Below are 130,031 nucleotides of genomic sequence, written 5' to 3' on the forward strand. Positions count from 1 at the left end.
TCGGACGAAAACTAATGCACATGTCTAGTATTCTGCGGCTGGTGGTACATTAGGCGTTGTAACAGCACTGGTGAACGGAGTGAACCACAACTGCTGTTAGCAAGGAATTCAATGCGATTCTCTATGCGACAACTCAGTATTAGGCCCCAGGCGTCACTCCTCGCAACAGGAGTTTGGGGGATCTATACATCATCTCTGTGTCACATAAAGAAAGACGTTGAGCTACTAAGCATGGACGCATTACAACATGCGACCAAGGCTTAGCGTTCACCTGACAGCAAACAACCTTGTATTCTGTGGCTGGTGGTACATTAGGCATTCACCGGATACAGAAAAATTTGTCGGCCAGTACAGGCCCAAAAAATTTGCCCACAAGCGTTCACCTGAATTTGAATGAAACATGGTCTACTGATCACATGTGTTGAATTCCTCCGAGATCCATGCTTCATTCATTTTTAGAAATGTGAGGTAGTCAACACTGTTGTGAGCTAGGCAAGTGCGCTTATCGGTCACGACCCCCCCCTGCTGCGCTGAACGTCCTTTTGGACAGGACACTGGATGAGGGGCAATCCAACAGTTCCATTGCAAATTGTGCAAGCTCTGGTCAGAGGTCAAGCCTGCCCACCCAGTAGTTCAGGGGTTCATCACTTCTCAGCGCGTCCACATCGGCGGTTAACCCGATGTAGGCAATGACACAACGCAATGCACGCTCCAGAAAGAAGGCGTAAGTTACGATGTTGGTAAAGTGATAATGCGCAACCCACAAACTTATAATTAAAAAATCTATATATAAGAAAAAGGTAAAAATAACATCTAGTAAATTAAACCAGAAAAAAATCTATACTGCAAATTCCTGTGTGAAAAGTTAATTCAAAAGCACATAGGAGCTGGTAGTCCAAAGCACATGAGCTAGTAATGAATGCAAAGAATCAATCATAGTCCATAAACCGACATTCCTAGCTTCTGACACCAACGATCCATTTGCTTGAATATAGAAATATTGATACATCCATATAGTGCAGATAACACAGTGAATAATGTAGGTAGATGAGCCTCTTACCAGAGAGACGTTTTCATGGGCATATCATCCCGGACCTGGGAGCTGTAGTTCCTGCAAGTAGAAAGGATCTGGCGTGTCTGAGCTTCTCAGGTGCAACAGCGCTTGTAATCCACTCCTCAGCAATAGAACAGTCAGCATACACAGCTCTCCCCCGGATGTTTTAAAATTAAGTAGCAACAAAGTAGAAAAAAGAAGAGGGCTTCATAGTGTAATACTTTCCAGCAAAAAAACACTTCTTTAATAAAAGAGTTTCTGAATACAAACAATATTGATACTTATGAAGTAGCAATTGGAACAGAAACAGATAAAAAAAAGAAAGCGGTGTAATGAGTCCAAAAAGCCTCGGTAGCAACCAGCAGGCTAATAGATATATATTGGCAACGTCTTTGAAAAATATGTACTCCAACCTACGCGGCGTTTCGCCTTTCTAACAGGCTTCAACTGGGAAACTGATGGATAATCAATAAATCTGTCGTTTTTGGGGGCCACTGGTTTATCGCACCAGTAATGAAACTTTTTTTTCAGGATTATTTTTTAATGTGTATAGGAGAGGTAACGAAGCGAAGAGGCAAAAATTCAGCAGTAACCAAATACACCGCCAGTCACAATGCTGCACAATAAAAATCCACTATAATATGCTTTCTATATTCAAAAGTATATTATAAGTGTATATTACACCTATATACTGCAGAGCAAGTAGCACACCTATACCAGTGCTTGAAAGGACTTTTGTAGACCTGTTAGGTAGCGATTTGTGTCGCTACAGTCTGTCCCTGCTGGAAACGCCAACCTGTCCCTACACTGACAAAAAGTATATGAATGTATTACACACCTATGTACTGCACAGCAAGTAGCACACCTATACCAGTCCTTAAAAGGACTTTTGTGGACCTTTTAGATAGCTATTTGGTTGAATACAGCCTGTCCCTGCTGGAAACACCAACCTCTCCCTACACTGACAAAAAGCAGAATGTAAGATGGCCGCCAGATCAGGTCTATTTATAAGGTAGGGGGTATATCCATATGCTGAAATGTCTCAATTGGCTGTCCTGCACCACCTGATGGATGTGTCATAGGTCAAAGTTCTTACTCATGTAACATTGCGGACTGCCGCGAACATCGGCAGATGTCCGCTGGTTTGGCAGACCGCGAACGAGCAAAGTTTGCAGCGAAACAACCGCCGGGCAAACCGGCAGGCCATCTCTAGTCAGAAGCGTCTTACCTGGGCTAAAGAAAAACACACCCGTCTGTTGCTCGATGGTCCAAAGTTCTCTTTTCTGATGAGAGCAAATTTTGCATCTCATTTGGAAACCAAGGACCCAGCAGCCAATTAGAGGAGTGTTTCCCTCGCGGGGCATGCTGGGGAGGGGTATTTCTGTGGCAGACGCCATTCTCCGGGGTTCTTCGCGGGTTCCCGGTTCCGGGTGCGGCACCCACCTTTAGGGTGTGCGCACATTACGGTTCCCGGCGTTATGGCCTACCAGGCCGGGGCGCACGTGCTACGCGGAGTTCCCGACTCTGGGCTCTTATGGCCCGGAGCACCTGATGCTACAAAGGGGCCCCAGTGACTTACTGGGTCCCCCAGCTCTATTGAGAAGATCCCAAGCGAGTTGTGCTGTTCGATGGGGAGTCGGTCTGAGGTGAGCCCGGAGGCAGGCAATCCAACAGGGCTGGAACGAACCATCGGGATCTGGGTGACTGGACACTGGCAGGTTGTATGTGGCAAACTGTCGGTCAGTGACCCCAAAAGTATATACTGGGAGGATTCTCTCTACTATCTGAACTTTCAAGCACTAGGCCTGTGGCAGAGGTGTCATCTTTAAACCTTAATCCTATTAGAGCCAAGTCTGTGGCAGAAACTTGTTCCTTCCCAGAAGTTTAAGTGGTGCTCTGGCTGCCAGGCCTGTGAGAGAGGTCTGTCCAGGGGCACTTTACCCACTCCGGCTGGAGTGGCGACGTGAGAAGTATAACTATTGGAGGCAGGACTTCTTTCTTTATCTAAGGCCTGAATCTGTGAAGTTTGTTCTTCTTTCACCAACCTGTACTATCTACCTCAAGTTGGCTGTTGGTCGTGTTGACCAGAAGTAATAAATGCATTGAAAACGTCAACCAACTGTCTGGACATTCCGTCACTGCTCTCATTTTCATCGTCACCCCTAGACACACCACAGAGGTAACTTAAATACGCCGATCCCAAATCTAATCAGCGGCTCTTCCGGGGGTAGCGCTACATTGTTCTATGTTCAATCCTTGTTTTATTAATTGCATGTAATATTCACATTTTCTGAGATTGTGGATTTGGGGTTTTCATGAGCTGTAAGCCATAATCATCACAATTATGACAAATCACGGCTTGAACTATCTTGCTTTGCATGTAATGAGTCTATCTCGTATATTAGTTTCACCTTTTAAGTTGCATTAGTGAAATAAATGAACTTTTGCATGGTATTCAAATTTTTCGAGTATCACTTGTATGGTCAAAGGGTACAGCAAGGTGTATTCCTTTGGAAGGTACTTTTGATGTCTGGAGGTACGAGACTCCAGAAAATAAATACTTTAGAGGTAAATCGGCTGTTGCTTCAGAAATAATGTAATGTAATGATGAGTGGGTTGGATGTGTAGTACATGCTTGTCTGAATAAAATTCTCCCACCTGTTTCTTAAAGCGGGAGTTCAACCATTTTTTTTTTTTTTTTTCCCGCTTAGCTTCCTGCTCGTTCGGTCTAGGGGAATCGGCTATTTGTATTAAAATATGATCCGTACTTACGTGTTTTCGAGCTGCATCTTCTTCCGTCGCTTCCGGGTATGGGTCTTCGGGAGCGGGCGTTCCTTCTTGATTGACAGTCTTCCGAGAGGCTTCCGACGGTCGCATCCATCGCGTCACTCGTAGCCGAAAGAAGCCGAACGTCGGTGCGGCTCTATACTGCGCCTGCGCACCGACGTTCGGCTTCTTTCGGAAAATCGTGACGCGATGGATGCGACCGTCGGAAGCCTCTCGGAAGACTGTCAATCAAGAAGGAACGCCCATTCCTGCAGCCCATACCCGGAAGCGACGGAGAGGATGCATCTCGTAAACAGGTAAGTAATGCTCATATTTTAAAACAAATAGCCGATTCCCCTAGTAAAAACGAGCATGAATCTAAGGCTAAAAAATGCCCTCTAAGGGTGAACCACCGCTTTAACTTTGTGTGACTGGCCGATGCAAGGGTTGGAGCTGCTCTTGTGTTTTTCTTATTGTATTTTTTCTATTGTTTAAAAGAGTGAAGGCAGCATTCCGTCTGGCGCGTTTACAAATTACTTGTTTGGTAAAACATATTTTATTGTGCATTACTGCAATTGATAGGTGTGATTTTTGCCTTTAAAACAAATCCTCTATAGCCTATATGCAATATACAATGCTTTGCAGAAATCCTCTACTGAGCTGTCAGTGTGTTTGTTAGAAAAGAAAGGTCATGCTTAGGGGTGTGGTGACAGGTGTCTTGTTGCAGGAAAAAATAGTTTCTTGGGATCCAAGAATAGTTTTTCTGCATAACATCAATGTACTGATATTGAATATTGTTTCCTGAGAACATAAAAGCATTTACTTCATTCCCTCCCTGCACACAAAGGAGCTTGCAGACTTTTATGCCGCGTACACACGGTCGTTTTTTGTGATGAAAAAAAAACGACATGTTTAAAAACGTCATTTAAAATGACCGTGTGTGGGCAAAACGTCGTTTTATGTCTTCTGAAAAACGTAAAAAAAAAAAATTCGAACATGCTTAAATTTTTTATGTTGTTTTTTGTGTCATTTAAAATGATAGTGTGTGGGTAAAACAACGTTTAAAACGACGCATGCTCAGAAGCAAGTTATGACGCGAGCTTGAATGGAACAGAGTGCCATCGTACGTGCTGAACGTAACCGCGCTTTGCTAGAGCATTTTGAAAAAAAAAAATGGTGTGTAGGCAACGTCGTTTTTTAAAATGAAGTTTGAAAAACATTGTTTTGTTTCATCACAAAAAACGACCGTGTGTACGCAGCATTAGGCTCGATTCACACCTATGCAGGTTGCAGTTTGCATATTCCAGGTGCATTTTGCATTTTTTAATACACGTTTTTGATACATTGAAGTCTATGGAACCACAAACTAGAAAAAAGTCCCATGTTAAATGGACTGTAGCGTGTTTCTGCAAAACTCAAAACGCACAATAAAATGCATACTGTAGGTGTGAACCAGGCCTTAGCACAGTCATGCAATCACACTAATGAATACCGATATGGTGAAAAGCTAATAAAATGAAAGCACCACACTAAACTGATATTCCAGTTGCAAGATCTAGAACCCATATACATTACAATTTTCCTACATGAAAGTACATTTTAAAGTGGACCTTTACCCTCTCCTATAACATGCAATTCTTTTTCTCTCCTCTCTCCCAGTAACACAAATTGATACTAAAAACTGTTTTTGTGGGGGGCTAAGTGCCTTTTCTGTGGGTCTTGGTCCCTGATCCTGCACACATGTCATTAGGGGGCTGGCTCAAAGAACCTGCAACAACCAGCCAGCTTCCTGATGACATCACAGGAGAAGATGGCGGTGCATTACCTGGAGTGCTAAGACAGAGCAGCAGCTTACACCACACAACACTGGAGTCACTGGGTGGGTATGTGTTTTGTGGACAACCCAATGTTCAGGGTAAAAAAAATGTAAAGGCGTAAAGTTTCTCTTCAAATAGGATTCCCGTTTTCCCTTATTTGGCTGGTTTACATGTTTGCGCTGCAGTTTCTCGTGTTTTTAGGGCCTTGCATATGCACATTAATGGGTAGTTTGCAGTGTGTTATGGTACATTCATTTTAAAGGGTTTTCAACGCAATACAATGCACACAAAGCCAGACCTGACCCAATTTTGTAGAATGTCTTGCAACACATTGCACAAAAGATTCCCCATCTGTGTGCTGCGGTAAGCGTTCCCCATGTGAGTGTTCAAAAAGGTGCGTTGGGGTGCCAATCAAAATGAATGGCACTGCATTATTGATTGTGTGTTAATGTGTGTTGTCTTTTATTGTGCATTAATGCAACACATAGGTATTAAAGTGATTGTAAAATCTCGCTTTTTTTAAATTAAAAATAACAAACATGTTACACTTACCTGCTCTGTGCAGTGGATTTGCATAGAGCAGCCCAGATCCTCGTCTTCTCGGGTGCCTCTTCGGTGCTCCTGGCCCTTCCATCCTGTTTTGTACCCCTACAGCAAGAAGCTTGCTATGGGGGCACCTGAGTGTGTGTCCATTCAGGCACATAGCCCCAACTAGGCCCCGCTCCCTCTATCCTCATTGACTCACTCACTGTGACAGCAGCGGGAGCCAATGGTGCTTCGCTGCTGTCTCAGTCAATGATGGGGAAAGTCCCGGGTATCAGAGTCTCTCGTGCAACATCGCTGGATAGAAAGGGGGCTAGGGTAAGTATTATGCTGCTTTCACACTGAGCAGTGCTTTTGCTGCAATACTTTTCTAAACATGGGAAAAACTTGCTGCTTTACAGGCATACTAAGGATACCCCCTAGGCACGGTATGTAAAGGAATATTTAATTTTTATTGTTTCACTTTAAGAATTCTTAAAATCACTGTTCCCGAACAAACGGACGTTTTAAAAACTTTTTTTTGCATTGATACATGTCCCCTGGGGCAGGACCCAGGGTCCCCAAACACTTTTTATGGCAATAACTTGCATATAAGCCTTTAAATTGAGCACATTTGATTTTTCACGTTCGTGTCTCATAGACTTTAACAGTGTTCGAATGTTCGCACAAACTTTTTATCTGCTCGCAAATTCTGGTGCAAACCGAACCGGTTTGTGTTCAGCTCATCCCTAGTTGTTAACTGTGACGGTATTGGTATGATATCCCCGTCAAAGATTCCCTTCTTCCATAAGAACATCACCCAATATTCCACTAGGAGGAATATTCCTGAGATCGCCCATTAAGCCACACATGAGTTCAGGCTTACTGCTAGAATAAGACAGACTTTAATGGTATAACACAGAGCTTATATGTAATTTCCAAAACTGTTACAATGACAAATCTCCGCCCCCCCCCCCTCACACTGGGGCTTCCATACAGATGATTATAGGAGACACGTCGGAGCCGACTATGCAGACATATTTCATCAGTGGAGGTAATTACTACACTGAAGCAATCAGAATAATTAACATACCACTTATCTAATCATTGTAAACAGTAAGGCCGGTCTCCTTCACACACACAATAAATCAATTACCATTTGAACTAGGGAGCTGGCTGAAGAAGGGTCATTAACATCTCAATCAGCCTGTAACACATGAACCCTTTTTACCTCTAACACACACAATATAACTAAAACAAGCAGGGAGAATTACACTGAAGCATATGCTTCACAATGGCCCCCCTTTTTCTCCCTGCTCCGGCAAACCCGGTTGGACCTTCCCTGGTCCAGTAGGGTTGACGGGTTCAGAGCTTTTAGTCCGATGTTAACTCCATTTGGCGTGACTGACCTCCCTTGGCAACTGTTTCAGACTCAGGTATGCCACCGGGTCGTCAGATCACACGCCGGTCAGTCCCCAAGTCTTTGTGCAATCTGCAGAGTCACCAGAAGTCAGTGTGAAGACGGCGAATGGGTCTGTGCGCCGCCGTCTAGGTGTCCTGCTATGGGAGGGGCAGGTTATGGCTCTGAAGTGACAATCACAGGAGATTCATAAAAAGAAAAAGTTATATTTGTGCTCAGAGTCCGGGGGGGGGATCAGTGCCCCATAGGGTCAGCCTCCCTCCGCAGCCGCCGGTTCTCCTCTTTGAGCTTCTCCAGCTCCATCTCCAGTTCATGGAGCCTGGGGGGGTCACCCCACTGTGACCTCAGGTGGTTGTTCTCCCCCTCCATGCGGCTTATGCACTCCTCCAGCTCTATGTACTCACGGATCAGCTCCTGCTTGCTCATGTCCTGCAGGCTCTCCACGTGGTCCTTCATCATCAGGAACTGGGTGGTGGTGTAAGGGGCCACCGGTGGGCCCTTGGCGAACATCTCGGCCCGCATCTGGGACGCCCGCTGCGACTCCCTCTCCTCCAGTCGCTTCTTCTCCTCCCAGGTCAGCTTGTTATATGGCTTCCAGGACCTCTTCTTCTTGAAGGGTGGCCGGCGGTGCCTCTTTCTGCCCAGCTCCCTCCAGGGCCCCTCCGGCTCATGGCTGTTGCCCATGACCAGCTGACAATGGTGTTCCCTGTTGTCCGTAATAACAGATTGTACCATGAGGGCTTCGTAAGGGGTGCCCAATGGTTCTTCCTGACCCAGCTCCTGGAGATCCCAAGCCGAGTCTACACAATGGGCTGCTGCTGGTGGGTGGTACCCAGGTTGAGACCAATTTGACCTGGTGTTGTCATTCATGGGGCAATTCTGCTTGAAGTGACCCAGCTGTTTGCACCGGAAGCAGCATTGTTCGTTGTCCTCCTGGCGTGGATAGCGAGGGGTAGATGTCACCGGTCTGTTAGGAGGTTGGTATCTAGCGGCTGGTGGGTGTGAGGGCACCGTTGGTCGTGGAGGTTGTACCTGTGGTGTGACCTGGTTTGTCTTGCGAGTATCCGCATATTCATCCGCCAACTTAGTGGCCTCTGGTAGAGTCATGGGCCTGCGATCTCTCACCCAGTCTTTGACGTCCGTCTGGATGTGATTGTAAAATTGCTCCAGGAGCATTAGTTGCAAAATGTCCTCTGCGGTGGTGGCCTGGCTGCTGTTAACCCAGTTAGAGGCCGACAGGGATAACTGGTATGCCCATTCCGCGTAAGAGTCTTTCGTGGTTTTGCGTGAGTCCCTGAACTTCTGTCGGTGGGACTCTGGGGTTACTGCATAACGAGCCAGGAGTACTTCTTTAACCCGGGCGTAGCTATGGATATCCTGATCTGGCACGGTCCGGAAAGCATCAGAAGCTTTGCCTGACAGTTTGCCTGACAATATTGCAACCCACTCTCCTCTAGCTATTCGGTGCAGGTTACATTGTCGCTCAAAGTCTGCCAGGTAGTTATCAATCTCACAGTCCTTTTCATCAAAAGCTTTAAAAGCGCTAAACGGAATCTTCCTTGCGTCTGCTGTGCTGTACTCACTGTTTGGAGAATGTGCGGCTGCTTGTTGGACTGCTGCCAGTTTTAACTGTAGTTCTGCGTTTACTAACATGTCCATCACTTTCAGCACCACATCCGCCGTTGGGTTCGGACCGAACCATGCTAGCTTCTCTCTCATTAGCTTGTTGGCTGGCGATTCCTCCTCCTGAATCACTGGTGTCTCCATCTCTTGTACTGCTGGCATAGCTGCAATCCCGTCCTCCTGGTCTAGCTCCATTGATTCTGCTATGATGACCCGCTTGGTTTTGTTGCTAACAATCCTTCCACGAACTTCCAGTAGTTCTTCCAGTGTCTGCTTGGAATCCGGGTGTAAAGGAGAGTAGAAGGGAAAAATCCCGCTGCTGCCAACCAATTGTGATGGTATTGGTATGATATCCCCGTCAAAGATTCCCTTCTTCCATAAGAACATCACTCAATATTCCACTAGGAGGAATATTCCTGAGATCGCCCATTAAGCCACACATGAGTCCAGGCTTACTGCTAGAATAAGACAGACTTTAATGGTATAACACAGAGCTTATATGTAATTTCCAAAACTGTTACAATGACAAATCTTCACCCCCCCCCTCACACTGGGGCTTCCATACAGATGATTATAGGAGACACGTCGGAGCCGACTATGCAGACATATTTCATCAGTGGAGGTAATTACTACACTGAAGCAATCAGAATAATTAACATACCACTTATCTAATCATTGTAAACAGTAAGGTCGGTCTCCTTCACACACACAATAAATCAATTACCATTTGAACTAGGGAGCTGGCTGAAGAAGGGTCATTAACATCTCAATCAGCCTGTAACACATGAACCCTTTTTACCTCTAACACACACAATATAACTAAAACAAGCAGGGAGAATTACACTGAAGCATATTCTTCACATTAACCTCAATGTATTAAGGTGAAAATCCTTCTGTGCTGCAGCTGCCCCCCTGTAAACGACGTCTTTGTCGCCGTACTGCGTTCCACACTGGAACGCATACCGCGACCGCGCACTGACATCAGAAGTGCCGAGGGTAATCAACGCTCTAGCAGAGATACATGCTTTGCTGCTATAAACACACAGCACGGAGGGGGCGTGGCCGGATGTGATCGAGGCAGCAAGTGTTTCTCTGGAGCTCCGTATTGATCGTGGATTTTATCCGCTTTTTCGGCCTGTTTTCCGCTCTATCTCCTGCGCTACACGGCCGAACAGTGCTTGTGCCGTCCTGGTCATGAGAAAGACCGGGCGCAAGCAAGGGCAGACATCGCAGAACTCGCAGCGCCAGACCCGCTCTGCACTTGGCCTCAATCAAGGACCCGCCGCCGCCATTTTGCCTCCCAGTCTGTCCTTCAGGAACGCGAGAAAGAAGGCCAGGCAGATGGAGAAAGCTGATGTGGCTGGCGGACACGGTCCGGAGGAACCCTCGCCTGAACCCCAGGAGCCAGGGGCAGCCTTGGATGCTATTACTAGACCCATCCTGGAGGCCATAGACGCCAGCAAGGCTGCGGTGATGGTGAGGATGGACCATCTTGCCACAGAGTGCACGCTCATAAGGCATGACCTGAATGAATGAATGAAAACTTATATTGCGCAGCACATGCGAACTTAATCGCCTCTGGACTCTGGCCTCTGGGCAGGCTCACGGCGGCAGAGGAGCGGATATCCGAAGTGGAGGATGTGTTCCACTCTCACGGTGCCCAGCTAACGGAGCTGTAGGATCTGGTGAGATCCCTTCAGCGTAGGGCTGATGACGCAGAAGACCGTCAGAGAAGGAACAATGTCCAGGTGGTGGGACTGCCTGAAGGCGCTGAGGGGACCGCAACCGTCACGTTTTCTGAAGAATTTTTTAAGAAGATCCTGCAATTGGGGGACCTTCCTCCTACATATGTGGTGGAACGCGCTCACAGGGTGCCCACCGGAGTTTGCCCCCCTGGTGCATTCCCACGTCCTTTTTTGGTCATATTCCTTAATTACCGTGACCGAGATATGATTCTGCAGGAATCTAGGAAGCATCAGGAACTGCGCTTTGAGAACACCAAGGTAATGCTATTCCCTGACTTCTCGGCTGAAACTCAGCGCAAGCGGCGTTCCTTCAATGATGTCCATAAAAGTCTGAGAGAAAAGGAGATTCAGTACAGAATGCTCTACCCCAACAGGCTCCGGGTGCAACATAAAGGGTTGGTTAAATACTTTGAGTCCCCGGCGGAGGCTTGTGAGTGGCTGGACAGTAATCCATGATCCCGACGGCTTTGGAAGTATGTTGTTCTTCACTGCGGTGTACTTTTGATGTTCCATATTTTTTGTTTTTCATTTTTGACTTTACCTTATCGCTGATCAGGGTGGGCTGTTTTTCCCTGTTATCCTGCAATGCACTTCTTCTATTTCTCATGCATGTTTTGTTTTATTGTTTTTTTCCCCTTGCTGCTATCTCCTGAGAGGCCACTAGATGGCTCTATTGGATCACTGGTCAGTATTCTGCAATTTGGCCAGTGTAGTCTACACACCTTTTTTCCTCATCCTGTCGTATGGAGCTCCGTGAGAGCACACAGGACCGTCATCTTAGTTTGCTGAACAATTCGTCACAAGGTTGGAGACTCCCTATCCTATTTTTGTTTTCTCACTTTTTTTTGGGAGTTTGGGACTAAGCTGCGTACCAAGGTTGTTTTAAGTTCTGGTATGATGCCGGGGGGGGGGGGGGGGTGTTTTAACTCAGTTCACCACCTACAAGAGGGGTACAGTTTTAATTATGTGTGGCACTGGTTTGGGATCTCTGACAGCACATGCTGTCTATACCAGGTGCTGCTTTCAGGTTCCTGGCAGTCAGAATTTTTTTTTTTCCAGCGGATAGATGGCTGAAAATGTTCAAATAGTGTCATGGAATGTACGGAGAATGAATAACAAATTTAAAAGGGCATCAGTGTTTCAATTTCTTAAGCAGTCCAAGCCACATATCGCCTTTCTCCAGGAGACACACCTGGATGGTAGTAGGGTCCTGGCTATGCACAGGCCCTGGGTTCAAAAAGCCTTCCATGCTACCTTCTCCACCTTTGCGAGGGGAGTATCCATCTTGATTAGCAGGGCTCTGCCATGCACTATACACCAGGTGCTCTCGGATCAGGGGGGGGGGGGGGGGTCTGCGGATCTACTCTCCTGGGTCTCAGTGACAGGGCTGACTGAGTGGTGATCTAGGAACCCCTCTTGTAGGGCCTACTCCCACGTCTCTGCGGTTCATCACTCCTCAGCCAGGATAGATTTAGCGTTTGGCAATCAGGCTTTGTTGCCTCTGGTGCGGAATGCTACCTACCTGGCTGGGGGCATATCTGATCATTGCCCCCTATCTCTCACTCTCTGCCTTTCTGCTGGGAGAGGGCGGGGGGCTGGAGGTTGTCGTCAGGCTGGCTGCAGAATGAACAGGTGGTTGCCTGCCTGAGAGAGGCAATCACCTCTTACTGGCTAACGAATGAGGATACTGCAGATCCGCCTGTGGTGTGGGATTCCTTTAAGGCAGTGGTGAGGGGTGAATGTATCTCGGCTATTAAGGCCGAAAGAGTGGCGCACAATGCTGAAATTCATAGGCTGCATGAAGCCGAACAGGACTGTGCGGAGAGAGACATGCCAGCTGTCCTTCTGATGCTTCTTATGTATCTCTGATGGAGACTAGGCGTCTTCTCTCCCTGCACTTCTCGGATCTAGCTCACACAGAAGTGAGACATAAAGCGGATTCTATTTTTTCAGAGGGTGAGAAGAATGGGAAGTTGTTGGCAAGATTGGTGGCGGTGGATAATCAGGTAACAAACATCCCGGTTATTAGGGGTAAGGATGGGAATCTAGTTAGTGACCCCTCTGAGGTGTTGGCTGTCTTTCAGGATTACTTTACTGACCTCTACGCCCCTGTGCCGAGTTATGATGTGGATGCATTAGATGCCCTCCTGGGGGGCCTGGCCCTCCCGGGGGTTGTCTGATGGTGACCGGATGGCCTTGGATGCCAAAATTACTAACAAAGAGATAGTGGCGGCTATTTTTGCTTTTCCCCCTCATAAAGCTCCGGGACCAGATGGTTTCCCAGCAGATTTTTACAAATGTTATGCTGAGGAGATAGCCCCTAGACTAAACGCCCTTCTGACTCAATGTTTGGAATTGAATAGACTCCCTGCCTCTATGCTGGATGCATACATGGTACTGTTGCTCAAACCAGGTAAGGACCCGCTGGATTGCTCTGCTTATAGGCCTATTGCTCTCTTGAATATGGACCTTAAAATTTTAACAAAGGTTTTGGCTAATAGGCTTGTCGGGGTGATCTCCTCTCTGGTCGATATTGATCAGACGGGGTTCATGCCCGGGAAGTCTACGGACACAAATTTGAGGAGACTGTTCACACATCTCCAGCTCCCTGGGAAGGATGGTGGTACCAGGATCATTGTGTTCATAGACATTGAGAAGGCCTTTGATTCGATTGAATGGGGGTATATGCTCCGGGTGCTGGAGAGGATGGGGTTCGGTCAGGTTTTTAGGCAGTGGATTACCTTGCTATATAGTGCTCCTAGGGTGGCGATTAGGCTGGGCCAGTCTGTCTCTCCCTTCTTTCCGGTGGGTCGGGGTACTAGACAGGGGTGCCCCTTGTCCCCCTTTCTTTTCGCGCTTATGATGGAACCCCTGGCTGTGGAGCTTAGAAAGTCTAGTGAGGTCAGGGCTATTCGGGTGGGCACTATACAGGAATGTCTGGCACTGTATGCTGATGACATGCTATTGTTTCTTGAGGACCCTGGACCCTCACTCCGAGAGGCCCTGAGGATCCTAAATGATTTTACCATCTTTTCTGGCCTGAAGGTGAATTGGGGCAAGTCCTCCGTTTTGCCCTTGGATGCAGGAGCCGGGGGGGGGGGCAGATTCAACCATGCCTTTACAGTGGGTCTCCTCCATTACCTACTTGGGAGTCAAGGTCACAGCCGATAGCACTGATTATATGGCGCTTAATTTGGTACCCCTGTTGTCCTTCTTTAAGCAGAAAGCACAGGCTTGGCAGAAGCTTCCGCTGTCACTGATAGGAAGAATAAACTTACTGAAGATGAAAATTCTTCCGGTTATTTTATACTTCTTGCGGCACGCTCCAGTGAGGGTTCCTAAATATTTTTTTAAACTACTGGATGGCATAACTAGTTCATTTCTTTGGGCCCCCAAATTGCCACGTATAGGACTTAAGGTGCTTCAGGAGCTCTGGGGACAAGGGGGGGGTTAGCCCTGCCTGACTGGAGGAAGTACTATATTACCGGCCAGCTAGTATTTGCCCATAGATGGCTGACCTCCGATGATGGGGACTCTGCCACGGTGGTGGAGGCGGCCCACTTGGGGTCATATGAGACCCTTTGTTTGGCTGTTCACAGAGGAGCGGGGTCCTACCCTACCGCTGACGTTGTCTATGCGGGCGACTGTTAGGGCGTGGGAGGAGGCGGTGGGGCTGGCTTGCCCCAGTTACTTGGGTTTCTCGCCACAGACTCCGCTGTGGGGGAACCCCAAGCTGCCTCATTTCTACTCCTTCCCGGACCCGATGGTGTGGGGGGCTAGGAGCATTAAACTTCTTAAGGACATAACTAGAGATGGGGAACTACTCACTTTTGACCAGCTCAAGGCCAGATTTGATCTTCCTAACTCTTATTTTTTAGGTTCATACAGCTTCGTCATGCCTTCCGGGCTCAGTTCCGGGAGAGGGCGGTTGAGTCCAAACTAGAGGATTTGCTCATGGTGGAAGACCTTCCTAAAACCCTGTCTGTCACATATAAGGAATTATTTAAGAAGAGCCCGGCGGCATTAACTAAATGTAGGGAGCGGTGGGAGAGGGAAGTCCCTGATATAGATAGTGAGGATTGGGATGATATGTGGGATCACCCTTTTCAGCATTTGGTATCCGCTAGAGATAGGCTGATACACTTTAAATTTTTACATAGAATCTATTTTACCCCTGCGAGGCTCTCCGTTCTGTATCCGTCGGTTACCTCGGAATGTTGGAGGTGCTCCTTTTTCGCCGGCTGATGCGAAACATATCTTTTGGGAGTGCCCGCAGATAAAGGTATTTTGGGGAGAGGTGGCTTCTTGTATAGGAAACATCTTGCAGGTGCCGTTCCCTTGTCAGTCCAGGTGTGTCTTTTGGGCCTGGTGGGGGGAGGGGGGTGTTCCCCTCCAGGGCCCTCAGAACACTGTTGTATATTTTGCTTTTTTATGGAAGGAAGGCCATTCTACTCAAATAGAAATCACCTGCTTCCCCAAGCATAGCGTTCTGGAAGGGGCTTGTGAATTCCATACTACAAGGCGACGTACCTTTCCAGGTGGTGTGAGAAAAAGTTTGACAGAGTCTGGCGGGCATGGTACGATTCTGATGTCACTGCGGGTTAGGGTGGTCGGCTGACTGGCAGGAGTTGATTTGCGGATTACTAGTCCTGATTTGAGGGACCGGTGGGCATAGCTCTAATGTAGTGGGGGCGGGGGCTTTCATTCTTACTAGTCATTCCCCTGGTTGGTATGCGCTGTCCGCTGGGGTTGCATGTACATTACTATACTATTGTTTCTGTAACTATAAATGCTTATTATGGTCAACTGACTCGTGTACCTGTTTTCTTTTTTTTTTTTTTTCTTGGAGCTGTTACCCGGGGGTGGTGGTGAACTGAGTTTTAGGGTTGTTGGGGGGTGGGTTGGGGACTGGGTGGTGGTTTTCTGTGTGAGCAGTCAGATACCCATGTTAGGTAGATTGCCTATGTTGTGGCCATGTTGGTCGTGGAGAGGCCTGGTGTTCTGCCACGGCACTCTTCTTTTTCAATGTTTGTATGTCTTGACTACAATACTTCAATAAAAAAAAATAAAAAAAAAAAATAAACACACAGCGCTGTCACTACACGCTGTTCTGTTATTGTCAGCCGTAGCCGGTCCACGCTACCATCAAACTACTGGCGAAACTATCCACGGTGCAGTAAACTACCACAGCCCGGATCCACACTACCATCAAGCTACTGCTCACTGCTGCTAAGTATTCTCTACCTGGATCCACGCTGCCATTGTTACTTCAGTTGCTGTGGGGACACCCAAAGATATCCACCACCAGGAGACCCTCAAGTACCTAATCCCATTGCTGCCAACAATACTATGGGCTAGATTCAGATACGAGCGCCTATCTTTAGGCGGGCGTAGCGTATCTCATATACGCTACGCCGCCGTAACTTTGAGAGGCAAGTCCTGTATTCAGAAAGAACTTGCGCCCAAAGTTACGGCGGCGTAGCGTATATGGGCCGGCGTAAGCCCGCCTTATTCAAAATAGGCTGGTAGGGGGTGTGTTGTATGCTAAATAGTCGTGACCCCACGTAATTGACGTTACTAACGAACGACGCATGCGCCGTCCGTGAAAGTATCCCAGTGCGCATGCTCCAAATTACGCCGCAAATAGTCATTGCTTTAGACGTGAACGTAACTTACGCACAGCCCTATTCGCGTACGACTTACGCAAACGACGTAAACTACGCAAATCTCGACGCTGGCCCGACGTACATCCTTAACATTGCCTGTGCCTCATATAGCAGGGGTAACTTTACGCCGGTCCGACGCCTTACGCAAACGACGTATATAGATACGCCGGGCGCAACTACGTTTGTGAATCGGCGTATCTAGCTCATTACCATATTCGACGTGTAAATCTACGAAAGCGCCACCTAGCAGCCAGCATAAATATGCAACTAAGATACGACGGCGTAAGAGACTTACGTCGGCCGTATCTTAGCCAAATTTCAGCGTATCTTGCTTTCTGAATACAGAAAAAAGATACATCGACGTAAATTCTTTCTGAATCTAGCCCTATGCAATTACTGTGAAGCCTGATGCTCTGCAAACAGATATGTACCCTTACTACGTTACATTTATTGCTCTGGAATTACCCTGTTCTCATATTGTATTAAACTACCACCTTGCTTGGGATTAGCTATTGAGGATTCATATTACTATTGTGGCATATCTTAAAGGGGTATACATTCTTAAACCATTTAACCAACAGTTGCCTCTCTCAAGCATATGATATCCGGATACAGTATTTTCTTATGCTACGTCCTTGACGTTCGTTAATTATAGAATACGTGCTTCTGGCCTGAAAACGGAACATGTTCGCTTATACCTTTTAAAGCCAAGGGTTGTAGGTATGTAGTAATACCTCCTCCCTTAGTAGCTCAATGCATTCCTGTATGTGTGAGAAATGATGTAGTGAACCCCAAACTCTTTTTCTCTGATTAGAGTGACGCCTGGGGTCCAGTACTGAAAATCACATTACATAGAGAAGTGCATTGAAACCTTTTCCTAACCGCAGTTGTGGTTCACTCTTGCTCACCGTAGTTTGTGACACCCTCAGAGCCCCCCTTTTTCTTACCTTAACCCAATCGTTCCAGTGACGGGGAGGAGCACAGCAGCTCCAGCCGCTGTCTCGGTTTCTTAATGGATAGACTGATAACAGCAGCCATTGACACGGGAGCCGGGGGGTGGAGCCGAGTTCTGCTGTCTGTGTCAATGGATACAGGGAGCGTGTTCGCACGAGTGCCCCCATGGAAAGCAACTCTGAATAGGAGGAGCCAGAAGCGCCACCGATGGACCCCAGAAGAGGAGGATCGGGACCGCTCTTTGCAAAAACCCTTTCACAGAGCAGGTGAGTATAACGTTTGTTATTTACAAAAAGGCGAACTTTTACAATCACTTTAAGTTTATATATCAAAGAGTATTACAAATAAAACAAAGGTATAGATAGCTGTACTGGCTTGTGAATTTGATGCCATTTTTAAATGAAAAAATTCTGAAACAAAATGTTTAATCCAATGCATAGATACATCAACGAAATTATAGATGGAACCAATTCACAATAATATTTTTATTATCACATTTTACAAAAAGAAAAGCAGCACCAAAAAATATATTTTTGACAAAAGTAATCCTTTGCTTTCACATACGCCCCATGTAATTTTAAAATATACTATACATAATATATCATACAATTATACATTTGCTTTAGCTTTTAACATTTTTGGGGTTTTATAGTTGAACACAATTGAATATCTGAACACAAGTATAAATAAAGAAAACAAATGCAGAAACCATATTTGAGGATTGGTAAATTACAATACATTATAACCCGGATTCACATACAACGGCGCATAGTTATGCCGGCGTAGCGTATCGAATATACGCTATGCCGACGTAGCGCAGAGCGGCGAGCACAGTATTCACAAAGCAAATGCGCCCTACGTTGCCCCGGCGTAACGTAAATTCGTAGGCGTAAGCCAGCCTAATTTAAAGTAGATGGAAGTGGGCGTGAGCCATTTAAATGAAGCGTGACCCCATGCAAATGATGGGCCGAACGAACGGCGCATGCACCGTCCCGTGGACGCAACCCAGTGCACATGCTCAGAATCACGTCGAAAATACTCCCTAAGATACGTCGAATCACTGCCTACGATGTGAACGTAACCTACGCCCATCCCTATTCACGTACTACTACGTAAACTACGTAAAATACGACGGCTGTTCCCTGGTCCATACCTTTGCATGAGTTGCGCCTCATAGATGGGGAATAACTATACGCCGGACGCAAGCCTTACGTAAACCGTGTATCTTAATGCGCCGGGCGCAAGTACGTTCGTGAATCGGCGTATCTCACTCATTTGCATATTCGAATCGTAAATCAATGGGAGCGCCCCTTGCGGCCAGCGTAAATATGCGCCTACGATACGATGGCGTAGGAAAGTTACGTTGGTCATAGGAAGCCTATTTTCAGGCGTATCTAGTTCTGTGGGCACGGCGCACAGATACGACGGCGCACATTTACACTTACGCGGCGTATCTCGAGATACGTCGGCGTAAGTGCTACGTGAATCCGGGCCTAAATGTTTATTTTTGGGTTTAATCTTTAAAAAAGAATTCCAAAATTCCTAAATTCATGATATGAAGTCAAATGGATTGTACCTTACATCCATAGCTATACTTTATATCAATATTTCTTTGATTAAAAAGGTTTAAAATGGAACTAAACCCACTGATTTAAAGCATTATTTAATTGAAGGGCAAACATTTATTTTATTGCAGTTTACCAATCCTTAGATGTAATAACTGTATTTGTTTTTTTCCTTTTATTTCACCTCCCAGTTGAGTTTGTTATTTTTCAACAAAACAAGCTATTCTGCGAATGTAGTCATTAGCCACAGACAAGGGTGATTACAATGATTACATTTTATTTATTTATGTAAAACCTCTATCCCAAAAGGAACAAAAAAAAACTGTTGCTGTGACTGATCAGAAAGTGTTAGCTGGAATTTGACATCTGCTAGTACATCTAAAGGCCCGTACACACGATTCGATTTTCCGACGGTAATTGTGTGATGGCATGCTGTTGTTGCCTGAAAATCCATCCGTTTGTACGCTCCATCGGACAATTGTTGTCGGATTTTCCGCCAACAAATGTTGCATAGCATGCTTTAAAATTTTCTGACAACAGATGTGTGTTGTCTGATTATCCGATCGTGTGTACAGAAGTCCTTTAGAAAAAAATCCAAAGTGCAAACACGCATGCTCAGAAGCAATGCTGACCATAACACAACATTAGCAGAAGTTGCCCAAAGGGTGGCGCTAAAGAGCTAACGTGTTTGTTGGCCTACAATTCTTTGCCGTTTGTATGCAAGACAAGTTCATGGCCAACGCCATTCGGACAAAAGTCCTACGCTTTGTCAGTAGAAAATCTAATCGTGTGTACTAGGCTTTACACTCTTCTACCCCCAGGCTAACCATGTTGGCATCCAAAAGTGCCCCATTTTCTCCTTCATCCAGAGTGGGGGCACTCGAATACAGAAGATATGTTACTGGCTAGATCGCCAGGTGAAAACAGAGGGAAAAGCCTTAAAGGGGAGGTTCACCCTAAAAACGACTTTCCCTTATTACACTGGCCCCCCACATTACAATACGATTTTGCCTATTAGTTTTTTTTTATGCTGTACATACCTTCGTACAGCTAATTCACCCGTGGCTTCCGGGTTGCGAGTCCCGCGGGAGTGGGCGTTCCTAACATGCTGGTGATTGACGTTTGGACAAAAACGAGCTCCCCCCGTCGCGTAAGCTGCGTCACGATTGGCGAAAGGAGCCGAACGGCGAGTCGGCGCTATACTGCGCCTGCGCATCGCCGTTCGGTTCCTTTCGCCAATCCTGACGCGGCTTACGCGACGGGGGGAGCTCGTTTTTTGGCAAAACGTCATTTACCAGCATGTTAGGAACGCCCACTCCCGCGGGACTCGCAACCCGGAAGCCACGGGTGAATTAGCTGTACGAAGGTATGTACAGCATCAAAAAAAAACTAATAGGCATAATCGTATTGTAATGTGGGGGGCCAGTGTAATAAGAGAAAGTCGTTTTTAGGGTGAACCTCCCCTTTAAAAAATTTAAACTACAGCCACAACATCTAATGGTTGGTTGGTTTTTGGTTTTGGGTCTGGTTTCCACTTTAAATAACCTGAATAACTTGCCAATGAAAAGCTGGAAATATTTACCTTTACATATATTGAAAACACTATATACAATTCATGTAAAGACCAGTAAGTAGAAGTAACAGCTCTTTTCCAATGATCACCTTTAGCACTTTGGAAATAATCTAAATATTCATGAATACTCACATTTATTTTATGTGCCTATTATCAGTAAAAATATTTTTTACAATACTGTTTGTCCAGAGCTTTTTCTTGTACGATTCCCTTTCACAATTATTTGGGTCTTTTGCCTCGGAGCAGCATCCAGTCCTGCTCTTTGATTTACATGTTCCTGACCAGCTGCCAAGTGCTGTTTGTTTACTATCCCCTTTGTTCTTCATTTGGCTGGATATTTATTATGTGTACAATCTTGATTGATTTTTAAAACATGTAAACAAAAAATAAAAAAATGTAGAAAATGGACGGCTGTTGTGGTGGTGGGAGGATGGTGAGCAGGCGGGAAGATGGTGGGGGAGGACAGTGGGCAGGCAGGAGGATGGTGGGAGAGGACGGTGGGCAGGCGGGAGGATGGTGGGAGAGGACGGTGGGCTGGCGGGGGAGGACGGTGGGCAGGCAGGAGGATGGTGGGAGAGGACGGTGGGCAGGCAGGAGGATGGTGGGAGAGGACGGTGGGCAGGCGGGAGGATGGTGGGGGAGGACGGTGGGCAGGCAGGAGGTGGTGGGAGAGGACGGTCGGCAGGCAGGAGGATGGTGGGGGAGGACGGTGGGCAGGCAGGAGGATGGTGGGAGAGGACGGTGGGCAGGCGGGAGGATGGTGGGGGAGGACTGTTGGGGCAAAATGCACCTTGGCCTAAGTAGAAAAGAATGCTTGCACTGGGCCTGTGTTTTAAAACACATACCTTCAATAGAGCACACTGCTCAGACAGGCCAGTGGTAAACTTTGTATAGAAGACCTGGATCAGGCGTAATTTGCTATGCATTCTCTATGCCACAGGTGTCAAACACAAGGCCCGTGGGCTGTATCCGGCCCTCCGGGCCATTTCATGTGGCCCTCGCACCTCTCCTGCAGCTGCAGGAGAGCTCCAGCCCACCTCTGATGCTCCTCCAGCCCCTACTTTCTGCTTTCAAGCAATGCATCCAGCTTCTTCCCAGCAGCAGCAAAGGCAAAGGGGGTGCATTGTGATGTAAGGGAGAGTAGGGGATCTAACTTCTGATGGTGGGGTGGCTCTTGACATCTAATGTAAGGGGAGGGGATGCACGGGACATCTAATCTTACGGAGGTTGCTATAAATAGATTAGCAGGCAGCTGGCCCTATTAAAAAGCACCTCTGAGAGTCTCTGCCTATGATGAGAGAGGGGGTGTGTGTCTTTCCTCCAATCAGCAATTTTAGCTATCTTGGCTGTATGCCCAGATATCACACCCTGTGTTAAACAGGAAGAGAAAATCACCTAACACAATCTGAACTTTCTAAACAGTATATAAATATGAAGACAGCAGATATACATGTAAAACTTATGTAGGGAGATTTGGTTCATCTCAGTGTATAATCTAAGGCTGTTTACTTCACTGGGTGTATGGAGGGTTTACTTCCACTTTAACCTAATGTAGGTGTCCGCTGTTCTACGCCTCTGTTGAGAATGGCAATTTCCTTATGGCAGCACCCAACACTTGCACACCATGCAGAGAACACTAAAGCTAAGGCCATAAACAAGTGACTTTTGTCTGCATCAAATGCATAATTTTTATTGCTAGCTGTGATGAGGAGGGCCATTCCATCAACAAAGAATGTAAAAATTGCTAAAATATATAAAGTTTATATTATTATGTAATATATATGTATTGAACACTTTCTTAGCAAGAAATCTCATCAGTGCAAATCTGTTTCATTCCCCTTGTGTATTTCCTACTTTATATTCCAGAAATGAAGTGATTGATGTAATCTGTACACTTAGCAAAGCATAGCGGTCACTTTTGCTCTCTAAAGCATCATCCAAAAACTCAGATACAAGCGCATCCTCTGATTCCACTTCATAAAGTCTTGTTACAGATTTGTGTGACCTCTTGATGAGATAACAGCAGTGATATTTCCTTTTCATCTGCCTTTGTGCCAGATGTTTAGTAGCCAGTTCTCTTGTTTTTTACGCACGGTCATTTTAATATAACATCATTTTTAATGGCATACAACTGAGCGTTTCTCCAATGATTTTCTCATACGGACTCATAATATTCCTTCATCAACCGTTTCCTACAGATAAGAAACACGACCACAAGACCAAGTAATGTGATGGTCAGGATAACCACAGCAATTGTCAATCTAGAAACCTTACCTGGAAAAAAAAACACATTTTTAAAATAAACACCATACAAAAATGACCATCAACATACAATATACTTATTATATAAACAATATATACATTTGCAGAAACGCTTTGCAGATAGTTCAGATCTCTACACATAATTTCCTCTATTCTGAGCAGGCTATTAGCTGTCATCTCAGATATTTTGCTCACAGCACCACCTGTTGGTTAATTTTGAGATCACGCAATAATTTTTTGTCGTTTAGATTGACTTTACTCTATAAAAGCAGTTTAAAGCATTTGTTAACACCAAAAAAAAAAAACAAGGATCCTGCTCCCTTAAAACATGTTATACAGCACAGTGCTTGTGCTGTGTAATTTGGCCCCCTGTATCACCTGAAATATCTAGCTGATCCTGACAGTTTATAACCTCCCCTCTGTACACTGAGCATGATATATTAGGGCTGCTGAGCCCTGACACTGTGGTCAGTGTACGTGCCTCCGTCATATGCTGCTATCTGCAGCTCTCCCTGTGTCTCCCTCTGTCCTCCCCCCCTCCCCTACCTGCCTGCCAGCTCTCACTTGCGCTGCTCTGCTCCCTGCTGCTTCAAAATGATATCATCTTTATATCATCCCCTCTGTCACAAAAAGGGCTGAGTCCTAGTGCCTGTGCTTTTTTTTTTTTATGTTGATTTCTACCTGTTTTAACAGTGTCTTCCAGTGATCACGTGACTCCAGGCTCTCCCCTCCTCGCCTCCCTGGCTGACGTCAGCAGGGGAATCTTGGCCCCGCCCGCTGTAGATATCACATGGGGAGAGCTGAGAGCCTGGAGTCATGTGATTGCTGAAAAACACTGTTAAAACAGGTAGAACCTGCTTCCTTTTTTTTTTATAAAGCACAGGCACTAGGATACAGCTTTTTATGTGACAGAGGGGAATGGTATAATGATCAGTTAGTGGCTTAAAAAACATTTTAAGTAAAAAGCAGGAAGAGGAATCATGGGAGAAGTTTAATTTATAGATTGCTTTCGACCAACTGTACATTCATCAATGCTTATAATATTTGAAATAGCAGACTGATGCTGAGTACACACTCGTCATTCCTATTCGGTGCAATTATTAGCTGATTATTTTAAAAAAATATACTGCTGTTCATCTCTGCTGTCAGGTCAACCAATTGCAATCTATACTAAAAACAATTTTGCTCTGTTGAATATCCAGCCAAAAAAACTTGTCTACTAGAAAGACCGCTGATTTGGAACTGTCTGATGGCTTGACTCCAGTACAATATATAACCATGTTTGTGGTCATGATCAATGTCAGGGTAGATCATATAGGCTGTTATTATAGAGTGACTATAAGTGCTTTAACCATTTAATCCCCAGACCATATTGCTGGTCAAAGACCAGAGCACTTTTTGCGATTCGGCACTGTGTCGCTTTAACTGACAATTGCGTGGTCGTGCGACATGGCTCCCAAACAAAATTGGGGTCCTTTTTTTCCCCACAAATAGAGCTTTCTTTTGGTGGTATTTGATCACCTCTGCGGTTTTTAGTTTTTGCGCTATAAACAAAAATAAAGCGACAATTTTGAAAAAAAATCATATTTTTTACTTTTTGCTATAATAAATGTCCCCCAAAAATATATAAAAAAACACATTTTTTTCCCTCAGTTTAGGCTGATACGTATTCTTCTACATATTTTTTGTAAAAAAATCGCAATAAGTGTTTATTGATTGGTTTGCGCAAAAGTTATAGCATTTACAAAATAGTAATGGCGGCGATCAGCGATTATTTTTCGGTACTGTGACATTAAGGCGGACACTTCGGACACTTTTGACATATTTTTGGAATCATTGGCATTTTTATAGCGATCAGTGCTATAAAAATGCATTGGATTACTATAAAAATGCCACTGGCAGTGAAGGGGTTAACACTAGGGGGCGGGGAAGGGGTTAAGTATGTTCCCTGGGTGTGTTCTAACTGTAGGGGGGGTGGCCTCACTAGGGGAAATGACTGATCTTCTGTTCATACATTGTATGAACAGAAGATCAGCATTTCTCTCCCTGACAGGACCGGGAGCTGGAGAGCCGACGTTATATTACGTGCTCTCGCGCAGGGGAGCCGACCTGCCACCGTAAAACAACGGCGACTGGTCGGCAACCAGTTAACCTGCATATACCTGAAATATTTTTTTTTTCCCCCGTTTGCAAACCTTCACTCTCTCAAACAGACTATTTGTAATCCTTGATGCATTAGTAAATCGATAGGAAAGGATCTCATATTTTTTTATTTTTTTTTATTATTATTACATTTCTTCAGTTGCTTTCTGGTTTCCAGGCCTAGGCAAATTATGTCATACACCCCAGGAGTCTTCAGGAGCCCAGATAGCAAGCAATCGTGCTGCCAAAAATAACTTGCTAAACTATTGTTAGACTTGTCAGGCTTCACAAGTGTGTTGCACAATTGCAGCAAGTCCGCATTGCATGACTCCAGATCAACTTTCTTTGCAAACATTCTGCAATCCTGCTGCAAGTTCTGGTTCAGTTATATTGTGCAATAGTCATCCCACCACAGGGGTCACTGTGGCTGAATTTTCATGCTGTAAACTTGCAGAACTCTTGTTGTAGACTACCATTGCACTTGCTCATGCTAGAGACTTGACACGCAAATGTGCTACAAATTTGAAAAGTGTCAACTAGAACTTGTGATTCAAGTGCTCTGCAAGTGTACAGCTTGCCAGTGAAAATGTGCAGCAAGTTAACAAAACTTACAATTCAACACTGCCACAAATGTGTGGTGGGTTATTCATGCCATCAGGGAGGAGGGGCTTTCTCAGCTAAGCACACATTCCTGCCTGCATGCATGCCTGAGCTAATGGCAGATGGATTCCAGGAAGTAAGTGAATCATCTGCCCTTACTCAAGATGGGCACAGCCAATAATGCTAGGGGGTTGTTTTTCAAAGTAATTTCTCAACAAAATAAGGACCTAGATAGGTGGGCAAATTTGTTTTGAATACTAAAAATGTATTAAATTGGGTTTTTGGTTTGTGGTGCTCAGATATTCCACTTCATCCACTTAACCCCCGGACCATATTGCTGGTCAAAGACCAGAGCACTTTTTGCGATTCGGCACTGCGTCGCTTTAACTGACAATTGCGCGGTCGCGCGACGTTGCTCCCAAACAAAATTGGCGTCCTTTTTTTCCCACAAATAGAGCTTTCTTTTGGTGGTATTTGATCACCTCTGCGGTTTTTAGTTTTTTGCGCTATAAACAAAAATAGAGCGACAATTTTGAAAAAAATGAATATTTTTTACTTTTTGCTATAATAAATATCCCTCAAAAATATATAAAAAAAACTTTTTTTTCCTCAGTTTAGGCCGATACGTATTCTTCTACATATTTTTCGTTAAAAAAAATCCCAATAAACGTTTATTGATTGGTTTGCGCAAAAGTTATAGCATTTACAAAATAGGGGGTAGTTTTATGGCATTTTTATTAATATTATTTTTTTTACTAGTAATGGGGGCGATCAGCGAATATTTTTCGGTACTGCGACATTATGGCGGACACTTCGGACACATTTTTGGGACCATTGGCATTTTTATAGCGATCAGTGCTATAAAAATGCATTGGATTACTATAAAAATGCCACTGGCAGGGAAGGGGTTAACACTAGGGGGTGGGGAAGGGGTTAAGTATGTTCCCTGGGTGTGTTCTAACTGTAGGGGGGGTGGCCTCACTAGGGGAAATGACTGATCGCTGTTCATACATTGCATGAACAAGACCCTGACAGGACCGGGAGCTGTGTGTTTACACACACACAGCTCCCGGTCCTCGCTCTGTAACGAGCAATCGCGGGTACCCGGCGGCGATCGCGCCCGCGGGGCATGCACGCGGGAGTCAGGGACGAGCGGGGGGCGCGTGCGCGCCGCTGGGCACCCGCTTAGGGAGCCGACGTTATTGTACGGGCTCTCGCGCAGGGGAGCCGACCTGCCGCCGTAGAACTGCGGCGGCTGGTTGGCAAGTAGTTAATGAAGCGAAAGAAATATCATTTAGGTTAGGTAAACAATACCAGCAGTTAGCAGATTTACCTCTCTTTACTTGTCAAAGGTCAGTTGCAATCTAGCAGCAAAGATATCGCTGATCATGACCTGACCTGGCACAATCCTAGGAAAATCTAAGCATGTGATGAAAAAAGGTTACCTTCACATACTGTATATCATATTTCAAAATAATCAGCAGACCCACTCATCCAAGCTGCTGAAGTGGAAATCTTGACCTTAAAAGTTTGTTTTAGCCTAACTTCTACCTTCCGAGCCCAAGTATTGCTTCTTTTAGGCGAAGAGTTGCTTGTCATTAGCTATCCAGAAATATTTTGACATGGGGTTTTCTCAAGGTAACCTCTGCATACATATTTTTCAGGGGAACCTCTGCTTAAAAAAAAAAATCACCATATGCGCAGTTTGGCTTTTACGTAAAAGGGCATTGCTTTTCTGCATTTGACTTTCATTCTTAGCATGCCTTAAACCAAAGTTGCAGATTTAAAATTCATTATAAATGCTTAGGGCCAGATTCATATACTTTTACGGCGGCGTAACGTATCCCGTTTACGTTACACCGCCGCAAGTTTTCATCGTAAGTGCTTGATTCACAAAGCACTTGCCTGTAAACTTGCGGCGGCGTATCTTAAAGCTGTCCGCGCAAGCCCGCCTAATTAAATTGGGGCGTGTACCATTTAAATTAGGCGCGTTCCCACGCCGAACGTACTGTGCATGCTCCGTTTTGAAATTTCCCGCTGTGCTTTGCGCGAAATGAGGTCGCCCCGACGTAATGTTTTGAACGGCGACGTGCGTTACGTCCTTTCGTATTCCCGGACGGCTTACGCAAAAAAAATTGAAATTCAACGCAGGAATGACGGCCATACTTTAACATGGGCTGTCTATCTTTACACCACCTAAATAGCAGCCGTAACTTTGCGACGGGAAAAGCCGACTAGCGACGACATAAGAGAATGCGACGAATGCGCGTACCTTCGTGGATCGCCGTAAACAGCTCATTTGCATACCCGATGCGGAAAACAATGCGAACTCCACCCAGCGGGCGCCGAAGTATTGCATCCTAAGATCCGAAGGCGTACGAAGCCGTACGCCTGTCGGATCTTAGCCAAATGCCGTTGTATCTTTGTTTGTGAATTCAAAATAAAGATACGACGCGGCAAATTTGAAAGTACGCCGGAGTATCAGCAGATGGCGTACTTTTTCTGTGAATCTGGCCCAAAGTGTGGATGCCCAGTCTGTGGCTGTGTTTCTTCAAGTGTTTCTTAGGGCATAACAATTTCAATGTATTCATTCTGCTTCAAACGTTACTTAACCAAAGACAGATAAAACATTTGACATCTCACAAAAGTCAGTACACCCCTCACATTTATTGTAAATATTTTATTATATCTGTTCATGTGAAAACACTGAAGAAATTACACGTTGCTACAATGTAAAGTAGTGAGTGTACAGCTTGTATAACAGTGTAAATTTGCTGTCCCCTCAAAATAACTCATGCACAGCCATTAATGTCTATTCCACTGGCAACAAAAATGAGTAAAACTGCTAAGTGAAAATGTCCAAATTAGGCCCAAATAGCCATTTTTTCTCCCTGGTGTCATGTGACTCGCTAGTGTTACAAGGTCTCAGGTGTGAATGGGGAGCAGGTATGTTATTTGGTGTTATCGCTCTCAATCTCTCATACTGGTCACTGGAAGTTCAACATAGCACCCTATGGCAAAGAACTCTCTGTCAGGATCTGAAAAAAGTATTGTTGCTCTACATAAAGATGGTCTAGGCTATAAGAAGTTTGCCAAGACCATACAGTGGTTTAACAGGACAGGTTTCACTCAGAACAGGCATCGCCATGATCAAACAAAGATGATGTATGAGTTCTGCCAGCATTACTGCAGAGGTTGAAGGGGTGGGGGGTCAGCCTGTCAGTGCTCAAACCAGACGCTGCACACTGCATCAAATTGGTCTGCATGGCTGTCATGCCAGAAGGAAGCCTTTTGTAAAGATGATGCACAAGAAAGCCTGCAAACAGTTTGCTGAAGACAAGAAGACTAAGGACATGGATTACTGGAACCATGTCATGTGGTCTAAGAGACCAAGATAAACGTATTTGGTTCAGATGGTGTCAAGCGTGTGTGGCAGCAACCAGGTGAGAAGTACAAAGATAAGTGTGTCTTGTCTGCAGTCAGACATGGTGGTGGGAGTGCCATGGTCTGGGGCTGCATGAGTGCTGTCCGCACTGGGGAGCTACAGTTCATTGAGGGAACCATGAATGCCAACATATACTGTGACATACTGAAGCAGAGCATGATCCCCTCCCTTCGGAGACTGGGCCACAGGGCAGTATTCCAACAAGATAATGACCCCAAACACACCTCCAAGATGACCACTGCCTTGCTAAAGAAGCTGAGGGTAAAGATGATGAACTGGCCAAGCTGGTCTCCAGACCTAAACCCTATTGAGCATCTGTGGGGGATCCGCAAACGGGAGGTGGAGGAGCACAAGGTCTCTAAAATCTACCAGCTCCGTTATGTCATCATGGAGGAGTGAAAGAGGACTCCAATGGCAACCTGTGAAGCTCTGGTAAACTCCATGCCCAAGAGGGTTAATGCAGTGCTGGAAATAATGGCGGTCACACAAAATATTGACACTTTGGGCCCAATTTGGACATTTTCACTTAGGGGTATACTCACTTTTTTTGCAGCGGTTTAGACATTAATGGCTGTGTGTGGAGTTATTTTGAGGGGACAAAAATTTACACTGTTATACAAGCTGTACACTCACTACTTTACATTACAGCAAAGTGTAATTTCTTCAGTGTTGTCACATAAAAAGATATAATAAAATATTTACACGTGAGGGGTGTACTCACTTATATGAGATACTATATAGCTCATGCTCCTGCATCTTGAATTAGCAGACTAAAGGCTACAGAAATGTATATGCTAAGTTTGGATCAAAGGCATACATATATGAGTAGTGGTATGTTCAAGGTAAAACCAATCTATAAAAGATCTTAGAAACAGGTTTAAAGTATAACTGAAGGCAAAACATTTTTTTTTTTTAACTTTGGATAGACTGGGGAGGGATTAGAACACCTGTCAGTTTTTATTCCTAGTTACCAGAAAAGGAAGAGAGGGGAAATTTTCCAATGGGGACGCTAGTTCTGGTAATCCTGGTGACTACTATGGGTGTTGAATATAATCGCAGCATTGATGCATCGCGATTCAAACATTCACAATGCTGCACCGATGATGCAATTCGGTCTAATTGATCTCTGATGACGTCATCCGTCGCTCCGTGCGGTGCTCTGTGTCTCCGGGAGAAACACAGAGGCAGAGCCTGCATGGTGGATAAAGCCACGTCCCTTTCACTGAAGCTGAAAATCAGCGGATGAGCTGACAGCCAGTACAGTGCAAGGGGGAGGAGCTTGAGGAGACCTGACATCAGGAGAGGCTTCACTGGAGGCACTGGAAGGAGAAAACACACTGAGCAGCATGGAGGAGCAGGAATCGACTGACACAGAGCAGGTGAGTGCCAGTGTCACTGATCCCATCCCTCCAATAGCATCACCCCTCTGCCTGATCCCATCTATCCCTCTGCCTCTGATCCCACCATCCCTCTGCCTCTAATTTTACCATCCCTCTGCCTCTGATCCCACCATCCCTCTGCCCCTGATCCCACCATCCCTCTGCTGAGCATGCGTGTTTTTTTCCTCCTCGTTAAAGCGTACACACGTCCGTTTTTCACGACGAGAAAAAATAGAGCAGGTTCTAAATTGTTAACGCCCATTTTTCTCGTCAAGAAAAATGCTCTGGAGCCTACACACGACTGTTTTTCACAACCATTTTAAAAAAATGCATTTTTCTCGTCATGAAAAACAGTCGTGTGTACGTGGCATAACGCTATCCAAAATGGAAAAAGAGTTTTGCTTTCAGTTGGATGTAACCAAAATACAGAAAAGAAAAAAAAAATCACATTTTAACTATATATACCCTACGTACAGTAGTTGTAAATACAGCTAGTGTTTTTTTTTTGTGCCCAGAGTTGGGCTTTAGGCCTGTTCACATCTATTCAGGGTGCAGTTTGCATATTCCAGGTGCATTTTGTGTTTTTCAATACACATTTTTGATCCATTGAAGTCTTTGAAATAAAAAAAACCAGAAAAAAGTCCCTGGCCCTTTCCAAAAAATGCACAGATGTGAACATGACCCATAGGAAACCATGTTAAATGGACTGTAGTGTGTTACTGCCAAACTGAAACCACACTAAAAAAATACATAGGTGTGAACCAGGCCTCAAGGAGTTTGCCTTTGGTTTATACTGTACTGCAGTTTTATGTTTTTATATTGTGTTAAAATATGTGTGACGAGTGTTGAGTGTGGAAGGCATTGAGTTTGGACCCTTTTTTTGCCTAATAAATTATGTCAAAGTCAAATTCTGATTTATTTTTAGCCAATTTTCTTTCTTTTCTCACTTTCTCCCTTTCTTCTTGCATGTCTACTTAGTTATCTACCCAAGTCCTAATCTGATTAAAGTGGTTGTAACCCCCCCCCCCCAAAAAAAACCTGCAAGACAAAGGCATAATGAGCTAGCATGCAATAGCTCATTATGAAATATGGTGGAACCTTGTTTAACCTCTTGACAACTGGGCACTTAAACCCCCTTCCTAACCAGACCAATTTTTAGCTTTCGGTACTCTACAACATTGTACCCATATGAAATTTTTGTCCTTTTTTTTACACAAATAGAGCTTTCTTTTGGTGGTATTTAATCACCGTTGGGTTTTTATTTTTTTGCGCTATAAAAGAAAAAAGGCTGAAAATTCTGTAAAAAAAAATTGAATTTTTCTCGTTTCTGTTATAACATTTTTAAAATTAGTAATTTTTGTTCATAAATTTTGGCCAAAATGTATACTGCTACACATCTTTGGTAAAAATAACCCAAATTTGTGTATATTATTTGGTCTTTGTGAAAGTTAGAGAGTCCATAAGCTATGGTGCCAATATCTGAAAATTGATCACACCTGAAGTACTGACGGACATTTCTTGAGACCCTAACATGCCAGAAAAGTACAAATATCCCCTAAATGACCCCTTTTTGGAAAGAAGACATTCCAAGGTATTTAGAAAGAGGCATTGTGAGTTTTTTAAAGTTGTGATTTTTTCCCCACAATTCTTTGCAAAATCAAGATTTTCTTTTTCTTTCACAAAATTGTCATTTTAGCAGGTTATTTCTCACACACAGCATATGCATACCACAAATTACACCCCAAAACACATTCTGCTATTCCTCCCGAGTATGGTGATACCACATGTGTGAGACTTTTACACAGTGTGGCCACATAGACAGGCCCAACATGCAGGGAGCACCATCAGGCGTTCTGGAGCACCCAATTCTGACATTCCTCTCCTACATGTAAAAATCATAATTTATTTGGTAGAAAATTACATAGAACCCCAAAACATTATATATGATTTTTTAGCAAAGACCCTAGCCTAGAGAATACAATGGCTGTCATTACAACTTTTTATCTCACACGGTATTTGCACAGCAATTTTTCAAACACGTTTTAAAAAAAACGGAAAATTGTATCATACTTACCAGTAATTTTCCTTTCCTGGTGCCTATCCATGGCAGCATACCTGTGACAAACTCCGCCTTGGCTCCTCCCTCAGGATTAGTGAATATTTTAAAAGAGTCGGTGAACACCGCCCCCACATTCTCCGTAATATAGAAAACCGAGGGTGGGAGTGTATGCTGCCATGGATAGGCACCAGGAAAGGAAAATTACTGGTAAGTATGATACAATTTTCCGTTTTCCTGGTGCCTCCATGGCAGCATACCTGTGACAAATAACTAGCTGAAACGGGTGGGATGCTACTTGTTTTATTACAAGGACATCATTAACAAAGGTTAACAAATAGAGGAGGCGACGGCTGACTTGATCGCCTGTCTGCCAAACTCTACCGAAGAGAGAGCTCCTGGGTCCACCCGATAATGTTTCATAAACGTGTGTTGGGACGACCAGGTCGCTGCCCTACAGATAGTCTCGATCGACACGTTTGCCCTTGCTGCCCAAGAGGCAGAGACTGCCCTCGTGGAGTGCGCCTTAACCGTCAACGGAGGATCCAGACCTCTTGCCCTGTACGCTTTATGAATTAGCTTCACAATCCATGAGGAGATTGTTCTTGCTGACGCCTCCTCACCTTTTCTTTTCCCCCAGGGGAGCAACTTGGAAGAGTTTCTGAAAGACGCTGTGGCCTGGAGATAATGCTTCAGCGTGGAAGCAATGTCTAGCTCGTGAAAAGAGCCTGAGTCCTGCTCTAGGAATGTTGGGAGTGCCCAGGGTTCCGACATGGATAAGGATGATGCAACTTTGGGGATAAACCCACGAACTGTCCTGAGTTCCACCCTGTCGGGGTAGAACACAATGTGATTGTCGTCTGCTCCTAGAGCTTGGAGCTCTGAAACCCGTCTGCCCGATGTTATGGCTATCAAAAATGTAAGCTTCAAGGTTAGATTCCACAGTGATGCTGAGCCCGAAGGGGCAAAAGGCGGATTGACTAGGGATTCTAGGATGATAGCGAGGTCCCAGGTGGGAAAAGACTGCTTAGTTAGCGGCCGGATCCTTCTGACAGCCTTGAAGAATTGGACTATTAGTGGGTCCTCGGCCCACCTCTTCCTGGTTGCCGATGAAATTGCTGCTACTTGTACCTTTAATGTACTTAGGGCAAGACCCTTGCTTAGGCCTGCCTGCAAAAAATCAAGAATTTGAGAAGATGATGGAAACTCCGGATCGCAGTTTTTGTCAGACATGAAGGACCTGAACTTGTTCCACACTTTCCCGTATATACTGTTTGTGGATGGCTTTCTAGCCCTTAGGAGGGTAGCAATAACTTTGCTGGAGCAACGTAGAGATTCGAACTTTTGCCTTTCAGCCGCCAGATGTGAAGGTTCAGCCTGCCTGGATCTGGATGGGTGTGACAACCCTGTGACAGGAGGAAGAGTATCAGCGGAATCTTGACTGGGGGTTGCATACTCAGGAACATTGCCGTAGGAAACCAGGGACGTCTCGGCCAGTATGGTAGAACTGCTATTACTATTGTGGATTCGATCATAACCCTCGCCAGGAGTTTTGGGATCAGAGGCCGTGGCGGGAATGCATAGGCCAGATCGCATGTCCATGGGGCTGTGAGAGCGTCCACTGCTTCCGCTTGGGGATGCGGTAGCCTTGAGATGAACCTCGGAAGCTTGGAATTGCTGGCAGTTGCGAATAGGTCCAGCTCGGGGAGCCCCCAGTGGTCCGTTATCCAATTTAAGATGTTGGGGTGAAGAGACCACTCGTTGGCGTCTACGAACCTGCGAGATAGGAGGTCGGCTTGTACGTTGAGACGTCCTGGCAGGTAAACTGCCCTTAAGTCCTCTAGATTTTTCTCTGCCCACAGGATTATGGGTTCCACTTCCCTCAGCAGGGGTCTGCTGTGCGTCCCTCCTTGTCGATGTATGTAAGATACGGCGGCCCTGTTGTCCATCCGTAAGAGCACTGGTTTCCCTGAGATCTCGAACTCTAGGGCTAGAAATGCCCGGTAGACTGCCCGGATTTACAGGATAATGGATACCAGGCCTGTCGCCTGAAAAGACCATCTGCCTTGTACTGAAATTTGATTGCAGTGTGCGCCCCAGCCTGCTAAGCTGGCGTCGGTGGTAATTATGGTCCAGTTGACATGCCCTAACGCACGTGGCTTCATCAGAGTTTGTTTCTTCATCCACCAATGGAGGCTTCTGAGCATCAGGGTCGTCAGGCATATGTGTTGAGCTAGAAATCGTTTGTTCCACTGCCTCAAGAACTCCAGTTGAAAATATCTCAAATGCCAATGGGCCCAAGGGACCATCGGGATGCATGATGACATCCTGCCTATCAGGCTCAGGCAGTTCGAGGCAGTCAGATATGGTCTGGAACTCACATTCTTCATCTGTCGGATGATTGACTTCACCTTCTGGGGTGGAAGGGACACTGTACCCTTCTCTGTGTTGAAAAGTGCTCCCAGATAAATCATTTCCTGGGTTGGAGAAAGATGACTCTTCTCCTGGTTTACCTTCCATCCGAATCTCGCCAGTGCTGTCAGGAGAACTTCTCTGTGTTCCAGTAGCTGGGCTGGATCTTTCGCTAGGAGAAGAAGATCGTCTAAATAGTGGTATACTAGGAGCCCCTGTTCCCTTAAAGGGGCTATGAAGGCGATCAGGGTCTTCGTGAAGACTCTTGGAGATGTGCAGAGGCCGAAGGGAAGACTGCGAAATTGAAGATGCACTTGGCCTACTGCGAACCTCAGATACTTCTGGAAGGATGGGAGTATAGGTAAATGCAGGTAGGCATCCTGCAAGTCTATGGACAGCATCCAGTCCCCCGGTTGGACTACCCGAATGATCGTTTGTAATGATTCCATCTTGAATTTTTCTAGGAAGATGTAGCGATTTAGCCTTTTCAAGTCTATGACTGGTCTTCAACCACCCGTTTCTTTGGGGACCAGAAACGGGGTGGAATAAAAACCTGAAAACCTTTCTGATGGAGGTACGGGAACCACCGCCTGCTGATCCTGCAAGGAGAGAAGATACTGTTGCAGCGCCTCTGCTTTTTGAGGAGACTTTGACATCTTTGTCGGAGAGAAGAAATCTTTGGGGGGTTTGTCTAAAAACGTCCAAAAATGACCGTATTTGATCGTGGAAACTACCCACGGATCCTTGCACTCTTGCTCCCAGATCTTTGAGAAGAGTTGAAGTCTGGCTCCCACAGGGACTGCTTGGGACGGCTTGGCGTCAAAAAGACTTAGTGGGATCCTGTGGAGTAGAGGCTGTTGCCTGTCTGCGGTTTTTCAGGAAGGTGGACTGTGTGCTTCTCCAGTTTTGTCTGAAGCCTTTTCCCTGCCTGGGTTGACGATAGTCCTTATTCTTAGAGTACTGGAATCTAGGCGCAAAAGACCTGGAGCGCCTGGGCCGTCTGTCTTGGGGTAACAGGCCCGATTTCCCACCAGTGACGCGAGAGATGGCTTTATCCAATTTCTCCCCAAAGAGGGCTTTCCCATCAAATGGTATCTTGCATCAATTCTGTTTCGACGCAACATCTGCCGACCAAGGCTTCAGCCACAGGGCCCGCTTGGCCAATACTGTGTGGAGCATGGATCTTGCGGACCATCAAATTGAATCGATGGCAGCTTCTCCAATAAAGTCTGCAGAAAGTTTAAGTTCCTCTAAGGCTTTAATAATGTCCTCCTTCGGCACCTCCTGCTGGATTGCCGCCTCTATGTTATCCGTCCACACACGTAGCGTGTTGGATACTGATGTCAGGGCTATTGCGGGTTTACAGGCATTGCCCGCCATCTGGTAAGCTTTCCTTAAATCTAGGTCCATTCTCCTATCGAGAGGATCTTTGAATGAAGTCGAGTCTTCCATCGGTAGTGTAACGTTCTTTGCTAATCTTACCACTGCTGCATCAACTGTTGGTGGGCCTTCAAGCATTGCGGAGTCGGCCTCTTAGAGGGGGTATAGTTTCCCCAGGCGATTGAGGGAAAATCTTTTCTCCGTTCTCTTCCACTCTTCCTCAATTACGCCTTTAATTTCATCCATTAGAGGATCTCTGTCTCGGGCTCATCCCAGCCGATTGCTTGCTTTACGGCTTGCACGTAGGGTTGGACCATGGCAAAGGCAAAGCCAGATGCTTCCATGTCGTCAGAGGAGTCACCTGAGACGTCATTCTCTTCTTGAGGTTTAGAGGAGGAAGCAGGCGCTGGGTGCGGCATTCCACTTGTGGAGGGCCCTGGGAAGGCCTCCTCAGCCGGATGGTCCTGAGGAGGAGACGCCGGCTGCTGTGGCGGCATTGTGGCTACCAATTCCGCAAAATAATCTTTTATTGCCTTCTTAAGGAGGTCCGCCACTTGTCTGCTTTCGGACTCTTTGTCCGATGCGTAGTCCTTCAGGCAGACTCGGCAAAGTCGCTTATGTGGAAGTGGGGTGGCCCCACAGGCCTGGCATTTTGGCGACCTCTGTCTCGGGGAGCGTGAGTGATGGCGCTTTTTGGCTGAAGCCTTTTTGCCATTCCCATGGTCGTCACGCCTGGGGGACCTGCCTCTACTGAAGCTAGAATTGGAGTCTTCGTGTCGCCTGGAGGTCTTCTTAGACGTCTTCTGGCGTACAGGGCTGCAATACATAAAGTTACCAGCCTCAGTGCACTCTTTTTTAGAACACATAGACCTACCTGGATGTAGGTCCTTACCTTAGGTGTGGAGTAGGCTCTTGTATGGGCGGCGAATGGCTCATTTTAGGCGGCTTAACAGAGGCAGCAGCTAATGAAAAAATCAGGGAGAAAAGCAAAGGGTTAACATCTTAGTCCTAACCCGACTCAGGGGGTACCCTTGGTCCCCTATTTTATATGAAAATTACGCCCTGGGATTTTTTTTTTTTTGGTACCCCCGACCCCCCCCCAAAAAAAAAACAATTCTTTTCCCTTTTTTTTTTTTAAATCCTTTCTTTCTTTTTTTTTTATATATATATATATATATATATATATATATATATATATATATATATATATATATATGCCTGAAACAACAGGTATCTGTCACTGGAGCTCTAGGTGGATGGACCTCTCCCGACAGCTTCAGAGCCCTTCTGAGGCCGTCGGGGAGTTTAAATAGGATCCACCTGTTAAGGAAACGCCTTTGCCCTGAGCTCAGGGAGCTACTGGCAAGAAAACGCCATCTTTCCCTTATCCAAAATGGCCGCCGCGGCCTCCGTGTCTATCGCGCATGCACGAACCGGCCGCCCTAGGACCCAACGGTCCCGGCCACCGGCGCATGCGCAGAACGCGGCGGAGGACGCCGCGAGTACAGAAATACAGACAGGGATGGCGCGCGTGCTCCCTAGGGGGGAGAAGACCAGGGAAAGGGGCACACAGCGTGTGCAAAGGGACCAGGCAACCGCCAGTGGAGAGGGGAGCCCCAAGAAGGGAGGGGGGGGCGGATGAGAGACATGCAAACCTGAGTGCCTCAAGGGAGAAAGAGAGAGAAAAAACAAAGATGCAGGGATAGCTGCTGCCTCTGAGCCATAGAGAGCTAATGCCTGATAGAAACTTTACAGATAGCGCTCAAAGTTAAAGGGCTAAGACTGCTAGTCCCAAAAGAACCTACAGAAGGGACTCCCAACCTTATAAGCGTGTTTAGCTGCCCAAGAGAAGGGACTGCATCCGGGAGAGGCTTGAACCCGGATGGACGCTGCCGAATGCAGAAGGTAAGGACAATTGTTCCACTAAATTCACTGCCATGAGGTTTGAGGAAAAAAAGGAGAATGTGGGGCGGTGTTCACCGACTCTTTTATAATATTCACTAATCCTGAGGGAGGAGCCAAGGCGGAGCTTGTCACAGGTATGCTGCCATGGAGGCACCAGGAAAAAATGTTTTATGCTTAAAAAAAACAAAAAAAAAACAGTAAAGTTAGCCCAATGTTTTTGCATAATATGAAAGATGAAGTTACGCTGAGTAAATAGATACCTAACATGTCACCCTTCAAAATTGCACACGCTCGTGGAATGGTGCCAAACTTCGCTACTTAAAAATCCCCTTTGGCGAGGTTTTAAATATTTTTACTGGTTATATGTTTTTAGTTACAGAGGAGGTCTAGGGCCAAAATTATTGCTCTCGCTCTAACATTCGCATCGATACCTCACATGTGTAGCTTGAAAACCGTTTTCATATGTCGGCGGTAATTACGTATGCGTTCGCTTCTGCATGCGAGCACACGGGAACATGGGCACTTTAAAAAAAAAATTTATTGTTTTACTTTATTTATTTTAGTTTGACACTTTTTTCCACAAAAATAAAATTTTTGATCACTTTTATTCCTATTATAAGGAATGTAAACATCCCTTGTAATAGGAATATAACATGACAGGTCCTCTTTACAGTGACATATGGGTCAATAAGACCCCAAATCTCACCTCTAGGCTGGGAAGCCTGAAATAAAAAAATAATTCTGGCTTTGATCGTAGCGGTGAGTCGGTAGAAGCACTGGAGGGTGGCGGGAGGGGGGGACGTATTGCGGGGTATTGCAGAGTATTGCCCAGGGTATTGTGGAGTATTGCACAGGGTATTGCGGAGTATTGCACAGGGTTTGTGCGGAGTATTGCACAGGGTATTGCGGTGTATTGCACAGGGTATTGTGGAGTATTGCGGTGTATTGCACAGGGTTTGTGCAGAGTATTGCACAGGGTATTGCGGTGTATTGCCCAGGGTATTGCAGAGTATTGCCCAGGGTATGGCGGAGTATTGCCCAGGGTATTGCACAGGGTATTGCACAGGGTATTGCATAGTATTGCACAGGGTATTGCACAGGGTATTGCACAGGGTATTGCAGAGTATTGCACAGGGATGGCTGAGCATAGATAGATGGCTGGATCTGTGACTGCAATTGTCACAGATCCAGCCCACAGCACTGCTGCTTCCGCTCTCTCCCCCTCTCCTCTCACACTGTACCGATCGGTACAGAGAGGGAAGGGAGGAACCGGCGTCATCACATGACACCGGTTTGTATACAAGTGATCGCTCCGTCATTGGACGGAGCGATCACGTGGTAAACGGCCGCTATCAGCGGCAATTTACCGCGATCCGTGATGCGCCCGGTCTTCTAGACCCGGCGGTCACAGATGATTATGGGAGCGCGCCCCAGGGGGCGCGCGGGAGCAAGATTCTGGGAGGACGTCCATAGACGTCCTCCCCAAATAACTTGACCGCGCTGTAGAGGTATTTTGTCTATAGCGCGGTCGTCGAGTGGTTAATGAGTAACACGGTTAACGAGCGTTTTGAAAGACAAGCAACTTTTTTTTAAAATCCTGACTCAGTTTGCGAGTGTCGTCTCACAAAACGAGCAGGATTGAAGCCAATGGGGTGTGCAGTACCGCATTTAGTCAGAGGTGAGGGGCACCGGTGACACTTGGAGCTGTTCGGAAATACTTGGAATCACTCAAATACTCAGAAACACTCGGAAATACTCAGTTCCTGAGTGTTTTCGAACCTTTCCGAGGGTTTCTGAGTTCAGCCGAGCTGTCCCGAGTATTTACGAGGCTCCCCGACGCCCCCCACCTCTGACCACATGCGGTATTGCATGCAATAAAAGTCAATGCGGAACAAATTATCTTGGGGAAACTCACGTTGATATGCGAGAGCTTTGGATTACAAGCATTCTCCTGGAATGGATTATGAGCGTAATCCAAGGTTCCACTTTACTTACCTCAGAACGATGCTGTTACTGTGGTCCCGGCCCACCACTGTGACCGGCGACATGTCGTCCCGGAGTTACTTCTGGGTTTGCATGCTCTGGCTCTGTGATTGGCCAGAGCCGCAATGACGTCACTCCCACACATTCACGCGTGGGAGCCGCCGGTAACGGCACATCAGTCGGGAAGGGGACATTTTTAAGACTAGTTGGTGTTAGGCTGGAATTCTACTTTAGATTGGTCATAGTATGTATATGTTTAGCAACAAACGTTTGTTTTATGAAAATTTGAACAATGTGACATAAAACATATTGTCTAATTGTATAGTAAAGGGTTCAATCCTTTCAGTATAACATTTGACACCTTGGTTATATAAAGATATAACTGTAACGATACCTGAGTTATCATTCTCATCTTTAAATCCACATTCTTTTCTCCAGTCTTCCACAATGATTGAGGATGTCAGGTCAGTAAAACGCTTCAGACTACAAGACTGGGAACATTCTGGTAAAGCAATTGGGTACGGCTCAGCCGAAGAATCATTCTTATAGTACATCTCAATAGTATAGCTCCTATTATTTGAATATATAATAGTTAAAATATTTTTTTAATCATATTCTGTAAAATAACATGTATAATTTTTGACATGTAGCTCAATAAATAGTAACAATCTGAAACGTAAAAAATGTTTTAGGTAGTGTGTGTGTGTAAGCCCTCGTTCACATTGGAGCAACTTGTCATGCAATTTGTCTAATCGCATGACGAATCGCACCCTATTGTCGGCAATCGCACCGTCCAAAAAAAATGAAAAATGCCTTTAAATATCAAGCCTGATGGTCTCCTTAGTCTGTCTGTAAAGTAGCGCATCTCTGTGCTGTGTTTTACTACGACACAGCAAAATTACATTATTTGAACATCGGACTCATCCCTAGCTATGGGCTTGTGCTGATGGCATCAATTTGACATCCATCTGTCATGCCATCAAAACAGTCCCTAACGCTACCACTTCCTGTCCTAGATTTTACCACCTCTAAAGCCAGCCATACATGGATCAAACTTTGGCCGGTGCACCAGGGACTGGCTGAGATTTAATCTATCTATGTACTGGCTGATTGTACCCAAGTCGATCCATCGATCAACTTGGGTACAACAAGCCTGTCGGATTTTTTACATGTAATTACTGCTGGTAGCTAGCAGGATTCATTGTGTTTTGCCCGCCGGTAAGGCTCCCTACGCCCCCACCAGCATAACACCATGGCGATGAGGCAGGCATTCCCACATCTACATGGACTGTGCTGATAGGGAAATCTAGCTATTTTGGAAGGAAAGAAAATCAAATCTTCTATGGACTTTGCACATAGCCTACAAAATAATATTTTAGTCTGTTTTCAAAGGTGGACTCCTAACTGCTGTGTCTCCAAAACAGGAAGTAAAGAGAAATATTCCAAAAAGGAAACCGACAGCAAAAGGCTTTTAACCATTCATTGCTTGATCCAATAAAGGTTCTGGCTAGAAATACAGTTTAGTAGAAGTTGAGCTATCTTAGACAATGACCTTAACAACTTCAGTGCTTTTGCTATCACCTTAGAGGATGAATTGCTCCAAAGTGCCTGTAGCTACAGAGGTCAGTGAGGGACTTCTTTTGAAGCTCATATACTCTTTCCTAAGAATGTGTGAATAACGAAATACCCAAAGCCCATGAACCAACGACAACCAAACCCCAAGTTATCCTTTAATTTAAGGTACCATTTTTGCAGCCCATATACTCTCTGATCTGGTCTATTCAGATCAGCATAAAGCAGCCCAAATAAGCATTGGTCATTCTGTCTCCTCCTTTGCCCTAAACACAATTGTTCAGGCTAGGGCATTCCTGTTAAGGGGGGCAAATGGTCCATAAGACATTTCCAGACAGCTGGATTGTGCCTGCTGGTCTGACCATTCACTAATATGTGTGGCCAGTGGCGAAGGTCCAGGACTGAAGGCCGCACTTTTAGCAAGCTCAGTGTCTACCATTGCTTGTGAAAATCCTACTTTACATTGAACAGGATTAACCAAGAAATTTGTATAAGCATTTGATACATAGACTGCAATGCTTTTCTTAATAGCTAATAAATAGTTCTTACACCAATAAGGTGACCTACAGGCTATCACAAATAGTTAGTGAAGCTAAAGCTGACCATACACTGGTAGATTTTCAAAAAAGTGTTCATTTGAAAAATCTTGTCAGTACTGTACATTTGACAATGGCATCAGAAACTTGGCAAATGACATTCTAAAGTACTTTTACATTTTTGTTAGTTTTTAACATTTTAGAACTTCCATGTAATTTTTTTTGAGGGGGGGCAGCTACCCAGTTTTGACAGGCACCAGCTCCCACTTCCTCCCCTTGAGCCGCGTCGCCGGAGGCAAGTTTTCCTCTAACCCCTCCCTGCAATCTTCTGGGACATGTCACAGGTCATTCACGACGTGCATCGCGGCACACCTGGCTGTAAAGCAACAGCCAGGTGCCCACAGTTACAATGCCAGCTCAGCAGAGAGGAGGGGGAGAGGAGCGAGGCTTTGTGTGCCCGCATCGCTGGACCTTGGGACAGGTGAGTGTCTGTTTATGAAAAGTCAGCATCTACACTTTTTGTAGCTGCTGACTTTTAAACGAGTGGAACTCCGCTTTAAGTGATTTTAAAGCGCACTGGCATGGCCATCGGTGTGCTGTAAGAACTATTATACAGTATACATGTAATATGAAAACCTCCTCCTAATTATTGAATGTTTTTATGTAAAAAACAAAAATATATAAACTAAATGAGATCATAAAAGAGAAAACTATAATTCTACAGTAATCTATTGTTTAGATACTTACTCAATGTCAACCTGGTAAATCTCAAACAAATGACAAGAGGCATATGGGGGCATCTGTCCATTGGTTACATTTAGAGCTGTTTGCAGAGCAGCTAAAGTTGTATCATGCTGTAAGAGATAAACAGACCAGCAACTGTTACAGATCAGGTTTAGTCCAACTATTCAGTAAGTCCACTACATTCGAATGAGTTCTGTTCCAAGAGTACGTTTGTTGGACTTACAAAGTACCCAACACAATCGGTCCAATAAATGACTGTAATAGTTTTATAACACATTTCACGCAAATAATACATGGAAAAAAGGTTGAAACAAAGATACAGTACTGTATACTATACAGTAAAGTACACAGAAACACAACCACATGTAGAGTATGCACACATAGGAATGTATGCCAGAAATGTGAACTAACTCACATGATTGGACATGCAAACATGCAAATGTTCGTATCTTTGGTGAACAGAAACCATCAGCACTACAGCAAGGATAGGGGGATGTGTATGGACAACCAGTGATGTAGGAAGGAAAGGAGAAAATTTGCAATGATCCCAGGAGAAGATTATCTCAGATTTGCAACAAAATGTTGGTGCATGCCAAATTCCTCACACCATTATCACCATGTGACAAATTACAAAATCGACGTTATTATTTGACACAGGAAGCACTAATTATACAGGCATATAGACATTGCTGCATTTTTTGGTATACATAAGTCTTTGGTATTGCCCCCATTGTATTTGTTATTATGTAAAAATAATGTTCCTGTATTGTGCATGATGATGCCAAGACTCCACAGACCAGAGTTTGAGGCATGGGAGAAGAGCTGGAGCTAGGTGTAAAGTAAGTTAAATACTCCCCTAGATATAATTATTTACCCTTTTAGTGCAAGGGAAGGGGAATTGCACTTAAACTAGTTGAAGACTCTGGGCGTGTTACACATGCCCAAAAATCTCCATAATTGTACACAGGGTGTGTGTAGCCCCTCCAGTCTCTCTGCCCTGCTTCTGGGGCTCCAAGTCTCCAAAAATACCGTAATTGTTGGCTATGATTAATCAAAGCTTACTTACTTACCTGGCAGGGGAGACACCATGATCACGAAGGTGGTTCTCCCAGGGCGAGGCACGGCTATTGCATACTCTAGGCCGTGCTGATCGTGGTTGTCTTCCCTGCCGCTTCTCGGCCTTTTGGCTGGGACTGGGTGTGGTATCTGTCCTTATCAGTTGTCAGCGGAGCGCTGAAGCACCTCCTACATGGGGAGGGTGGATGCAATCCAATGACGTCATTGCACCTGGAAGGATGGTTTCAGCAGGGACTACGCTGTGCTGCCCGACAGAATACTGGGGGCCGGCCCATGGTTGAGTCTGAGCCATCTGGAAGGGTGCTCCTGGTGAGGATGGGTACTGCGCTTGGTCTTTTTGCCGAGTTCTAGTCTGGCCTTCTGGCTGGCTGGTGTAAGTGCTATCTCTGTCAGCGATCCGGTTGGAGGAGCTGGTAATGCCCTGTGGTAGGACGGGGTAGAGCCATGCAAATCTGCTGGGTTGACGGAGGGTCTGGAGGGGCTAGTATTTTTGGAGGCTGTTATCTGAGTGGCAGTTCTCCCCAATAAAACCTTGAAGGGCTCTCTAGCTGGCAGGGGTGGAGGGCTGCACTGGCCGGTCGGGGGGTCGGATATGGAACGAAAAGCCTATGGTGCATGTGCCCCTGGAGTGGCAGTCCAGGGGTATCTGAAGATCACTGTGTGTGAGGGACACATTGATTTAAGATACCACGGTCACTGCACCAGATACACGCTTTTTTTAGCACCTGCCTCCTGGGCCGGGCCTTTTGGCTAGGACCGGAGGAATTTTTTATTCCTGGCCGGAGGGCCTGGTCATTGTTTCACCACAATGGCCACTTCTTTCACTCTCCTCTCCACTATCCCTTCCCCCACTTTATTTTATTTAAGCCTGTGTTTGTCACTTTTTTGTCTTTTTTTTGTTGTGCACGTTTTGTCACTGTGTGATTAGTAGGGTGCGGGTCCTCGGGCCAGCCCTGAACGTCTTGGGAGTGGGTGGACATGGCCTTCTGGCTTAGTTCGCCTGCTCTCATGGGGTCTCCCTTCGGGGGAGCCCCACCTAGTACTGGGAGGGTTCTGTTTCGGCAGTCCCTCCGAGGAAGTTGGGTCAGTGTCGGCTTCGGTTGCTCGGACCACAGTACCTCAGTCCCCGTCTGGAGCCTAACGCCCCGGGGGATCAGGGTTTGGGTCCCTCTTCACAGGAGGACCACTTGACGTTGCACCCGTCTGCACGTTTTTGTGAACACCCTTTATGTGTGTGCACATTTTTTCTGCACCGGGTGGAGTTTTTTGGGTGTGTTCACACGCCATAGGCTTTTCAAAAAAAAAATGATTAATCAAAGCTGGCATTACAGCATACACAGAGAAGAGGTTGGCAGCTCTAGCTGTCGATGTTATTGATAAATAACACTGCTCCAGACTGTGCTTATACAAATATACAAGTATATTGTTACCATAGGCATGCGCACATTGTGTGCTGGGTGTGCCCAGGCACACCCTAATCACCCCATGTGCATTAGTAATATCGCTCTGTGTAGCAGAAGTTACATGTAAAAGATCTACCCCTTACCTGCTCTACCATAAGAGAAGTGTTTATGCTCTTCTCTTTCACTGTGTCGGCAGGGAGGTCAGTGTGCCAGGCCATATATATGTAGACACATACACACGCATGTGTGTTTGAGCTTTAGGGTGCACACCCTAATGCAATAGGCTGCGCACACCTATGATTGTTACATTTGTATCATTCTGTTCATTCATCTGTGGATCAAAGTGATGAATTTAGATTTGCAGGTGATGTCAGTTAAAGCTAACTAAAACTTATTTTTTTAAATAAAATGTTCTTAACCCCTTATTATCCCTTTTCACCTCTAATCATCCCTAATTAACTCCTTAAGCTGGGCAGTGGGCAGAATGAAAAAAAAAATGATGTTAGTGTGGCAATCTTCCCTGCTGTGCCGTTCTGTTGGGGGAATTTAGACTCCCCTCCTTCCTGCCAGAACTCACTGATCAGTGCTTACAGCCATTGGCTGCAAGCGCTGATCGGATGCTGTAAAAAATATAGCTGTATATATGGGTCGAAAGTCAACCGGTTCCTGCCGAACCGACCAATTTCGCCCATGTGTACCCAGCATTAGTCTCCTTGTTTGTTGTTAAGAATCAATGTATGTATTACCTTGTTATGTTTAGTAATGACAAAGTTATTGCCTAATAAACAGGTCCAATACAGAAATGTAAAAATTGCTCTGGGTGAACAGGTGTGAGAGGTGAAGTGGCTAAATCAAAATAAAAGGTTTTGCTTTTAACTAAAAAAAAGGTTTAGTGCTAGTTACAATGTCCTCAGATTTATTAGTTAAAGCGGGAGTTCACCCAAATTTTTTTTTTTTTTAACATTAGATTGATGCTCATTTTGTCAAGAGGAATCGGGTGTTTTTTTTTAAATCGAAGCAGTACTTACAGTTTTAGAGATAGATCATCTCTGCCGCTTCCGGGTATGGTCTTCGGGACTGGGCGTTCCTATTTGATTGACAGGCTTCCGACGGTCGCATACATCGCGTCACGAGTAGCCGAAAGAAGCCGAACGTCGGTGCGGCTCTATACGGCGCCTGCGCACCGACGTTCGGCTACCTTCGGAAAATCGTGACGCGATGTATGCGACCGTCGGAAGCCTGTCAATCAAATAGGAACACCCAGTCCCGCAGCCCATACCTGGAAGCGGCGGAGAAGATCGCTCTGTAAAAAGGTAAGTACTGCTTTGATTTAAAAGAAAAACACCCGATTCCCCTTGACAAAATGAGCCTTAATTTAATGTTAAAAATTAACTTTTTGGGCGAACCTCCACTTTAATCATGTTAGTCAATGCAACTGCATATGGTCACGGCATTCCAGGAATTTTTACCGGAATAAAAAATACTATGCCAAGCTACAGCAGTAATATTTTGTCCCCAAAGAAAATAGGTGGAGAGATTAGTAGGGGTTAGTGATGATCTCAGGCATATTTGGATCCTAGTCTGAACTTACCCGAGCAAGCCTGCAAGGAAGCTGTCACTGTACTGGTTCAAGAGATCAGGATATTCCCCCGCCCTGATCATTCCATTTTAGTCTCATCTGACCATAACACCTTTTTCCATGTGGCCTCAGAATCTGCAATGAGTGTTTAATGTGGTCAGATGAGACTAAAATTGTATTATTTGGCCTCAACACCAAACAATATGTCTGGCAGAAGTCCAATACAGCTTACCTCCAAATAACACCATTCCTACAGTAAAGCATGGCGGTGGTGATATCCTGTTATGGGGGTGTTTCTCTGCAGCAGAGACTAGAGCACTTGTCAGGATAGAAGGGAAAATAGGTGGGGCAAAATACCATCAAATTCTTTAGGAAAATCTGCTGCCCTCTGCCAAAAAGAAGGTTTACCTTCCAACATGGCAATGACCCAAAGCACAAAATACCACCAAATTCTTTAGGAAATTCTACTGCTCTCTGCCAGAAAGAAGGGAAGAAGGTTTACCTTCCAACATGGCAATGACCCAAAGCACACAGCAATAATGTCCACACAGTGGTTGAAGGAGAAAAAGTGATTGTCCTTGCATGGCCTAGTCAGATCCCAGACTTAAACCCCATTGAAAATCTGTGGAATGACTTTAAGACTGCAATCGACAAAATGGTCACCATCAAATTTACCTGAACTTGAGCAGCTCTGCAAAGAAGAGTGGGCAAATATTGCAAAGTCTAGATATGCACAGTTAGTAGAGATATATCCCATTCCCAACAGGCTAAAGGCGATATTTAAGCAAAAGGTGGTTCAATAAAATACTGACATAAGGTGGGGTGATCCTTTTTCAACTCTTTGATTCTGTATTTAGATTTTTTTATTAATTTTATTCTGACATATTGATGAATTATCTTTCACTTGGGTGTTATTAGATGCACTAGTAAATAAAGCTGAATAAAACAATAACTGTGTCTGTCTTCATTCAGACTGCAAAGCATCAAAATGTCATTATTTTAAAGGGGGTGATTCTTTTCTATACCCTCTGTATATATCCTTTTTTTCTTTCTTTTTTTGTTATGGGGTGCATTGACATTAGAGAAAAACGGAACAAGGAGAACACCTCCTCATAGTGTAAAAAAAGGCTAAAATGTATTCAATAAAAATTCATGCACAAAAATAAAAATCCATTGGCCTCAGCCACTTCCATACTGCGCAAACCTTTTTGTATGTTCCATTTTTGCATGTGGATATTTTTTAATGGATTTTTATTTTTGTGCATGAATTTTTATTGAATACATTTTAGCCTTTTTTTACACTATGAGGAGGCGTTCTTGTTCCTTTTTTTCTCTTATGCTTGGAGCTTACCTCGTTCAAGCGAAAGCTGATATTGCTTCATTCCATCACGGCGAGTGGATCAGGATTGGCTACCCTGACGTTGGTTAATACAGCTATTTATCGTGGAGATCTGCACTTCGTTGCAAAGCGAGAAGTTTGATAGCAGAACTAACCAGACCAAGCATTTGGCTGTTGATGCTTGTTAGACCCACTGCCGTACGGTGTTCTGGGTCCATCTGATTCGGTAAGAGAATCCAATTTACTTCCTTAATCTGATGGGGATTATGCTCCGGAGGGGAATTTTCTCAAGTGGATAATACAAGAGACCATATCTCACGTTTCGTGGCCAATCTGATGTGTGCTCACCATCACTATATGGACAATTATTCCATGTTGTACTGGACACTTATGCCCTGTACACACGATCAGTTCATCCGATGAAAATGGTCTGATGGATTTTTTTCATCAGATATCCGATGAAGCTGACTTTTATCAGTCTTGCCTACACACCATCAGTTAAAAAAACGATTGTGTCAGAACGCGGTGACGTAAAACACTACGACGTGCTGAGAAAATGAAGTTCAATGCTTCCGAGCATGCGTCGACTTGATTCTGAGCATGCGTTGATTTTTAACCAATGGATTTCCCCACAGACGATCGTTTTTTTTCTATCGGTTTTTTAACCATCAGATTATTTTAAAACGGGTTCTAAGTTTTTTCACCGATGGGGAAAAAAACAGATGGGGCCCACACACGATCGGTTCGTCAGACGAACCGATCGTGTGTACGCGACATTACACTATATAATTTTTAGTAGTGTGGTTACACACCAACTTTTGATGGATTCAACAATGTTTTGAGTTTTCATACTATTATTGCACATTGTGTGATTCACAAAATTTATTTAATTCACTGTATCAAGAACACCCAATACGTTGGGGGTTCTTCCCTTTTGCCTTAGTGGCGCTGCACTTTATTTCTCACATTTTGTTACATTTATCCTTTGTTGTGTTGGCAGCCACTATTGACTCACTTCTTGGAGTAGCGCAGCATTTACACTTTTTTAAAGGTCTATTTCTGTTGTGCTAGATTTTCTTACATAAGAGACCCTTTTAAAAATAATGAAGAAATACTGCTAGGAAAGCCAAATACATACCGCAGAGTACATTATCAGCTTTTGTTTGCTAGATGGCATGAGAGCTTGTGTAATATTTTCTAAAATGGCTTTCACAAGGACACCTGAAAACAAGATGAAATGCTTTCAATTAATTGAAAAAAGTCAAAGAACACCAGCTGTGCAATTTTTGGCTTTAACACCTTCACCCTATTCACTGATAAGTGTATATTGTTTACTTTCTCACATTAGCTGTCAATTGTTTAGCTATAGCTTGTCTTTAAAAATTTACAGTACATTTACCAAATATTCACTGCAGGTGAATCTTCCATTTGCATGTGTTTTACATGACAGTGATTGATTCACCCTAAGGCCCCTTTCACACTGGGGCGGAGGGGCGCGGTGGCGGTATAACGTTGCTAAAAATAGCGGCGCTATACCGTCGGAATTGACGCAGGATTCGGCCACTAGCGGTGCGGTATTAACCCCCGCTAGTGGTTTCCCATTGTTTTAAATGGGAAGGAGCGGTATACATACCGCTCCTCCCACAGCTCCAAAGATGCTGCTTGCAGGAGATTTTTTTTCTCTCCTGCCAGCGCATTGCCTCAGTGTGAAAGCCCTCGGGATTTCACATTGAGAAGGCTGGGCAGGAGTTTTTCAGGTGGTATTTAGGCGCTATTTTTAGTGATGTACCGCCTGAAAAACGCCTCAGTGTGAAAGGGGCCTAAAAGGCTGGGTTCACACTGCGAAGTGGCTCACAGCAGGGGTCTGGTGCTTCCCTGTTCACTGTTTCAGGTCTGATTTGCAATAGTTTGAACCCAGCCTCAGCGAATGCTTGGTAAAAGTCACATTCAATGGTTTACAAATTTGCACCTGGTGTCTAAAGGGCATAGGTGTGCGCAGCCTATGGCATTAGGGTGTGCACCCCAAAGCTCAAACACATACTACCGATCACTCACAATGAAAGGGAAGGGCTGGTAAGTTACATATTTACCGGCCCCTTCCTCCACTCATCCTAAAACATCCCTGCAGCAACAGCCAGAGGGAGAGGCGAGTAGGGAATCCGGCAGCGCTGCAAAGGGGAAGGAGTGGGGGAACCAAGGCAGTAGGGGGAATCTGTGCTGCACAGGGTGATTAGGGTGTGCCTGGGCACACCTGGCACACCCTGTGCGCACGCCTATGCTAAAGGGTACTCTTATTACTAGATATGTTGTTTTAATGTAACAGTGGGATACGTATCCCGAGTGTATCTAAAGAAAACTTAAAAAAAATTCTAGTTATTGGTCTGGGGTCTTCTTCGTCCAGTGTGGCAACCACCTTTAGAGTGGCCACACCACGGCGCTATGGCCTACCATGGCCGTGCAACGCAGTGTTCCCGGTTCCGAGACTATGCTGGCCCGGAGCATCTGAACAGCGACGGGGACCCAGTGAGTGACTGGGTTCCAACCTTTGAGGATCCCAAGCTGTACTGCTGTTCGGTGGGGAGTCAGTCTGAGGAGCGCCATTGAGAGGCTGGCGGTCCAAAAGGGCCTGGACAAACCACCGGGGATCGAGGTAGCCGGACACTGAGGGATTAACCACCTGTCAGTCGGTACCTGGGCGACAAGTTAAAGGAGATCCAGGCGTAACTCATCTAAGGAGGGATATCTCCAAGAATTCAATCCAGAGGGGACCTATGGCAGAGGTATCTTTCTGAGGCTCACCAAGGAGAGTCTGTGGCAGAGGCTCTTTCTTAAGTTCAAGTTCACCAAGGAGGGTCTGTGGCAGAGATTTGGCTTTAAATATACAATAAATCTTTTCTTTTCAAAGGCCACACAGTATGTAACCTACCAAAACTAACTCCCTGTATATTACACCTAGATTGAACTAAAACATTAGGGCTAAAGTTATTTTATCCCACAGTATGTTATATAAGACATGTTCTACATACTTCACTTGACACAGCTCATATTTAAAGGGGTTATAAAGGTTTGTGTTTTATTTTCTAAATAGGTTCCTTTAAGCTAGTGCATTGTTGGTTCACTTACCTTTTCCTTCGATTTACCTTCTAAATGTTTTTTTCTTTGTTTTCTGTCTGAATTTCTCACTTCCTGTTTCTCCTCAGTAAGCTGAGTAACTGTCTGTAACTCCACACAGTAATGCGAGGCTTTCTCCCTGGTGTGGAGTGTCGTGCTCGACCCCTCCCCTGGAATACAGGAGAGTCGGGACGCTCTCTACATTGCAGATAGAGAAAGGAGCTGTGTGTTAGTGGGTGTTCTGACTCTCCCGTAGTCCAAGGGAGGGGGTGAGCACGCCACTCCACACCAGGGAGAAAGCCTTGCATTACTGTGTGGAGTTACAGACAGAAGAACAGGAAGTGAGGATTTCTCAGAAGAAATAAGGACATTTAAAAGCAAAATCGAAGGATGAGGTAAATGAAGGAGGACTGTACTAAGGTAAAGAAAGCTATTACGATTTTTTTTTTACCTTTATAACCCCTTTAAGATTGTTTTTAACCCCTTCACGCCTAAGGGTAAAACCAAACAACATTTTTAGGTTACTCTCAAATAGGGGTGCAACGGATGGTCACCGATCCGTGATCCGAACGGGTCACCCCGTTCGGATCGGCACACCCCGCGATACGCGGAGCGCTCCGAAGCCTAGACCTAGGAAAGTCCCCGGCTTCGGCCTAGCTCCGGAGCGGCGGCCATCTTGCTCCACCCAGTCTGCTTGCCAGAGCCCAGCGTGACACGCCTCCCCGGGGAGGCGTGTCACGCTGTGCACTGGGCTCTGGCAAGCAGACTTGGAGAGGGAATGTTAGTGAAGCACTGGTTGAGAGGAGGGGGAAAAAGAAAAAGAAAAAAAGAGCACAGTAGCAATTCACAAGGGTGGATTAAAGAGGCTGTTTGGACAGGACTTGTTAAAAGTACAATCTTGCTGTTTTTACAGCAAGATTATTTACTACTACTGCATGTTATTTCCCCCCAGTTCTGACAATGACTATAAAGTGTGTGTGAATATATATATATATATATATATATATATATATATCATTTTTTTTTTTTTTTTTGGACCGATGAAAAGGGACTTTTTTTTTTTTTTGCTGATCCGAAAATGATCCGATCCGTGACTCCTGATCCGAGGATCGATCCGATCCGTGAGTTTTTTGATCCGTTGCACCCCTACTCTCAAATTACATTTGTCTAGTCATTGAAGGTACTTTTATACAAAGGAATTTTCAAACAAATATTTGTACAAATGTCTACTAGTGTATAGCCAATGCTTTAGTAACTGCTGAAACCATAGACAGCTGGGAAACTGAAAGATAAAATGACAACCTCCATTTTTCTTAAAACACATTTCTATGAATACAAAATGCCAGCTTTCACTATTACCCTAGTCATTAACTCAGTACCTATTTTTAAAATTATCAGGTTCATTTACCTCCCATCAGTTTAGATTTTTCTTGTTGTTTGTACATGCCAAAGCAAGCAGCCATGGATATTTCTGACAGGTGAAGAAGATTTTCCAGTACAGTATCTGTTGCCCAATTAGGCAAAGTGAAATTGTGAACTTTCTGAAATAAATGTTTAAGACGTTATAAAGCAGAACTTTACCCATAACACTTTGATAACAATTAATGCAGGGCCGAACCGAGCCCCGCTGTGTGTGTCTATTAACGAACACAGCCCTGCTCGGAAGCGAGTCTACACAAGAGCCCCCATAGCAAGCGACTTGCTATGGTGTCACTCGGAGAAGAGAAAGAGCGGACAGTGCCGGTGGGGGACACCAGGATCGCTCTGCACAGAGCATTTATGTACAACATGTTTATTATTTTAATTAAAACATTGCTTTAAAATAACTTTGGTAAGCTGTACTATTTTGTTTTTGTGTTTATATTTCAATCTTTTTATTCAAGCTTTATAAATAGTTCTCCCAAACAGAAGTGAAAAGTATAGGCAGCATTGTGTACAAAAATACAATAATAAACATCACTAGTATTGTCCTGTGTACAAAAAATAGTCAATATCAGTGATATTATGATGTGATGTGCCATAGCATAAAAAATAGGAGCTTTGTATCTTTTTTTTCTTTTGGGTTTGGATATACTTTAAAGGAGTTGTAAAGGAAAACATTTTTTTGCCTAAAATTAATGTCTGCAAGGTAGACAGAAAGAATAGTGTAATGATTCTGTTAAACGAGTAAATACCTATTAAATCCCTTCATCTAAATTCCTTCATCTATATCACCTACGGCATTCTAGTTTCTGTTCTCTCATTCACTTCCTGGTTTGCAGCGCTCGTTCATGTAAGAACTAAATTTCCCAGTATGCATTGCGGCATGCCCAGTAATTCACACCCCCTTGAAGTCTCTAACACGTAGAGAGCATCCTGCCGCACAGATGTAGTTCCCAGGAGGGGGCGAGCACGTCACTGACCATCGCAGTAAAGCCTCCCTTCATGTGGTGAGTAACAATCAGACAAGCAGGAAGTGAACAGAACAGAGAAGTAATAGAGCAACTTCTGAGCAAAAACGAAAAAATGAGGAAGTGAAAAGAGGAATGTCTGCAGGTAAAGGATGCTTATTATGAAAAAATCCTTTACAACCCCTTTAAGCCAGAGGCAGTCTTTATACTCACACCCTCAGATGGTGGGGACAAACCCCGCCACCTTGTGGTTCGGTTAAGGGCCTATGTCAGGCATGTCCAAAGTCCGGCCTGGATTCGAACAGCCCACCTGGTAATTTGGACATATATATCTTTTGTGGCCCCCAACAAATCTCAGAGTGCCGGGGGCCACAAAAGATATATATTCTGGCTGCCTCGGAGGTGACAGGAAGGAGGGAGAACGAGTGCCTTACATACAGTATTTCCTGTTTACGCGGCGGCCTCTGTAATAGGAAGTCCCATCTCCTGCGCTGCCATTGGACGACTGTTCTATCCATCATAGGAGGCAGAACTTTGTATTAGGCCGGGTACACACGAACAAACATGTATGGTGAAAGCGGTCCGTCGGACCGTTTTCACCATACATGTCTGCCAGAGGGCTTCTGTACGATGGTTGTACACACCATCGTACAGAAGTCCGCGCGTAAACAATACGCGGGGCGTGTCCGCGGTGTCGCCGCGTCGATGACGCGGTGTCGCCGCGACAATGACGCAGCGACGTGGGCGGCCCGCCTTTAAAATGCTTCCACGCATGCGTCGAAGTCATTCGACGCATGCGAGGGACGGCGGGCGCCTGGACATGTACGGTAGGTCTGTACTGACGACCGTACATGTCCGAGCGGGCAGGATTCCAGCGGACTGTTTTAAAACAAGTCCAGGAATATTTGTCCGCTGGGAAAAGGCCCGGCGGGCAAATGTTTGCTGGAATTCGGCCCGCTCGCGCCCACACACGACCAAACATGTCTGCTGAAACTGGCCTGCGGACCAGTTTCAGCAGACATGTTTGGTCGTGAGTACGGGGCCTTAAAGAGGCTGCCGAGAAAACAGGAGTTTCTCCTGTATGTAATCTGTTTGCACTCGTCCCACCGCCCTCCTTGTCCCCTCCGAGATGGATATCGATCAGGCTGCACTGATGGCAATGGTGAGTCTGCATTCATGGCAATGGTGGGTCTGCATTCATGGCAATGGTGGGTCTGCATTCATGGCAATGAGGGTGCTGCATTTGTGGCAATGAGGGTGCTGCATTTGTGGCAATGAGGGTGCTGCATGCATGGCAATGGGAGTACTGCATTTATGGCAAAGGGGTGCTGCATTCATGGCAATGGGGGGGGCTGCATTCATGGCAATGGGGGGGGGGCTGCATTCATGGCAATGGGGGGACTGCATTCATGGCAATGGGGGTGGCTGCATTCATGGAAATGGGGGTGGCTGCATTCATGGAAATGGTGAGGCTGCATTCATGTTAGTGGTGGAGCTGCATTCATGGCAGTGGTGGGGCTGCATTCATGGCAGTGGTGGGGCTGGATTCATGGCAATTAGGGATGAGCTTCGTATTCGAGTCAAACTCATGTTCGACTCGAACATAGTATGTTCGATCGTTCGTCGAATTATGAATGTTTTGGGCCGTTCGCGCCAAATTAGAGTTACGTTTCACTGCCCATAATTCACTGCGGCATCGCAGTGCATTGCTGGCTGATGATTGGCCAAGCATGCACTATGACCCGCATGCTTGGCCAGGGCCGTTGCTACCACTAGGCAAACTAGGCAGCTGCCTAGGGCGCACTGCTGCCTAGGGTGACCGGCCACTGGTATTCCTACTCTCTTCTCTCTGCAGCAAGCAGCAGGGATGGAGGAATGTGTCTGTGTCCCAACTCCCAAATGAATGGAAGCAAGCAAACCTTCATTGAAGGGCACTGGTAGGCTAAATTGATGGGCACTGGTGAGGCTGCCAATGAGCTTTTATCCATGACAGAACTGCTTGTCTTCCCTTACAAATCAATAGTCAGTGAAAAGTAGCTTGCAACAAGTCAATGCAGCTTAGAAGGAGGTCATCTGCAGATTAACTACTTCTATCGTTGAACTGTGAATGATCACAGAAATGTCTCAAATCAATATCAAATGCAAGCACAAGGATCTCAAAACAAGCTGCATTTGCCCACAAGTCCAAAGCCCATTGGCATAATCTCTAATAGGGATGAGCTTGGGTTTGTTTCGAACCAGATGTGGTCCAAACTTGGAAGTTAGCTGTCATTGCTGGCCCATTGAGCTGTGGGTCCCCGAGATTCCCTATTTCCCAACTGGGGCATTGATCTAATATTATATTTACCTCATATGGCCACAAGCCTATATTAGGTCAATGATGTTACGAGCATATGTGCATCTGAACATGTACTGTAAGCTGCAGAGTGGGAAATCTTCCACTCACAGCTCATTGACCCAACAAATGACCACTAATCTCCAGGTTTGGACAAACTTGGGTTCACAGCAACTCCAACCTCATTACTAGACCCTAATACAGGCACGGGGGAACATGTGTAGGTTCTGTGGATACAAATATGGGCCAGTCCTGCAAAAAGTCTGGTATATTCATTACTAATATTTACAGCATATTTAAAATACCAAACAATATTTCACAAAGACTGCAAGGAGGCAAAATCAGAAAAGGGAAGGCAGATAAACTTGATATTCCATCCACACAAATTAGGTAAATGATGGAATCCCAACCCCCTAGCCGGGACTTTGCATTCTGATCAAGACATTTTTTCCAACTAGGCCATTTGACAGAAGTCGCTCAAATGATCGACCTCTGTCAAGATGGGACTGCCACACACTGATCAAATTTGACAGGTCTCTGATAAACCGGCTGAATTTCGATAAATGTATGGCCAGCTTTATAGTGGTAAAGAACAATGTACTTTTAGTTACCTTACAAAATAGTGCATCGTAGATCGTCCACCAATTATAGGGTCCTTTCGGTCCATTTAATTCTTTATATGTGTAGCCAGTCTCGTTTTGTAAAGTGTTCAGAAACTCCTGTATCAAAAATAACAACAGTAGACATTTGAGAATTATATTGGTTATGCAGCTGCTCATCTAATCCACTTTGTATTTGTAGTTTTGAACTCTCTCAGGTTATTATTGCTGTCAGGAGATTTACTGGGCGGGATTCGGGGATTTAATCTCACTTCCTGTCTCTGTGACGACTTGGTGACCAAGCTAGGAAGATTTAAAAGCTAATAATGGGTCTGGCCCTCCCAGAATTACTAAAAAGGACCTTTTTATTTTTGTGTTGTTGCGGGCTTAAAAGCATACTGCTGGATTCACGTAGGGCGGTGTATTTTTGAGGCGGCGTAGCGTATCGTATTTAAGTCAGAGAGGCAAGTGCTGTATTCACAAAGCACTTGCCTCCTAAGTAGCGTAAATGGGCCGGCCTAAGCGCACCTAATTCAAATGAGGAACAGGGGGGCGTGTTTTATGTAAATGATTCGTGACCTGACGTGATTGACGTTTTTAACGAACGGCGCATGCGCCGTCCGTGGACATATCCCAGTGTGCATTGCTCCAAAGTACGCCGCAAGGACGTATTGGTTTCGACGTGAACGTAAATTATGTCCAGCTCCATTCACGGACGACTTACGCCAACGACGTAAAATTTTAAAAATTCGACGCGGGAACGACGGCCATACTTAACATTGGCTAGGCCAGCTATTTGTTCGACTAACTTTACGTCTGAAAACGCCTTATCTCGGCGTATCTCGCTGATTTACGCATTCTAGCGGCCGGCGGAACTAGACAGCTAAGATACGACGGCGCAGGCAGTCGTATCTTAGCTACATTTAAGTGTAACTCAATTTGGGAATACACTTAAATGTACGACGGCTTCGATTCCGAGTTACAACGGCGTACCTACTGATACGCCGGCTTAACTCTTTGTGAATCTAGCTAATAAAGTGTACTATTAAACAATTTAAAAAAATAACAAAATACAGAAAAAAACATGTTCAAATCCACTACACAATTCTCCTAACCTGTTGTCATCACCTGCGCGCAAATATGCAGCCTCTCAGGGGGGTGGGCCTTAGCGACGAGCGGACGCATATTTGCGTGAATTGGTGGAATACAGCTGTGCCAAGAGAACAGCTAATGGCTGCTTGCTATTGGGAGCTTTCCGATCATGTGACTGCCGTGACAGCTAATCATGGCGGTCACATGATCATAAACTCCACCCTGCCTCCCAGAATCCTAAACCCCTTTAAGGGCCGGGAGGCGCTGGCTCCAAGGGTTAAGCTTGTAGGTAAACATAACATTATTGCATACGTTCGGCATACATTTTTTTTTAAAGGCGTCATTTTCATTCTTCCTGTGTTTATCAGGTTTATGGGAGTCAAAAACCATGTAAAATAGAAGACAGGAATGGCTACTGTCATGGTTATTTGATGGAAACACAAACTTAGATGAAACCTACTACTAGTTTAGTAAAGCAGTCACATAATGTTTCATTTCTTACTAATGAAAGATAACCTTACCACATAGGGCTTTGTAAGTTGATTAAAAATTTCCGATGTACTTGTTTCATTTACAAGTTGGGCAAATCGGGGGCAGCTGTCTAGAGAGAAGAGAAGCATCTGAAATCAAGATAATAAAGTCAGATTATCTGTAAAATTCAAGGAAAATATAATTTTTCAGTATGAGTTCAGGAAATCTCAAGAAAATCTGTTCCCACCAGCTACAATGGCCTGGATTCAAGAAGCAATTGCGCCTGTGTAACCATAAGTTACACAGCGCAATTGCTTACTTGCCCCGGCGTAACGAATGCTCCTGATTCAGGAACCTCGTTACGCCGACTGCAGCCTAAGATATGCGCGGCATAAGGCTCTTATGCCCGCATATCTTAGGCTGCATTCTTGCGATGGCCGCTAGGTGGCGTTCCCGTTGTGCTCAGCGTATAGTATGCAAATTGCATACTAACGCCGATTCACAACGTTGCGCTAGCCCTGCGTACGCAATTTACGTTGTTTCCGTACGGCGGTTTTCGCGTAAGGCTGCCCCTGCTATTAGCAGGGGCAGCCAATGTTACGTATACCCGTCGCGAAATTTGAAATTTACGTAGTTTGCGTAAGTGAATCGTGAATGGCGCTGGATGCCATTCACGTTCACTTTGAAGCAAATGACGTCCTTGTGACGTCATTTGCCGCAATGCACGTCGGGAAAGTTTCCCGACGGAGCATGCGCTCTACGCTCGGCGCGGGAACGCGCCTAATTTAAATGATTCCCGCCCCCTACGGGATCATTTAAATTGCGCGCGCTTACGCCGGGCATTTTGCCGGCGCGCCCACGCAATTTACGGAGCTACTGCTCCGTGAATCAAGGGCAGCGCAGTAAATTTGCGGGGGCGCAGGGCAAAAACGAAGCTGGTCCATAATGGTCTAGTGCAGTGTTTTTCAACTCCAGTCCTCAAGGCGCCCCAACAGGTCATGTTTTCAGGATTTCCCTCAGATGAAATAGCTGTGGTAATTACTAAGGCAGTGAAACTGATCACATCACCTGTGCAAAATAATGGAAAGCCTGAAAACATGACCTGTTGGGGCGCCTTGAGGACTGGAGTTGAGAAACACTGGTCTAGTGTCTTCGCTTCCCAAGTGACCACTTGCAGAGTGAATAGGTGGGGGGAGAAAAGTGCTGATCCTGCATCTTTAAAGGGGTTGTAAAGGTTTGTTTCGTTCGTGTAAAGCTAGTGCATTGTTGGTTCACTTACCTTTCCCTTTGTTTCCCTTCTAAATGTTTTTTTTTCTTTGTCTGAATTTCTTACTTCCTGTTCCTCCTCAGTAAGCTGTTCTGGCTGACTAACCCCCAGCCAGAACAGCTCGGATGATGGGGGGCAAGCTTACTGAGGAGGAACAGGAAATGAGAAATTCAGACAAAGAAAAAAAACATTTAGAAGGGAAATCGAAGGAAAAGGTAAGTGAACCAACAATGTTGCTTTGACGTTCCTTTTATAGGGGAGGCGGGTCACGCGTCACGTGACCCCGTCCCGCTCAAACGCAAGGGGCATGTCTGGGCTGTCCCAGTGACGTAGCAGAGTGTGCGTCAGAGGGGGACGGGGTCACGTGACGCGTGGCCCGCCTCCCCTATAAAAGAAACGTCAAAGCATCGGCGCTTCATTCGCTGAGCTGTGCTCTGAATGGATGGATGTTCTCATCGCTGGACCAATCGTCCGTCGCTGGAGACATCACCCGGCGCTGGATAGAGACAACGTTGGAGCAGGGAACAGCATCGATCGTCTTTTTTCACCGCTGGATTTTTATTTGGTTTAATTAATAAAGTATTATTTTCTACGGTGTGTGTGTTTTTTTTCTGAAAACTACTATTTACACTTCCTTCGTGAAATGGTAGGGGTACAGTGTACCCCATTACCATTTCACACAGGGGGGGGCCAGGATCTGGGGGTCCCCTTTGTTAAAGGGGTCTTCCAGATTCTGATAAGCCCCCTGCCCGCATACCCCCACAACCACCGGGCAAGGGTTGTGGGGATGAGACCCTTGTCCCCATCAACATGGGGACAAGGTGCTTTGGGGGGCACCCAAAGCACCCTCCCAATATTGAGGGCATGTGGCCTGGTGCGGTTCAGGAGAGGGGGGGGCGCACTCTGTCCCCCCCTCTTTTCTGCGGCCGGCCAGGTCAACGTGCTCGGATAAGGGGTCTGGTGTGGATTTTAGGGGGAACTCCACGCCATTTTTTTTTATTTGGGGTGGAGTTCCCCTAAAAATCCACACCAGACCTGAAGGGTCTGGTTATGGATACTTAGGGGGAACCCCACGTCACGTTTTTTTTTAAATTGACGGCAGGGTTCCCCTTAATATCCATACCAGACCTAAAGGGTTTGGTTATTGCATTTGGGGGGAACTCTTTTTTTTCCCCGAACTCCGAACCCGGACCCGAACTTTCAGCAATTATTCAGGTTTGGGTTCGGGAAAAACCCAAAGTCTGTACCGAACCCGAACTTTACAGTTCGGGTTCACTCAACTCTACTCACTAACAAAAGCAGTACAATAAATGTAGTAAAAATTGTATTAAAGTGTATGTAAATTATTACTCACGTTATCCTGTGACAGAGGAATTGTATGAACAGGTATTGGTTGCCAGGCTATACTAGCATTCCAGACTTGCCTGCCAGTGGGTGGGAACAAACCAGCAAGATTAGCCTGGGCACTCATTAATGTACGGTCCATATCTGTGCTTCTCACAAAAACCTATGGTACAAACATTTTATAATAGTATTGTTATTATCATCATCTGTCTTAATAGCACAAATATATTATACAGGAATCTATAGACTATACAGTTCCTAAAGAAGCTACCACAGTCATACTGACCTACCTACACAATAGAGTCAGCTATAAGTAGAAGCCACTAAAAACGAAATTTCAGGCAAAAAAAGCAAAATATATTATTAAATAAGGTGATTTCCCCCATTTTTAAGCTGTGTTAATTGGCAGAAAAGCTTGTGATCGACATCAGATTTCAAAAATATCCTAAGGACCTGTATGGTCATAGCATGTTCAGGACAACATTCTTAAATCAGGGGTGCCCAACCACCCGCTACGCCGTCTGATATGGCCCGCCACGTCTTGCTATGAAATGGCGGGTCAGCAAGCCCAGATCGTGGGTTCCCGACCCACCATCTCTAAGCATCAGTGCGATGAACAGAGCCGCCAATGGAAATAAAGAGGACGCAGAGCCGGTACCAGCCAGCAGTACCAGTCTTCAGTATCAGTACCAGTCATCAGTAGCAGCCAGCAGTACCCACCAGCAGTACCAGTACCCGCCATCAGTACCAGTACCAGCATTCAGTACCAGTCATCAATACCAGTACCAGCCAGCAGTACCCTCCAGCAGTACCAGTACCCGCCACCAGTACCAGTACCAGCCAGCAGTACCAGTACCAACTAGCAGTACCAGTACCAGACATCAGTATCCGCCAGCAGTACAAGTACCAGTACCCACCAGCAGTACCACTACCAGCAGTATTGGCCAGCAGTACCAGTACCCACCAGCAGTACCAGCCAGCAGTACCAGTACTAGTCAGCAGTACCCACCAGCAGTACCAGTACCCACCAGCAGTACCAGTATCAACCAGCAGTACCCACCAGCAGTACCAGCCAGCAGTACCAGTACTAGTCAGCAGTACCCACCAGCAGTACCAGTACCCACCAGCAGTACCAGTATCAACCAGCAGTACCCACCAGCAGTACCAGCCGGCAGTACCCAACAGCAGTACCAGCCAGCAGTACCAGAATCTGTCAGCAGTACCAGCCAGCAGTACCAGCCCTGGAGGACAGCCAGCAGCAGCCACCAGCCATAACCGCCTGGGGGACAGCAGCAGCCAGCTGCAGGAATCCTGAGGAAGAAGTGAAGACCGAGGTCAGTTGAGGTGCAGGTAAACCGCTGTGCATCAGTGTGAAAGCAGCCTTAGGCCCCTTTCACGCGATCGGTCCGATCTTGTCCGGCTATCTGTTTTTCAGGTGGACTCAAACAGACTCTCCATTTTACTCTGTAGGATTCGTGTCCGTTTACTCCCGCCTATCTAAAATCCGATCTGCTTAAAAAAAAACAGAAAGGGATCTGTCCCCTTCTTTCTGGGCAGATTGAAGGGCCCTTAGGGTAGAGCGGGCTGCATCTGTGTCTGCTCTACATATGCAGAGTGGACACAGACCTGCCATCTGCCCTCTATGCTCATTGTGGCCCGTGACTGGTTACCAAATCGCTAAAGTTTCTCTCGCTCCTCAAAAGTTTGGGCACCCCTGGTCTAAATGTATACTAATGTAAAGTCTAAAGTTCATACAGTTAACTGTGGGAGAGGAAAATATGGGTGTGTTTTTAAAGCGTGCTGTTAAATAGTGATAAACCTTTCAGCCTCTACATGCCAGCACACAAACCCTCCCAAAGCAATAGTATAACACTCCTCTGTGTACAATATCACTGGCTTCAACATGTTGTAGGTTTTTGACCTTTGGGCCTGTAATAGAGTTTGTCTTTCAGGCCAGTTGTGAATTTAGTTTGATCAGGCAGGGCGAGAACCAGAAAGCACATCCTACCACCCACAATATGTACAAATAACACGCCCCGTACATGCACCTCATTAGCACACCACATCAATCACTACAATAAACTCAACATTCCATACAATGTACCCACCAGGGTTCATTGTGGCAGCAAATTTCTATCTACTGCAGAAGTTTAAAATGAGACTAAAACTAAAATGCCATTTTAGTCCTGAGTCTAAAATGGCATTTTAGTTTAAGGCCCCATACACACAAGAGGATTTATCCGCGAATACGTTCCAGCGGAACGTTTCCGCGGATAAATCCTCTCGAGGATTTCAGCGGATTTCTCATGCGATGGAGTGTACTCACCATCGCATTGAAATCCGCGCCGAAATCCTCTGGCAATGACGTGTCGCGCCGTCGCCGCGATTATGACGCGGCGACGTGCGCGACGCTGTCATATAAGGAATTCCACGCATGCGTCGAATCATTACGACGCATGCGGGGGATCCCTTCGGACGGATGGATCCGGTGAGTCTATACAGACCAGCGGATCCATCCGTTGGGATGGATTCCAGCAGATGGATTTGTTTAGCATGTCAGCGAATATTCGATCTGCTGGAATCCATCCCAGGGGATATATATCCGCGGAAACACACCATAGGATCTATCCGCTGAAACCCATTCGCTGGGATTTTTCAGCGGATGGATTCTATCGTGTGTATGGGTCCTTAGTCTCATTTTAGACTTCTGCAATTGTTTTAGTTTTTAGCCCTGTACACACGGCCGGGATTCTCGTCAGGAAAAAATTGTAATGTACTATTTACACACTCAAAGTCTGCTCTATGCTCTGGACGTGGGCGCCTGACGGATGTCTCGTGAGTCGGGATTCGGGAGTGGGACAGTCTCGTCGGAATTTGGGAGGCCTAGCTGTAACACAGTGCTGCTCTGGTCTCTGGAAGTGGCTGCCACCCATTGCAGCGGGAGCGGGACTGACGGGAGCTCCAATAGGGATTAGCGATCTAGGGTACGTGACCTTTATTACCAACACAAGAGACAAGGGTAAAGTACGGTGACCTCCTCTCTTCTGTTCTCGCCTGCTCGCTCAGCGGATTAATTAATGGGGTAGTACGCTCCCTTAGACAGTTAGGGGGAGGGGGGGAGATTGGATACAGGGCTAGAAGACTTAGTAGACATCAGGTACATCTGGTTATACAAGCTAAGAATATGCTCAGTATGGATTGTAGTTTGCTGTTTTTTTTTCTCTCTTGTTTGTATATTGTAATATGGTTACCTGTCTAAATAACTGCTTGATGTACCAGTCATTTCAAAATCAAATAAAAAGAAATTAACACAAAAAAAAAAAAAGTGGTTGTAATGTAAACCCTCGGACTCAACATTGTCCTAAAAATAGCCCAAAACACAGGCAGCTGATCATTTGCATGGCGTCACCGCGCTTGCGCACATTAGCCCCTCTAAACCGGCATTTAAAGCTTGCCAGAATGCAGTCTGTGAGAACTTCCCCTCTGTCCGGCACAGAGGAGAAGTCTTGCAGTGTTTAGATCCTTCCACTCTTCCTGATACTCCCCCATGTGACTATAGAAGAAGTTACAAAAGGGGAGTGAAAGAAAGCATCAGCCGCAGACACAGCAACTTATGGTTACGGTGCAAAGGCGCATGCGCAAGATTACCGACAGGGACACAGTAAGGGCGGAAGCAACGTCATAATTTGAATCACATACCAGTAGTACGAATGGCGCTTGAGATACCCAGAAATACAGAGGACGAAACCATCCTAAAAAAAGTATTTGCAGGCCTCGTTTTTGTGGGATATATGTGTATATATATATATGTATTGCATTGCGATGAGCTGCCATAACTTAATAATTGAAAAACTGCAAAAATTGTCCGGGGTTTACTTCAGAATCGTGATCTCTATTTTTATTCTCAGTTTATCCAGAATTGTGTAGCTCTAATACATAGCTTGTGTATGTATCATGTTGTTCTATTTAAAGTAATGTATAGAAGGTAGGGCCTGAAAGTGACTGAAGCCCAGGGCCCCCCACCACCCTATGTCCTGCCCTGGAGGTGGTGTTTGAACAAGTCTATTACATTACTGAGAGAAATGGGCCTTTTCTAGGACCTGTTGTACTGTAGTCATATTTAGATACTTGTTAGACACTGCTGGTACAAGAACATTGTTTTTACAATGTCTATCTGACTGCATATCTTTGTCTGTGATTTCCATTTGGCTTCAACTCTAGTTACCTGTAAAGAGAAAAGTAAGCTAACAAATGTTTACCTCATGTCTGTTGTAGGTTTCGTTTAGAAACCCAGCATATCTCTTTCTCAGGTATTGTCCCAGTTCAAAATGCTGCTCCATTCCTAGCTGTTAAGATACACACGAAGTTTTCATGAAATTCAGTGCCATTTTCTTATTATAACATCATGCTGTTTAAATCTGTTGACTTATTGCTAGCACTTTGTAAAGGTCACACGTTGACATTTTAATACTGTCCATAACGCCAGATTGTAGTGTTCAATGTACAGTTGAACCTCGGATTACGAGCATCCGTTCCAGGAGGATGCTCGTAATCCAAAGTACTCACATATCAAAGCGAGTTTTCCCATTGAAGTCAATGGAAACAAAAATAATTTGTTCTGCATTGACTTCAATGGGATGCAATACCGAATGCGGCCAGAGGTGGGGGGGCAGAGAGCGCCGAAAACAGCCGAAAAGCCCCAAGGACACTTCGGCTCGTTTCCTGCGCCCTGTACTTCAGGCCAAATGAGGTACTGTAGGCCAATGTTCGGCTTTTCTCGGGTCCTGCGCCCCAGTACCTCAGGCCAAATGAGGTACTGCAGGCCTATTTTCGGCTCTGCTCGGCTTCTGCGCCCCCGTACCTCAGGCCAAATGAGGTACTGTAGGCCTATTTAGCTTAAATGCTGCTTGTCTTGCGAGTCAACACTAGCAAACCGAGTCAGAATTAAAAAAAAAAAAAGTTGATCGCAAATCAAAACGCTCTCAAATCAAGTTACTCTTAAACCGAGGTTCCACTGTATAAAAAAAAAAGAGAAATTCTATTAAAGGAGAAGTACAGCCAAGCTTGTTTGGCTGTACTTCTCCTGTGGAACAGAGAAGTGCAAAAGTCCACGGTCGGCTGACATCACAGAGCCTGTCCAGTCTGGGGAAAGATCGTAATCATATGGTCGGGATATGCCAAGTAGCCTGGGCCGGCACCTTGCTCAGCCTCTCAACGGCCAAGAGCCTGAGCCAGCTGCTCCCACCAACTTTTTGACATCCTTTCCCTATCAGTTTTGGTCCACATTTTGACAGTGGACTGTGGCGAACCTGTGATGGCTCTGTGGGTGGCCGGATGTACATGGACTTGTGTCTGTTACATCAGGCTACCTCTGTCATGTTTAGGTTCACTTCACTTCACTGGGTATATGTGAGGGTTGAAATCAATGTTTAAAGAGGAAGTAAACCCTGATGGGTTTTACCTCCTCTTTGTTACCATGCAAAGGTAAAGCATAATGGGCTACTATGCATCACATAGTAGCCCATTATGTGTCACTTACCTGAAACCGAAGCCTGCAATGTCCCCCACTTCCTCGCTGGCTGGAAGCGTCCATTCTTCACCCCTCTTCCTTTCAGGGTCCTTTCAGGAGTGCGCATGCGCCGAATACATCGGTGCATGTGCAGAAGACTGCATCATCGTGTAGGTTTAGGAGATATTTTCAGCACCCACAGGTAAGCCATATTTTAGGCTTACCTGTAGGTGAAAGTGGTCTGTAAGGGTTTACAACCAATTTAACTGTAGGTATGATGGTAGGTGTTCATGATTCATTTGGTTGCTTTTTTTAGTTTCAAAGTGGTTAAAATTGCTAGACAATAGGCGATTGTTTAGACTACTTTACATGTTTTAGTACATTACTTCAATATATAGTGTAGGTAAAATATTTCATGTAAAACAGATGACAAAATAACATGTTTGGGTCATACCTGCGTAAGTTGTCCGAACCCATCAGGCCAAGAATCTTCCTTATACTCGTCATTAGGATACGTTTTAACTGGACTTCTATCACCGTGTCGGAACACCTAACAAAGAGAAAATGTAATAAAAACGTACTTCATTCAAGGGTTGGTAAAGAAATGTAATGGGAATTCAATAAAGCAGTTAAGCCGGCCAAAAAGATTTGAACCATGTATGGACAGGCTGATTGTATCCAAGTTGATCGATTGATCAACTTTGGTACAACCAGTCTGTCAGATTTTTCATGCGATTATTGCCAGCGGCTAGCAAAAATCACTGCATGTTCTCCCGCCTGGGACGGCTCCCCCTGTTGGGAGAACACAAGTGCTCCACGGGAGTGATTCCCCATAAACACTGGATTGAATCGAGCGATGTTCTTTCCTGCAACCTGTGGATTCCTGCTGCCAGTTTTGTTAGATTTACAGAAATTAATAAACAAATACTTTTCTGGGTAAACCCGGTATAGATCTAAGGTTTTTTTAAAGAGTTATTAAAGGAAAAAAAATGTTTCCTTTAAAATAACAAACATGTTATACTTACCTCCACTGTGCAGTTCGTTTTGCACAGAGTGGCCCCGATCCACGTCTTCTGGGGTCCCTCGGCGGCTGTCTCTGGTCCTCCCCGCAAGTACTGACCACAGTCATGTGAGAGCTTGCATGATGGTGAGTAATTGCGGGTGCACTCCTGTGATACAGCGAGCGGCCATAGCCACTCACTGTATCACTCGGCCCCCGCCCCGCGGCGTGCCGCGTCACTGGATGTGATTGACAGCAGCGCCAGCCAATGGCTGCGCTGCTCTCAATCCATCCGCTCTAGCCAATCAGCGGCAAGGCTGAGCGGCGAAAAGGATCTCGGGATCGCGGGACTTTCGAGGGGTCAGGTAAGTATAACGAGAGCAAAGATTGCATTAAGGTGAAAACATTTTTTACTTTACAACTCCGACACTTGGCACACTTCAGGGGCCGAATCAATTTCAAAACACACTACAATTGCAAGATGCATTATTTTCAATGGCACCTAAAACGCAGTGTGGTTTTGCATTGCTTGATGAGGAGCTTCTAAAGCACATTTGAGGTGCCAATGAAAATAATGACACCTGAATCCGCGTTTTGCGATTGTTGTGAGTTTTGAGATCGCAGGCAGAATCACAGCTATTCTGCCTGAGATCCCAGAATGCCAAGTGTGAATGGAGCCTTATGGACATAAAGCATCAGGTGCTTGACTCCCAGACATAACGGGGGGGGGGGGGGGATTAACAAAGAGTTAAGGCAAATTTAGAACATGAAGCAGATGCCCCCCCCCCCCCCAAAAAAAAGAAAAAAAAAAGTGGCACAAGCACAAAAGGGGAGCATGCAGCTCCAGCTCTTCTTCCAGAGAATGGAATGCTGTAGCTGCGTGCTCCAATCTGTCAAATTTTTTACTTTTTTGATGCGTTTTACTACCACTTTAATACTGCTTTAAATCTCCACTAGGATGTTAGTTTGTTCATTTCAATAGGTTTTCAGTTCTCTTTCCACTAAATCACTTCATCTTATTCTTTAACAGATTTGTGCTACCTATGGAGTTTATAACATATTATAATTTGTATTTGACCAGCTATTGCATTGTTGCATGCATGCCAAACTTAAAACCAAAATGTTATTATATCACAGCTACTAGCCCTTGGATGAGGTGACTGCATTCGTTTTCTTTTTTCCAGGCTTTTTTTTTTTTACCTTAAAATCTATTCTCTCCTATGTTTTTAATGGAATAGATTATGTTGCTTTAAAAAAAAGAATGGACAGCACTTTTTTCACTTCTAACATAAGGTGCTTTAATTTTCTTGCTGATGACTCAATAAATAGCCGGTCAGTGTCAAAACATGATCATTCTGTGTGTGATTTCAGCACTGGTTGGGTTACATCGTTACAAAAATTCCAATAAAAACAGGCTTCTATCTTAAAATTGTATAGGTAGTTTGCAATGATTCCACAAGTGTCTCCGACGTGTTTCGTCCCATTGGACGTCATCTAATCATCAGATGATGTCCAATAGATCAATGTGTCGGGTGACGCTAGTGTATTCATGGCAAACTACCTATATAATTTTAAGATACAAGCTTGTTTTTATTGGAATTTTTGTAAGTGTAAAGCCTCCCCTTTCCTTATTAAACATACCATACAGAGTCGCACTATGTGCGATTGACTTTTATGCACACCACCATAGATTACTGTGATATCTGAAGGGGACCATCGCACAGTCTGTGTCTTGATGCTGGAACCTCTTACTCAATATCATATGGGGCCCATTGTCTAAAGATCGTTCTCCTTATGGCGGATCCCATTTGAGGTATATCCTCATGAATGCCTGTTTGACCCACGTGCTGTACAGTACATGTGTCCACCGTTTCTGGTAAGTGTGCCAACCTTATCACTTGTTGATTGCACCTTTTTTAAGATGGACTGTTTCCTAGTGTTGATTTATGAATTTGAGCAATTTTGAATGCTAATTTTTATATTCACCTATTTAGCACTTTCATTTATTATTGGTTGTTCACTCACCATATATCCACATTTTGAACATTCCAGGTTCAATTCTCTGTAAAATTTTATTTGTTCACAATTGAGCGCCACAATGTTTTACATGTTTTTTGCACTATATGTCTAGTGGAGTGTTGGCAGCCTATCAGTCTCTATGCATAAGTTTTATTTTTTCTATGTTTGGAGAAGAGACTTTCATTTTAGGTTTTTACTCTAATATAGGGAAGAAGTAGGGGGGAATAGGACTCTCTCTAAGCTCAAATCTCTTCCCAAATGTTCCCTGCTAGCAAAACTATCCTTCCCGCAAAAAGCACACTGTTGGCACACATCCTCACCCCTCGAATTTCCCCTCCAAGCGCAAATGCTCTCCTCCTCCAAATCCCCCCTCCCAGCACAAATCCTCTGCTCCCTCAAATGTCCCCTCCTAGCACAAATACCCCCCAGGCATCCCTACTAGCATAAATCCTCCCCCTCCTAGCACAAATACCCATCAATCATCCCTACTAGCACAAATCCGCTCCTCCAAATCCCCCTGTCAAAACATGTTCCCTTTTTGCACAAATCCCCCATCCCAAATCCTGCCTCCTAGCACAGATCCTCCTCCCTCCCATCCCCCCAACACAAATCCCCAAAGTCACCACTCAAATGTCCCCTCCTAGCACAAATGTTATGCCTGTCACCCACCAAATTCCCCCTGCTAGGACAAATCCCCCTCAATCACCTCTTCTAGCACAACCCCCCCAAATCCCCCCTCTTAGCACAAATCCCCCCCCCCCATCCCCACGGCACAAATCCCCCCTCACAGCACAAATCCTCTTTCTCCCCATCCCCACAAATCCTTCCTCCTGGCACAAATTCTCTTCCCCCCAAATCCCACAGCACAAATCCCCCCTCCTAGCACAAATCCTCTTCCTCCCCATCCCCACAGCACGAATCCCTCTATTGGCACAAATCTTCATCCTCCCAGCACAAATCCCTCTTCCTGGCACTGTAAAGTCCAGATTTTGCAGTCCCAAGAGAGATACAGTGAGAGGAGTTGGGGAGAGAGAGAGAGAGAGAGAGCACATCCCGCTCTCTCCTCCTCTCCGTATTTGGCATATATCATACAACACTAAGCTGACAGAAGTAGTGTTGCCGCTGTCACTACTCCTGTCAGCTTATAGTCGCAGAAACTCTCCTGGCAGAATCCCCTTCACCTCCCATGCTACAGACTCCCAGAGAAGCCATCCCTCCTGCCCCCCTTTGTACCGGCCCTGCCTCACATCCAATGCAGAACTATGGACCCTTAATTGTTCTTGATGATATCAGGACCCAAGAGTATGGGGAAGAATATCCTGCAGAGACTGTTCTAGCAGTGCAGAGGATTGGGTAAGAACACATCCATGCACCCTAGACCCATACAGTTATCCCTTGTAGAGTTTGAACTTTAAACTTTCATGCTCCTGCAATAAACAAGGGGCACAGTGCATTTTGCCAAAGCTGTCCACCCATCTGCCGTTTACAAGACAGGATGAGCTAGCTTGTAGGCAGTCGGTGTCTGACGGGGCATCCATACCAGTACAGACAGCAAAAATGGGGCCGTGTCTATGTGCTTAATGAAATACTTATTAATGTCAAGGGATGGTGCATGTGTGTGTGCGTGTGTGTGTGGGGGGGGGGGGGGTAAAACTACTGTCTTGCTTAGGGGCCCTTTTCTCTCCTAATCCTTCTCTCTACTATAAGGCCACAGTTTGGAAAGTTTCTGTAATTTGTACTTCCTCTGAACTGTACTGTTCTCAAAAAGTCCTACAGATGACCTATAGGTCGCAGACAAATTTTCAGTCTAGTGTTGCCGGCTGTCATGCCTCAATTCCTGGAAGTGTTGCTAAAAATGAATCTTTGGGGAACTTGACAATAGCAACTTCCGGAGCACAATGAAAGCTTTAAGGAAACCTGTCAAGTGTGAAAAATGGAGGCTGACAATGCTAAGCTCTTTAAAAACAAGAAGTTTAATTGTTGTTGCGTGTACACTGACCCCCCTGGGTTGACAATGAACAAGGCAGACCAAAAAAGTCAAAGTTCATGTAGCGGGATATCACCATCCGGTGCTTCTCCGGGCTCTCCCGTGCCATCGGGGGCCCGGAGAAAGAATCGTCCGGCGCTGGCAGGAAGTATAGAGATGACTGGTGACCAGATGGTCACCAGTCATCTCTATGACCGTCGGAGGACCCGGGCGCAATGTGATGACGTCACGCCCGGGTCCCGTAAGTAAACAAAGCCACATTATTCATGAGATCAGTGAATTTTTTTCACCGATCTCATGGTTTCCAGCCTGGAGGAGAGATGTGGGGTCTTATTGACCCCGCATCTCTCCATAAAGAGGACCTGTCACACACATTCCTATTACAAGGAATGTTTACATTTCTTGTAATAGGAATAAAAGTAATACAAAAATAAAAAATAAATAAAAAAAGTGTAAAAAAATAAATAAATATGTAAAATAAATAAATAATAAAAAAAAATTAAAACGCCCCTGTCCCCGGTAGCTCGCGCGCAGAAGCGAACGCACACGCAAGTCCCGCTGACATATGTAAACGCCGTTTAAACCACATATGTGAGGTATCGCCGCGTGCGTTAGAGTGCCAGCAACAATTCTAGCACTAGATCTCCTCTGTAAATCTAAACTGGTAACCAGTAAAAAATTTCAAAGCGTTGCCTATGGAGATTTTTAAGTACCGAAGTTTGGCGCCATTCCATGAGTGTGCGCAATTTTAAAGCGTGACATGTTAGGTATCTATTTACTCGGTGTAACCTAATCTTTCATATTTTACAAAAAAATTGGGCTACCTTTACTGTTTTGTTATTTTTTTAATTCATGAAACAATTTTTTTCCCCAAAAAAGGCGTTTGAAAAATAATTGCGCAAATACCGTACAAGATAAAACGTTGAAATGACCGTCGTTTTATTCCCTAGGGTGTCTGCTAAAAAACATATATAATGTTTGGGGGTACTGCGTAATTTTCTAGCAAAAAAACTATGATTTGTACATGTAGGAGAGAAGTGCCAGAATAGGCCTGGTATGGAGGTGTGTATAACGGCCCTGTATGGAAGCGGTTAAACACTTCATTGTCAGGAATCTGAAATACAAGTGGAGAATGAACTGTGCATAAATGAGTATATGTAGTGCAGAAATATTATTTTATTTATACAACTTGTATAGCGCAATAATAAAATGCCGTATTATGTAATTTGTCATGGTGCAATAACATGTGGTAATGAATAAAAGCCAGAATCAAATACAGATGGGGCTTTCCTTTTAAACTGTCTATAATGCACAATGGCACTATGTATACTGTATATAATGTAATAGAAGGAAAGGATCTGCTGATCAAACTAGGCTTATTGGACCAGGAACGCCAGCAGCGTTTTCTTGCGACCCCAAGACCTTCTCCCATCTGGTCAAATCCATGACCAAGCTGCCTAGGCTGTTTTGACTGTTCGGGGTTTTTCAAGATTTTCTGGTTTTTCAACTTTCTCAGGTTTTTCAAGTTTTTTTGAATTTTTAGAATTTTCCAAATTTTTCGGGCTCGCATCACTAAACTATGCTTGCAGGACAATCCCCCCCCCCTCCTCTCTGTTTCTTGTTTTTCCTATCTCATTCTTCCTTTTAGGTATATCTACACTTTAGGCGGTTCAGCCTGAAGGACTTCTCTTGGAGATCTACCCCTGTTGACCGGAACCATTGAAACTGGAGACAAGAGGACTGTCCAGAGATGTATGGATAAATTCTGCACCTTGGCTCGGGAATCCCCCGTTATGCTATCAGCTCAATCTGGACTAGTGTTGATCGGAATACGCCATATTCGATTTCGCGATATATCACAAATATATAGATGAATATTCGTGAAATATTCGCTAAAATCGAATATTCGTGATATTTTATCAAAAAACGTTTTTTGCAAAATTTCGCTAATGCGAATGCGAAATTGATTGCGAAATTCTGAAACATTCAATTTCACCTGCCCTTTGGAAAAAGTGTGGTTTTACGTAATGGACCCTGCAACTAACAACAAGGTATTAATAAAATAAATACATTATTATATAGATTTGAGGGTTTACTTTGACCAATTTGTATATTGATTAGTTTAATAAATATTGAATAACCATAGATTTGGAAAATACAGATCTCTCCTCTAGACTGACCTGTATTGAGTTAGGTAAAGATCAACCGCACACTGGGGCCCCTGATTCTGTTGAGTTTAAAAAAAGCCAAGTAAACCGTTTACGTTGACATCTCTTAAATGTCTTTATGTTAAACAGTTATTATTCTCATTAAAGAGGTGAAATGCAAATGATGACATGGGACAAAAGATGGAAAATTCTTTAAAGATGTGATACACTGGAAAAACGCACAGAAACACTCCACTCTCTCTAGCCACCTTGTGAATCTGCACTGAAATACTGCTGGGAGTGATCTTATATACTGGTAGTGCAGGCAGGTTCCTATTGGTTGCTATGGATGTTGCTAACCTCTGACAACTGTGGTAGGAGAACTCTGATTGGCTCTGATGCAAAAGAAGGGCGGAGAAAGTACTCGCGAATAATCGTAATACGAATATTCGCGATAGCGAATATTCGTCAACAAAAAAAAAGGATCGCCTCAGCTTAGCTACTCGGCCCAGGGTCTCTAATCATACCAGCAATGCTTTTAGAAGTCGATGGAGATCACTAGGATGTGATCTGTTTTAAAAATAAATTTGAAAAAATGCGAATATTCGTAATAGCGAATTTTGGCCGCGATATTCGAGTTATTCGCGAATAATCGAATATGCAATATTCGTAACGAATATTCGCAATACAAATATTCGTGAGCAACACTAATCTGGACTTCCTCATGGGTTACTCTATATTGCAGGTTTGCACTGTGTGGGGGCCCCTCACCCTTATCCCCCTGCAATCCCTCCCTCACTAGTATACCTATTATTCTCAGATTTGGTGCTCCCCATACTGTGTCTGGTCTCCCGTGTAACTCCTCCTTAATAATACCAACAACAAACTCTCCCCCCCCCCCCCCCAATTCCTTCCCCAGTGCCATTTATGTTGCTCATTGCCCCCTGGGCTATGGGCACGGTTTGTTTTATCCTTCCTGCTATGTCTTCATCGGAACTCTCCTTAAGAAATATTTTTTTTGTTCCATGTCTATATATTGAGATAAAAGTTATGTTTATATGATATGTTTGCACATGCACTTACTTATTTTTGCCAGACTAGTTTTCACATTCGAAACGCATGGCTCGTCCGCCGTTGCTGGATTGTCCCCCATTCCGCCTGTGTGGTCTGCGGGCTGGCCTAATTTCTGGGCTTGCCCGTTGGCCCTGCTGGTGGAAATTGGACTTGTTTGTCCACTTTCATATTTGATTGAACCAAGGGACCCCCTGTCCCTTGGCCCCCTTTTCTGGCACTTTTTTAGCTGTCAGCTTCATTGCCCTTATGGCACTTCATTATAAACCACTTTTTTTTTTCTCTCAGTGCAATGTCTCTCCTATTTGGTAACAAACTGCATACAATGGGCCAGATTCACACCCAGCGGGCGCAACGTAACTTTTCCGATTTAAGTTACACCACTGCAAATTGCCCAAGTTAGTGCCCGATCCACAAAGCACTTACCTGGAAATTTGCGGCGGTGTATCCTAAATCAGTCCGGCGCAAGGCGGGCCAATTCAAATGGGGCGAGTCCCATTTAAATTAGGCGCGCTCCCGCGCCGGACGTAACCCTTTACGGCAGATACGCCGTCGTAACCCTTTTGTGAATCTGGCCCAATGTTTTTATCTTCTGTGTACTTCCCTCTCGCCAAAACTTTTTTGGGTAACCTATTATCTGTTGTTTTGATAATTTTTTGTGTATATCCTGTATTGTATTCAAATTCTCTTTCCCCAGGTCCTTTGCTGATCTCTCCTTACTCACGCAGTGCCCTCCCCTGGGACTTAAAAAAAATTCACATAACGTTCAAGGTTTTAATTCTCCTAATAAGCGCAAAAAAGCCTTTAGACATTACAAAAGATTGGGCGCAGACATCATTTTAATGCAGGAAACCCATTTCGCAGCGGCTAATCACCCCCAATACTTTGACAAAACTTTCACATTTTCTAATAAATCACGCGGTGTAGCAATTTTCATAAGAAATACCGTGATCTTTGAACTACAGTCTGTCTTTAAAGATGTTGAGAGTAGATTTATTATTTTAAAGGGCAGTATTAACCGACACAAAATAATTATCGCTTCAATATACGCCCCTAATGAAGCTCAAACTTCTTTCTTTACAAATTTTTTTGACACTCTTGAGCTATATGAATCCCCGCATATGATTATAGGGGGTGACTTCAACCTAGCCGCCCACAACACACTAGACAGGAACAGAACATCCCCCTCTTCTAAAGCCTTCACCAAAACTATTAACCGCATTCTGAATAAATCCCAGTTGATTGACACCTGGAGAGCTCATAATGTTGGAATTAGGGCCTACACACACTATTCTTTTCCTCACGACTGCTTCGCCAGGCTAGACTATGTCTTCTGCACTCCCATACTTTTGGCTGAATCTTCTAAAGCAACAATTCACCCTTGCCCTTGGTCTGACCACAATATTGCAGCTTTTGAGACCTCCCACATTGGGCTTGCCCCAACCACGTTTAAATGGCGCCTTAAAGACTCTCTTCTCTCTGATCCCTCTACCTACCAACAAATTAGATCCCACATTGAAAACTATTTTCAAGAGAATATTCCTGGCGAGGTGCTCCCCTCGTCCATTTGGGCCGCTCATAAAGCAGTCCTGAGAGGACACATCAGTAATATAGCTGCAGCTAAACACAAAGCCAAACTCACGGACATAAAGGGCCAGATCCACAAAGAACCCGCGTAACCTAAAAATTCCCATTTAAGTTACACTGCCTTAAAATTTCTACCTAAGTGCCCGATCCACAAAGCACTTACCTAGAAATTTTCGGCTGTGTAACTTAAATTCCGCCGGCGCAAGGCGTTCCTCTTCAAATGGGGGCGATTCCCATTTAAATTAGGCGCGCTCCCGCACCGGCCGTACTGCGCATGCTCGTGACGTCATTTTCCCGACGTGCATAGCGCGAAATTACGTTACGCTGAGCTTTGTGGATCGCGACGGGTCAATAAAGTTGCGTCGGGAAAAAAAAAAGATACGGCGAAAAAAAAAAAATTTAAAACAAAAAAAAAAACGCATGGCTGGACAGAAGGGTCTGCTTTTACAAGGTGTAAACAGTTTACACTTTGTAAAAGCAGCCCTAATTTTACGATTGCAAACTAAAACTTACGGAGAAAAAACGAAGCTGAAAAGCTTTGTGGATCTCCGTAAGTGCTAATTTGCACACCCGAGGCGGCATTTCAACGCGAAATGCCCCCAGCGGCGGATGCGGTACTGCATCCTTAAGATCCGGCAGTGTAAGTCCCTTACACATGTCAGATCTTCTGTCTATCTCTTGGAAACTGATTCTGTGGATCAGTTCCAAAGATAGAAACAGGGATACGACGGCGTATCAGTAGATACGCCGGCGTATCCCTTTTGAGGATCTGGCCCATAGTGTCTTACCAGAGAACTAAATGACTTGTATAATAAAATAAATTATTCCCCCTCTCAGGCACTGACTGACCTTATTCATTCAAAACGCCAAGCCCTTAACACCCTGCTTTCTGAGGACACGGAAAAATCACTTAGATTCTCCAAGGCCAAATTTTTGCTTCAAGGCAATTCTGCCTCTGCAATGTTCGCCCGTAAGTTAAATCATGATACCAAACCCCCCCCCATGTTTACAAATGAAGAGACCCAAGAGGTGATTTAGTTACTCACCCACAAGATGTTCTCCAAATCTTCACCTCCTTCTATAAGAACCTCCTCTCCGGCCCCCAAACTCACTCTAAACCCTCCTCTTTAGACTGGCTGAACTCTCTACATCTCCCTAAACTAGACGATGCTCAGGTCTCCTCATTAAACGAACACTGTTCTGAGGCCGAGATCGCAGATATCATCAAATCTATTAAATCATCAACAGCCCCCGGCCCAGATGGCTTTTCAGCCGTATACTACAAAAAATATGCTCCTTTACTTGTGCCTAGTCTTACTAAACTATTCAATTATGTCCTCCAGGGAGGGTACTTTCCAGAGGACATGTTACTGGCGAATCTATCCCTGATACCCAAACCCCAAAAAGACCATTCTCTTCCTCAGAACTTCCGCCCAATTTCCGTTCTTAATAATGATCTTAAACTATTTGGCATACTACTTGCTAACAGACTATCCTCGGTAATTACCTCCCTTATTCATGTAGACCAAACAGGCTTTATCCCAGGTAGACAAATTGTTGATAATATCAGATTAGTTACCAATATAGTACAAGACGCTAATTTACATTCCCACCCCGTATGCTTACTTAGTCTTGATATCCACAAGGCGTTCGATAGTGTTAACTGGTCGTACCTTAACCACCTTCTCCCTAAGTTTGGGATCTCAGAAAGATTTATTCATGGCTTTAATGCCCTTTATCACCTACCTAAGACCAGAATCAAGATTCCTGGCAGTAATTCTGACTTCTTCCCCCTTAGCAGAGGCACTAGACAGGGCTGCCCTCTTTCTCCCCTCCTTTTTGCCTTAGCCATAGAGCCACTTGCTCACGTCATTAGACAAAATCCTAACATACATGGTTATCACAAGGACTCACATCAATTTAAACTCAGTTTGTATGCTGACGATGCCCTTATATTTTTAACAGATCCCCACACTTCTATCCCTAATCTCCTGTCTGAACTCCACAAATTCCATAAACTTTCTGGCCTATCCATCAGTACCAACAAATGTTCCATTCTCCCCATCAACTGCCCTCCGAATCTAATTTCCTTGATGAAACAGAACTTCAACTTTATATGGTCCCCCACGTCTTTTAAATATCTCGGCGTTCATATCACAGCTTCGCACAATCTACTTTACAAATCCAATTACCTTCCCTTATTCTCTCAGATCAGTGCTTTAATTAAGGAATGGTCCTCCTATCATATTTCTTATTTAGGTAGGATCTGCGCTTTCAAGATGACCATTCTCCCCAAGCTACTGTACTTTTTCAGGGCTCTACCAATTAATGTCCCCAAAACCCGCTTAGAAGCCCTGCAAAGAGAAATTAACAGATTTATATGGAATGACAAAAAACCCATAGGTAGTTACTCTCTTATGCATAGATCTCAAATCAAAGGTGGTCTCGGCCTACCAAACCTATGGTATTATTTTCTGGCTGCTAAACTTGTACAATTGGCACAATGGTTCTCGTCGGACGCTGATATCCCATGGCTCCGTTTAGAATCTATTTCAATACAGCCACTAAATCTCAAAGGTATTCTGTGGTCTAACGTTATAACATACTATATTCTCTCTAAGAAAAACACAATAGTTGCTCAGATGCTGCAAATTTGGAAAAGGGTCAGGGATAAACATACCCTCTCTTCCCCTACCCCTCCCCTTGCTTCATACCTTGGTGACCCCAGATTTTTATCTGCCTTCCCTGACAGGACCCCATTTAATAATTGGATTGTCAAGGACCTCACCACACTTAAATCATTCACCTCTAACTTGACATTTCTCCCTTTTTCTTCCCTGCAGGCCAAACATGGTCTTTCCCTCTCTGATCTCCCTCAATACTCACAAATTCGAGACTTTTTTGCAACATACTTCTCCACACATATCTCCCCTCCTAGCACCTTATTTGAACACGTTTGCCTTTCTTGCCCTAGAGACAAAGGTTTAATATCTGTTTTTTACAACTATCTAAACTCCCTATTTCAGCCAGAGAAAACTGGTCCAATGGTACGCTGGGAACTTGAACTTAATTGCTCCTTCCCGGCAGATCAGTGGTTGGATATGATTGAAAATCTTAGAATGAGTAATCGTGCTGCTGCCTTTAGGGAGACCCCTCTAAAATTTTTCACCAGGTGGGATATGACCCCTGCTAAAATCCACTCCTTCTACCCTAATGCCTCCCCGAACTGCTTCAGAGGTTGCCCAGAGGTGGGTAATTATTTCCACATCTTTTGGGACTGTAAATTATTGGAACCCATATGGCTAGCAGTAGTAAATAGACTCGAGATCACCATCAAGAAAAAAATCTCCCTTACCCCTCATATATGTTTATTATATGGCACGGTCCCAGATGTCCCCCCCCCCCCCCCCCCCATGTAACAGATTGATTCACTCTCTCATCAGCGCTGTTCAATGGATGATTGCTTGTAACTGGAAATCACAAAACCTTCCTTGGCCCCAGGTTGCTTCTAGAATGGAATCCATCAGACTTTCAGAAAGAATCCACCACACTTTATACGATAGCATGCATATTTTCTCTAATAAATGGCTCTACTGGTCTATGCCTCCCTAATAATTTTCCCAATCCCCTACCCTTCTACAACAATTTAGCACTTGGTCTATCTGCCTTCTCCCTCTTATCCGGTTGATTCTGAGCGCAATATCCTAGTATAATTTGTTTATAGCCTATGTCTTTTATATGTATGTACACATGTAATTGCCCTCTCTCCTTGTATGCCCCTTATACCATTACCCCCCTATCATTGATTCCCCTACTTTATAGTCCATGTTCTTTTCCCCTAACCCAATGCACTGTATTGTACTGTTTTATTACCTGTCTTCCAAATAAAACTTTTTTGAAAACCAAAAAATAAATAAAAGCCTTGTGACAAGGGACCTTTTGAAATTTGGTGGTTGCCCTGATTGAAAGTTATTCAGTTTGTGTAGCTGTGCCCAAACCTTCCTCTCTGCCACATGGGAAAGCAGTACTGCACTGCCACAATTGAGTCAAATATGTCATACCAAAAGTAAAAGAATAATATTGGTAAAGCACAACAATCATGTGTATGCTGGGGGGATGCTTGGAGTAATGTTACTTTGGATTCATGTCCATGTCTCCCCAAGACACACGGACTCTGGGACTCTAAGCCTGGGGTCCCTGTTAGGGCCTAGCTGCCCATTATCAACAAGGACGGCTCCACACAATCAGACTCATACCAGATCTTAATTTGGAGGAATTTGGAAGGAGGTGGCGAGAGATGTGGATACAGCACAGGGGACCAGTGTCAGAGCAGGTCCTGCTGGGATGGTATGATTCTAATAGGAACTCTGGAAGCGCTAGCCACTGAGCAGAGACACCAGAGAAAATTCTACCCTCCATCCAGGAAAGGTACTGGTCGCAGTACAAAGTGTGAATGCTGTTTTTGGGCAAACAACTGCACAAGGAATGGAAAAGCTGAGTTAAGCAGGCTGGTCCAGGCAGAGATGCAGTTAAGTGAGAGCTACAGAGCTGGTATGTAGCCATAGTGTGCCCGTGGACAGCGGATGACAGCCCAACAGAAGGCTTTAAATACGGCGGCCTGGGACTGTTATTAGAGAGGCTGTACGAGGACCATAACTTTGGGAGCGATTTGGAGTGGCATTTGGAGGAATGCCAGTGGGGGTTATTTACGAAAGTAAAATCTACTTTGCACTACAAGTGCACTGAAAGTGCACTTGGAAGTGCGGTCACTGTAGATCTGGCCGGCGCTAGCGCAAGGCAACAAAAGCTCACTTGCCTTACGGCGCCAGCGCCGCCAGGGGATCAGGGCGAAAAACTGCAGGGCCGATCCGAGATGGCTGCGCAGGGTGCAGTTCACCCAGGCGCCACAGGGGTGGAGGCGCTCAAGCGTCAGAGTGCTCACTGCTCCCCTCCCTCCTCCTCCTCTCCTTGTCAGTGTCTCTCTGGGCACCGCTGGTCATCGCAGCCGCTCTCTCCGCCAGTCATTGTCCGTGTCACTGTGTCACGATCTTCTTCTCCACCCGGGCGACGCGACTCCACACTGTCCTCTCCTCTCCAGCTGCCGCCTGGGTGGGGTTTGTCTGTACTGTACTAATGGAGGGCGAGGGGGGAGGGTCTGTACTTCTGGAGGGGATGTCTGAACTAATGAAGGGAGTCTGTACTAATGAAGGGGGGGGAGTCTGTACTAATGGAGGGGGGGAAGAGAGTCTGTACTAATGGAGGGGGGGAGAGTCTGTACTAATGGAGGGGAGGGGAGTCTGTACTAATGGAGGGGAGGAGAGTCTGTACTAATGGAGGGGAGGAGAGTCTGTACTAATGGAGGGGGTAGAGTCTGTACTAATGGGGGGGAGAGAGTCTGTACCAAATGGGGGGGGGGTCTGTACTAATGGGGGGATCAGAGTCTGTACCAATGGGGGGGAAGAGTCTGTACTAATGGGGGGGAGAGTCTGTACTAATGGGGGGGGGGAGTCTGTACTAATGGATGGGGGGGAGTCTGTACTAATGGATGGGGGGGGAGTCTGTAATAATGGATAGGGGGGGAGTCTGTACTAATGGAGGGGGGAGGTTTGTCCTGACCACACAGTGCTCACCACACAGGCCGGACACATGCCCGCAGAGCCGCCGCCGCGACTTACAAGGGTTCAGAAACAGGTAAGGGGGACCTGTTTTAACGTTTCCTGTTTAAAAAAAAACACCAAATCCCTGCAATAATATATTAAGCAGCCTGTATAATGTATTATTGCTGGGATTTGTAATACTCTGTAACTGCTGGTATTCTGCATTGCGTTTTATATAATATATTATTGCTGTGATTTGTAGTCCTCTGTAACTGCTGGTATCAGGAAATACCAGCTAACAGCTCTAAAATTCTGGCTGAAGAGTCAGAAGTGTGGCAGAGTAACAGTGTTCTTTGCCCATCTTCGCCCTGTTTCTGCACGGGACGATCTTGGATGGAGAGAAATGCATCTGTCCAGCAGCCAGTTGAGGGTACAGGAGATGTAGCAGTCAGCTCCTCTGTCCAGCCACAGATCACAGAAAGCATGGATGTAATTGACTTTTTATTGAAGGATGTAACATTTACAGAACTTTCAACGGAAGTGATGACAACAGGGTTGAACTCTGCTAGCCTCTACCCAGCACTGGTAACATCTTCTGGGTTTCAGGGACAGGTGATGGTGAACCTCTATCCCCAGACACCAGTTCCACAGACTGGGGATTTAATAGACTTTTCTGCTGAAGAGAAACAACCAGGGGAGCCTACAGCAGAAGAGGACGCATCCAGGCAGAGCGCTGCCGACCTCTGCCTGCAAAAGTTGGTGATCCTGGAGGATGTGTGCAAGGCCACTGACTTTTCAGTTTACTTATCAATGGAACAGCTGGCATCAGGGTCGAACATTACTGAGCTCTGCCCGGCACCAACAGCAGCTTCAGCTATCCTGAGAGAAGAGGCAGCCGGCCTTTCTCCCACAACACTGAAAGGGACATGGGATTTCCTGCCGGCAACATCTGTGGAGTTACAAGAAACTTCTCCAGCCAAAATGCTGACAACCGGACAGAGGGTCCAAGACCTCTGCCCCACACCTGCGGCAGTTTTGGAGGCCCAGGGTGAGAAGGTGGTGGTCACTCTCTCCAACAGTCAGCCAGAGTGGAGGAAACTGTCTTCCCTCCCCAACAGTTAGCCGGGGTGGATGATGTGAGGTCCCCAGCTGGAACGCTAACAGGGCAGAACACTACTGGCCTCTTCACACAACAATAAACTCCACAGGAGCTCCAGATAAAGAATGCAATAGGCACCTCACAACTGCAGCTTGAGCGGGTGTCGTAAATGGCCCTGCGGCCTCCACTGACAGCAACCCAGCAGAAGAGCTGGCAGCAGAGCAGAGTGCTACTGACCTCTGCCCTCAACTAACAAAAGATCAATTTCCTGTGAAAGTGGATGGGACTTCGGTCTCCACTGACACAAACCCAGGAAAACGTCTGGCATTGAGACAGTAGGATATCAGCTGTGCTCTGCAAGCACTGAGGGATTTTCATCTAGCAAAAGTGGATGAGACTACAGTCTACACCTGTATACCCCAGGGATGCTGGGCTGCACACAAATAATTTTTTTGCGGTAATGCAATAGATGATTTGCCCCTTCCTGTCTTGTTTTTGTGGTTCTAGTTTGGATTCCCCTTTCCATGGAAGTCCACATCTGCCTAGCATTTGAAATTGTCACACAGTCCACTTTAACAGTGGAGGACCTCTGAACACTGGAAATGATCGTTTTGTACTGTAAAACTTTTAAATACTGAGGCTGGTTGCCTAAAAAGAAATATGAGTTTCTTTGGAGCGACAGTGTCACATCGTGAGCTGGTATCGCATTGATGGGGAAAGCATAAATGCAGTCTGAGGCCTCGTACACACAACCGTTTTCCTCGACAGAATCCATCAAGAAACTTGGTGGCAGAGCTTTTTTGCCGAGGAAAACGGTCGTGTGTATGCTTTTCATAGAGAAAACTCGACGAAGAGGGGACGAGAGGAACTTGACGAGGAAAAAAGAAAACAAGTTCTCTTTTTCCTCGATGGGAGTTTCAATTTCCTCGTCGTGTTCCTCGTCGGGCTGGTTTTCGACGAGAAACACGTTCGTGTGTATGCTAAGAAACCCACGCATGCTCAGAATAAAGTATGAGACGGGAGCGCACCTTCGGTAAAAGTAGCATTTGTAATCGAGATAGCACATTTGTCACGCTGTAACAGTCTGAAAAGTGCAAATCGTCTCTTACCAAACTTTTACTTAAAAAGAAGGGGAAGCAACTGCGCTAAGTGAAAAAATGTGGATTGATAAGCAGCAATTAGTATGTCAAACAAACACAAAAAATAAATAGAAAAGAAGGTAACTGCGCTAAACCAGAAATGTACACATAAATGTACAGATCATGTGAAACCTGTGAAAAATACAATGGACATGTGCCCAAATGTATATCAAAAATAAAAACTAAATTACAGTGACCTATAATTGAAATTTAGGTGACTAAATACTAGATGATTGAGCTCCAGGGCCCTGGAAGCCCAAAAAGAGTGAATAGAAAAATTTTGGCATATAAAAATTATCATATAAAAATAAATTATATCACGATTTTCCGGCTTCCACCAGAAATAACAATAAATGATTATTACACTATAAACGGAAACTGTGACATAAATAGTTCATGTTCTCAGTAATCCAAAGGAAAAAAGGAAGTCCATAGTGTGACAGTTGGGAACACCCGTGCACTTTATAACCATGCGAATATCCGTGGACTAAATTATCCAAAAGTGAATCCGCCACCAGTGATCGCAAGCCGCTTACCAGATTTTAAGGTCCCTACGGACCAAGCCCAGCGTATAACTCCTCAGTAAACGGTGTTGGTATCCGGATATAAGCAGACTCCACAATGGTATTCACATAAACCAGATAAAGAAAAGAGGAAATGCTTCCATAGCAAAAAACCAAAATGTGACTTTATTCAAACAAATATAGCAAGTATTACACTCACATTTCAGAAGATTCAATAAAACATTTCTGCCATGCAGCTCCGGCCGGACGCTTGCAGGCAACAGGACTGCTCATGGAGAGTAGACGGTTGAGAGGGGATGACACAGGAGTGCCGCTCGCTCCGCCCGACGCGTTTCGTGAAAGAATCACTTCTAATGAGATTAGCAAAAGCAGCCCCAAGGGTTGTGCCAGTGGAATCGAACTTCCCCTGCCATTGTATGTGTTGTACGTCACCGCGTTTTGAGAACGAGATTTGGTCTTGACCATGTGTACGCAAAACAAGCTTGTCAAGTTTCTCGACAAGCCTAACAAGGAACTCGTTGAGGAAAACGATGTGTCTTTTCCAACGAGTTCCTCGGTCATGTGTACGAGGCCTCACAGGTCTTTTCTAGCTAACAGGAAATGGATAACTGCTCTAGGAGAACAGAACATTCCACGAGTCTCTACATAAACTAAAAATCATCCAGCTCTGCCTTGTTAGGACTTTGTAAAACTATCCCAGCCATTACTGCTCACCCACACCCACCTAGGAGTGAGCTATCAAACCCCTACACATGTGTAGTCCACTATCTCCTCCATCACAGTATCACTGAACTCAGAGCTACTGCAACAGGGGAGAAAGAATACATGCAAAAGGGTTTGAATTACCTGCTAGTGTCTTAGCAACATCCTAGCAACAAGGCATGATAGAATGATGCCATATCTGGGAGTTTTTTGTCCACGCTTTCGGGAAGTACTATAACAGCCTACACATATATCAAGGGCATTATTTTACTTTGATCAATGCTGCTCAGTTAGTTTGTTTTTGTCAACAGGCAACCCTTACCTGTATAGGCAGTTTTTTTTGGTAAAGGTGAACTTAAATTGGTTGTAAAGGCAGAATATTTTTATCTTCATGCATTCTATGCATGAAGATAAAAACCCTTCTGTGTGCAGCAGCCCCCCTAATACTTACCTGAGCCCCCTCTCGAACCAGTGATGTCCATGAGTGCCTCGGCTGTCCGGGACTCTCCCTCCTGATTGGCGGAGACACAGCAGCCGGGTCATTGGCTCCTGCCAATCAAAGTCAGTTAGCCAATGAAGAGAGAGGGGGGGGGGCTGAACCGGGACCAAGTTGATTGCTGTGGGGGCACTCAAAAGAAGGGAGGGGCCAGTAGCGCTGAAGAGTGACCTGAGAAGAGGAGAATTGGGGCTGCTCTGTGCAAAACCATTACATAGAGCAGGTAAGTATAACATGTTTGTTATTTGTATAGAGAAGAAAAAACTAGACTTTACAATCACTTTAAGAGTAGGGTAGAGTGTTCTCTGTTGTGCTGAAAATATAAAGTTGATTTTGGCTCTTTGGGAACCATCTTTATTACACAGTGATGGTTAAAAGCCTTTTTTACTTTTGTCTTTCATTCTCACCACTCAACTTTTTTGTTGCTTTAACAGCCTCTTCTAAAAATGACTATAGTGCAAATGGGAAAAGGACTTAGATCTAGAGCTAGACGCATCAGAATGGAAACAAATTTGGAATAACACTAAATCAGCATCCCTGAATGAAATAGCGGTTGAAACAAACTACAAGGTTCTCACTCGATGGTACTTAGTGCCAGTCAGGATTGCGAAATATGTGCAAAATTACCTGGACCACTGTTTCAGGGGATGCTCATCACCTGGGACATATTTTCACATTTGGTGGTCGTGTCCAAAAGCACTATCATTTTGGTCAGAAATTTTCCATATTATCAGCGCCCTCTTCGAAAAGACAATTCCCCTAGATCCCAAAATGGCGCTACTAAACCTAAAACCTGACAATGTTTCGAATATGCAATTTAAACTAATTCTGCAGCTTCTTACAGCCGCGAAACAGACACTCGCAAAGGCTTGGAAGTCACCTAATTTATCACTAAATGAAGTGATAAAATGATGGCAATCGATATGGATACGATCACCAGATTCGAGAAAATATGGAAGCCTTGGTTCACATATGTAATTCCTAATGCAATGAATAACGATGTTTTACAGCCATGGTAGCCCAGACAATTTAACAATCTACTGCAATGACTTCAGAACTCAGATTGCTCCTGCAGACCCCCTCTTCCTCAACCCCTCTATCCTCTGCCTCCCTTCTCCCCCCCCCTCTTTAGAAACATGTTCTTAGCTTAACAATGTTGTTTTCGCAACTACTATTACAATGTTGAATATCGTTGAAACTCCCAACGATTGCACCAAAAGACTATACATTGGGACAGTTTAGCGTACAATGGCTAAAAGAAGTAATGCAAAGTGAACCTAGGTAGCCAGTTATTCAGTCACTATTGATACTGTATACATTGTTAGGATGACTGAAATAAGTGACGTTTGCAATGTACAATGACTATGTTTGTTTGTTTGTTAAAGTGGTTGTAAAGTCACTTTCAATGTAATTGTGCATTTCATCCTTGTAAACCGATTGCCATTTTTTTTTTTCCTTACCTGCCTGCTTCTGAAGTTACAGCTAGATTGACGAGTGGGGACGCGTACCGCGCATGCGCCGGATCCCCGTTAATTTCGGCAAGCAGAGCCTCTGCCGGCTAAAAATCTGTTTATGTCAGGGCTGCGTCATTTCCTTATGGTGACATCAGCCCCGACATCCCGCGATACTCCTATTGAGAAGCTGAGCCTTGACTCCATGTGACTCGCTACGTCGGAGGGGTTGTGGAGAGGAGACGAGGCTCGGCTTCAGGAAATCATGCGCACGCCACAGCTACATACTGAGGGCGGAAATATATCACTGTATAGGCATGGAAGACAGCAGTAGAAATGGCGGCGGGGAGGTACAAGCAGGAGTGTTCACAAAAACGTATATTGAAACAAGTAAGACGTTTTTTTTGGCATACTATATATGTAACGTTGATTGAAAATACCTAACTTAAGCTATATATGGCGATTTAGTAATTACATGTCTGAGTTTACTACCGCTTTAAAGAATTTCTTCTCCTTGTAACTTGTTCTCTTCACTATGCTTGTACAATTCTTTATCAACTCAATAAAGATACTTTGACAAGGAAAATGACTATAGTCCCTGTAACATAGCATTTAAATGGTAATCCAGTCAAAGGTCCACGGGGTAAACACACCCAAAAGTAAGATGACCAGACTTTTTAAATGAAATCCGGGGACATCTTTTATTTTTTACTAGTAGTGGCAGCAATCAGCGACTCTCTGCCCCTTAGCCGCCCGCCTCACAGCCTCTCAAGTCTTACTCTCCGGTCCCAGCTACTACTGGGTGGGGAGCGGAGGGAGATCACTCCGCCAGGGAAGGCAATGAGATAAGCAGACCGACTTCATCTAAGGCAGAAGAACATGCGAGTGGAGCTGAATGGGCATGCACCCAAAACTGAATAAATATTCCCTCCTCTCCGAGCAGCACATGATCATCAGAAAGGGGCACAGATAATAGAAAAAATACACCCCCTAAGCTAGTAGGAGCGGGAGTGTGTAATTCAATATTTTTTTTAATTCTCCACTTTCTTTGAAATTGCCCTAGCCCCTGTTGAAATCCAATCCGGGGACAAAACCGGGGACAGATTTATTCCGGGGACAGTGTCCTCAATCCGGGGACTGTCCCCGGAAACCGGGGATGTCTGGTCACCCTACCCAAAAAGGATATTTAAAGCGGGAGTTCACCCTAAAAAAAAATGCTCATTTTGTCAAGGGGAATCGGCTATTTTTTTTAAAAACAAAGCAGTACTTACTGTTTTAGAGAGCGATCTTCTCCGCCGCTTCCGGGTATGGTCTTCGGGACTGGGCGTTCCTTCTTGATTGACAGTCTTCCGACAGGCTTCTGACGGTCGCATCTATCGCGTCACGAGTAGCCGAAAGAAGCCAAACGTCGGTGCGGCGCTATACGGCGCCTGCGCACCGACGTTCAGCTACTTTCGAAAAATCGTGACGCGATAGATGCGACCGTCGGAAGCCTCTCGGAAGACTGTCAATCAAGAAGGAACGCCCTGTCCCGCAGCCCATACCCGGAAGCGGCGGAGAAGATGTATCTCTAAAACGGTAAGTACGGCTTTGATTTAAAAAAAATAGCCGATTCCCCTAGACAAAGTGAGCATGAATCTAATCTTAAAAATTGTCATTTTCGGGTGAACCTCCACTTTAAGTTGAACAGTAGGAGGATGTTTTGTCAGTCACTGGCCTAAGTTCAGTAATGATAACTCTCTGCTATAATTCTCAGTTCTGGGAAGCTTACCTAAGAGGTTTGGTAGCTCCCGCCCTGCTTTGCATGTTCCAGTTCCTCCAGCTGCATTCTTTATAAAATAAAATAAATAATAGATCTGATAAGGAGAATGGGAGTCCTCCTTAATGACCAGAGGAAATATGCAGATCCAGGTACTTAAAGCGGGGGTTCACCCTTAGAGGGCACTTTTTCCCCCTAGATGGATGCTCGTTTTCTCTAGGGGAATCGGCTATTTGTTTTAAAATATGTGCAGTACTTACCCGTTTACGAGATGCATCCTCTCCGTCGCTTCCGGGTATGGGCTGCGGGACTGGGCGTTCCTTCTTGATTGACAGTCTTCCGAGAGGCTTCCGACGGTCGCATCCATCGCGTCACGATTTTCCGAAAGAAGCCGAACATCGGTGCGCAGGCGCAGTATAGAGCCGCACCGACGTTCGGCTTCTTTCGGCTACGAGTGACGCGATGGATGCGACCGTCGAAAGTCTCTCGGAAGAATGTCAATCAAGAAGGAACGCCCGCTCCCGAAGACCCATACCCGGAAGCGACGGAGAAGATGCAGCTCGAAAACGGGTAAGTACTGCTCATATTTTAATACAAATAGCCGATTCCCCTAGACCGAACGAGCAGGAATCTAAGGGGAGAAAAAAAAAAATTTAACAAATGGGTGAACTCCCGCTTTAAGCACAGAGATCTCTCCAACAGAATGCAAGAGCTATAACAAGCTGCCAACTCATTTAAAGCAGAAGTTTAGTTAAATTGTCTTTCTGGGATAATGGTTCTCTAACATTAGCTATCTCTAATAAACCATATTCCACATGCTGCCAATTGCGCCTTAGTGTAGAAATGTTACCTGCAATCAGTGGCGGCTGGTGGTATATTTTTTTGGGGTGGGGCAGAACCACCCAGTCGGGTCACCCGCCCCTGCGCCCTTTGTTACGGGCCACCCCGGCCTGCAATCATGTTAGGTCCTCTTCACAGTTCTGAACCTCTGGTACTGCATTGGTTAACTTCTTCTGTATTTGTAGTACAGTGGAACCCTGGTGTACGAGTAACGCGGTTTACGAGCGTTTTGAAAGAAGAACAACTTTTTTTCAAATCCTGACTCGGTTTGCGAGTGTTGTCTCGCCAGACAAGCAGGATTCAAGCCTCTACGGTGTGCAGTACTGCATATGGTCAGAGGTGCGGTTGTGCCGGTGACAATCGGAATGGTTCGGAGCCGTTTGGAAACACTCCGTTCCCGAGCGTTTCCGAGGGTTTCTGAGTTAAGCCGACCTGTGTCTGAGTATTTCCGAGTGTCTCCGATGCCCCCCTCCACCTCTGACCACATGCAGTATTGCATGCAATAGAACTCAATGCGGAACGAATTATCATAATTGACTTCTATGGGGAAACTCGCTTTGATATGCAAGTGTTTTGGATTACAAGCATTCTCCTGGAATGGATTATGCTCGTAATCCAAGGCTCCACTGAATATTTAAAAAGTCCTGATGGCAGCCTACCCCCTACTGTCTTCTCCTCCATCCAGACATGTCTTTGTATTGTTTTCACAGCATGCAACGTGCTTTGTAAATGAGGTGGATGGATAACAGGATACACTCCCCCATTCACAGAACATGTTGCATTCAGTGAAAACAATATAAGGACTTTTCTGAATGGAGAGGAGGACAGAAAGGGTCAGGTGGCCATCAGGACTTTTAGAAATGCACTGCATAGACAGAAGAAGTTAGCCCCTGCCGCACAGGAGGTTCAGCACTATGAAGGAGACCTGTAATCACTGGCCTGGATTCAAGAAGCAATTGCGCCTGTGTAACCATAGGTTACACAGCGCAATTGCTTACTTGCCCCGGCGTAACGAATGCTCCTGATTCAGGAACCTCGTTACGCCGACTGCAGCCTAAGATCTGCGCGGCATAAGGCTCTTATGCCCGCATATCTTAGGCTGCATTCTTGCGATGGCCGCTAGGTGGCGTTCCCGTTGTACTCAGCGTATAGTATGCAAATTGCATACTAACACCGATTCACAACGTTGCGCGAGCCCTGCGTACGCAATTTACGTCGTTTCCGTACGGCGTTTTTTGCGTAAGGCTGCCCCTGCTATGAGCAGGGGCAGCCAATGTTACGCATACCTGTCGTTCCCGCGTCGCGAAATTTGAATTTTACGTAGTTTGCGTAAGTGAATCGTGAATGGCGCTGGACGCCATTCACGTTCACTTTGAAGCAAATGACGTCCTTGCGACGTCATTTGCCGCAATGCACGTCGGGAAAGTTTCCCGACGGAGCATGCGCTCTACAATCGGCGCTGGAACGCGCCTAATTCAAATGATTCCCGCCCCCTACGGGATCATTTAAATTGCGCGCGCTTACACCGGGCAATTTTGCCGGCGCGCCCTCGCAATTTACGGAGCTACTGCTCCGTGAATCGAGGGCAGCGCAAAATATTTGCGTGGGCGCAGGGCAAAATCGTTGCCCTGCGCCTCCGCAAATATAGCGCAGATCTCTTTGAATCTGGGCCAACATTTCTACACTAAGGAGCAATCAGCAGGATGTGGGAAATGGTTCATTAGAGGTAGGTAATGTTACCTCCCCATTCATAGAACATATTGCATTCAGTGAAAACATTACAAGAACTTTTCTGAATCGAGGGGAGGACAGAAAATTCATCAGTCCCCTTCCTCCCCGCGGCACCGGCATTGTTACTGTGCCATGCGCTGTGATTGGCTGGACAATCTTCTGGGACGTGTACCAGAAGATTGCAGGTAAGGAGGGGGGAGAGGTGATTTACAACAAGAGGTGAGAAAATCCCTCTTTGTAACCAAAACTAGTGCCCACTCCCCCTGCCAAGGGAGCTGAGATTTTCCCCCTCTGCGTGTCTTCCGCGTTCGCGGCTCCCACGCTCTAAATATGCAGTGGATACTAGCTCATTATGCCTTTTGCCTTTCAGGTATGTAAAAAAAAAAAAAAAAGCTGCTGCGGATTTACTACCGCTTTAAATAGTAAATAAACAGCATCTGCTTTTCCTTGATGCTAATCCCTCTTGAGGCTAAGCCAATGATCACCTCCTATACAGGCGGTCCACTAGTTACAAACACCTGACTTACAAACGACTCCTACTTACAAAAGGAGGGAGACAACAGGAAGTGAGAGGAAATCTACCCCCAGGAAGGGAAATTCTCTCCTGTAAGAGTTAATAGGGGAAAAAGGTGTCTCTACTGAAGCTTTATCACTTATCCTTGTTTCCACAACAACCCAACATTTTCAAAATCCAATTGTCATTGGGACAGAAAGTGAAATCTTCTGAACAGGGGCACAGACAGCAAAACAAACTTTACAGGGGTGTTAACCCTTCCCTATGCTATCCAAAAAGCTTCAAAATATTTTTTGGTTGGAACGACACTACACTACACTTAACCACTTCAGCCCCGGACCATATTGCTGGTCAAAGACCAGGCCACTTTTTGCGATTCGGCACTGCGTCGCTTTAACTGACAATTGCGCGGTCGTGCGACGTGGCTCCCAAACAAAATTGGCGTGCTTTTTTTCCCACAAATAGAGCTTTCTTTTGGTGGTATTTGATCACCTCTGCGGTTTTTAGTTTTTGCGCTATAAACAAAAATAGAGCGACAATTTTGAAAAAAAATTATATTTTTTACTTTTTGCTGTAATAAATATCCCCCAAAAATATATAAAAAAAACTATTTTTTTCCTCAGTTTAGGCCGATACGTATTCTTCTACATATTTTTCGTAAAAAAAAAAAAAATCGCAATACGCGTTTATTGATTGGTTTGCGCAAAAGTTATAGCGTTTACAAAATAGGGGATAGTTTTATAGCATTTTTATTGATATATTTTTTTTACTAGTAATGGCGGCGATCAGCGATTTTTTTATCAGTACTGCGACATTATGGCGGACACTTCGGACACTTTTGACACATTTTTGGGACCATTGGCATTTTTATAGCGATCAGTGCTATAAAAATGCATTGATTACTGTAAAAATGCCACTGGCAGGGAAGGGGTTAACACTAGTGGGCGAGGAAGGGGTTAAGTATGTTCCCTGAGTGTGTTCTAACTGAAGGGGGGGGGGTTGACTCACTAGGGGAAATGACTGATCGCTGTTCATACATTGTATGAACAGACAATCAGGCATTTCCCCCCTCTGACAGCTCCCGGTTCTCGCTCTGTAACGAGCGATCGCCCCCCTATTAGCTGCTTGGCGAGATGATGTATAGCTACGTGATCTCGCCCAGCATGAGCCGACCTGCTGCCGTAAAACTGCGGCGGCTGGTCAGCAAGCGGTTAAAAAATGTACCTGTTCCGACTTACAAACAGATTCAAATTAAATCGGAGTTCCACCCAAAAGTGGAATTTCCGCTTTAAGCACTCCTCACCCCCTTACATGCCACATTTGGCATGTAATTTTTTTTTTGGGGGGGGGGGGAGTGGGACTTCCTGTCCCACTTCCCCCTTCCGCCCAGGGACTGCCTCGGCGACTCCTCCTCTCGCCTTAGATCCCTCTAGGCGATCTCCTGGGACACGTGACAGGTCCCAGGAGATCGGCTGTCCACTCAGGGAGCGCAGTGCCGCTCGCGCATGTGCAGTGCGTGCCCGACCATGAAGCTGAAAGCTGTCACGGCCGGGTGCCCACAGAGTGAATGGAGGCGCCGGCGGAGAGGGGGGGGGGGGCAATGCTCCGGGCGGCAGCATCGCTGGACCGTGGAGCAGGTAAGTGTCTGTTTATTAAAAGTCAGCAGCTACACTTTTTGTAGCTGCTGACTTTTAATAAACCTAAAAAAAGGCTGGAACTCCCCTTTAAGAACAAACCTACAGTCCCTATCTTGTTTGTAACCCGGGGACCGCCTGTATGTATCAACAACCTTGGATGAATAAATATTGCAATGATTAATTTGTATTATTATTATTATTATTATTATTATTATTATTATTATTATTATTATTATCACTTGCATACATGCCTATTGTGTGTAAAAAAATACAATTAATGATTGATACATCAAAGAATATAAAGTGACAATGATTAAAGTGCATAAAGTGATAATTAGTGCGTTAAAGCCTTTTGGTGCAAAAAGTGTTGTAGTGCTCCGTGTCCCAACGATGTCAATACATCCTGCTGCTGAGGGCACTGTTAAAATCCAAACTCACCAGATGTGTTGACATCTGCGGCAGATCGCACACCCAGTGTGTTTTAAGCACGTTGCGAGAAATGCACACAGAACGCAGGTTTTCTGCACCACGTTCCGGTGTAAATGAGCCTGAAGATCACAGGAAAATAAAGCAGCCAGGAAAGCAGGAAACAGAGCAACGTTATAAACATCAATCATAGCGCAGACCCTCAAAATAACCATAACAGGAAACCGCTAGTGTACGCATATCTCAAACATCAACACATCTTACAGTACATGAAACCGAAAATTCTGAAGTAAAGCAAGCATCTATGAACATACTGTGTGGAAACTTGAAGCATAAAAAATGCATTATGCTACAAGTAGTAAATGTAGAAAAGTAACATCTGTTACTCTACAAACATCTGTAATGCAGATCACTCACCGCAATCACAAGTTTAAGTTTCTTCTCCGCAGCAGACTGCCCCAAAATAGGAAAGCATACGTTCAGGAAAATAAAACAACTTAATAAAAAATACAATAAGCGACTTGCAGCTGGGAGAGAGGAAGGCATTGTTATCCGTCTTGTAGAGCAAGTTCATCTGGCAACCTTTGGACGATGCACTGCATATGTATAAGTGGTAGGGCGGAGCAAAGCATTCTTTTGCCAAATGAAAGTAAAAAGTATAGCACACTATAATGTTTAGACATGTCACCTCTTGTGGAATGCTCGGCTGAAAGGGCAAAGAAATATATTGTTTTGAGGCTGATTGATAATGTGTAACTTTATAAAAAATAAATAAAAATCCAGTTTGTGGAGAAACAGACAATAATACAGTGCAGTAGATACAACAAACTACGTAATAATAGACCTGTGTCTATTAATAGTAGACTACGTAATAGTAGACCTGAATGCAAAACTACCGTATTTTATTTTTACTTGGATAGAGTAAGGCCCCTTTCACACATGCGGACCGTATGTCCGCTTTTTCATCCACTCGTTTACGGATGAAAAGGGGACATACCGTATATACTCGAGTATAAGCCGACCCGATTATAAGCCGAGGCACCTAATTTTACCACAACAAAATGGGAAAACGTATTGACTCGAGTATAGGCCTAGGGTGTCCATCTGCATGTCTCACTGTGCCTCGCTTTGCCTCACTGTGTCCATGTGCATGCCTCACTGTGCCCATGCCTCACTGTGCCCATGCCTCACTGTGCCCATGCCTCACTGTGCCCATGCCTCACTGTGTCAAAGACTAGACTTACGTTTAACATGGGAGTATATAAAAGGGGTGCCTGGCTTTTAAAAATCGGTGCTCCCTGGCCGTAGGTTCCCCAGACAGCAAACTGTGTACACTTGTAGAGGATAACTGGGGCTACATGTGTACCAAGTTTCAGGTCCAGGGGACCTACGGCCGGCCAGTACCAGGTCCCCAAATTTAGTGGAGAAATTACTGTTTAACATGGGAGTCTATGGAAGGGGTGCCCGGCTTTGAAATATTGGTGCTCCCCGGCCGTAGGTCCCCTGGACAACAAACTTTGCACACTTGTAGAGAAGGAGTGGGGCTATATGTGTTATAAGTTTACGGCCGGCTGGTACCGGCTCCCTAAAGTCCAGGAGATCAGGCGCAAAAAGGTGAAAGGTGAAATGTGCTGAAAAATGTTGGCTTATGCTCGAGTATATACGGTACATGAATCCCTATGAGATAGCGGGTGTCAGCAAATGAACATCCGCTGACACCTGATCTCATCGGTGTCCGCAATGCTCTGATTCTGCAGACGGAGGAAAATCCTAGTTTTCCATCCGTCTGAAGAGCGGATCGGGTGAACACTGACAGACGGTCCATGTTCATCCGATCCCCCCATAGGGGAGAGCAGAGATCTGACAGGGCGGTCCCTGCGCAGTGTGCAGGGACCGCCCTGTCATCTGCTGGCTCAGCGGGGATCAACGGAGCGATCCCCGCTAAACAAGCAGATAAGACATGTACGGATCCTCGCGGGATCTGCACATGTGAAAAGGGCCTAAGGGAGGATTAAAGCTTCATGCACACTGAGCGTGCACAGTTCCCCTGAACAACATAAATCTCCTGTGCTTGGGTAGTGGGTCTAGGAGGGAAAAAAAAAACCCTAATTTGGATTTTAATGGCAACAACACCACTAGATATCATAAAAGAAAAGTTTATTGGTACATGTAAAATGGATCAATCACATGTAGCACCTGGTTACTTCAAAGTACCGGTGCATTTTAAATTTAGAGGGAGATCAGAGTGTAAATTGAACTCTGATCATGTTAATGTGTTCAAACTTAGATCTCTGTCTCAGCTTGGCTGTGCTGTGGGCTCATTCTGTTGTTGCCGGGGTGCTCTTCCCACGCCAGGGCAGTAGGTGGCAGCAGTGAAGTCAAGATTTGGGTACTTTTCCCCAGAATCCAATCAGGAGGGTTGGGCCTCACTGTGCATGCTGGGGGAGGGTATTTATGGGGCAGACACTATTAGTTCTGGGTCTTCTTCTTCGGAGTGCGGCACCCACCTTTAGGGTGACTGCACCACGGCGCCCCGGAGTTATGGTCTACCAGGCGGGGGCGTGCGTGCCACGCGGGGTTTCTGGTTCCGGGACCATGTTGGTCCGGAACATTTGAGCTGTGGCAGGGAGCCCAGTGGTCGACTGGGTTCCCAATTCTGAAGATCCCGAGCGAGATAGCTGTTCGGTGGGGAGTCCATCTGAGGAGAGCCAATGAGAGGCTGGCAATCCAATACGGTCTCGACAAACCACCGGGGATCGAGGTATCCGGACACTGAGAGGCTGGTCACCTGTCAGTCGGTACCTGAAAGCAACTTGAAGGAGATCCAGGCGTAATTCTATCAAGGAGGTTTATCTCCGTAACCACAATCAGGAAAGCCTGTGGCAGAGGTTTCTCCCTGAGTCCATTCCAGGAGGGTCTGTGGCAGAGACTGTTCCCCAAAGGTTCCAGTTCATTACAGGAAGGTCTGTGGCAGAGTTTTTTCCTCAAAGATTTGAGCGATACCCTGGCTGCCAGGCCAGTGAGAGAGGCCTGTCCAGGTACGCTGTTCCCACTCAAGCAGGAGTGGCGCAAGAAGTATTACACTTGGGAGCAGGATTGTTTTCCCTATTGCTACACCTGAATCTGCTCTTCTTCTTCTCCATTTAACTCTACCTTCTTCACCACAAGTTTTATTGTTTTTACCCGGCTGGGTAATAAAGAGCACAGCAAAAGACACCTGTCGTGGACATTCCATTACTACTGCTATATGCACCAAACACCCCTAGGAATTCGGAGAGCCACGAGGTAAATGTGCCACCCAAAACAAACCAGCAGCTCCTCCGAGATTAGTGCTACACACACATGTGATGATCTGTTAAAAACAAAGCAGAAAAACACATAGTAAATGTCCAGACATGTTTTAGGTTCAAGCTTTTCGTCAGGGGTATTAGATAGGAGAAGATATTCAAATATTTGTCAAAATTGGATAAGATGATGGTGCAATGTTCAATGAGCTATGCAAGCAGAAATCACAAGGATCACTGCAGAAGATGGCCTCAGTGGAGAGCTCCAACACTGCCCCCAAAGGCCATAGACAGGGTGTCCCACGGAGGTCCCCACACTGATTGGTCGCATATCACAGATGGTATAGGAAATAAAAACACGGGTGTGTAATAGATATGATGTGTATCATGATACGAGCCTTAGCACGGCCCTTCTTGGTCCTTAACTACTAGCCGACCGCGCACCGTCATTATACGGTGGCAGGTCGGCTCTCCTGGGCGAGAGCCCGTAGCTATACGTCCGCTCTTCGAGCGGCCACTAGGGGCGCGTGCGCGCCGCCGGAGGCGCGCGCCCGACCCCCGCTCGCCCCCGACTCCCGTGCGTGTGCCCGGCGGGCTCGATCGCCGCAGGGCACCCGCGATTGCTTGTTACAGAGCGGGGACCGGGAGCTGTGTAAACACACAGCTCTCGGTCCTGTCAGCGGGGGAAATGCTGATTTTCTGTTCATACAATGTACAGAGGATCAGTGTTTCCCCTAGTGAGGCCACCCCCCCCCCCCCACAGTAAGAACACACCCAGGGACATACTTGACCCCTTACCCGCCCCCTAGTGTTAACCCCTTTACTGCCAGTGGCATTTTTATAGTAATCCAATGCATTTTTATAGCACCGATCGCTATAAAAATGCCAATGGTCCCAAAAATGTGTCAAAAGTGTCCGAAGTGTCCGCCATAATGTCGCAGTACCGAAAAAAAAATCGCTGATCGCCGCCATTACTAGTAAAAAAAAATATTAATAAAAATGCCATAAAAATACCCCCTATTTTGTAAACGCTATAACTTTTGCGCAAACCAATCAATAAACGCTTATTGCGATTTTTTTTTACGAAAAATATGTAGAAGAATATGTATCGGCCTAAAAAGGAGGAAAAAAAAGTTTTTTATATATTTTTGGGGGATATTTATTATAGCAAAAAGTAAAAAAATATTCATTTTTTTCAAAATTGTCGCTCTATTTTTGTTTATAGCGCAAAAAATGAAATCCGCAGAGGTGATCAAATACCACCAAAAGAAAGCTCTATTTGTGGGAAAAAAAGGACGCCAATTTTGTTTGGGAGCCACGTCGCACGACCGCGCAATTGTCAGTTAAAGCGGCGCAGTCCCGAATCGCAAAAAGTGCTCTGGTCTTTGGGCAGCAATATGGTCCGGGGGTTAAGTGGTTAAAGCGGAGGTCCATTCAAACTAATTTTTTTTTTACATCAGCAGCTACTAACACTGTAGCTGCTAACTTTTAATAAGGACACTTACCCGTCCTAGTCGCCAGCGATGTCGGCCCCCGCCGAGGCCAATCCTTGATCCTGGCAGCTCCAAGCGCCGCCATCCACAGTAAGGGAAACAGACAGTGAAGCCGTGCGGCTTCACTGCCTGTTTCCTACTGCGCACAGAGGCCTGTCCAGGTACGCTGTTCCCACTCAAGCAGGAGTGGCGCAAGAAGTATTACACTTGGGAGCAGGATTGTTTTCCCTATTGCTACACCTGAATCTGCTCTTCTTCTTCTCCATTTAACTCTACCTTCTTCACCACAAGTTTTATTGTTTTTACCCGGCTGGGTAATAAAGAGCACAGCAAAAGACACCTGTCGTGGACATTCCATTACTACTGCTATATGCACCAAACACCCCTAGGAATTCGGAGAGCCACGAGGTAAATGTGCCACCCAAAACAAACCAGCAGCTCCTCCGAGATTAGTGCTACACACACATGTGATGATCTGTTAAAAACAAAGCAGAAAAACACATAGTAAATGTCCAGACATGTTTTAGGTTCAAGCTTTTCGTCAGGGGTATTAGATAGGAGAAGATATTCAAATATTTGTCAAAATTGGATAAGATGATGGTGCAATGTTCAATGAGCTATGCAAGCAGAAATCACAAGGATCACTGCAGAAGATGGCCTCAGTGGAGAGCTCCAACACTGCCCCCAAAGGCCATAGACAGGGTGTCCCACGGAGGTCCCCACACTGATTGGTCGCATATCACAGATGGTATAGGAAATAAAAACACGGGTGTGTAATAGATATGATGTGTATCATGATACGAGCCTTAGCACGGCCCTTCTTGGTCCTTAACTACTAGCCGACCGCGCACCGTCATTATACGGTGGCAGGTCGGCTCTCCTGGGCGAGAGCCCGTAGCTATACGTCCGCTCTTCGAGCGGCCACTAGGGGCGCGTGCGCGCCGCCGGAGGCGCGCGCCCGACCCCCGCTCGCCCCCGACTCCCGTGCGTGTGCCCGGCGGGCTCGATCGCCGCAGGGCACCCGCGATTGCTTGTTACAGAGCGGGGACCGGGAGCTGTGTAAACACACAGCTCTCGGTCCTGTCAGCGGGGGAAATGCTGATTTTCTGTTCATACAATGTACAGAGGATCAGTGTTTCCCCTAGTGAGGCCACCCCCCCCCCCCACAGTAAGAACACACCCAGGGACATACTTGACCCCTTACCCGCCCCCTAGTGTTAACCCCTTTACTGCCAGTGGCATTTTTATAGTAATCCAATGCATTTTTATAGCACCGATCGCTATAAAAATGCCAATGGTCCCAAAAATGTGTCAAAAGTGTCCGAAGTGTCCGCCATAATGTCGCAGTACCGAAAAAAAAATCGCTGATCGCCGCCATTACTAGTAAAAAAAAATATTAATAAAAATGCCATAAAAATACCCCCTATTTTGTAAACGCTATAACTTTTGCGCAAACCAATCAATAAACGCTTATTGCGATTTTTTTTTACGAAAAATATGTAGAAGAATATGTATCGGCCTAAAAAGGAGGAAAAAAAAGTTTTTTATATATTTTTGGGGGATATTTATTATAGCAAAAAGTAAAAAAATATTCATTTTTTTCAAAATTGTCGCTCTATTTTTGTTTATAGCGCAAAAAATGAAATCCGCAGAGGTGATCAAATACCACCAAAAGAAAGCTCTATTTGTGGGAAAAAAAGGACGCCAATTTTGTTTGGGAGCCACGTCGCACGACCGCGCAATTGTCAGTTAAAGCGGCGCAGTCCCGAATCGCAAAAAGTGCTCTGGTCTTTGGGCAGCAATATGGTCCGGGGGTTAAGTGGTTAAAGCGGAGGTCCATTCAAACTAATTTTTTTTTTACATCAGCAGCTACTAACACTGTAGCTGCTAACTTTTAATAAGGACACTTACCCGTCCTAGTCGCCAGCGATGTCGGCCCCCGCCGAGGCCAATCCTTGATCCTGGCAGCTCCAAGCGCCGCCATCCACAGTAAGGGAAACAGACAGTGAAGCCGTGCGGCTTCACTGCCTGTTTCCTACTGCGCATGCGAATAGGCCAGCTACCAGGTATGCCACCCTAGACCACCAGGGATGCCATCAGTGCCCACAATGGATGCCAATCAGTGCCCACAATGGATGCCAATCAGTGCCCACAATGGGCATCACTGATTGGTAGGCATTGTTTGGCACTGATTGGCATCCATCAGTACAAAATATTACAGTACATCCGTGCTGTGTCGCCCATCTGTGCCCCTCCGTGCCGCCCATCTGTGCCCATCTGTGCCACCCACCTGTGCCGCCCATCCGTGCCACCCACCTGTGCCGCCCATCTGTGCCGCCCATCTGTGCCCATCTGTGCCCATCCGTGCCGCCCCATCTGTGCCCATCCATGCCGCCCCATCTATGCCCAACCATGAAGCATAAAACGTACTTATTTACAAAGTTTTGTAACGGAAATAAAAAAAAAGCATTTGTTTTTCAAAATTTTCAGACTTTTTTTTTTTGCAGAAAATAAAAATGCCAGATGTGATCAAATACCACCAAAAGAAAGCTCTATTTGTTGGAACAAAATTATGAAAATTTAGTTTGGGTACAGTGTGCATGACCGCGTAATTGTCATTCAAAGTGCAACAGCGCTGAAAGCTGAAAATTGGTCTGGGCAGGAAGGTGTATAAGTGCCCAGTATGGAAGTGGTTAAAACAGCAATGGTTATACTCATATTCCGACAAATGCAAAAGCGAGGAGTCTTTCTCAGGTCTGTTGTGAGATCGCTTTGGCTCTGAGGAAGAGGATCCTCCCTCGAAACACGTTACAAGCATTCTCCTGGAACGGATTATGCTCGTAATCCGAGCTTCCACTGTATTTCCAAATACAAATTTGTCCTCCCATAAAAAGGTTTGCAATACTGGGCGCAAATTTTGCGCCCATAGCGAGCCCTCTCTTCTGGGAGAAGAACTGGCTGTCAAGCCAAAAATAATTATGAGAATTATGGGAGTCTTTCTCCCTGGTGTGGAGTGTTGTGCTCGCCCCTTCCCTTGGACTACAGGAGAGTCAGGACGCTCTCTATGTTGCAGATAGAGAAAGGAGATGTGTGTTAGTGGGTGTCCTGACTCTCCTGTAGTCAAAGGGAGGGGGTGAGCATGACACTCCACACCAGGGAGAAAGCCTTGCATTACTGTGTGGAGTTACAGACAGAAGAACAGGAAGTGAGGATTTATCAGAAGAAATAAGGACATTTAAAAGCAAAATGGAAGGATGAGGTAAGTGAAGGAGGACTGCACTAAGGTAAAGGAAGCTATTTAGGGGAAAAAATGTGTACCTTTACAACCCCTTTAAGGTGAGCCTTTGTTTCAAGGGCCACTACTGGAGAAACTGATCCAAATACTGCCCCAACCTTGATGTAACAGACCCAATACCGTTAACTATAGGTCTAGGTTAAACTCTGCTATAGTAATGGTCACATCCCTGGTAATTTGAGAGAAAGGGAAAACTCCCCTCACATATGGGACTTTAGGAAGGTATAAACAATCAAAATTGTATGAAACTTATTTTTTTATTAGTATCAAATTTATGTATTAAAAAGCATGGTTTAAAAAAATATCATCAATACAGTACAGAAATGCATAATAAATACATAAAGAAATTGGTCAAAAAACACAGATTTAGATCGTAACGCTCAGTGACAATACAGAAAACCATACACTAACATGTTTCGGAGTCAAAAGAGCTCCTTCATCAGGGAAGGTTTTTCATAATCATGGTAAATATAATCTTTAAAAAAACAGCATATATTGGAGCATTCATTATTGATTTAGACATGGGGGAAAGGGTGAAGAGAAGGTTTGATTATACAACAGCAGCTACTTACTATGCCTGAGTGACGGGATCAAACACACGGTGACCAATGGTGGGATCAAAGTTTGTAGATAATTTTAACCGAAATAAAAACAACTAAAACGAAGACAGAAGAAAAGAAAGGTGTATGAGGCCCTCTTGGCTACCGGACAGTCATGTGGGGCACACAGGGATTACCTGGTATAGACAGGGGGGAGAGAAGGGCAAGAGTCTAAGTATAAATATATAGGGCCAGATTCACAGAATAGATACTCCGTCGTATCTCCTGATACTCCGTCGTATCTCTTGTCGTATCTATGCGGCTGATTCATAGAACATTTCTGTTAACATTTCTGTTAACAGCCCCTGATAGAATTCCTTAGATAAAATCACCACTCCGCCACCTTTATCTGCGGGCCTTACAATTGTATCTCTCCTTTTTTCCAGCTCCTCGATCCCTTATTGTACATACCTTGGGTTGACATTTTTCTTAGGTACCACTTGTTCTAGATCATGCAAAACCAGACTTTTAAATACTTCCAGATGTTGAGTTGCAGTGTTTAGTGGACTGAACAAAGATTTATTATGTAATCCACTATCCACTGCTCTGATGTGTTATTTTCAATATTAGCGAGGTGAGGGCTCTTATTTCATATTTTTTGGTTAATATTTAATTTCCTCATGTATTTGTGTACATCTATGTACACATCAAACTTGCTAATTGATCTTTTCAAACCACATTTAAGTCCCAGATGTAAAACATTTTTTTTTAGCAAATAATTTCCACAGTTAAATTGTATATACCCCCTACTCGGTCCCCCTCGTTCTTTTTTTGGACCCTGCATCCTGCACTACAGCCCCTAATTCTTCTCTCCCTGATGGGCCCTGCTGTTGCACATTGCCCCGCGCCCAATAGGGTTACTGCTGCCATTGGGGCCCACTTGGGGGTGCACAAATGGTCTTCCCCTCTGGGATGGGTAACCTCGACCCCTCCTCTGCCAACCCCTTCTGACCCCTAAAAAAGGAAGTGGTGATTAGGGAAAATTTAAATTCTCCAAGATCCCTATTAAATTCCTTTATTTTTTTCCTTTGTATGTTCCTATCGATCTTCTCTAATCTCTTCTTAATACGATTAATAAAATCTATGACTTGTTGAGATTCCTTAACGGGGTGCAAGCTGCTGCTTCAGGCTAGTGATCCTGCTTTCCAATTTGACCATCTTTTTCTTTTTCCTTTGCAATACAAACTCCTGCAGCTTTAAATCAACTCAACTAAATTCCAACCGTTCTAACAATGATTCTGGGTCATCAAGGACATCCTAAGATCACATCTTAAACTATGTATTATAATTTTCTCTTTGAGATAATGTTCTGAAGTAAATATGCCCCACCAAGTCCTAACTTGTTTCTCTAGTCTAGAGCATGACCTAAGGCCACAAGAGCCCCATTGTAATTGACTTGATTGATAGTTTGCTCATTCACTGTGAATAGATGATTGAAATCTGTGGCCCAGATTCAAGTAGAATTGCGCGATATTTGCGGGGGAGCAGGGCAACGATTTTGCCCTGCGCCCCCGCAAATATTTTGCGCTGCCCTCGAATTCACGGAGCAGTAGCTCAGTGAATTGTGAGGGCGCGCCGGCAAATTTGTCCGGCGTAAGCGCGCGCAAGTTAAATGATCCCGCCGGGGGCGGGAATCATTTAAATTAGGCGCGCTCCCGTGCCGAGCGTACAGCGCATGCTCCGTCGGGAAACTTTCCCGACATGCATTGCGGCAAATGACGTTGCAAGGACGTCATTTGCTTCTAAGTGAACATGAATGGCGTCCAGCGCCATTCACGTTTCACTTACGCAAACGCCGTGAAATTAAAATTTCACGGCGCGGGAAGGCCGGCTTTACTTTAGCATTGGCTGCCCCTACTATTAGAAGGGGCAGCCTTGCGCTAAAAGTAGCCGTACGGAAACTCCGTACCTGGCTTGCACGGGGCCCGCGCAAGCTTGTGAATCAGTGGTAGTATGCAATTTGCATACTACACGCTGATACACAATGGGAGCGCCCCCTAGCGGCCCCCGCAAGAATGCAGCCTAAAATCTGAAAGGCATAAGAGCCTTATGCCGCACAGATTTTAGCCTGCAGTCGGTGTAACGAGGTTCCTGAATCAGGAAGTTACACCGGAGCAAGTAAGCACTTGCGCTGCGTAACCTATGGTTGCGCGGGCGCAAGTGCTTCTTGAATCTGGGCCTGTATGTCTATTAGTTAGAAACTTCAAAGCATCCATAGCTGCTGAGAAAATAGTAAAACAGTATTAATCTCAGTGTCTAAAGGCCTAATTGCACAGCTCAGGTAAAATGAAGTTCCCCAAAAAATATATATAGAACACATATATATATATATATATATATTAGGGATGAGCTTTGTGTTCGAGTCGAACTCACGTTCGACTCGAACATCGTATGTTCGATCGTTCGTCGAATTACGAACGTTTTGGGCCATTCGCGCCAAATTAGAGTGGCGTGTCTCGGCCCATAATTCACTGCGGTATTGCAGTGCATTGCTGGCTGATGATTGGCCAAGCATGCACTATGACCTGCATGCTTGGTCAATCACAGCGCCCAAAAAACGGTGAGCCATAATTGGCCAAAGCCAGGGTCGTTTTAGCCCACACACGATCATTTTTTACAACCCGAAAAACGACATAGTTTAAAACGACGTTAAAAAATGCAGCATGTTCGAATTTTTTTTTTGTCGTTTTTCAGAACCTGAAAAATGATGTGAAGCCCACACACGATCATTTTAAATGAAATTTTTTAAAAACAAAGCAGAAAAAGTGCCTTTTCTGTGGGTCCTGCACACATGTCATTAGTGGGCTTGCTCAAAGAACCTGCGATAGCCAGCCAGCCTCCTAATGACATCACGGGGGAAGATGGTGGTGCGATACCTGGATAGGTTCACCATCACAGTGTACAACGTCAAAAGGTGATTAATACCATCGCATGGGGTTACTTTACAATGAATATAAAAACCATGCTTCCAGTTGCACAGGCAATAGAAGCTGTGACACCTGTCTATATCTGAGTGTGCAATAGTTTTCTGATGGATTAGTTCTGTTATCAGTAATGTAAATGACTATAACATTTTACTTTATTGATAAAATACAATTTTCAATGTGTTTTTCATGATTTACGTAGAAAATGCCTCTACCGAAAATGCAGAGGCATGAATGCAACCAGTTCCAGGGGAACTAGTTTAGCAGCTTACTAAGTGGCTGATACTGATGTAAAAAAAACAAACAAAAACAATAATTAAACTCCTTCACCTTGGTTATGCAATGTGTTTTATGTTATACTGCCAGAATCTGTAAAGAACAAAAATGTTGATTGTGCCTTTACACCATTTCTTTATTATGACCATCATAAAATGATTGTACTGACTTATGTTCTGTGTATTTGGTTTATAAAAAGGGTTATGTGGGTGTTATAGCAAAACAAGTATTATAACTACAGTATGCATTGAACAATATACCCTTTTTGTGCCACTAACTACATGGGGTTTGTGGGGACTGGAGCCCACCTGGGATTATCACATTGTGTGTTTTATTGAAAGATAGGTTTTATCTTTTCATGTAAGTGGTCTCCAAACTGTGGCCCAGGGGCAAGGATGCGGCCCTTTGCTTGCCTTTGGGACACAATTTCTCCCACTGATATGAGACACTATTCCTCCCACTGACATCAATAATGAGGAATTATTCCCCCCCTGACATCAATGATGAAGAACTATTCCTCCACTGACATCAATGATGAAGAACTATTCCTCCACTGACATCAATGATGAAGAACTATTCCTCCACTGACATCAAAGATGGGACATTATTCTGCTCACTGACACTATCTATGGGCAGGGCGGTCTTTAAGGCAGGGCACAAGTGGCAGCTGCCCTGGGCCCTGTCATTGTTGTGGGGCCCAAAGCAGCTGCCTCATACTTGCAAACTATCCCAGTTTAAATTCCCTTGAAGTTTTAGTCCTGTGCTGTGTCCTGATATCTCAGTGTGAAGTGCTGCTACTAATGCTGCCCAGCTCTGCCCTATTGTTGTGTACAGGTGACTCACCTTCAGACCCTGGCCCAGATTCAGATAGCCTTTACGTCAGCGTATCTACTGATACGCCGTGTAAGTTCTACGAAGCGCCGGCGTATCTTCTTTCTGTATTCAGAAAGCAAGATACGCCCGAATTTTACTAAGATACGGCTGGAGTAAGTCTCTTACACCGTCGTATCTTAGGATTCATATTTACGCTGACCGCTAGGTGGCGCTTCCGTATATTTACGCGTAGAATATGCAAATTAGGTAGATACGCCGATTCAGAAACGTACGTCCGCCCGGCGCATTTTTTTACGTCGTTTACGTAAGGATTTTTCCGGCGTAAAGATACCCCTCATAAAGCAGGGGTAAGTCATGTTAGGTATGGACGTCGGAAACGTACGAACAGTGTCGTATTTTACGTCGTTTGCGTAAGTCGTTCGCGAATAGGGCTGTACGTAAGTTACGTTCACGTCAAAAGCATGCGCACTTGGAAATGTTTCACGGACGGCGCATGCGCCGTTCGGAAAAAACGTCAATTACGTGGGGTCACAAGTAATTTAAATAATACACGCCCACATCATCCACATTTGAATTAGGCGGGCTTACTCCGGCCCAGTTACACTACGCCGCCGTAACTTACAGCGCTAATTCTTTCTGAATACGGGACCTGCCACTGTAAGTTACGGCGGCGTAGTGTATCTGAGATACGCTACGCCCGCCGAAAGATACACAAATGTATCTGAATCTGGGCCCCTGTGTTTACATGTAAATAACCATCATTCATATGTAAATAACGGGAGCATTCATATGTAAATAGCTGAGGCTGGCAGCATTCATATGTAAATAAAGGCAGCATTCATATGTATATCATGCCCCTCTGCAGTGAAGCGATGATGTGGTGTAACCTCCAGCAACCAATCAGTGGCTGGTATTACTGTACAGTAATCTCTAGCAACCAATCAACAAGTAAAAATCATGTACTGTAACCTCTAGCAACTAATCAGTGAGCCATAATGTGTGCTGTAACCTTTACCAACCAGTCAGTAAGTGGTAATGATATGCTGTAACCTCTGGCAACCAATCTCAATCACTGCCTGATCTGATACAGTAAACAGATTTTAAGTCTAGCTGATATTTATTGTATGTCTCAGAGCAGGTGGAGAGCAAAATTTCATGGGTGGGGGGGGCAAGATTTTTTTTTTGCCCAGGGTCCAATCAACAATAAAGATGACCCTGTCTATGGGGCATTATTCTATAATTCTATTTTCCATATTCCACAGTCTGACCCCCCTAAGGTCTACATGGAAGTAAACTGACCCTTTGTTTAGAAAGTTTGGATGCATATTTAAATGTGTGTTTATAGGCATGTACATTCACTATTTTTAAATAATTATGTTATATGCTTTTATATGTACATGCATGTTTATGAATATATTTAATATGTCTTTTGATACCAGACCTGTCTGCGGCTAAAGTCAAGCTTTCTTCTGGGATTTGTTCTTAATTGATACATAATTGTTACACTGTTTTTTTTTTTTTAAACTTTGGTCTAGATTTTGTTTTGGTATTTATAGAGCTTGTAGACCTGCAGGGCTTTTTGGCTACTCCTGGATTTCAGCTGTCAGTTCAGGATTTACCAGTTCCATACCAGGCACTTACGCACCTTCCTACCCAAGCCAATTTTCAGCTTTCAGCGCTGTCGCAATTTGAATGACAATTGCAAGGTCATGCCACACAGTACCCAAATGTTTTTTTTTATCATTTTGTTCCAACAAATAGAGCTTTCTTTTTGTGGTATTTGATCACGTCTGCGATTTTTATTTTTTGCGCAACAACTTAAAAAAGACCAACATTTTTGAAAAAAATAAGCTTTTATTTTTTTCTGTTATTTTTTTGTAAATAAGTAAGTTTTCTTCTTCAATTATGGGCACTGATATGGCGGCACTGATGGGCACCGATGAGGTGGCACTGATGGGCACCGATAGGCGGTCTTGGTATGCTACACTGATGGGCATTCATAGGCGGCACTGATGGGCACTCATAGGCAGCACTGGCCACTCTTTGGCGGCACTGATGGGCACTCATGGGTGGCACTTATGGATGGCACTGATGGGTACTTATGGGTGGCACTGATGGGTACTTATGGGTGGCACTGATGGGCACTGATAGGTGGGTACTGGGCATAGATGGGCACTGATGGACACTGGGTGGCACTGATGGACACTGGGTGGCACTGATGGACACTGGGGTTTGGCACTGATGGCATTGCTGGGCATAATTTCAGTCAGTGCCCATGTTGCCAGTCAGTGCCCATTTGTGGGCACTGATTGTGTTAAAAAAAATGATTGTTTTTTTTTGCCTATTTCTGCTCTATTGAGCACCGGAGGCACTCCCTGGTGGTCCAGTGTTGGCATCCGAGGGGGGGCTGCGCTGATAAACAATCAGCGCGAACCCCCCCTGTCAGGAGAGCCGCTGATCGGCTCTCCTCTACTCGCGTCTGTCAGACGCGAGTGAGGAAGAGCCGATCAACCGCTCTTCCTGTTTACAGCTGGAGGCTCTTTACCGAGATCGGAGATGCAGGGTGTTAGACTGACACGGGCGCGCGCCGGCATGTAATCCTGCAGGATTACAGAACCACTTCCCGCAAGTCAATTGACCGGGCGGGAAGTGGTTAAATGAACATGGGCAGAGTGAGCGTAACCACTTCAATACTGGGCATTTTCACCCCCTTCCTGCCCAGACCAATTTTCAACTTTCAGTGCTGTAACATTTTAAATGACAATTGGGCGGTCATGCAACACTGTACCCATATGAAATTTTGATTATTTTTCTTCCACAAAAATAAAGCTTTCTTTTGGTGGTATTTGATCACCTCTGTGTTTTTTATTTTTTGCACTACAAACAAAAAAAGTGACAATTTTGAAAAAAAAAAACCACAATGGGCTAGATTCAGTAAGAAATGTCTATCTTTAGGCGGGTGTAGCGTATACCCTATGCCACCGTAACTTTGAGAGGCGAATCCCGTATTCTAAAAAAGTTACGGTGGCGTAGCATATATGGGCCGGCGTAAGCCCGCCTAATTCAAAATAGGCTGGTAGGGGGCGTGTTGTATGCTAATTAATCGTGACCCCACGTAATTGACGCTTTAAACGAACGGCGCATGCGCCGTCCTTGAAAGTATCCCAGTGCGCATGCTCGAAATCTCGTCGCAAATAGTCAATGCTTTTGACGTGAACGTAACTTACGCACAGCCCTATTCGCGTACGACTTACGCAAACGACATAAACGACGCAAAATTCAACGCTGTCCCGACGTCCATACTTAACATTGGCTACGCCTCATATAGCAGGGGTAACTTTACGCCAGAAAAAGCCTTACGTAAACGACGTAAAACAATGCGCCGGGCGCACGTACATTTCTGAATCGGCGTATCTAGCTCATTTGCATATTCTACGCAGAAATCAATGGAAGCGCCACCTAGCGTCCAGCGTAAATATGCACCCTAAGATACAACGGCGTAGGAGACTTACGCCGCTCGTATCTAGGCAACAATGAGGCGAATCTACTACTACTATTAGTAGTAAAAAAAAATTATTAATAAAAATGCAATAAAACTATCCCCTATTTTGTAAACGCTATACATTTTGCGCAAACCAATCGATAAACGCTTATTGTGATTTTTTTTTAAATAAAAATATGTAGACGAATACGTATCGGCCTAAACTGAGGGAAAAATACATTTTTTATATATTTTTGGGGGATATTTATTATAGCAAAAAGTAAAAAATATAGCATTTTTTCCAAAATTGACGCTCTATTTTTGTTTATAGCGCAAAAAATAAAAACCGCAGAGGTGATCAAATACCACCAAAAGAAAGCTCTACTTGTGGGAAAAAAAATTACGCCAATTTTGTTTGGGAGCCACGTCGCACGACCGCGCAATTGTCAGTTAAAGCGTTGAAGTGCTGAATCGCAAAAAGGGGCCTGGTCCTTTACCTGCATATTGGTCCGGATCTTAAGTGGTTAAATAGGTCCCATATGACATTTACAAATATATGCCTAACTACACCCTCAGTCTAGATAAATAATTTTATATGCAATTTCATTTGGACTATTAAATGAGTAATAGAACCTGCACATGGATCATGGTGTAATGATAATATATGTGATGTAACAAATGTAGAACTTGAATTAAAGAGTGTACTCCTTAAATAAGGCTCCAGTAAAGTTTGCTTTAATCACTCTAGTATGCAGTAGTGTTGCTCACGAATATTCGTATTGCGAATATTCGGCTCGAATATGGCATATTCGAGTATTCGCGAATATCTCGAATTTCGCGGTCAATATTTGCTATTCCGAATATTCGTATTCTTTCAATTTTATTTTTAGAACAGATCACATCCTAGTGATCTCCATCGACGTCTAAAAGCATTGCTGGTATGATTAGAGACCTTGGGCCGAGTAGCTGAAGCGATCATTTTATATTGCCGAATATTCGCAATGCGAATATTCGGCAATAGGAATATTGCGCGATTATTTTCTTGGCCCTTCTTTTGCATCAGAGCCAATCAGAGTTCTCCTACCACAGTTGTCGAAATTCCGCAATCAATTTTGCATTCGCATTTTGCGAAATTTCGATAAAATATCACGAATATTCTGAGCCAATCAGAGGGCTCCTACCGCAGTTGTCGAAATTCCGCAATAAATATCGCATTCGCATTTTGCGAAATTTCGATAAAATATCACGAATATTCTGAGCCAATCAGAGTGCTTCTACCGCAGTTGTCGAAATTTCGCAATTATTTTCGCATTCGCAATAGCGAAATTTCGCAAACATTTCATTTCGATAAAATATCACGAATATTCGAATTTAGCGAATATTTCTCGAATATTCGGCTATATATTCGTGATATATCGCGAAATCGAATATGGCGTATTCTGCTCAACACTAGTATGCAGTACCCAATCATACTTGCTTACCTATAAAGGGGCATCATGGGTTTCTCCCAAGTAGAACAAAAGGGCTGCACAAGCAAATGTTGAAATAGTTGTCCTGTTAGATATTTAAGACATTTATTCTTGAGACACCCATTTTACTAAGTCATATATATTAATTTAACTGCTGGCCTAATAGGCATTTACTGTATATATTTGTATAGTACAAAATGTAACAAACTCAAAGGGCTGGAAATATTTATAGTTTACAAAGGTGTCTTTAGTAAAACCACTGTAACCTGTATACACCATCAGCACTGCTCTTATTTTAGTATCCCCCTCTGTGTGTGATTTATAAAAAATAAATGCTGCAAATACCTAATTTCACAGCTGAGATTGTGATCACATGACCAGCCAGCTTTCTCCTTTCCTCCTCTGAGAGTCCCAACAGGAAATTGTGGGCCAGATTCACATACACTAGCGGCGGCGTAACGTATCCCGTTTACGTTACACCGCCGCAAGTTTTCAGCGTAAGTGCCTAATTCTCAAAGCACTTACCTGTAAACTTGCGGCGGTGTATCGTAAACACGTCCGGCGCAAGCCCGCCCAATTCAAATGGGGCGTGTACCATTTAAATTAGGCGCGCTCCCGCGCCGGACGTACTGCGCATGCTCCGTTTGGAAATTCCTGCCGTGCTTTGCGCGAAGTGACGTCATTTTTTTGAACGGCGACGTGCGTAACGTACTTTCGTATACTTTCGTATTCCCGGACGTCTTTACGCAAAAAAAAAATTGGAAATTCGAAGCGGGAACGACGGCCATACTTTAACATGGCTCGTGTAAAGTTAAGGCATGTAAAACAAGGCTTAACTTACTAGCGACGACGTAACGAACGCAAAAACCGTTGTGGATCGCCGTAAATGCTCATTAGCACACCCGACGCAGGAAAACGACGCAAACTCCACCCAGCGGCGGCCGAAGTATTGCAGCCTAAGATCCGAAGGCGTACGAAGCCGTAAGCCTGTCGGATCTTAGCCAAAAGCCGTCGTATCTTGTTTGTGAATCACAAATAACGGCAAATTTGAAAATACACCGGAGTATCTACTTCTCGTCTGAGAATCTGGCCCTTAGCACCTAAGTGCATTTCTCCCAGGATCAACAGACATTTAACCACTTGAGGCCCAGAGGACGTCATATGACGTCCTGGGCTTTGTGGGACTTTGTGGGGATATATCTGAATGATGCCTGCAGCTACAAGCATCATTCAGATATCGGCATTTTCAGCCGGCGATTCCCTACACCCAACGCTGTATCCTGGCCTAGACCAACAAGACCCTGGCCTACGGCAGCACTTTGCAGGGGGGGAAGCACGAAAAGAGTCTCCGCCGGCTTGCCCTACACTGTTAGGCAAATTAGTCTAGTGCACCGATAAAGTGGCCACACTGTTTCCGGTATGCAGGTGGCCATCATTCTGCAACTGTGTGTGTGTGTGTGTGTGTGGGGGGGGGGGGGGGGGGGGGTGCCGCTTAAAATGTTGTCCTATAAACCTGGACCACAAACCTTCCTCACTGTGCTATATGTTTCAGCTGCACGATTGGCATGGTTATATCTTCTTAGTCCTCTCCATAAAATTATCAAAAATTTGTGCTTAAAGTAGAACTATAGGCAACACTTTTTTTTTTCTTTTTAATTTTGGATAGAGTAAGGGAGGGTTATAGCCCCTGTCGGTTTATTTTTTACCATCCCTGTCCCATTGTAGAGATTTCCCTTCACTTCCTGCCCCATAGCCTAACAGGAAGTGAGAGGAAATCTATGCAAATTAAGGGAATCCAAGCCCCCCCCCCAGGCCCTCATAACTAGTGTCCCCACTCACAAAAATTTCAGGACGGGTCTTAAACAGCAAGGGGTGTGGCCTTGACAGGAAGGGGTGTGTCATATTTAAATTAGGGGGTGTACGAGTTTAGTCAGGCCTAGTGCAGCGCAAAACCTAAATACTCTACTGCCTACACCATAGGAATGATTTATAGCGGCTGTTCCGCCGCTTGATCGTTCCTACGGGCAGTGAAAGGGGATGTCCCCCCCTTCTGCCACCCTCCGGTGGTTCTACTGACTCACCTGTGCAATCGGTGAGTCGGTGACAGGATCCGCCGCAACGGATTCTGATCATAGAGATTTCTGGTTGACCAGATGGTCGCCAAAGTCTCTATGATCTTCGGAGGCCGGGCGTGATGTTATGACGTTACACCTGGCCTCTGCATTAAAAAAAACAACGCCACTTTGCTGTGAAGCGGTGATCTTTTTTTTTTTTTGGGCTTCCCAGGCTAGAGGTGAGATGTGGGGGCTTATTGACCCCATGTCTCACTGTAAAGAGGTCCTGTCATGCCATATTCCTATTACAAGGGATTTTTACATTTTTTTTAAAGTATCAAAAATAAAAACAAGTAAAATAATAAAAAAAAATTGTAAAGTGCGCAGAAGCGAACGTATGCATAAGACCCGCCCACATATGAAATGGTGTTCAAGCCACACATGTGAAAAAAAAAAAAAAGTTAACCTTAAAAAATAAAAATAAAACACACATGTGAGATGTCACCGTGAATGTTAGAGGGAGAGCAATAATTCTAGCCATAGACCTCCTCTGTAACTCATAACATGTAACCAGTAAAATGTTTAAAAGATTTTTAGGTACCGAAGTTTCGCCTCATTCCATGAGCGTGTGCAATTTTGAAGCGTGACATGTTAGGTATCTATTTACTCAGCATAACTTCATCTTTCACATTATGCAAAAAATTGGGCTAACTTTACTGTTTTATTTTTTTAAAGCATGAAGCTGTTTTTTTTATACGCGTTTGAAAAATTGCTGCGCAAATACTGTGAGAGATAAAAAGTTGCAATGACCACCATTGTATTCTCTAGGGCAGCCTTTCTCAACCTTTTTACCGCTGGGGAACCCTAAAAATAATTTTCAGGTCTCGGGGAACCCCTGATAAAACCCATTCATTGGGGGTCAGTGGGAACAATGCCCCTCACTTTGGTGGTCAGTGAGAAGAATGCCCTTTTTTACAGTAGTGGTAAGAATGCCCCCCTTACAGAGAACTATGAAGATCATTGGTGTAATACCACTGGCTCCTCAAAGTGGAATTGGCTCAGAACTATGTAGGCGCCATCAAACAGGAGCTAAATCAGCCACAGCTCAAGGAACCCCTAGCCACCTCTGGAGGAACCCTGGTTGAGAATGGCTGCTCTAGGGTCTCTGCTAAAAAAACATATATAGTGTTCGCAAATATTGTGCGAGATAAAAAGTTGTAATGACCACCATTGTATTCTCTAGGGTCTCTGCTAAAAAAAAACATATATTTGGGTAGATCCACATACAACGGCGCATTATTGTGCCGGGCGTAGCGTATCTAAGATACACTACGCCGCTGTAACTTACTTTTTTTTGGTTTGAATCCTCAACGAATTTGCGCCGTAAGTTACGGCGGCGTAGTGTATCTGTTGCGGTGTAAGGGCGCGGAATTCAAATGGAGGTGATGGGGGCGTGTTTTATGTAAATACATCGTGACCCGACGTGAACAACATTTTTTTAAACTGCGCATGCGCCGCCCGTGGGGGTATCCCAGTGCGCATGCTCGAAATTAACCCGGAAACAAGCCAATGCTTACGACGGTGAGGTCATTCTATGCAAATTCCTATTCGCGAACGACTTACGCAAACGACGTAAAAAATGCAAAATTGTACGCGGGAACGACGGCCATACTTAACATTGAGTACGCCTCAGAACAGCAGCTTTAACTATACGCCGGAAAAAGCCTAACGCAAACGACGTTAAAAAATGGCCGACGTACGTTCGTGGATCGCCGTAACTAGCTAATTTGCATACTCGACGCGGATTTCGACGGGAACGCCACCTAGCGGCCGCCGAAAAATTGCAGCTTAGATCCGACGGCGTACTAAGACGTACGCCTGTCGGATCGATCCCAGATGCCGTCGTATCTTGTTTTGAGGATTCAAAACAAAGATACGACGCGGGAAATTTAAAATTACGCTGGCGTATCAGTAGATACGCCGGCGTAATCCTTTTGTGGATCTGCCCCATATTGTTCGCAAATACTGTGCGAGATAAAAAGTTGTAATGACCACCATTGTATTCTGTAGGGTCTCTGCTAAAAAAAAAAATTGTGTTTGGGAGTTCTATTCAATTTTCTAGCAAAAAAAAATATGATTTTTACATGTAGAAACGAAGTGTCAGAATTGGCCCGGGCCTGAAGTGGTTAAAGTTTTTGAAGGGATAATGATTTGGAAAATATGCATCTGTTGCAAAAGATGTATCCAATATTTATTTATTTTTGTTCACGATGATGTAACACAATCCTGAAAGGGTTAATGTTTTGATAGTGTGCGTTACTTTAGCAGGTTCTGATCTATCCCCCAGCAGAACTGCCAAGTCATATACTTATGGTACATTGCCTGTCCCAAAGTATTCACTGCATGGACTATCCAGCAACACACAACCTCTTCTTTGCCACTGCACTGGAAAGATTTAGAAGAAGGGATTGTCTGGTGCAAAGCAGGCCAAGCCGTGAGGATCTGGATGGATTAGTGACAAGTGACTTTATGTCTGCCAAGTATGTTTGAAGAACACATAAGGACCCACTATCAGTTGCACTTGCAATATAAGGAGCTAAAAGAGCACTTATCTGGATGCATTACATTTTGGAAAAGTTATGTTGTAGTAATTTGAGTGAGTGTCTTAACTTGTATTATGTCGTACAGTCATATTGCTTGCTTCACAGAAATGCTACCTGCCTGGCTGCCCCTGCCTTTGGAGACACTGACCTGGAAAAAATCATGCAGATGGTAAATCAGAATGACTGTTTCAAGTCAGTAACTCAAAAAGTCTTGAAGTAACTGTGCCAGCATGGCAGCCAGGAAAGTGGTATTTTAAATAGAAGACAGTCAGCAATAGCAGCCTGCTTCTTGGTACACACTTCTTGTAAAAACAAGTTAGATTCTAATGTACTGTAATAGCTTGCTATGCAATAGTGACACCCAGTGGTAGAATAACACATTGCAAACAAATACATACCGTATATGAATTTTATGAACTGTGGGATTTTCTCTTAACCACTTAAAGCGGGGGTTCACCCTTAGAGGGCACTTTTCCCCCTTAGATTCCTGCTCGTTATTACTAGGGGAATCGGCTATTTATTTAAAAATAGGTGCAGTACTTACCCGTTTACGAGACGCATCCTCTCCGTCGCTTCCGGGTATGGGCTTCGGGAATGGGCGTTCCTTCTTGATTGACAGGTTTCCGAGAGGCTTCCGACGGTCGCATCCATCGCGTCACGATTTTCCGAAAGAAGCCGAACGTCGGTGCGCAGGCGCAGTATAGAGCCGCACCGACGTTCGGCTTCTTTCGGCTACGAGTGACGCGATGGATGCGACCGTCGGAAGCCTCTCGGAAGACTGTCAATCAAGAAGGAACGCCCGCTCCCGAAGACCATACCCGGAAGCGACGGAAGAAGATGCAGCTCGAAAACGGGTAAGTACTGCACCTATTTTAATACAAATAGCCGATTCCCCTAGACCGAACGAGCAGGAATCTAGGGGAAGAAAAAATTTTTTTTTAGAAATGGGTGAACTCCCGCTTTAAGCCCCGGACCTTTAGGCAGCTAAATGCCCAGGCCAGGTTTTGCGATTTGGCACTGCGTCGCTTTAACAGACAATTGCGTGGTCGTGCGACGTGGCTCCCAAACAAAATTGGCGTCCTTTTTTCCCCACAAATAGAGTTTTCTTTTGGTGGTATTTGATCACCTCTGCGGTTTTTATTTTTTGCCTTTATAAACAAAAATAGAGCGACAATTTTGAAAAAAAAACAATATTTTTTACTTTTTGCTATAATAAATATCCCCCAAAAACATATATAAACATATTTTTTTTCCTCAGTTTAGGCCGATACGTATTCATCTACCTATTTTTGGTAAAAAAAAAATCGCAATAAGCGTTTATTGATTGGTTTGCGCAAAATTTATAGCGTTTACAAAATAGGGGATAGTTTTATTGCATTTTTATAAAAAAAAATTTTTTTACTACTAATGGCGGCGATCAGCGATTTTTTTTGTGACTGCGACATTATGGCGGACACTTCGGACAATTTTGACACATTTTTGGGACCATTGTAATTTTCACAGCAAAAAATGCATTTAAATTGCATTGTTTATTGTGAAAATGACAGTTGCAGTTTGGGAGTTAACCACAGGGGGCGCTGTAGGAGTTAGGGTTCACCTAGTGTGTGTTTACAACTGTAGGGGGGTGTGGCTGTAGGACTGACGTCATCGATCGAGTCTCCCTATATAAGGGATCACTCGATCGATGCAGCGCCATAGTGAAGCACGGGGAGGCTCTCCCCGTTCTTCAGCTCCGGGGAGCGATCGCGACGGAGCGGCTATAAACGAATAGCCGCGCCGTCGTCCCGAATCGCTCCCCGCGGGAATCTGACCGCCGCATGTAGCAGGGGGGGTCCCGATCGGACCCCCACCCGCTAGAAGGCAAGGACGTACCTGTACGCCCATTTGCCTGTACGTGCCATTCTGTGGACGTACATATACATGCGGCGGTCGAGAAGTGGTTAAATGGGTTGTAAAGGTTTGTTTTTTTATTTTCTAAATAGGTTCCTTTAAACTAATACCTTTCCTTCGATTTCCCTTCTAAATGTTTTTTTTCTTTGTCTGAATTTCTCACTTCCTGTTCCTCCTCAGTAAGCTTGCCTTGGGACTACATCCCTGCGGGGAGACCCAAGGGAGTGGGTGAGCATGCTGACTAACCCCCAGCCAAAACGGCTCAGATGATGGTGGAAAGCTTACTGAGGAGGAACAGGAAGTGAGAAATTCAGACAAAGGAAAAAAACATTTAGAAGGGAAATGGAAGGAAAAGGTAAGTGAACCAACAATGCACTAGCTTAAAGGAACCTATTTAGAAAATAAAAAATGAACCTTTACAACCCCTAGCTACACATATTACAATTTGATTGTACAATCTACGATCCTTAGGTCCAACAACAACCATCTTGCACGAGCACATACTGCACTAGGACTTGGACAGCCTCTGATTCCTCATCCCCCATTTTCCAGACTTATCACGATAGTTGCATGCACCTGCCCCCGAAAACGTGCCCGGCTGCATACATACCCGAGGTATTTATCTCTTCAGGCTGTGGTACGGTTTACGATAATGGTGGTCTCTGTGGCGGATTCGGGGCGAGATCACCGTTATCGGTGGCGGGAGGCGACAGTGATCTCACGCTCTCCCCAACTTTCCGCCGCTTACCGAAGCCGTCGGTAGGGCAATTTTTTTTGTCATTTTTTCAAATGACACATTTTTTTTTTTACATTATTTTATTGCATTTTAGTCTAAATATGAGGTCTTTTTGACCCCAGATCTCATATTTAAGAGCACCTGTCATGCTTTTTTCTATTACAAGGGATGTTTACATTCCTTATAATAGGAATAAAAGTGACCAAATTATTTTTTTCAAATAAATAAGAAAAAAAAAAACATTTTTAAAGCGCCCATCCCGCCGAGCTCACGCGCAGAAGCGAACTCAAACGTGAGCAGCGCCCGAATGTGAAAACGGTGTTCAAACCACACATGTGAGGTATCGCCGCTGTTGTTAGAGCGAGAGCAATAATTTTAGCCCTAGACCTCCTCTGTAACTCAAAAGATGCAACCTGTAGAATTTTTTAAATGTCACCCATGGAGATTTTTAAGGGTAAAAGTTTGTCGCCATTCCATGAGCGGGCATAATTTTGAAGCGTGACATGTTGGGTATCAATTTACTTGGCGTAACATTATCTTTCACAATATAATAAACTTTTCTGTTGTCTTATTTTTTTATTAAAAAAAGTGTATGTTTAACAAAAAAAGTGCGCTTGTAAGACGGCGTGACTAAAAACAATGACCAAAATTTTATTCTCTAGGGTGTTAAAAAAAATGTATAATGTTTGGGGGTTCTAAGTAATTTTCTAGCAAAAAAAAATGTTTTTAACACCACATCTAAAAAAGAGGCTTGGTCCTTAAGTGGTTAAACCTTTTTTACTATGTGCATTATTGTTATGTATTGTCAGACCCAATATGCCAATTAAATATACTTTCAAAATACTTCACCCCCACAAATCAATAGCCTCATTTAAAGTCCCACTTTTCTTTTTCTCATACCTCAACCAGGGATGGAGGCACATACTGTGTGCTTCATTTAAAGTCCCAAACTCCCCCCTATTATTCTATAAGCACTAGAGTTTCCACCTCATCCCTTTTTTTTATTATTGCTTGCACCTTGTACAGTATAGGATTTCATGTCATCTGTGCCCAGTCTTGCCACGAAGAGTTAACTTAGCTCTGAGCAATCCTCTTATCTTTTTTCAGAGAGATGAAAACTGACAGGCAGAGAAATAGCAGTCAGTTCTTCCCCCTTGCTGTGAGTGACAGGTGATTTACATATCTCATGCACGAGTGTGAGAGAGACATTCTGTGTACTTCAGATCCTCCCTCCTTTCCTCTCCAGCTCTCCCAGGATTTGCTGCTCCACACCCAAGCATGATTGGGCATGCTGAAGTCATGTGGTGACTTTTCTGGGATTTGACTGGATGTTAATGACCATAGCAGAAGTTCAGTGTAAGAAATACACAGGCGAAAATGCATGTTGACAGGGCGAGTGTAGAGGTGGGTGGGGAGTCTACTGACATCACGTCTCCACCTACCAAGCTCTGGACAATAGACACACCCACAGAATCTGCAGTTTTTTGGGTCTCATAACAGACAGAGTGGAGACATTTGACAGGTAAGGATACATGCAGGAGGCATATATAGCCTTATACAGTGGGGATGGAAGTTTGGGCACCCCAGGTAAAAATTTGTATTAATGTGCATAACGAAGCCAAGGAAAGATGGAAAAATCTCTAAAAGGCATCAAATTACAGATTAGACATTCTTATAATATGTAAAAAAAAATAGATTTTATTTCCATCATTTACACTTTCAAAATTACAGAAAACAAAAAAATGGCGTCTGCAAAAGTTTGGGCACCCTGCAGAATTTATAGCATACACTGCCCATTTTGCAAAGCTGAGACCTGCCAGTGTCATGGATTGTTCTCAATCATCATCTGGGAAGACCAGGTGATGTCAATCTCAAAGGTTTTAAATGCCCAGACTCATCTGACCTTGCCCCAACAATCCACACCATGGGTTCTTCTAAGCAGTTGTCTAGGAAACTGAAAATAGTTGACGCTCACAAAGCTGAAGAAGGCTATAAGAAGATAGCAAAGTGTTTTCAGATGTCAATATCCTCTGTTCGGAATGTAATTAAGAAATGGCAGTCATCAGGAACAGTGGAAGTTAAAGCAAGATCTGGAAGACCAAGAAAAATATCAGATAGAACAGCTTGCAGGATTGTGAGAAAAGCAATTCAAAACCCACGTTTGACTGCACGATCCCTCCAGAAAGATCTGGCAGACACTGGAGTTGTGGTACACTATTCCACTATAAAGAGATACTTGTACAAATATTGTCTTCATGGAAGAGTCATCAGAAGAAAACCTCTTCTACGTCCTCACCACAAAAATCAGCGTTTGAACTTTTCAAATGAACATATAGACAAGCCTGATGCATTTTGGAAACAAGTTCTGTGCACCGATGAGGTTAAAATAGAACTTTTTGGCCGGAATGAGCAAAGGTACTTTTGGGGAAGAAAGGGCACAGAATTTAATGAAAAGAACATCTGTCCAACTGTTAAGCACGGGGGGGGGGGGATCAATCATGCTTTGGGGTTGTATTGCAGCCAGTGGCACAGGGAACATTTCATAAGTAGAAGGAAAAATGGATTCAATAAAATTTCAGCAAATTTTGGATGGTAACTTGATGCCATCTGTGAAAAAGCTGAAGTTAAAGAGAGGATGGCTTCTACAAATGGATAATGATCCTAAACACACCTCAAAATCCACGGGGGATTACATCTGAAGGTTTTGCCATGGGCTTCACAATCTCCTGACCTCAACATAATTGAAAATCTATGGATAGACCTTTAAAGAGCAGTGCGTGACAGACAGCCCAGAAATCTCAAAGAACTGGAAGACTTTTGTAAGGAAGAATGGGCAAAGATACCTCAAACAAGAATTGAAAGACTCTTGGCTGGCTACAAAAAGCATTTACAAGCTGTGATACTTGCCAAAGGGGGACAGTACAAGATATGAACTCTGCAGGGTGCCCAAACTTTTGCAGACGCCATTTTTTTGTTTTCTGTAATTTTGAAAGTGTAAATGATGGAAATACAATCTAACTTTTTTTGACGTATTATAAGAATGTCTAATCTGTAATTTGATGCCTTCTGGAGATTTTTCCATCTTTCCTTGGCTTCGTTATGCACATTAATACAAATTTTTACCTGGGGTGCCCAAACTTTCGATCCCCACTGTAGATAACCACTATGGCAGTAGTTTAGAAAGGATGAAAGTGGGTTTACATCCACTTTAAGGTGATAATTAAACTTGGTGCCTTATCTGCATTAAATTAGCCTCAGAACCTGTGCAATTCATATGTGTTTGGGTTTAAAGGGGTGAGGTGGCAACCCTATACTGCACCTATGTACAATCTACATCATGCTTAGCCGCATACATCTGTAACTTCACCAGCTTTCTAGCTTGATCTTGTCTATACTGAAAATAAAATGTCTTGCCTAATGTTATGGAATAAACCAAGCTGCTATAATGTCTAATGAAATATACATTTATCATATGGGTGCGTGCTGTGATTTCATGACTGCTTAAATATGCTTTTTTACCTCATTGTAAAATACTGTGCTCAAGCAGAGTTCATGCGCCATTAGTTAGACCCCTGCATGTTTAAAGCAGCTGACTTGTGTAAACACAAACATAACTGTCAGCAACAGACATTGCATCCCACCGTGCACCTATTTTTTAAATTAACTCTAAATATGTATTATAAAACAAACATTCTTTAGTTTTGAATATATACAGTCAGGGCCGTCTTTACCATAGGGCAAACAGGGGAAGCTGCCCAGGGCCCTGTCACTGTTGGGGGCCCAAAGCAGAGTCGCCCGTTAAGCCCCTGTGCTGCCCACAAATCAGGCTGAAAATCATCAGCGGCACGCAGCCAGTGCCACATCTGCTTCCCTTCCCAGTGTTTTAAAATGTACAGCACCCCTGGCTTCCCTTTAGACCCGAGGCTGACTTCTTCATGTCCTGCTCCTCAAGGTATGTCACCGTTTGCTAATCTATATTGTAAATAGAAGTTTTCTGTAGAGTCTGTCCAAAGTCTTTATAATATTTGATGATTCACTGCAGGTCTGTTCAGTGTTTTAAAAAGTTCCTCTATTTTACACATGGCATGGCATGGGGTCACAGCACCGTCTGTCCATTCTGCTTGAGCACCATGGGACCCCATGCCATGCCATGTGTAAAATAGAGGAACTCTTTAAATTACAGACCAGACCTGTAGTCCAGGCTGAGTAAGGCCTCAGAGCACATGGCATTACTGTCTGTATTTAACTGCTTGATGAGCTTATTTTGGGCCTGGCTGGTTCACATGTATGTGTTTTGGCGGCCCACATTTGTGCAGGCACAGCAGCCCATTCATTTTAATGGGCTGCCATGCCTGCGTTTCCTGCAAAGAAAAGCGCATGCCTCATGTAATAGGCTGCGCACACGGCAAACCTATGCCCATCAAGCACTGAAATACAGCACTGTCTGTCCATTCTGCTGTCTGCTGTGACTTATCTGCAGTTCCCGCACTCTCAAACTTGCTGCATTTTTAGACGTTTAGGTCACGCTTTTAAAAACACAGTGCGTTTGTGTGTGCAAGAACTGCAGGTAAGTAGCATTGTGCAAAAGCAGAATGGATTTCAAGGCAGCTGTATTTTTAAAATGCTGAATGCACTTTTTTTCTGCAGGAAACGAAGGCATGGCAGCCCATTCAAATCAATGGGCTGCTGTGCCTGCACAAATGAGGGCCGCCAAAACACATACATGTGAACCAGCCAGGCCTGAAAAAAGCTGGAGGGGGGCCCAAATAAAATGTTTGCCCAGGGCGCAAACCATATTAAAGACGGCCCTGTATACAGTGTATACATAGACGTGCGCACATGGTGTGCAGAGTGTGCCTGGGCACACCCTCATCACCTCATGTGCATTATCACTCTTATCACAGGATCTCCCTCTTATCGGCTCTGCTATAAGAGACGTGCTTACACACTTTTCTTTCACTGTGCCAGTAGGGAGATCAATGTTCCGGGGACATACATATGTACAAACGGCCAGGGATGGATGACTCATCCTGGAAACTCCCTGGTGCCTCCCCTGTAATCTGAAATTTTGAAGAATGTTGTAGAACAAGAGAGCAGAGGTGAGGAGGAGCTGCCATGAATATTTTTGGGACCTTTGCCAATCCACAGAAGTGGGTTGACAGGGGAACTGAGAATATCTCATAAACCATGCCAGCAGGGGAATTGGGTGGAAGATGGAGATGATGTGCTGATGAGAGGCTGTCGATGACCCTTATGCGGCCCCTGCCAGGGAGGGGTTTTACCTCAAACTGGATCTTGGGATAGCTGGTCTAAGAGGGTCCCACCATAGGAGGCAACTGGAGAGATTCATGTCAGAATAGGCAGCAAGAAAGACACTTAAAGACTGTTAGAGGGTGCTTTAAAAAAATCGTATTTTTTTTTTTTTTTACATTTTGTTTAAAAAAAAAAAAAGAATTATCACTTTTATTGCTGTCACAAGGAATGTAAACATCCTTTGTGACAGTAATAGGTGGTGACAGGTACTCTTTATAGAGGGATCGGGGGTCTAAAAGATATACTGTATTTTTTTTAGCTTTTAGCCACATCGGTTGTTATCCCTGGAAAAAAAACGGTACCGGGATGATGCTGCAGTTGCAGGCATCATCCCGGTATAACCCCCTAAAGCCAAAGCCACATATATGCATACACTCGGTGGGAAGGGGCTAAGTGGCCCAAGTAAAAAATCTGCTTTAACCTGGGTGTGTAATGTTATTTTCAAAGCTTGAAGTTTCACTGTCTGTATGTGGTGGTGTCACTGGGGGGGGCATGACCCCCCCAACATTATTCTGCGCCACCTACCATGTGCCCCCCAAGTAAAGTAAACTAGCACTGGGAGTATGGGCGTCCACAACTCAGGGCCGATAATGGGATTATAACCACTTTAGGGGGCAAGCGGAGTGATCTAGTGGCTCCTGACACCTAAATTAAGGTCCCGGCCTCTTCTATATCAATCCGCTGAGGCAGGCTTTAATTTAATTGTCGGGAGCCGCAGTGCGGTATATCACTCCGCCTTTGCCCGAAAGCCGGTCACTGTCAATTTTTTTTTTACCATAGGATGCATTAAGGTGAAAAAACACGAGGGTTTACAACCCCCATAAAGGGTCTGTTTAGAACCCTGATATTTCACCAAAGCCCCCAAACAAGGCTACAGGTCCTGTGAGAGCTAAGGGGTTAGATCTTTAGGCAGTGCTGGAAAATAATGGTGGCCACGCAAAATATTGACACTTTGGACATTTCCACTTAGGGGTGTACTTACTTTTATTGGCAGTGGTTTAGAAATCAATGGCTGTGTGTTGAGTTATTTTGAGGGGACAGCAAAATGTAATTTCTTCAGTGTTGTCACATAAAAAGATATAATAAAAAATTCACAAAAATTTGAGGGGTGTACTCACTTTTGTGAGATACTGTGTGTGTATATATATATATATATATATATATATATATATATATACACACACACATATACATACATATATATATATATATATATATATATATATATATATATATATATAATTGCGTTTTATATTTGGCCCCCCTACTTTTGTCCCTGTCCCCCCATGTGCCCTCCCTAAATATTAAAGCTGGAGACGCCACTGTCTGTATGTCATAGCCATGCCTCCAAAAGGATGTCTGAGATTGAAGTACTGTACCTACATAATCTTTTTCCAGTTTCTGAAATATGAAACTGACAGAATTGCCATGTATGAGACATCAAGAAAGACTGCTGATTTGACTATGTGGTGTACTGTGCCCTCAGCAATAAAATGCTTATGTCCAATAAGAATTTACAGTGACCTGAGTTGGAATAAATTAGAACACTACCAGGGGCTTACAACCAGGGCTCAAGTCCTGCGGGAACGCGTGGGAACGGAGTTCCTGCACTTTTTTCACAGCAGGAACGCAGTTCCCTTTGCAGGACTAGAGCAGCCGGGCCACCCAAGCCAATCCTTCACTAAGCGGCGATGCCCAGCTCGAGTCACTGTCAGGGACAGGCGAACCTTAGTAATACTTTATGTTATTGGCCGCTTCCTGTATATGGATTCATCGGGTAGTGTGCGGATATTTTGTCACTTTCTCGATGCCGCAATGTCTCCTGGGAGCTTTTGTCATTGTTCCCAGAAGACATTGCGGAGGTCTACCGCGAGTTATCGCAAGATTTAGAAAGAACTTAAATAAAGTGGATCGAAAAAACAAACAAAAAACATGCGGTTTAGTAATTATGCATATGAGCTTATCATTTTTTTTTTTTTAGTGGGGGAGTGAATCTTGTGTGGGAGTTCCCACACTTTTTCCCCCAGGACTTGACCCCTGCTTACAACCATGTTTTCACATGATTTAAATACTTAAAAAAAAATACTGTTGCTTAAGAATCTTTGGCAGTATTACAATTTGTTTCAACCCTGTCCCCTGTTGAACAGTTTTGACTGCAATTAAATGTGGAAAAAAGGTAAATAAGGGCATGGGAAATAAAAAAGACATTCAAATACTAAATACTCTCATTAGATGTATTAACCCCATACATAATACAGAATACAAAATGCTTCACAAGAAAGGTAATTTATTCACAGACTGATAAAACCGAAACGAGAACACAGAACACACACAGTAAGAAGAACACTGCATCAAACCTAAATGTACTAGAAAATACAAAAAAAAGTATATAATGGCTTTTCAAGTTTTCCACTTTTAGTGAAATAGTTTTCTTTATGTAACACTTTTCTATTGTAATGCAACTGAAAAGCCATGGCTGATTGAATTTTGGCTGATTTTTAGCTAGCAACTATATTCAGTTAGTGTTCAATTTTGTTGGTTAGAAGTGCTGTTCTGATTGCCTTGAAAAAAAAAAAATGCATACGGATTCTCCAGTAGAATTAATAGAAATACACATTATTGCGACTCCTCTGAGATATTGTATTTGCTTCATATACTCATAGTCTAATTAATATTTCATGGTATGCAATATATTTGTGTAGCTCTGGCTGGAGTTCCCCTTTAACTAGTGACTGTGCCACAGAAAGGAATCCTCCTTATTGCCTCGTACACACGACCAGTTTTCCTGGCAGGAAAACTGCAGTGAGAGCTTTTGGCCGGGAATCCTTACTTGGATACGCAATTTCCTGACAGGCAGAACATTCCAAGTAATATTGGGCTCATTTAGGTCAGCGAGGGTGCCCCTTCTCTGCGGGGTCCCTCAGGGCTCGGCAATTTCGCCGTGGCTGTTTAATTGCTATGTGAGGCCAGTGGTAGATATCATCTCTTCATGGGGATTGGCCACTCAGGTATACGCTGATGACATACAAATTGTGGCCAGTGATGCTCTTAACCCCACGGCAGCCCACCTTCTTTCCTGTTGCCTCTCATCTATCCAGACATGGATGAAGGACAATCGTTTGGCCCTGAACGTATCCAAAACTGAGGTACTTCTTACAGGTCCAACACAAAGTTTAAACCTGCTTGCAGAGTGGCCCGTATCAATGGGCCCGTGCCCCACTCCATCCAGCCAAGTAAGAAACCTGGGTGTCATATTTGACAATAAACTTTCATGGATTCCACAGGTGAGGAACTGTACCAAGAATGCCCTTTACTATCTTCGGATGCTGCGACGGGTAAAACATCTGCTCTCCCAAACACACAGAAATACACTAGTACAGGCCTTAGTCATCTCACGTCTTGACTTTTGCAATGTGGTATACCTTGGACTCCCTATTAAATGGCTCTCCAAGCTGCAGCTGGTGCAGAACCAGGCAGCTAGGTTGATTACGGGGACCTCAAGATGGGACCATATATCACCCGTTCTCAGACTACTTCATTGGCTCCCATGCGCAAGGAGGATCGAATTCAAGGCTTTGTGTGTTATGTTCAGGGCCTTCAAACAACATGGCCCACTGTTCATTAATAACATGGCCATACATTACCACCCCCCCAGGGCACTGAGATCGGCCGATCAGGACTTTGCTGTCATCCCTCTAGTAAGGTTGATTTCGTTCGGTGGCCGATCCTTCAGAGCCAGAGCCGCCTCGCTTTGGAACCTTCTCCAGTTGCCTTTGAGGAAGTCCACTGTTCTTATTACCTTCAGAAAGGCTCTGAAAACCTTCCTCTTTGGGGCAAGTTGATTATGACCACGCCTATTAAACTGACCTGGCCCCTCCTCCCCTCACCCTATGTCCCCCTCACTCCAAACCCCCTTGCTACCGTTTGTTTTTATTGTTGATATTTTATATGGTTTCTCTTTCTTTTATGTACACGAGCCATCAGTTCGTCTACGAAGTCTTTTTTCTTTTTTCTCTTGGATTGCTTTTTGGTCCAGAATAGACCAGCGGACCTCCTTCCAGCGCTTAGACACACCCTTCAGGGTGTATGTGGCGCTGTAAAGAAATATTAAAATCAATCAATCAATCAATCAATCCCGGTGCATTGCCACGAAATTAGATTTGCCATCGGATGAGATGGTCCACCTCCATCACATCCTATTGGCTCACTCCTGTCACGTGACATATTTAAACGTCAAGTATCGACGAAAACATCAGTCTCAGCTAGGCTATCATAGGGAGAGGATCTCCTCTCCCTGTGATAGCTGAAGCTGCACGGAGCTGGTGCACGGAGCTATTAGCGTAGTGCTGTGCCTGCGCACTACTACTTTACCTGCACCCGATGCTCTACTTTCTGTTCCCCGTTCCCTGAGCCTTAACGGGGGACGGGGAGTAGAGCTGCGGGCGCGGGGTGTAGTTAGCACTGGCGGGAGGCACGCTGACAGCGCTATCGGGCATTGGGATCCCGATAGCGCTGTGGATCTATCGCGCTCGCGGGGAGGCATGACAGCGCTATCGGGCAGAGGGATCCCGATATCGCTGTAGATCCCGAAGTGACATTGTAATGAAGGAGAACATTTATTAGCCTGACATTGTAATAAAGGAGAACATTTATTAGCCTAGTAAATGTATGAGCTTCTGTGGCCCGATTCCGCTCTCGGAATCGGGCCACAGAGGCCATGTGAGCTCCGTGCACCAGCTCCGTGCAGCTTCAGCTATCACACATGATAGCCTAGCTGAGACTGATGTTCACGTTGATACTTGACGTTTAAATATGTCACGTGACAGGAGTGAGCCAATAGGATGTGATGGAGGCGGACCATCTCATCCGATGGCAAATCTCATTTCGTGGCAATGCACCGGCGTGTGTATGCTCCAATCGCAGTTTTCCCAAAAGGAAAACTGCAGGAAAAAAAAGAGAACATGTTTTCTTTTTTCCCGCCGGGATACTCAGCAGACTTTTTCCCGTCGGGAAAAAACGGACGCTTGTATGCTTTGCAGAGGGGGGAAAAAAACGTGGAAAAATGGGGAAGAAACTGCGCTAAAAAATTATTTGCAAAATAAATCACGAAGTGAATAGTGAAGAAATATACTAATGGTAGTGAGAAAGATGCAAACCTGCAGATAAACAAAACAGTGAACAAAATTGGAAAAATATATAGGTTGCGCTAACTGTAAATGGTCAGCACAAAATTTTACAGTAACAATAATATCAAAAAAGTGCACACAAATGTGTGAAAACACAAAGCAAATATGGTGATCAAGATGACAGTGAAAAAGAAAATTCCACATAAAAAGCAAACATAATCTGGTTGGTATGGATACCAAATACAGTCAAAAGCACAAATGAAATAGAGTCTCTGTTATACTGATGAATTG

The 130,031-nt window shown here is 44.7% G+C and overlaps 1 protein-coding gene and 1 non-coding gene across 3 annotated transcripts; one reads left to right on the forward strand and one right to left on the reverse strand.

The window, feature by feature from the left end:
- Positions 1-22,252: 22,252 nt before the first annotated feature.
- On the reverse strand, positions 22,253-94,955 carry LOC120940274 (prostatic acid phosphatase-like). 2 transcript variants are annotated; one of them, XM_040353034.1, is made up of 11 exons: positions 94,781-94,955; positions 67,092-67,187; positions 65,388-65,474; positions 61,139-61,291; positions 58,568-58,666; positions 56,967-57,074; positions 53,039-53,171; positions 49,658-49,740; positions 43,125-43,231; positions 40,664-40,839; positions 22,253-22,979 (listed from the first exon to the last, which is right to left on the reverse strand). In XM_040353034.1, exons 1-11 carry the CDS (start codon positions 94,907-94,909, stop codon positions 22,861-22,863), a joined length of 1,290 nt encoding a protein of 429 aa, XP_040208968.1. In that variant the 5' UTR covers positions 94,910-94,955; the 3' UTR covers positions 22,253-22,860. The 2 variants fall into 2 exon arrangements, with proteins under 2 accessions (XP_040208968.1, XP_040208969.1); XM_040353035.1 differs by lacking the exon at positions 22,253-22,979 and adding an exon at positions 37,233-37,343.
- LOC120942169 lies at positions 44,184-44,342 on the forward strand. The gene has a single exon (XR_005749945.1). It is a non-coding gene; the product is annotated as a U1 spliceosomal RNA (small nuclear RNA).
- Positions 94,956-130,031: the final 35,076 nt, after the last annotated feature.

This window comes from Rana temporaria, chromosome 5 (assembly GCF_905171775.1).
Source record: "Rana temporaria chromosome 5, aRanTem1.1, whole genome shotgun sequence".
NCBI lineage: Eukaryota > Metazoa > Chordata > Amphibia > Anura > Ranidae > Rana > Rana temporaria.

Excerpts from the sequence above, each read along its gene's own strand:
- LOC120940274 (XM_040353034.1), bottom strand. The coding sequence starts at position 94,909 with ATGCCTTCCTCTCTCCCAGCTGCAAGTCGCTTATTGTATTTTTTATTA. Across the intron at positions 57,075-58,567 it reads AACTTACAAAGCCCTATGTG|GAGTTTCTGAACACTTTACA; the intron begins GTAAGGTTATCT and ends TTTTTGATACAG. Across the intron at positions 22,980-40,663 it reads AGATGAGAATGATAACTCAG|GTAAGGTTTCTAGATTGACA; the intron begins GTATCGTTACAG and ends TTTTTTTTCCAG.